This window comes from Arctopsyche grandis, chromosome 8 (assembly GCF_051622035.1).
Source record: "Arctopsyche grandis isolate Sample6627 chromosome 8, ASM5162203v2, whole genome shotgun sequence".
In the NCBI taxonomy this organism is placed as follows: Eukaryota; Metazoa; Arthropoda; class Insecta; order Trichoptera; family Hydropsychidae; genus Arctopsyche; species Arctopsyche grandis.
Genome location: NC_135362.1, coordinates 27,395,396 through 27,515,466, shown reverse-complemented (window position 1 = coordinate 27,515,466; position 120,071 = coordinate 27,395,396). Strand labels below are relative to the sequence as shown.

Below are 120,071 nucleotides of genomic sequence, written 5' to 3'. Positions count from 1 at the left end.
ACTCTAGATCGGTCACACGTGATCACCCGTCACACCCAAAAATTCGACCAATTATTAATTTTTGGGTGTGACGGGTGATCACCTGTGACCGATCTAGAGCGACCGGTTGTCCTGTGACTGGTTCACATATGACTAGTAGTCTGTTTACCCTTGTAAGACAGGGAAGGTATGTTGACCGTATCCCGGTCTAACGAAACACGTGTTGTGTAGTTTTAAAGAGGATCGTTTATTTTTGTTCAATTGGTACAATGGTTATTGTATGTGTAGGCGGGGTAGCGATGTGTTGACCGTATCCCGGCCTAACGAAACACTGTTGTGCTAGTTTTATAAAGTTTTATTGTTTGCCTATGGTTGTACAAAGGTATGGTATTTGTGGGCAAAAGTATGTCGTTCAGCGGTCTCTGGATATGGTAGAGTGTCGCTGGCTCGGCATTCAGCTATGTTCAGAAGGTCTCTGGATGCGGCAGTGTGTTGCTGGCTCGTTGTTCGGCTATGTTCGGAAGGTCTCTGGATACGGCAGTGTGTTGCTGGCTCGTCCGGCTGGTTGATCTTCCAAGTCCGCGTAGTGTAGTGGTGGCTGGTCAGGAGCTGTATGTTGACTGGTCTGCTGCTGTGTGTCGACGCTTGCTGCTGTGGGTCGACTGGCGTTGTTTGGGTTGTACCTCCTTTTATAGTGTTTCTGGAATCGCCTGACCGATGGTGGTGGTTTGTTGATGCGTAAGAAAGGAATGCACTTTTGTCGAGGCGTAGAATTTTCTGGAACGATTGATGGAAGTGGTTGTTGATGCGTAAGCGCATGTGGTTGTTGATGCGTGAACGAGGAATGCACTTTTGTCGAGGCGTAGAATTTTCTGGAATGATTGGCGCCGTTCCGCTCGATGTGTTTTAATGGTGGCGGCGTGTTTCGACCGTTTTGGTTCCACTCGACTGGTAGGGGCGTTCCGCTTGAGTTTAGTATAATGACTGCAGGTGTACGACGTCTGGTTTTCGGGAATGTAGTTTGTTGTTGCGGAATATTCTCGAATGTTTCGATGACGATGACGACGACGAGATTCCTACATATGTACGAAGAGGTTTCTTCGGAGATGTGATCTAGTTGAACTCTAGAGGCTCACTCTGCCGGTGGAGGTTGCTGCGTTGCTTTATAAACGTTTTAGGTTGAAGTGTGTCGTGTGCACATCTTTTGTTCTTGGTACTCGCGCTGCCCTAGTTATGCTGCGACCGTGATTTTATGGGTTCATACGCCTGGACGTAGTTCGTGGTTTTTATGGGTTCAGTGAGTTCTTCCTTTGTTTCCAAGATACGTGTACAGAAACACGTGTCGACCTTTTGACGAGGCGAGCGTGTGCCATGCGTTAATGACTTTCCTGGATATGTGTCGCAGTGACCTGATGAGATCATTTCAGTTGTACTATATGCCTACACCCTGCTTTATAGACTTTGAAAAGGCTTTTGACCGTGTCCAAAACGCTCGCCTGATGTGAATTTTAAACAATTTTTTTTTGGATGACAGATGTCAGATTGCTATGAAATATTTATTGGAATCAGACTGCGGCAGTCCGCGTCGATGATCACTTCACTGATGAGATTCTTATAGAGCGACGCGTCAGACAAGGATGCATCCTATCACCTATTCTTTTTAACACCTACACCGAATACATCTTCCATGATGCTCTTCAAAAAGCAGAGGGTATCAAGGTAAGTGGAGAGACAATCACCAATATAAGATATGCTGATGACACGGCACTAGTCGCTGGAAATTTAGCAGACCTGCAAATATATCTAGAACGTATACGTTAAGAAAGCAATCGAAGAGGTCTGCGCATAAATATAAAGAAGACAAAATTTATGATAGTAGATAAAATGCTAACAGACACCGGTGATCTAACGTTGGATGGAGAGGTGTTAGAAAGAGTTAAAAGATTTAAATAGCTGGGTACTTGGTTGAATTAAGAGATGGACCCAGATGAAGATTTAAAAATCCGCATCTACATCGATGGCTAGAACAGCGTTCATCAAAATTGAGGTGGCGCTCACAAACAAGCATCTCAATTTTCGTACGCGTTTGAGATTCACGAAGAGCTACGTCTGGAAAGTACTGTTATATATATATATGCAAAACGTAGACTCTGAAGACCAGGATGATCATTCGCATCGAAGCTTTCGAGGTGTGGGTCTACAAGTGTATACTGAAGATCCCATGGACCAAAAAATTCACAAATTAAGCTATCCTCAGCATGATAGGGAGAGGCAGGAAACTTGTTTCTGAGAACGATGGAATAGCTCGGATACAAAATACGGAGTCCAAAATACGAATTTCTCCGTTTGATAACCATGTGAAAAATTAAAGGTACAAAATGGATTGGCAGGAAGAAGTTGTTCCGAGTCGTTGAAGATCGATGCAGATAACAGCCCTAATTAAATAGGTTCGGTGATTATATCCCAAATGTGAATCGCTACCAGGATAACTGCCGCTACGAAAACTTGCTAGGGTCTCCTGTCGCACGAAAATTCGTCACATAAGAAAATTTCCTCACAGAAAACTGCCCAAATCTCGTATAAAAAGGATTTGTTGAGCAATATTTGGGCAGTTTTCTGTACGGCAATCTTCCTGGAAAAACTCCATCAAACATCAAGAAATATTGTACTAACAAGAACTCGGGTACCAGATATTCCGTATTCGCGATTTTTGTGGCAATGATTGTCGTGCGCGCGATTGCAATTTCCACACTAATCTGTTTACCGTTTTTTTCATAAACAGCATATCAACGTTGACAATCGGAAACACATTTGACAGCCGTACTACGCGTGTTGTTTGGAGACGGGCTGGAACTGAGGATTTTGCGAGGATTGCGAGGTCTCATCTTCCAAGTTCATGGCTGTCGGACGCTTCAGGGTTGGCATACCATTATTCACATAATTCAAAATTAAAAACACACTTCAAAAAAAAAATCAAACCAAATACACAACCCCTAGACGTATCCATCTGTCAATTCTGAATACGTATTGAATATTTATTATTATCACCTTATCAGTCATACATTTTGCATTGTTTTTTTTTACGTAAAAGGCCAACTAATCAACAAACGGTCATTCGTTGAACTTAATAATAGAATTATATACAGCGTTTGAACGAGATAACTGTATTTTCAGCAACTTCGCGTAACCTAACCTCAAACTGAACGCGAGGCAATATATCAAATTCTCGCTAGCCAGGAAATATTCCAAGTCTAATGATGCTCTTGAATTGATTTCTGAATTTGTTCGTAACTTCCTTACCACAGTTTATTTTTAATATAATAAAATTTTCATACATAAATATGTAATAATTTTGAATTGCGCAATATTTGTGCTATAATTGTATTCAAAATACTCACTGTCGTCCGGTGGGTTTTGAAATAATGAAATTTGCAAAATCCTGCTGTTAACCGTTTGCCCGCGGCCGTCTTCTATGGAAGCTTTGGGCGACAAGTCTGTAGCGCGGCCGTCTTCCATAGAATTTCTGAACTTTGCACGGGATTTTGAGGCTTATATGCGCCTATTTCAACTGTTTTAAGGTTCAAAATTGGTTGAATATATTACTGAGTTGAATGCCATCTATTCAATTTGCTTAAAATTAATATATATCAGTCAAAAATTTGGTTTTTATGGAACTATACTGAAACCTCGTTTATGTGACGTCACGTCTTCATACAATTATGAAGAATGATTATATGACAATTAATCCAAAACTACGAGACATATTATGTATTTTATTGTTTAAAATAATACTTTATGTGTTAATTAACATATCTGATTTCTTGAGTAAATATTAAAATCTGTATTTAAGGTCGAAAACTCGATTGCCAAATTCGCGAAAAAGGTGCCGCCGCGTACAGGGCTTGTTCGCTATATTTATTGCCGCGGGCAAAGGGTTAAATGTCTTCGTAAGTAAACTTTCGCCTGCCGGCAATGTCGGTTATTGTATTTTCTCTGGTTCATTCAAAAACGTTAACTTGGATAACTAATATGTGGTTCGCTGGCAAGGCGATAGTTTCTTTTCTCAATTATACAGATCATCTCGATCACCGTTTGGTCCGTATATTCAAGTTATTGCTTAAATTATATCTTAAAAATATTCAATTGTGTTTCTAGAAAGTCCAGAGGGCAGCCGGCTCATTTATAAAAACAAATCGTTTCGATCATGGTGAAGCAACTCTACTTCCGGAAGCATACAAGAAATTCTGGAGAGAATGGAAGGTCATGAAACCGGCCGCCGTGCATTATATACCAGAAGAAGGCAGATGGAAACGCAACATAGTAACCGGAGAGGTCCTTCCAATTCAAAACGTACCGATACCTATAAAATACCCGAAGGAAGCCGACTGGGGACTATGGGGTGGCGAAGGAGTAATTAAAGGTAATGACGAATAACTATACACAATGTATACACATGTGTTATATAATCATGCGTTCTGTGGGTCAGGTTTCCAAAAGAGACACGAATATAATAGACGAGTGCCTCACTTTTGGATCCCGTCTCTTAAAAGATCAGTCGTTCGGTCGGAAGTACTCGACGTATACCTTTCGATCATCGTCACCGAGCGCACGATAAAACTGATCCATGACAATTACGGCTTCGACCACTATTTGCTGAAGACTCCGGCGTGCGATTTGAGGTCTGTATTAGCGTTGAAATTAAAACGGAAGATTCTCCTCGCACTCTTCGACAAATGTCCGGCGTACAAAGACACACCTGATCAACAAACAACAATATACGAAGAATATAAGAACTATTTAAGCGCCGTAAGTTGAACATTTTCAGCACCTTCATAGTCTTTATGTTTTTTTTTTATTTAACTTGTTTCATTTCAGTATACGCCTGAAGAGATTGAATGGTACGGACTGACTTGGGGTCAAGCGATTCAAAAAATTCATTGGCAACAACAAGTTGTAAACGCACCAAAGCCGCTGAAACAAAAATACCGTTCACAGTTAATAGAGCAATTAAAGATTCACGGAATTGCCGAGGCTCAAGACGGGTCACCAGAACAAATGCCGTTAGTATTATTATAAATCCGAATCGTACAATTATATAATGAATTGTACTCACACGTTTATTTCAACTTTCAGGGGTCATTCGTGGATATCCAAGATGAATCCGTTCGGAAAGAAACATGAAACGTAAGGCGTAATATTAATAAAAAAAGGATAGCAATTGTAGAATAAGTTATACAGAAAAATACACAAACGTTGATAAATTGATTCATTTTTTTTATTAAAACAATACATTTTATATAAACTAAACTTTGAGATTAAAACGACTAAAAAATAATGGCACTAAATAATGGCGATATAATGATACTCAACAGCTTAGACAGGCCTGATCCTAGAGCTGCCATTTATAAAACATATGATAAATTGGACTCAAACATTCAACTGACTTCCAAACACACGACTTTTGTGACAGCTATGAATATGTATTTGTTATGATCTATAATAAGGTCCTAATAATGAGAGCCTATAATGCAATTTTTTAAAGATATAGTGTGAAAATGATAAAGTAGACGTTTAAACAATTAAAATCTGACAAGACAAATGGGTGGCAGAAAGTCAAACATATAAGGTTACTACCTGTTAAACGTTTATTACGATTATTTTACACCATCGAACTATCAGAATCGATTTAAACTTCCATCGTTGACCAAACCGCGCAAAATGGCAAAGTTTCAAAACGATTGGACGACTGTAGGAAGAGATACTGAATCGTTTGCGAAGTCAAACATAGAAAAGCCTTGTAAATAAAAAAAAGTTTATTAAAAACAAACCTCTTTTTAGTTTTGTATATAATATTAAGATATATAAATTATTATTTTGAATAAAAATACCAATAATTTTATTTTACTACCGCCATATATGTATAAAACTAAAGACTACACAGACGTCACCCAGATTTCAAACTTCAAACGCGTCTAAAACGATATTTTATCTCTATCGTAATGGCGGAGGATCCATTTACTTATATTGATAACCAAAATGAGCAATATGGCAAAGTATGAAAACGATCGGATAAGAGGCAATTTTTTTCCTGAATTGTAATCGTAAGTGAAACGTAGAGGAGGTTTGTAATAAAAAGGCCCAGTTGTAATTTATGTTCGATAGGTAGATGAAATATCTTAGCTTTAATAATCACATCAAAATCAACTGATCTTTTGAGACCAATCTAGCGTATATTTTTATCTTAGATTAAAGCTGCTTTATCAAGGAAGATTTGCCGATGCTCTTAGGAAATTTATTTCTACACATGAAAGAACAGTGGACTTTCAATATTGTAAATAAAAACTACTTAGTTGGATAATTATGTAAATCAAAATACATTAACAAAGTGAAAAAATCGTGATTGCGTCAATTTCATAAATAATCTAGCTGACGGCACAATCCAATTCTCCGGTTTTTGGTAAGCAGTCGAGGAGTGATGCGACGGCGCGCGTGATGTACGTCATCGTGCCGTAGCTTCCACTTGGTGCACTGTCGTAAAAATGCTGACAAACGAAAGCCGCTCCTCCACAGAGTAGTCCTCCTGATGCTGAAGCTTCCCGTTGACTCGTCGGCTTGGCACAACATAGAGTAGCATCACCGTTACAGTTGATCTACAAAAAAAACATAGCATCAATCGTCGAAAACAAAACCCCACATCAGTTCATCCGCCAAAGTATACATACCTGATCGTCCAAAAATATTTGATTCGCCTTGTGAACCAAGTGTTCGGCTGCGATGATTCCTCCGAGAGACGGTGCCACGTTGTATTCGGCTACCAGAGTCAGAACCATGAGAGCTTCGACGACCAGTTGGCGGTATTCCGGTTGTGGGATGGAATTAAGCACGGTTTCGACGGCCAATGCGAATTTGAGCTCTCCAGAAGTCATTTCCTGGGTGAGATTCTGCGGTAGTACTTTGCCTTCAATAGCTAAGCCTTGACACTAGAATAGATGTAAGGTTTTATATATATGTGACTTGCTATTTAATTGTTTACATTAAAGTAGTGGAATATATACTTTTTCTAGAACACTCCAAACTCTTGGATAGAAGTCTCGAGGGACTCTGTTCAGAGCACCGTCGAGCCTCCTTCTCCGCAACCACTGACCTTGTCTATCAGGTTCTACAATGCTATTAGCTGAAATTGAGAATGGTGTACAAATATACAGATTGAAGCCGTTTTTGGTGTTTGATAATGTTTGTATGTTATATTACCTTCGTCTAGATTGGATCCATCGTTGAGTATGATTCCGATTTGGGATTTTTTGCTAACTCTACCTGATTTTTGGCTGACGACGGAAATATTTCCTCTTCCTATATGGATTTATAAAGTTGAGGTTAAAACAATTTATAAATCATATTCATTTTTCAAAGACTTATAAAGAAGTTTCCCACAACTTTTCAGATATTTATCATATAAAAGTACTCTTGCATAAAAGATCCAAGCCACAATAGTAATACATAGTAGTAGATTGCTACCGACATATTGCACTGACAAAAAAAGTGTCATCTCAAAACATATAAAATAAAAAATGGCAATTTATCAGTTTGTTTCGATCATATTGCCTGATAGGTTCATTATATTAAATGAAATTAAAATAAAACTAACTTTATATGTACTTGTTGTTCACTTTTTTCAGCATTGCCTTTGAAAAACACAAAAAAATGAAACTGTATATAAGCAGTAGACTATAATTTTTAATTAACATGCACTTTCTCTTCAATATATACAATATTTCATTCTCTTATCTACATATGTATAAATTTATATTAAAACATGCATTGAAAGATGAAAGTAAGGATGAACAGATGAGAATAAGATTTTTTTTAAAAATACATAAGTCATATTCTGAATATGTTAATTGTAGCCGATTCGATGTAGCCGAAGACTTACGAGAACCGAACATGCTGTCGCATTTGTGCAATGGGATGTAACATTGTAAGGACGTAAAATAATTTCTTTATTTTTTTAAATATTATTTCTTATTTATCTATATAATATTATTACAATATAATTCAATGCAAGGTCTTTAATAATATTAATATAAGTTTTACTGTCTATAGCATGACGTTGACAATTACTTTTACTGTCTAAAAAATATAAATATCCATTAACCCTTTGCCCGCGGCAATTAATATAGTGAACAAGCCCTGTACGTGGCACCTTTTTCGCGAATTTGGCAATCGAGTTTTCGACCTTAAATACATATTTTAATATTGACTCAAGTAACCAGATATGCTAATTAACACAAAGTATTATTTTAAACAATAAAATACATAATATATCTCGTAGTTTTGGCTTAATTGTCAAATAATCATTCTTCATACAATTGAGACGTATCGTCGCCATTGTTCAACAGACGTGACATCACATAAACGAGGTTTCAGTATGGCTCCACAAAAAACTAATTTTGACTGGTATATATGAATTTTAAGCAAATTGAATAGATGCCATTCAACTCTCAGTAATATATTCAACAAATTTTGAACCTTAAAACAGTTGAAATAGGCGCATATAAGGCTCAAAATCCCGTGCAAAGTTCAGAAATTCTATGGAAGACAGCCACGCTACAGACTTGTCGCCCAAAGCTTCCATAGAAGACGGCCGTGGGCAAACAAATAAATTAGTAATATTAACAACTTACGTATTTTATATTAAAATTGTATTAATGTGAATATTTCAAAGTACGAAACACGAACTCAAAACTAACAAAAAATAAAAGTCAAATTATACCGACCGATATACGCACGAACAATGTTGCATTTCTTGACTAAAATGCAATGCGAAACTGAAACGAATTGTAATTGGCCATCGCGGGTCGAGTGGGGGGTGAATGCGATAGCATGTACGTTTTACGCAATTCTCAGATTAGATCAGTTCGACTATAATAGTTTGTATCTAACTTAAATGCGATTAATATACATAAATTGGTATTAAATTGTAGATAAAAAGTAAAAATGGAAGGGGTTTCAGTGCACGGTTAAGTCTGAAGAGAGTGCAAGAATAGTAAAAACCAAAAAAAAAAATAGTGTTTTCTACAGAATGGATTAACACGTCATGTCTAAACTTGCCTTTGACTGGTTTTATTTTATCAGACACAATCTGTGTGAATGACTTGGCTGCAAACAAAAATATCAAATCATAAAGTATTATGGAATGATTATAAATAAAGTGTAGCAATCGACTTGCTCGTATAAATCAATGAAATGTCAAAATCAAATACGTCTATGGATTACTTACATGATGCGGCTTGTAAAATTGAAACGAATCATTAGATTAAGTGAGTTTTTGATTATTATAAGCGACTTGCTTTGTTAGAATCAGCGTAATCAAATGATGACAGTGAAATCAATATGACAGCAAGCCATATGAATTATAAAATGAATTAAAATAATAAAATACTAACCGCTGTTGATTGCGAATTCTTTTCCACTTAGTATGTGGTATAAAAGATTTTTCATCTCGAATGGCGATAGATTGAGAAGACGATCTGAAGCTTCTTCTCCATCGCATGACAAAGTTCTAGAGAGCTCCGTTGCCATTACCTTTATTAAATTTAATAAAAAAAATATGAATCAAGTTGTATTAATTTAAAATTAACCTAATATAAATGAATAACTTACTTGAATGATTAATCCGACACGCAAACGCAACATTTCCAAGAACAGTTGTGGTTCAGTTCTGATGAACATTGCCAAATAGACCAGCAACTCTTGGGTCAACATAGCAGTACTCTCATCGTCTCCGTAAGCCTGGAAAAAAACATTAATATAACCAACAATAAAGCTCAGTAGTTGGCGTTTAATGCTTTCAACTGAAGGGTCATGGACCAGTGTTGTTGGCCAGACCTTGGATATATGTGACTCCAAGTCGATCGTTTCGGATCAGAGTTCACCGATTTAACTGATTTTATTGTTGAAACGGTTCCACCAAAATTGCTAACCTACCCACCTACATACTCTGTAAAAATGTATGTATTTCTCGTAAAATTTGCTGTATAACGAATTTGTTCATAGATGTCTCTGGACAGACTTGTGTTTACGTCTGTTAAGGCATACGTTCCCCCACCATCTATGTATTTAGTGCTCAATGAGTGGAATTGTTCACGTAAAATTAATCAGACACGCAAAGGTGGTCCTCAAAGACTTCATAGACACATCTATATAGACAAGCATAGCTACTCGTGAAGAGCTGACCTCTTGACGTGTAAGGCTCATCACTCGAGGAAGCAATTTCGCTCATTTGGCAATCAGGAATATTATCTGTACATCTTAAAAAATAAATAATTTACAAAGAGAGAAGAAGGCATTTAAATCAACCACATTGAATCTTCATCATGGTTTATAGAACCGGAGCCGTAACAGTATATGGTATTGTATAAAAAATATAATTGTATTTGTAAAATATATTGAATTGTGAGTACTTTTGTACAAAAAAATGGAGCTACCTGTAATTTTTTATTATTTTATTTTTTATGACAACACATACCAGGAAGGCATTACAGGAACCCCAATGCGCCTTCCTGGCCAATTACAAATATAGCAGCATTTTTCATTATATAAGTAACTGAATTACGAGAAACTGAAAAACTAGCAAATCAATGAGACATCTATCAAATCGTACACAAACTTATTTATTGCACATTAATCAAACATAAATTATTGGTGACATATTGTATATATAGGAAGGATTTTGACCAATTTTTACCGGGAACCGTTTCAACAATGAAATCAGAGAAAATTGGTAAACTCTGATAGAAAACGATCAACCTGGAGTCACAAATCCAGGTCTAACCAGCAGCATACTCTGAAAAATTCATTTTCACTCGAGGCCCGGCCCTGGGATCGAACCCGGCCGCTAAGCAGAAGCTTAACAACCGAGCTATGCTGCTGGCTAATAAATTAAAATATAATTCAAATCAAAATTTGAATATGAAAACCATACATACCAAATGAATGAGATGCCTGAGTTCGTTTTCAGGTAGAGGTGCTGTAATTGTATACTCGTTCGATGGTGGCATACCGACGGTGACTTGTTTCTGCCTGACGAGAAGATCGGTGACGGCTTTTGCTAGATCTTCCACTCGCTTTCCGAGCATACCAGCCGTGTGACGGACGAGACCCCAAAGCTTTTGTTGGCAAGCTTTTTCATACAAACCTTTGAGGAGGTCTTTGACAGTGACCACTCTCCCCATCTCCAACATACCTGTGTACAATATGCATCAGTATTTTCAATTGTATATTCGATAGTAATACTCGGATGCCGATTGGGTATACATATACCAGTGTTGTAATCGAGGCCATGTGTATCCACCAAGTATTGCAGAATGTCTCCTTGCTCTTCCAAACTCTCTTCTTCGCGGAGCATCGCGAGCAATTCAGCAACTTCCTGATCGGCATAATGCGAAGATGTATTACCGGTTTCCGAGCTGCAACGATGGCGCATTCCTCCACCACGAGGAACCGACAAAGTAACTACAGCAAAAAAACTATCAACAAAACAATCCAGATACAAAAAAAAAATACACACAATCAACGACGAATAAACCTTTAATAGTCGTGTCAAACTCATCCTTAGACGGTGATTCAGATTTGGCTCTATCGAAGTTTGGCGATTTGATCTCAGGACTCTGCGGCGAAAGCAGCGTGGTCGTTGATGTTCCCCTTAAAAACATAAGGAAATAAAATAGAATCAATGTCAAACAAACAAAAACATGCATTAGGCCATTGAACACTACACATGTTAGCTACAAAATATTCCATAGTAACTTATTTATCGATTTTCTCCTCCAATCTCCGGGTCCTGGCGAAGGACTGCGACCGCCAGCTTTTGCGATGGCGTCGACGTCTAACCAAGAAGCCTTTCTATCCGGTGGGCCAACGCATTCACCTTCCATTCCGAGGGTTTCAGCTGAAACGCACATTCGTTAAGAAGATCTACAAAAGTATTCAAATACGTATTAATACAATACGAACAATCAACGTTGATCGATCTGGTCTTTTTGATGGCTCCTTTGACGGACATCCTACGCCTCAAAGACCTATTATTCCGATTTCCACGGGTCTGAGTCAACAGACTCCATTTATGACTGAAAGATTTCATCAGATGCTCCTCTAAATACTGCTGTACCTGAGGATTCAACTCTGAAAATATGCAGATACACTGATTAGTTCGATTAATAAAAAAGGCGTAATGCCTTGAATACAAGTTGAAATTTCCATACTGTCCGGATAACCGTCTTCTTGGCTGCCGAGAAAACTTAAATTGGTTATAGCAGAGGTGCTTAAAAAGTCACCCAAATTTCCCAAAGTGACACGAGTGCCGTTTATATAGCCGGATTTCAATTTCTTCATGGTTGTAATCATAGCCATAGGTACTTTACCTTGATCTGCAATCAATTCAAAGGCATTCTTATTATCAAACAATTCTTTTGATTGTATTTTATATTCCAAAACCAACTTAATACAAAATATATAATATAAGCAGACATATACAAACACACAAACACACACACACACACACACGTCCAACAAAAAGGATAAAACAATAGCTATTACTACTTCTACTTAACAAAATGATTGCGTTCATGGAATGTTATTCATTACCTAGGAGATACTGTGTGGCTAATAACGTAATTGTAGGACGGCCGAGCATATGTTTCCAGCTCATGCCGAGGAAGGCTAAGTTGGCCGTAAAATTGCTGGCGAGCAGGGCCGGATCGCGCGACGTGTAGTATTCTTCGTAATCGAAATTCTGTTTCAGGTAATCACGAGTCATGATCAAACAGGGCACAAAACAACAGATACATTATTAAACTACATAATGCTACGTTAATTACAGTAGAAGATCATACAAAAGTCACGGTAGAGAACTACAATGTATTTCCAACGGTGGCATCGAGAAAGAATACTCGAAATAACAAACGAAATGGAAAGGAACTTCACATATACATATGTATACTAAGCTAAGGTATTTTAGATACACTCGTAATGAACGATGAACTATACTACTAGTACGTACATACATACCAAAAAGTCGACCAATCGAAATGGAAATCCTTTCACATAATGAACATTACATAAAAGATTTCATTGTATAAAATTAAATCAATATTTTTTTTAAATTCCATTTTTGTGTTAATACAGAGACGATATTTTCATACGAATTTGCAAAACTTGCCTTAAATTCAGTCAGTATGGCTATTAGTGGCGTCGCAAAGGCAAAATACCAAAATGTCATATTTTGTGATAAAGTTACGTTCATTTTGAAAAGGACAATGTGAGCGGGTGACTAATAATTATAATTAGTCGACAAAATTCGCCAAAAACATTAAAGTTTATGACTTTTCTTTGTAATACATATGCAACCTTTGTATAATTTGTCAAATTTGCAACTTTTTTACTAGCCTCTTCTTACTTTTTTAGGTATTGAAAGCATTAATGTGGCACCAGATTTGAGGCCAGATAAATTGTACATTTGATACAAGTGTTATTATACAAAGTAAATACATATCAATTAACATCCACAAAGACATTTATGGTTAAATTTGTAAAATTGCAGCATTTTATACAACTCACCGAAATCCGAGACTGCTGAAAACTCGAGATTTGTGTGAAAATGGGTAAGGTTGCCAATTTGTTCGAACCGTTTCAATGAAAATCAGATAGATTGGCAAACTATGTAGGAAACGATTGACCTGGAGTCATAAATCCAAGGTCTGGCAAGCAGAAACCAGTAGGATTTGAACCCGTGACCACTTTGTTCAAAGCATTATATGCTAACCACTGGTTTATTCTGCTGCACATACGATTTTTTGGGTTTGCATGAAAAGCTTTCATACTTGTTCCGACATTACATCGTCACTGTCATCGCCCAGCCTTGCAAATATTCCATCGATGACTTCAAATATCGCATTCCGTAGCCCTTCTCGCAAAAATGTTGAGATCATCAAAAAAAGCTTGCCCCAGGCGCCATTTGCCTTTGCTACGCCACTGATGCCTACATAATGCCTTAGTAAATGAAATTGAGTACAGTGGGAGAGAAACAGAACTGGATCTTTTTCATTTTGCATACCGACTGTTAATTGAATAAATTGATTAATAAAAAAAGCATTTATTAAGGGTACCATTTATCGGGAAATAAAAAGAATGTCCCTCTCTAAAATAGCTCGCACGATAGATTCGGTTTTCGCCTGGCGAATCAAATGTAAAATGGGTTGCCAATAACGAAAATAAAATTTGACAAAAATATATACCGACCCCGACGACCTAATCTTAACCGTTTGCCCGCGACTGTCTTCCATAGAATTTCTGAACTTTGCACGGGATTTTGAGCCTTATATGCGCCTATTTCAACTGTTTTAAGGTTCAAAATTGGTTGAAGAATTGAATGAAGCTTTGGGCGACAAGTCTGTAGCGCGGCCGTCTTCCATAGAATTTCTGAACTTTGCACGGGATTTTGAGGCTTATATGCGCCTATTTCAACTGTTTTAAGGTTCAAAATTGGTTGAATATATTACTGAGTTGAATGCCATCTATTAAATTTGCTTAAAATGAATATATATCAGTCAAAAATTAGTTTTTTATGAAACTATACTGAAACCTCGTTTATGTGACGTCACGTCTTCATACAATTATGAAGAATGATTATTTGACAATTAAGCCAAAACTACGAGATATATTATGTATTTCATTGTTTAAAATAATACTTTATGTGTTAATTAACATATCTAGTTACTTGAGTAAATATTAAAATCTGTATTTAAGGTCGAAAACTCGATTGCCAAATTCGCGAAAAAGGTGCCGCGTACAAGGCTTGTTCGCTATATTTATTGCTGCGGGAAAAGGATTAAATAAATAAGCGTTGGCTGCAATGATATTATGATTACCCAGTGAAAATGTAACTGGTTACTGGCAGCCCGTTTGACGTTTGTTTTGTCGGCCGAACGCCGATTCTGTCGTGCGAGCTATTTTAGAGATGTTAATTTGACATTAAATGTCGTTTAGACATTTGTCGTGTAATTAATTTCACAGCCAAAAATATTATCCCATTTATTAATACGCCTGTCACCTAAAATACAGTAATAATAATTAAAAAGTAAATATTTTATATATATGTAAGTGCAAATTTCCATTTGAACCGATCACCTTTACAAAGCAAATAGCATGCCCGTCTGCGAGGGGGACTAAATTAAAACCAAATATGCGATCGAAGCGATTCACCGAGACATTGAAATAATTGGACACAGATCACAAAAAAAAAAACAATGTGCGAAAATGACAAATAGAAGACAGTCGTGTCGTGTGTTAGGTATGAAGTGAGATCACATCAAATCCATATCCGATCAAATATATATATAAAAATTCTATAATGCTTCGAAATAATCAATCGTCTTAAATACCTAAGTGTAACTGTTTCACGGTCAAAACAACGAGCGGTTTCCCGAGAAGATTTTGCCACGCTGATTTGAGGAAATTTATTTCCCCCTTCAGTATATCAACCATCAGGTCATAGTCGGATGCGATGTAGAAACGAGTCATGTCCGAAAACTATACGGGGAAAGATTGTACACGATTTTGTATAACTTGTGTTAGTGAAATTTTGCACTTTGCAGTCATAATTAATCAATTTAGTAATAAGAGTGCGTCCGCTGACCTGAGGCGTGAACGCAAATATCCTGTCGTTCAACGAGTACAGTTTGCTCGTACTTAAAATTCCCACGTCTCGAGATATTCTTCCAGAGAGTCCCAACTTTTTGTTTCTTCCTATAAAGTATACGCTTGAAATGTCAAAATACATACAAAAATTGATTATTTTATATAAAAATAAAAAAAAACCATACCTAAATAGGTATATAAATGACTTAACACTCGTGCTGGCTGCACTTCAATTGGAGCTACTTCTGCAATAGTCTGTACGAAAAGATCATGCTCTAAGAGTTTATCTCTAATCTCTTTGTCCTCTGCTAGTATGACGACTTGCACGACTACGTCGGGCTTCTTTTCGGAACACAAGCGTCTGTTCAATGGATCTAATTCACCAGCAGCAAGAAATCCCTGTAATTTAATGGAAAGAAATCAACATACAGCTTTTGTTTAAAAATATAATTATACAAGTGTTGTCAGAGAAATGTTATAATAATAGAATAAATAAATTGTGTCAATATTACGCGGTACGTCTCCGTATAACAACGCTACAACGCACGGAATACAATCAGATCAATTTACTTATAAAAATGTATCCCATGTTGTTTATTGTGTGTTTTTGAATGCATTGTGCAATTTTTAACGATGCACATGCCCATCTTGCGAGTAATATAAACAAATGGAGAAGTTTTTATCGAACATACGTCGAGCACTAAGTGTCAAATACGACGGATGCTAAAATTATTTAGGAATGTCTGTGGACAATCGTCACTTGACAACAATATAACGCCGAAAGTCACTTCTATTATTATAACATTTCTCTGAGTGTTGTACCCAATTACATATCATCGCATGAGTGTTGGCATATTAAGTTATTAAATAAAAAAAAAATTAAAAGAAATGTCGGTTCTGTGTTCGATCCACACGTGGTCGAATTTTTTTCAAATACCTTTTAAATATATTTAATTGTTTAATATGAAAAAAGGTAAAAACTACCTACCTACCCACCTACATGTAAACTATATAAAACAACGATAGAAAAATTAATTAATTAAATAGATTTTCAATAGATGGCGGTAAATTCTCTGCCAAGAGGAAACATCGGTAGCAAATAGTATATATAGAAGTTTTTTCTTTTGTTATTGTATTCGTATATACGTTTTGGCAGCGGTTTAGCTGTGACGTACATATGTATGTCGAATCAAAACAACTATTATAGTACGGCGAGCGTTATCTCGGACAGACAGACAGACAATACCTTTTAAATATATTTAATTGTTTTATATGAAAAAAAAGGTAAAATCTACCTACGGTAATTGGATTATTAGTCACATAATGACCGCCCAAAAGACGATTTTTGCTATGAAAATCGCGAATATGGAATATTTGGCACTCGAGTTCTCGTTAGTGTGATAGTTATCGTTAGTATGATGGACTTTTCGGCTGCCAGATGTTCCGTTATAGATTTTAGTGACTTTTGGGCGAGCGCTTTGTGACCAATAGTCACCGAACCCCTACCTACATATAAAACACCGATAAAAAAACTAATTAATTAAATAAATTTTCAATAGATGGCGGTATATTATTTTGGCCTATCTGTCTAGCAGCAACATTCGCTTCGAACAGCATATATAGAACTTTTTGCTTTTGTTATTATTCGTATTACATTCTACATCATTTTGTTGGAAGTTTACGTACACGTATGTCGAATCGAAACGACTATTATAGTACGGCGAGCGTTATTTCAGACAGACAGACACATAGAATAGCGATATTACATATATATATGATATGATGATACAATAATGAGCATACTAGGGATTCCAATATCGGTACTACTGAAACCGGTTCTACCGGTCTTTGATCAAAATTCGATCTTCAGTACTACTGATAGTATCGAAATATTGATAGAATTGTTTTGAATTTAGAGGAAAACATTGTATCATTGACAGTTTGTATGGATTATTCGAAGAATGAGTAAACACCTTTTTGATCTGATATTCAAAGGAGCCGCTAAGTGTATCATAAATTTAAAAATCAAAGATAATTTATGGCGAAAATATCGTACTTACACCCGAAACTAGTTCCGAATACATACATACATATATTGATTTATAACTGATTGTTAACAATGGTAAGCCTATTATTTTCACTCGACAATTATTTTAATACATATACATATAATAATTAAAAGCTACAACCATCACTTCCACACAAAAATTCTTCAATTATTCACAAAAAAAGTTTCAACACTCACTGATCGGCAGTGGAAAAATTTTCGGTAGTACCGATATTGACAAATATCGGTATTTTTGGAATCCCTAGTGCATAAATATATGTATGTATGTATTTTTTAGACTAAGATTGATCCCGGTATTGAGATGAACTCTCGTCCCAACCGTGACAATCTTTTAAAAGGCCAAAAAATGACACAAGAGTCAAATGACAAGTCTGATCACTACGAAGTTTCACCTTTGAATCTTCACTTATATATTCCTGTGTTATTTTTTAGCTACTTTGCCCCATACATTATAAGCTTTAAAGTTAATAATACCTCTTGTAAAAGCTTTCCTAAAATGTATAAAGATTGGCCCCACAAGAACGGACATCGTCCGAGTGGAATTCTCTCTTGGCTACCCGGATCTTTATACTCAGCATCTACTTTGTGAGCTGGAACTGCATACAATTCCGGGACCAGCTTCATACCATCCTCGCCCTTGATCAATATCTCATCCAACTTCTGGGAATATTCGCCTATGGACTGCTTATCGCCTTCGAAACAATAATCAATGACAAGATAGCAAAAGAACAACGGCCAGTCGCATTCGATATTCTCAAACATCCTCAATTCCCACGGCTCATAGTACAATCTGTTCGGATCTTCTTTGGGAGTTTTGTGACCATCTCTTAGAAAACGCTTACATCCGTATTTACCTCGCAGCTTGTTAACAATAGCGTCGCGGGTCTTTTCGATCAGCTGAGGATCGTCAACGGCAAAAGCCGGAAAGCTGATTATAGCCAGCAGACCGGAGTCGAGCTCTTTACTGTTCGACTCTCTAGGCAGCATTGATTGTAACACTGCTTGACATTTCTGAGCTTCATCGGCCAGTACGTGAATAACACTAGAAGGTCCACCTCTAGCGCCGAATAGATCGAGCTCGTTCATAGCTTCTAAAGCAGCCTTGGCCATTCCGATAGAACTGGCGTTCAATTCCGGAAAACCGTGATTGGTTTTATCACCTCTTTCCCAAACACCATAGTCCGGAATACAATACGCAGACTCGATATAAAATATTAAATTTTGAATGAATGCAACTTCGTCTAGTGAAAATATAATTTGAAGACCTGACGCCGTCATCTGAGCTAAAACTAACAAATACAAAGACACAGCATCGATCTGCAAGTGACCCCATTCTTGGTCTCCGACTACGGTGCTGCCATTTATCGATGAGTATTTAGCGTGCAAAGAATCCAACGGATTCTGTGAAGTTTTAAAATCCTCTACTTTTTGCTTCTGTTGCATCATTGCCATCAACAATCCTGTAAAATAAAAATAAATATATAAATTTGATGGTGAATAAGATATCACTTCATTATTTTTTACTTTATCTATGTACGTGGTAAAAATAGATGAATTTTTTGTGATCATGCTAAAATTCGAACTCGGAATCGATCACTGATCACGTTTTCATGAACTAGAAAAAATGTGTGTGTGGCTGTGTATTTTGGGGATTTTTTGAACACCGTTAGTCCTATCGATCTGAAACTTAGTATCGATTACTGGAATTCTTATCAATACGACGTAAATTTTTTTCAAATTTTTAAGTTGACCGGAAATGGTATCTTTCCTTATAAGTGTCCTCTTTTTTTAAGTTTTTGAATTAAATTTAAATTAAATTTGAATTAAATTTTTTTTGCATGTAATAGAAATTGTAAACTTTATACCCCAATATTTTTTAAATATTTTTTCTTAAACCGGAAGTAGTACTTTTACTCTAGAGAATCGAGGTTTTTTTATGTTTTTCTCAGAAATCTATTGGTTTATTGAACTGAAATTTAATATCTAGAAGTTTAAGCTTAATACCAAGTTATGTATAAAATTTGGTAAGCATCCGTCAACCGAAAGTGGCAGTTTACTCTTGTTCGATTTTTCTTCCACTATTTTTTTCGACCCCTTAAACATGTGTGCTCTTCACGAAAAAATTCATGTATAATTCTTGAATCAATGTGATGAAAATAAAAAAAAATCACTAAATTTAATAAACCATAAGTGGGATTTATTCCTCTTAAAAAAGTAAAAAATGTTGTGACCACGATTTCTTCCACACTCCTGAACGTATCAAGCTGAAAATTTTTATTTCTATTCTTTATGTACTAACTTAGAGTTGATAAGATTTTGCTCAGAATTCGTAAACCGGAAGTAGTAATTTTTTTTAAAACAATATTTAATTATCTTATTTTGACCTATTAAATTAATTTTATTTTCTTGACATTTAATATGTATAATATTCATAGTGATTTTAAGTAATAAAAAAATTTAGAACAAAATCCGATATCCGGAAGTAGAACTTTCGTCTTGTGTAAGTTTCCCTACATTTGCGCTCAATTTGTATTGATAATGCTAAAATAACCGGTATGTGTGAACGTGTATGTATGTTTAATTATCGCATTTTGTTTTGTGACCTTCCTATATATTCCTCAAATACATACATAAAGTCATGGGTTGGTCACATCCGAATTTTTTATAATGGTACCTCTCATTAGCTTGACACAGCTCTGCTCCAGTTCGTATGCTTTAGCTCGGTCTTCGTCTTGATCAGCGATCTTTTTATACGCCATCGAAAGGCCCCATACTGCTAGAATGCAGTAAACGTTATCACGAATCCATGCATGATCATTTGTCGGACTCGCTGGAAATAAGCCTGTTACGGGTTGTTGGTGGTTCATCATGAGTCGGTGGACGACTCGTTGATAGTAGTCGAGGCGCACCCCCGAATTGCTCCGACTCCTCATCTTTGCACAATAGTTTCTGCACAAACAGTAGGAGACAGATAAAATATTACTTTGCACAATTCAAATTGGAACACGTATTCAACATATTCTTTGTGAAGAGATGCGATCAGTAAATTTACTATTGGAATATAGAGAATTGAACTTTAGATAGATATGAGAATTGAAAATAAAAAAGGTAAGTAGTTCAGCTAACAGATTGAATTATTTTTAATGATAAATTAGTACTGGAAAAAAGCCCTGCTTATGATTTAGGGCGAAAACACATTGAAATGAACGGCACGGCACGTCTTCTTGGCTTCGAGTCAAGAAAAGGCGTTCCCAGTTCATTGTTAATTCGTACGATCTTATTATTTCTACAAGTTTCTCCTACATTTCTCCAAATATGTGATTAACCGCTATCAATCACTGTGAAGCTTACATCTATAAACACTCCAGGGGGATATATTTTCAGGACTGCGTGCCTCAGGGATGGTAATTGGACTATTCGTCACATTGGGGTGGTCACAAAGACAATTTTTGCCACGAAAATCGCGAATACACAATATTTGGCACTCAAGTTCTCGTTACTATGATAGTTATCGTTAGTATGATGGACTTTTCGGCTGCCAGATGTTCCGTTATAGAGATTTTAGTGACTTTGTGACGAGTAATTTGTGACCAGTAATCACCGAACCCTCAGGGATGGCTAGGCATGCTTGGGTTTTTTTGCATGGTAAAAAAACCACGTGCCGCGTGCCTCTCAGTGTGTTTTCGCCCTTATAGTCGATAATAAAAATGTTAGTAACCATATATCGTATGGCGATTTATCAATTTATGTGCAAAATATATTTTGTTATGTGAAATATAAAATTTACTATTGAAAACAATACTCGTTGAAATCAACTGTATTTATGTCGGCTAAAATCCATTTGTTATTTATAGACATCATAAATTGTCACATGTATGTGCATGTTTACATGCATTATAAACGGGATGTGATTATGAATATGTGTGTATTGGTAATTTGTTTGCAATTATATATAGATTACAGCTTAGAATTTAAAAATTTGCGTGTGTATGTTGTATTGAAGTTTATTGACACGATAGTTAAATTTGATTGATTTTAATAATATTATGTTTGGAGGTTATGTTTAATTGATATAGTGCTCCTACAGAGAGCGCTGCGGTCGTTTTTTTCTTTTTGTAAAGGGTTTCCTCGGAGCTGAAGAAGGAAACAATCGAGACGACAACGAAGTTTAATCGCCAGGGCAAACTAATGTCAGACACTGACTTGATTGGCCACTCGCCAATTCTTTTCCGACCAGCATTTCTCAACCAGTTGTCAACATTATACAATCAAAGCATTATATGATATATTGAAGCAACAAGTGGTTAATTGATTGTAGCATTTCCAGTTTCGTTGCTTGCCTACGTGAAAAGTCGTCGGAAAGTGATGATTTTTTAAGCTTCAGCACAAGTTGTAGGTTTAATTTATATTATGATCCATCGGTTCTCGTTTCCTCCTATAAGTTGGAGAAACGATATAATAATTAATGAGGTATAGGGGGGGTTGAGGGTTTTGGACCGTTTCCCAGCCTATGGAAATTCAGTTGAATTTTGAAGAGGATCTTTATTACTCGATTAATACAGGTGTATTTGTATGTAATAGATTCACTGGAACGAGCTAGGTCGAGTTCCTGAAGCTCACTGGCATCTGGGGACGATGCACTGGTTTATAAAGGTGTTGCTTGAGCAACGCGTAGCTGGGCTGGTGAGATCACGTTCTGGAAGATTCAGACGGGGTCGAGGTCTTCCTTTGTGTTCGATGTTTGATGCGTAGTTGCGTATCCTTGGGATTTCCCGTGTACTCGTGATTGCGTATCTGGAGCTAGTCGAATCGCCTTTATGGGTAAGCTGAACGAAGTATTTCGGCCACGGCTAACTTTCGTGTACGAGAAGAGGACACGATGATGTCATTTGTACAGATTAAGTTCGATGAGGGAAATAGGTGATACCACAAGTCGTGCTATATCTCTACAGAGGGTTTAGTTATAAGCCACGATGTAACGCGACGTTCTCCCCGCGGTCCCATAGGGCAGCACTCGCCTTTTATTTCGAGTGGCAGCCCAGAGATAAACTCCTGTCGCGGGAAAAGCAGACGAGGCCGGAGCCTCGCATCCCGGCAGCCACCGGGGAAGGACCTTCCCTGCGACCTCCCCCGCGTCCGTTCCCCTCGCGAACGGAGCCAGAGGTCCACCCTCTTGCTGGAGAACGCGCTGTGAGGTCGAGTGCATCAGCACTCCCTCCCCTGAGTACCAGCACAACGTCTCCTGTATTCCTCACGCCGTTTCTGGAGAAACGTTAGCCGTACGAGAGGACTGACCAGAGGACCGGAGAACCAGCTGTTCCAGCCCACGTGGAAAGCTACTATCTACGAGACGATTTGCAGTCAGGAACCTTCCCGACTATTTAAATTATCCCAGGTTAGTCAACGTTTCCCCATAATACGCTATTTCTGGAAGGACGACGCTCTACGCCCAACTGTTTCTCCCATAGCGAGAGCAGCGCATCCACGCGTAAACGCATCGTTACAACGTGAATTTAATTTGAAAGTTTGCAGTTCAGCTGAAGTTGGAGTTGTTAAAAACTTCAGCGACCCCGACTTCAACTTCGCATTTATTTTTATTATTACATACATACCTCCTTTACGTTTCACTTACGATTAAAATTCAGGAAAAAATTTGCCTCTTATCCGATAGTTTTCATATTTTGCCATATTGCTCATTTTGGTCATCAATATAAGTAAATGGAGCCTCCACCATTACGATAGAGATAAAATATCGTATAAGAAGCATTTCAGGTCCGAAGATTTTTAATCTCGGTGACAGTTGGTGGTCATTAATTTTATACATACATAGATGACGGCAGTTAAAAAAAATATTGGTGTTTTTATTCAAAATAATAATTTTATATACAAATTATACAAGAGGTATGTTTTTAAAAAACTTTTTTTTATTGTAATTAGTTTTATTGTATGTAAACATTGCATTATTAATACTCAATGTATACAGATCTCAGTCGCAGTGCCTATATTTTTGTATTTTTCTCTTCTTCTTCTTCCTAATTCTTTGTCCGCATCCGAACGTTGGCGACCACCTCGTCGATTATTTGCAGATATCCGCATCGGTCTTTAGCGGCTCGGAACAGTTCTTCAGCGCTGATATCGCGCCACATGCGCATGTTTTGAAGTCAAGACAACATTCTACCAATCCATTTTCTACCTCCTATTTTCTCCATTATTATCAAATGGAGAAATTCGTATTTTGGACCCCGTATCGTGTGTCCAAGCTACTCCATCTTTCTCCGCTTGCTGACAGAAACAAGTTCCCTGCCTCTCCCTATCATGCACATTATGTCAAACAATCAAACATCACTAGGTCAAATTGAGGGTTCAGGCGTTCATTTGATTAGTTTACAATTTCTCGTTGCTTTCCTCATGTCTGGGAGTTGTAACTTTCCTGTCTTCTGACTTCCACAATGAAGCCCGTCTAATCCTTTTGACACCCGCAGCTCGCAATGATTCGAATACAGTTTTCACAAAGTCAGCCCTGATCAGATCTACCTTGTTAAGTATCGTTCTGTAGGTAAGTGTTGACCGTATCCCAGCCTAACGAAACACTGTTGTGCTAGTTTTATAAAGTTTTATTGTTTGCCTATGGTTGTACAAAGGTATTATATTTGTGGGCAAAAGTATGTCGTTCAGCGGTCTCTGGATATGGTAGTGTCGCTGGCTCGGCATTCAGCTATGTTCAGAAGGTCTCTGGATGCGGCAGTGTGTTGCTGGCTCGTCGTTCGGCTATGTTCAGAAGGTCTCTGGATGCGGCAGTGTGTTGCTGGCTCGTTGTTCGGCTATGTTCAGAAGGTTTCTGGTCTGCTGCTGTGTGTCGACGCTTGCTGCTGTGGGTCGACTGGTCTGGTGCTGTGTGTCGACGCTTGCTGTTGTGGGTCGACTGGCGTTGTTTGGGTTGTACCTCCTTTTATAGTGTTTCTGGAATCACCTGACCGATGGTGGTGGTTTGTTGATGCGTAAGCGAGGAATTTGCTTTTGTCGAGGGGTAGAATTTTCTGGAACGATTGGCGGAAGTGGTTGTTGATGCGTAAGCGCATGTGGTTGTTGATGCGTAAGCGAGGAATTTGCTTTTGTCGAGGGGTAGAATTTTCTGGAATGATTGGCGCCGTTCCGCTCGATGTAGTTTAATGGTGGCGGCGTGTTTCGACCGTTTTGGTTCCACTCGACTGGTAGGGGCGTTCCGCTTGAGTTTAATATAATGACTGCAGGTGTGCGTCATCTGGGTTTCGTTCCGCTTGTTTACGTGTGTGAGTTCTGCAAGGAATGTGGTTTGTTGTTGCGGAATATTCTCGAATGTTTCGATGACGATGACGATGACGAGATTCCTACGGTTCTTTTCCTCTATAAGTACGTAAGTTTCAAGTATGTATTCATACATAAAAAAAAATATATATCAAACAAAAAAAAGTATAATTTAAAGTTAATGATTTACATCAGTTCATTTTGGTTCGGTGATCATTGGTCACAAAAGTCACTAAAATCACTATAACGGAACATCTGGCAGCCAAAAAGTCCATCATACTAACAATAACTATTGTGGCGGCTCGCTATACGACATGGTCGAGTTTGATCACCTTCCTGCGAGTGGGGACCAATTCGGCTGTGTTCAGTGACCACCGCAATGTGACTAATAATCCAATTACCGTTCATTTTATATACAAAACCCTGTATCGGTACTTCTCTATTAGATGTATATATGTAGCTATAAGTAGGTTTGTTAACTATCACCACAATTTTGAATACTAATAAAAATAACTTGGAAGGGTTTTTCACTTATATTGTACTTGTTTGCTGAATTACACGATTTCACTTAATAAATCTACATAGCTTAATAATGATTTTTTTAAATTTAAAATATATGAAAATTCGAATTATACCATATCTTGAATACGAATAATACGAATTTTTTAATGATATTATGTACAATTGGTTATACTGTGTAAACGTCAGGTGCTGTTTTGGGGCCCGTGTGACAGCTGGGTGTGGGGCTCCGGCTGTGGGTCGTCGATATTATTGTGATAAGTGCATTTTCTCGGGGCTCTAACATGAAGACTACGCCCCCGATAGCCCGTTGGCTCCTTTTACCCACTTTTCTTATGCTAATATCGCCCATATATGCTCCGGCCTTAACACCAGTCCGCGAAGGCTCTTCATCGCCATCTTCCTCACCATCAATCGCAAACGCCACAACCTCAAACCCAATACTAATATCGAACCCTGTCAATGCTTCAGTCGGAGTCGTCCCACCTCCAATCTTCATGGAGGGCGAACATCCAAAATTAGACGTAAAATTACCTTTGAACATTTCAACAGTATCTACCGAAGCCCCACACGTCCAACCGGTCACATCTTCAGTTCACGCCAGAAAAGGCGTAAGCATAGAAGACATCAAAGTACCGCTGGTAAAAATAGAGAGCAATAACACTGATGTTAAACCGCCGACGAAACCAGAAGCGAAAAGCACCACTGTAGTGTCCTCTACCACGACTAAAAAACCAATTCCAAAGAAACCTTTGATCACCAGCGGCGCTGATGAAATTTCTCCAATCCCCCCGGTTCCTATCGTGGTAGCGAAAGAAAAAACTTCCAACGCCCCTAGCTCGAGCCCTACGAGTGAAATTGCAGTCGAACCAAAAGTTGAAGTCACGAAAGCAGAATCCGCCCAACCCGCTAGCGAATATTCCAAACTACCCGAAGCTCCTAGATACGAGGTGCAAGAGGATCCCTCATTCTTCCAGTCGTACTTTCACAGCGTGCCGAGTAAAGAGCCCCGTTTTATCTTGCCCATAGTCATTACGATATTTGCAGTGCCTTTAATCGCCTTAGTAGGCTATCAAGCGATCCGTCGCGGCAAAGAAGCGTGGCGCAATCGTCACTATCGAAGAATGGATTATTTGATAGACGGCATGTACAACGACTGATCGTGTACAATCCTAATTAATTAGTATAGCATATTCTATGACAATAAAATCAATATACTCATAGCTACATCATGACGAATGGATCGGCTCGAATCTCAATTCTAACATATACAAGATTTATCCGGCAATATGAAACTAATGTACATTGTATATCCAGTTACGAGGAGTCAAGCATTATCTTTTTTATTGTACAGTCGACTTATCCTGTTCATTTGAGTCTCTGTATGGTTCGAGCCGTTCCTTCTCATGTTGCGATTGGTGTTGTAATAACTCTACAAATGAATCTTGTTGAAACAAAAAATCGGTGCTGATTGAAACATTATCTTTTGATATATGACTCTTTAATAATCGTAATAGTCTTCCTTTTAATATTATGTATACTATGAATGTTTTCATATTTTGTAAGACTGCTGTGCTGTAAAAGAAAAAAATATATATATTATACGTCTTTATCGTTATGTAAATCAAAGCATTTATCGTTGCACTGTTGAAATAATTGCATTTTATGATGTTTTCCATAGCAATAAGTATATCTACGTTTTCCTCAAAGGCTTATATAAATATATTTATATGTAAATATATATGTTATATTTTACGCACATTCGTTATCGATGTGTGGTTAACTATAATAAGTGCCTTAGAATTCTTATGGTATTTAAATTTTCTTTTTTTGATTGTGATATTTTTGAAGTTGTCTTGTAAAAATTGTAAATCTATATATATACCTTCAAATATACATATATAATAAAAACTATAATCGTCTATTTATTTATTTTTTTATAAAAATTATTTTATCTAAAGGTTATCGAACGTTTTGAAAATGTTATTGAATTTCAAATAATAGAAATTTAAGATTTATATAGCGAACTAGTGTTGTGCCCGTTGATTTCAATGGGTGACTTCAGAAAGGAATTGATACACGAATCAAAATAAAGTTACATGTTATCTAATATATAATTTCGAAAGAGTTTGTATGTTTGTAAGTATTTTTGGTTGGGAAATTCGGAAACTAAACAAAGTTTCTATGACGACGATTCGATATATATTTTTTTTCGATTCAAATAAATTTAATATAAAAGCAAATGAATATTTACTATTAGATTCGCCATGTTTACGCTGTTTATATTACAAAAACTGAGCGAAGCCGGGTAAAACAAGTATATAATAATCTATCTACATACATATATATAAAAATGAATGTCTGTGTGTGTCTCGAATAGGCTCCTAAACCACTGAACGGATTTTAATGGAACTTTCTGGATTTGTTGTATGCATGTTCGGGAAGATTACTGTGAAAAAAATTGCCCAAAAACGAGAACGAAAACGGGAAAAACGGGAACGAATGTCATTGCGACGAAATAATTACAAATGTTTTAGCGTCGCGACCAACGTGTTCACTGTCTGCGTTTTTCCGACAAATGGGAACGGGAATTTCATGCGTTATTGTGGCATTGCAACGTATGCCGGGTTCAGCTAGTAATATATATAAAAACGGACGCGATGTGTGTGGATATGTTTGTGGCGGACGCGTGGAGACAGCTAATCAGAGTCAAGTGAGACAGCCAATCGAAGAGACGCGGGGAAGGGGGGGGGGGGCTGTCAGGCCGAGCGACGTCAAGCAGAGTATAATTTTATATGGGTCACGTCATAATCTAATATATAATTTCGAAAAAGACCTTATTTAATGTATGTATGTAAGTTTTGGATGGTATTGTTTGTATCGACATTTCTACGTTGTATCGACACCACTAGTATATTATTGGGTTTGGTGCAAACGATCGACAAGCGCCAGACAGACTGAACCACAGATTAACTGGATGGCTGCTTTAAACGCAATTCTCGACTTCACGAATGATAGATTGCACATCAGATGACGAGTAACCTTTCGATGTGCACAGATGCAATTATTAAAATTGAGTTGGATCTTTCTGGCGAGTTTAATAAGGCAAAATTCGGAACTAAAGTATCAGAAGCACAGAACGTATACAGGGTAGGTGTATGTCGGGACTTCGGGTATATTTCGCTTAGTGTAAGTGCGAGCAGTGCGCACGCATAAGCTATACGTGTCGTTAATCTGTGCTTCAGTCTGTCTGGCGCTTGTCGATCGTTTGCACCGCATCGTATATCATGATAGAAGTAAACGACATATTAATTACAAATTTATTTTTATTTATACATATTTATCTTCACAAGAAATATAATATTTGGATGCAAGACTACAATCTATACACAAAACTTTTTACACCATTGAATAAAATATAGAAAAATTATAAACGTCGTTTACCAGAGTACATAAAAAAAATATCAAATCGTCATTACGCAATCTATGTGCTTTTAAAATGAGTCGTTTGAAGCAATCAAACTACACTTTCATAATCTAAATATTATACATACATATATATTAAAATAAAAAAATCCAACTCGCCTTCAAATACGCTACTACATACATATATCACTACACCTTGGTCCTTTAAGAGAAAGCAACATAGTACACCAAATCCTTAACCGATAGTTCACATGATTAGTCGCTAAGCTTAAATCTACTATCACAAAGTGTCCGTATCTATTTAGCGTTCCGATTGTTGAGAGCACAATTAATTATTATTTATAGTTTAAATTCAATTTATCAAAATATATCGTTTTATATTTTATTTAACACACGAAAAGGTGCCCGATTGACGTCGTACATTCACATTTATAAAATACATACATATATTAAGTGCAATGTGCTAGTTTTCGGATGGTAAATTAATCAATATTTACTCGACGTTTAGATCATTGTTCAAAAAGATTGCTTTTGCTTTTGAGGTCAAATGCGAATCGCTGATCTGTGATATCGTTAATTATTATGAAACGTCGTGGGTTTTTATATATAGCGATGGTGTTGTTTTAGGTTTATTATTATAAATAAAATTATACAGTGCGTCAAAGACAATTTTTCGACAAAAAACAAAAAAAAAAATACGTATCCATTATCGTGTAATATTCATATAGCTAAAGATTAAATGTTGAATATTATACGATAAACATTAAAAAATAATTAATTCTATAATTGAATAACAAGATGTTGACGCATGTACGTACATAGTTGAAACATTAATCTTTAGCTGTTTATATGATGAATATATACATTCTTCAAAACATGTAGATAGATATTTAAAAAACACACGAAAAGCTTACTCTTGACTAATTGTAAGTATTATTATATCATTAGAAAATGTTATACATAATATTAACTTTGCTGGATAGTGTATTTTTTTTTTTTTTTAATAATCAGACAATACTTATTCCTTTGATTTATTTATTATTATACAGTTAAAAAAGTTAATTGCGGTGAATAGTTTTTTCGTTTAGGATTATTCACTCCTTTTTCTGACAAAGCACTTTGTCGCTATCCGGGAACGCTTCTCTAGGTGGTGAAAAGCTCAACATCATGATGTGTCTGCTGAAGGCTTTCGTCGAACGGAATAGAGAATCGGTGCCGTGGAACTTGTCCAACACTCCCAGAACTCCAAAGCATTGATTGAATCTAGCAAATAAGACATTCATATCAAACATTATTCAATTGGATTCAACAAAAACGTGTTGGAATTAAAGCAAATTACTTCAGATGGTGGAAATCGTGAGCTTCAGGGCTAGGGAAGAACGGTAAGTGGTATCCAGAGTGCGAGTTCAACGTTGACAGTATCACCAGGGAGAACCAGAGCCAGGCTGTTGCGATGTGACTGCCCATTATCCCAACGCCGACTATCGGAGGAAGTACATTAGAGAAGATGTGTTCGATCGGATGGCAGTAGATTGACGTGACGGCGATCGGGGACGTCCATTCGTGGTGCTTCTTGTGGATGTATTTGTAAAGGTACTTGTTGTGGAGTAACCTGAGAAACGTATACAATTATATGCGACGAATTCGATGGTATTCGTTGTTGAAGATTCGCATGATGGGATACCTGTGCGAGTAGTAGAATCCAATTTCTTCGGCTAGAATGAATATGGCGAGCTCCAAGAGGACCCAATGGAAGGTGGGCAACTCTCGCACCGGAGGGAAACCTCTCCAGCTCATCAGATAGTATAGGAATGCTCCGAATGGGAGTCCGACGACGATTTGATTCATAAGCACAACCATGATAACCTTAAATTAGATACAATATATTTTCAATATACATATAATCATACAATAAACACACTTTCAATATATGTATTCTATATCGATAGATCAATAACAATTTGAATGTTTTAAATATACATATTAAATCTGTATATTATTTAACACCGGTGGCGTGCCGTCGTTAGACTTGAGGGAAATTAAAATATTAAAAATATCAGCAATTCAATTACAATAAATTCAAATCAAAGTCCATATTGATATTGTTCACTTGGATTGGCAAAGTTCAGAAACCAGAATCGGCCCTACTTTAAGGTAGTGGATTGTTATGGTATGGTCTGCCGCGTCGTTCGCTTTCACGGACTCGCCGTTTCAATTCTGTTCCCTTTGTGGTATTGGCTATTGGTTATGTATAGACGTTCTGTTGAATACAAAGCATTTTTTAATTTACTCGTCTCTATAAGCATTTATGGAATTTTCACTAAGAATATTCTGATTTGTGTCTATCAAATATCATTCTGAACATTTTTTTTTGTTAAAATAACACATACATATTTACAAAGAGCTTCTTGTATGCAAATATAGCAAGGGATTTAGCTTACGAAACGATTCTCTCAAAACAAATCAGTGCGTAGTGCGGAAACAAATAACGAGGCCTTGGAATGTTGCATTCTTGTTCGATTGTTCGACAAATCATTCAGAAGATTAAGTTTTGAAGACAAATAAGATGTTATTAAGAAAGATAGGCTACTTAGGATATTTATGTTAGCATAAAAATGAAAAATTATACTCATCACTTCAAGACAGATTATTATAATTTAAAATATATTTTTTTGTTCATGTCAAAATGAAATTATAACAGCAGTGAAAATATATTTACACTGATGAATAAAATCATAACCAGTTTCATGTTAGGGTTGGTATTATTTAAAGCTTAGGTTTGGTTAGGCTAAGTTAGGATTGGTTTTATTCATTTAAGATTAGGTTGTCAGGGTTGTTGTACATTATAAATTCATTGTTTGATACATTTTCACTACCTTAATTGGTGAGGATATATTTATTCCAGTGAAAATATATTTTCACTTGAAATATGCTATCGCTGCAATATCTCCTGTTTTAAAGTCACTGCACGGCACTGTTTAGCACATATGGACTATATTAACCCTAGCACAATATTAACCCTAAATATAACTAAAAACATTGCCTTTTTTGATGAGAAATTATGTACTGTTATGAAAATTTTGTTTGTAGCGCTGTTTTTACCCAAATTGTTAGTAAATTATGTGTTTTATATATATGTAGATATATTTTTTTTCTGTTTCCTTCTCTGTGTTTTTATTTTATAATTATCCAAAAATTCAACCAAATATAGTATTAAGTATATACCAGTTTCCTACACCTTTAAAATCCAATTGGCCAACAGTCAACCGTTGGTGTTTCTCCGTCTATGATTTATTCATAAGAATGTATTTCTTAAGTGTTTGTAAAAGTGAAAAACATACTTCACACTTTCATGTGAGTAAATTATGTTGAAACATCTAGAAAATAAAGAAATTTGTGATCATTCTTACACTCCTCAAACGAGCGCCTTCGACGGGTTCGTTGGTGCCGGGCTGTATTTTATATCTACGTAGAAAAGCTGGTTTGTTAGTGACATCCAAAATCGTGTAGATGCCGCCAAAGAACCAATATACCAATGTCGTGAAGATAGTCGAATAGATCACCCATAACATGAACGGATCCTCACCTGGAAACACAATCGAAATGATCAAAAGTCCGCACGCTGACAGAATACCACATACATTGTGTATTTATGTATAATAGTTACCTATGACATCGACTATTTTATCCCATTGCGATTGCCAAAAGTCGCCTGATGCACCCCAAAACCTTTGCAGGTGCCTGAAAATGTAAGCCGGTGTGATTAATGACTCATTGGTAAATGGTGGGCTAAATTGAGTTCGACGAAACGACGTACTAAACGACGGTCAACATGCAATGTAAAGATTTTATGGTGAGTCATTTACCAGGTCAATGAGTTTCTGGCTGCGGTGAAGCCGATCAGAGCCGAGCTGATGACGAACAATACGCTGTATAATGACGAGAGCCACGTTGAGTTCTGGGTCGCCGACTGTCCGTCGTTGTTTTTGAAGTCGTTCATATTCTTCTCGTTCGGATTCGAACTACCGCCCCTAGTTTCTTTTACTTGAAGCATTTTCTTTCCTGTAAAAAAAAACGTTTTTTATATAATAAGTCAGTTAGGATTTATTGTAAATCGTGGGAATAGTGGCTTAATTTGTAATGTATAAATAACCCATATTTGTGAGTCTGAATCATGCAGAGTAATGACGACTAATGGGTGTGAGGCAAACAGTGATATGTAATTGCTAAATTTTGTTGCAAAATCGTAAAAAAACGTATTGAATTTACTCATTACAAGAAAATTATTTTGCTGGCCTTGTAATATTTATGCAACACTTAACGACACTTTAAATATCGCATGTAAATATCAAATGTTAACAAGAGCATTTTTAGATAATGTGAAATATGTGGTTAGAAAAGTGAAAGCTTTGGAAAAAAAAACAAATCAGCTAAAATCCAAAAATTTAAATCAATTATTATTATGATATTGGAATTAAATTTTGACATTATGATCCAAATATGAATTGTGATATTGAAATTTTTCTATTATATTTTGACTTTCAAAATGAACACAAGTGAGACATCTTGTTTTTATAAAGCTCTTTTTTTTTAAGAAAATACCATAGATATAGAATAACATTATTATTATCTATAGACAATTATTCTATATCTATAGACAATTATTCTATATCTAGACACTTATATGCGATAAATATAAGTGTTGTAATAAATATTTAAGAATTAATTTTTATTTTACTCTCCATATGTTAAATCTTTAAAAAAATAGTTCAAACTAATTGTCAAGATCAGTTGTAAGTTCAAAATATGCTTTTTTTTTACATTACTTTACTATTAGAGATTAAGATAAAATAAATAAATTAAAAAGATTCAAAGAAAGTTTGTTGTAAAATTGAAAGAGAATAATATTCACCACTAATATACATATTCTCTTTTATATCAAAATTATTATAATTTTTACTTTATCTATGTTTTATATACAAACAAAAATTATGAATAATTAGATTTGAGTTTTCATATATAGGTTTTTCTTTTTAAATTGATCCTTTGTCATTTCAAATTAAACCTTTTTCAATTCAAATTGACATTGAAAAGGGGTCAATTTGAAATAAAAAGCGTTTAATTTGAAATGAAAAAGGATCAATTTGGAACTAAACAACTGTATAATGTTATCACAACCCACAATTTTACACCAATAGATCGAAATTCGGAAAATCAATGAGTATTTTGCACATGGAATCACTTATAAAAATATGTAATCATTAAGAAATATATTTTATGCATAATTTTAACGATCATGTATAATTGCAAGTATTCATAAGCTAATAAAATAAAATATTCAAATAGATAATTTGTAAATTTATCACACATAATATCAGCATGCTATGAATCGTAGTTAGTTTCCACAGTTCATAGTTCTTGTAATGTGCAATTTAAATACATTCACAATAAAACTACACGTATCACAAACTAGTGCGTTAATAATTATAATAAAAAAGAAGAGGGTACATAGGTTGAAACTTGTTCATTAATAACGTCACATAAACTATATATTATTATTATATATTTGTTTATAACAATGGAATATAACCAACAATGGAAGCCGGCGAACGCCACCAACTCCAAATCCGTATTGAAACAAACATAAAGGATGATGCGCGTAATTATGCCAAGATACAACATTAGGGTTATCACATCGATGGGCCATAACAATGGTAATGGCCATTAGATGTTATCTATGTAATGGCAGTGTCGATTCAGGTGTATCTGCAACCGATTTGATTATTTAAAGGCTAATGGAATCTAGGTAACTGTTTTGATTCAATTTTGGGGATTTCATATGGTGCAAAATTTACATATGTATGAATTTATATGTACACATGTACATATTAAAATTTGTTTCTTTGCAGAGTATAATTTATTTTTGCAATATTTGCAGTGATAACTAGGTATGTATGTATACCAGTGGCTCTTAACCTGGGTTCGATCGAACCCCAGGGGTTCGGTAAGTCGGTCTCAGGGGTTCGGCGGAGGTCATGACACACATCCGAATCATATGATTCGGGTGCCAATTAAGAAGGGTTCGGTGAATGCGCATATGAAACTGGTGGGGTTCAGTACTTCCAACAAGGTTAAGAACCACTGATGTATACAAATGCAACAGGTTGAATTCAATCAACAACGAAAAAATTAGGAAGAGAGCAAAATTGTACCATCTACGTTTTAAAATTAATTAAATTTGAGACTTTTAAATATTTTCTTTATAAAGTCATATTTGAATAATTTCCTATTGAAGTTTTAAATGAAAATCGTTTTTATATTATTTCATTATTATTAAAAAATATCATATATACATATATAACATCGCTATTATGTGTGTCTGTCTGTGTATCTGAGATAACGCTCGCCGTACTGTAATAGTCGTTTCAATTCGGCATACATATGTACGTCATAGCCAAACCACTGCTAATAAAACGTACGAATATAATAAGAAAAGAAAAAAACTTCTATATATACTGTTTGCTACTAACGTTTCCTCTAGGCAAATAGACGGCGCCAAGTTTCTGAGTATTTACCGCCATCTATTAAAAATTTATTTAATTAATTAATTTTCCTGGGCTTTCATAGGTCTCGTCTCTTTTTATGCATTAAATTATCTCCTAAACCGTTCCACGGATTGGGCTGAAACTTTTTTACACGTAGTAAGTATGATGAATTTCATACGCTAGTTTTTTTTTTCATATGGAATAAGTTGTATGTATAATTTAACTAAAAAATGAGCGTGAAAAAATTAGGTTTACCATAGTTTCAACGAGTTGCAAAGGGGTGGTAGAAAGAGGCGTATGGAAAGCGAGCTGTCGTCGCTTCGATCTCACACAATATTCCGATGTAAATTTTAATGAGTTCGTTAATGATTGACGCTCTCTATCTTCATGTCGGAGACATTAGCTTACTTGAATGTCAGTTAACCCTCGTATGTCGGTAAGACATCAAAGCGACCTAAAGAGTGGAAGTGGTTTGAAGTCAGATCACAATTTTTGGACGGGCACGAATGTCACTGAATTGACAGAGTGAAGCTAATAAAAAGTTTGTAAACAAATTACGTACTCTGTGTATCTTTGCCTTAGCTTGGGCCAAAGATGATTTAAGAATAGTTTGGCGTTCGAAATTGAAGTACTATTAGATTCGCCATGTTTAAGCTTTTTATATTACAAATACCGAGCGAAGCCGGATAAAACCACTAGTACACTATAAATAAATACGCGTAATATATACCAACGATTGCAAACTGTAATCACTTATTTTGCTGTAATATTTTGTGACAGCCCTGGAAAATTTGAGTCGGCTACTGTCGGCTCAAACTCGAACGAATACGAGCTCAAATGAATACAAAATAATTCACACAATCAGTCATCGCCTACTGGGTTCGTTATTGCGTTGCGTTTAACGACATTTTCTATTGAAGAATTAAAAAAAATCAAACTTCATTTGCTATTATATTATTATAATAAACTATATATACAATTTTTAAACTTCAAAATCGTCATTTTACAAATCAAATTCGTCATGTTGCAAATCATATTAAACAATTGGATGTATTTTTTTAATATTCATTTTATTATACATAGAGAACTTTATAGAGAATATTATGTATGGAGAAAAAGAGAATATTTAATACATACATAGAGAATGTTAGAGAACGCCATATTCACCTATGATGAATCCAATTGAAGAGGTTTTTTCAAAAAATAAATTTTTTGCTAGGAATTTGCTGGTGAATCCTCTATAATACTCTTTATAAAGTTCTCTATGTATAATAAAAAACCAGTAGATTCTATGACAGAATCACTAATAACCATACTAACAGACTTGTGAAGAGTCTCGGTGATTACAACAAAATGTCTATACCCTTCAGGTATAAACACAGATTACCTAAACACAATCTGCTTTAGGTCATCGACTTTTGAGAGTCTTTAATTAATATTATGTATTAGATGTATTATGAACATTTATAATGATTGTAAATAGGTTTTTGAGCTCTTTTTCCTATTATGCTTTAGATTAACATTAGAATAATATAATACTGTGATTACTAACCAAATTAAATTAAATTGTAAAATAGAAAATGATCAGTAGATCAGTAGCCATTAAAATAGATATAAGATATAAGATGTAAGATGTAAGATATAAGATGTGAACATAATTTCGTAATAATAAAAAAGCATTTAAAAATCAAAATCAATGTATAATAAAATGAATTGTTTAATTTGATTTGCAACGTGACGAATTTGATTTGTTAAATGACGAATTTGATTTGTAAAATGACGAATTTGAAGTTTAAAAACTGTAGTAACCAGATGCACTCATTCGTGCATCTGATAAAACTGCGCATTGTTGTTGTAACGTCTATCAATATGGTCAGCATTGTAGGTGTAACGCCTGTACGAACAATCACCCGTGTGACGATTGAAGCGTTTTATTTTTTGATTTTTAACGAATGATCATATGTAGAACATAATAATAATAATAGAAAATATTACTACTGCTCTGGTAGGTAATGTATGTATGTAATTGTGTACATATACATATGTGAATGGAAAAATTGAATCAAGCACACTTTACGATTGATTCGACGATGCCGTTTTGCGAATAAATTTCAAACGGTCTACCAGTTAATTCAATTATTCAGGGCAATGAAATTGAACGTATCGCAATCGTGCAGAGGTGCATTAACAAAAGCTGACCCAGTGCAGATGACAAATTTACGGTCCATTTTAGCTAACGGCACTATGCAGCAAAATTACCACTACATTATTAAATTTCATAGCCTTCTCTATATCGTCTCGGACGACGAACGCATACTAATTAATGCACTTGCAAAATAGTAAGAAACTATGCATGGATATAAATATACGTACATACTAATCAGTAACTAAGTAACCATTAATTTGAAAATTTTTATATGTTATCATTAGAGGTAGGACCGGAAGCGTGTCGTTCTTTGTTTATTTTCGCCGTACATTGTTCATTTTTATGATGAACCTTTTTTTTGCACACTAGCTTTGTAGTATATATCCGGGAAAATAGACCCAAAACGCCCTGTTTCCTGGAAAAAGCACGCTTCCAGTCCTACCTCTAGTTATCACTAGAGCGTGGATAGAGACCGTGCTTTTTCCAGGAATCGGGGCGATTTGGCTCTATTTACAAAGCTAGAGTCCAAAAAAAAAAGGATCGGTGAACCTTTAACAATGCATTTACAACAATTGAACAATAAACGGCGCGCTCTGGGTCCGATCTTTACTTATCACCAGTCTTCGGCGGTGGAGCGTGCTTTTTCCAGGAAAGAGGGCGTTTTGGGGCTATTTTCCAGGAAACAGGGCAAACTACAAAGCTAGAGAGCAAAAAAAAGTTCACCATAAAAATGAACAATGGTGCAGGGTCGCGCCGGCCTATGGTTATTTTCCTGGAAAAAGCACGCTTGACCGCTGAAGACTAGTTATCACTATGGTTGATTCGACTTACGAGAGCCGAGTATGCTGTCGCATTCTTGCAATGCGTTGTAACATTGAAAGGACGTAAAATAATTTGTATATATTTTAAAATCATTTCTTATTTAACAACTAGCTGAAACTGGCATGCGTTGCAATGCCACAATAACGCATGAAATTCCCGTTCCCGTTCCTGGTTTTCCCGTTCCGGGTTTAACGTCGTGGTAATCTGACTTATCCAGCATTTTGGCTCGTGCTTCTCGATGTGTTTCCATAGGTAAATGTTTCAGTTTCAAATCAATAATTAATAATCAAATTAAATTACAGTAATGATAATTTGTCGGAAAAACGCATACGGCGAACACATTTGAAATTATTCAATTGTTTGTTTATTTTACCCTAACAACGCAGGTGGCGATGTGAACACATTTGCAATCACCATTCATTCCCGATTTCAGGCGATTTTTTACTTTTTTTACATAAACCATCGCTCGCATATACATACATATGTACACCATAACTCATGTAAGTTTCATCGCAATCGATTGAATGGTATAGGAACGCATATGTGACAGACAAATATTGATTTTTATATATAAAGATATAATATTATTACAATATAATTCAATACAAGGTCTTTAATAATATTACTGTATGCTTTGCTGTCCATGATGTTTACAATTACTTTTACCGTCTAAAAAATATAAATTTCCAATAATATGAAATATATACGTATTTCATAAATGAATTAATAATATCAAAAGCTTACGTATTTTATATGAAAATTTTATCAATGTAAATATTTCAAAATACGAAACACGAACTCGAAACTAAAAATAAAAAATAAAAGTCAAATTCTAACGACCGCTATACATCCGGAAAATGTTGTATTTCTTAACCAAAATGGAATGCGAAACCGAAACGAAATGTAATTGGCCATCGCGGGTCGAATGGGGGGTGAATGCGATAGCATGTACATATATTTTATGTAAGTCTCATGCTATGTAGATCGGTTCGACTATGACAGTAGTGAGTCTCAATATCTAATATATAAATTCGAAGATATATATGTATGTTATTTATATGTAACTGTCGTTGGGAACTTTGTCAACAGGTAAGTTTCTATGACGATATATTTTCTTTTCGATTTAAATCAATTTGGGGTGGAGGGCGCAGGCGCCGGATTCTGGTATACATATAATTTCGAAAGAGACTTAGTATATATGTTTGTTTGTTCGTGACAGTCAATTTAATAAAAAAAAACGAATGAATATTCAAATAAATTTATATAAAATAAAGCTATTCACATAAATTTAATAAAATGTTTTCTATAAGATAAGTCATGTTTAAGCGGTTTATATTACAAATACCGAGCGAAGCCGGGTAAAACCATTAGTATATTATAAATATGTAGTGTTAGGAAGTTCTAGATTGGTTTCAAATATGAAAAAGATGATTTGTTTATGTTGGGCGTGAAATCCGGACACATGTCAGTATTTATATAAGTGATGTACATATATTGGCATACTGTCACTCGTGTCAATCCTCGCGAATGACCCAATTCTAGTTATGAAAAATATTATTAGGAGTGATGTAAGTAAAGGTTTCTTGGGACGGAGCATATATCATATAAAATATCTACATAAAAGCTTAAAATTAAGACTAAAATAAGGAGAAGACTTGAGATTTAATTTGGTGTAATTTTATGGTAGAGAGAGCACTATAATTGGCCGGTCTTTGAGTAGTGGTTGGCCACCGAAAAATAAAATAATGTAGCTTGCTCAAAATGATACCTATGTATGTACCAACACATAACGGCAAATTGCTATACTATATTCTGAATTTATTATTTAAAGTTTGGAAAATTGTCGCATTAAAAGAATTCCTAATGGTCCACAATGGTCGAAAATATAACAGAGAAGAAAAAAAAGATTCAGATTTCATTAATAAGTCGGATGGCTCTTGAAATAGTAGCCATCCAATAAAGGACTGTGCGGGCATGAGGTGCACCCATCAAATGATGATGCCATGATTATTAAGGACATACATATAGTCACAACTGAAATAGTGTTTTTAGAACTGAAAATTGGACTTCCGCTACTTTCAAATATAATATTTCAATTTCTTTTAGATATAAAATATATTACGTAGGAATTTACTTTTGTTCTGCGCGGCTATGTCGGGTTGCCATATTTTCATATGGATGTTACAATAAGAGAATACAGTCAAATTTCCACTGTATACATTGACTAGTAAATGTGTACACTAGTTTTGGTTTTTGGCTAAAGCTTACGACTTTATATTCCGCAGGTATGTACTCTTATTAGACAAACTACACTGACGCATACATTACGCACTAATAAATCTGCTAACGAATGAGATTTGTGTGGTTTGACAGCTGACCAAAGTTGCTCATCCAATGAAGAATATACATAACTGGTTGTGTTCGAATAACTAATTTATTGTTGAATTGATACGAAACAGACAATAATTAATATGGTTAAATCTAATGTAGAAGTTTTACATACAATTACGTACATCCATATCACCTACGATTTTAGGTTAGGTTAGGTTAGGTTACATTTTATTTTGTTCATTAATAACATAATGTTCTTCGATATAATGTCGGATTCTTTCAGTTTTTAGTTTAATCCGTCATAGGCCGACTATATACTTGTTAAGAATGTCAACTTGTTATTCATTTCGTAAACATTTACTGCATACAGATAGCTAGAGTATGAATTTACTGGTAAACGTGTTCATTCACTCTTCCATGTGGTAAACGGATTATTGCGATCACGTGCACGACAATTGTTGCCACAAAAATCGCGAATACGACATATCTGGCACTCGATTGATGGAATTTTTGGGTGCCAGATGTTCCGTGATGAGATTTTAGCGACGTGCGCGAGATCGCTTTTGCGGAATAATCACCAAACCCTCGGAGTGTATACAATTACTGGGTGATTTTTAATGATACATACATTTACTAATCAGTGTATACTGAATCGAGCTTTACACTCTAACTGTAACATGGACAACAAATAAAATTAACATGCATTTTGATTTGATATAATATACATATATAAAAATATCATTCTTATTTTAATTTGTTTGATTTATTATGAAAAAGTCTATTAGTTTCCGATTGATGGAGCTTTTGGGTGCCAGATGTTCCGTGATCGAGATTTTAGTGTCGTGCGCGAGATCACTTTTTGCGGAATAATCACCGAACCCTCCCGTGTATATATACTCTTACTAGGTGATTTTAATGATATATACATTTACTAGTCAGAGTATACTGATTCGAGCCTTACACTCTTACTGTAACATGGACAACAAATCAAATTAACATGTATTTTGATTTTATATAATACAATATATACATATATAAAAATATCATTCCTATTTTAAGTTGTTTGATTAATTATGCAAAAGTCTATTAAACACTTTTTTAGATTCTTCCAATCACTCAAATTTAATATCTTCTCAGAAACCATAAAAAATACTAAATAATAAAAATGTGTTCCTTTAGTGGAGTTTGAACATTTGAATGAACGTCATTAAGTGTAGCTAAACTCAATGAGATATATTTTTTTAATTATTTCTACGTGTAGTAGTGCTGTCAATTATAATATAATTACTATATACATACATACAAGGTTAAGGTCATCGGGGTCATCTTTTTTAAATCCGCCTACAATATATGCAAGTATGTACAATCAATTTGAAACTGTCAAAGAGAGGAGAAAGCCGGCGATCGTTTCCACAATCATTAGTCATTGTACATACATGTAAATTGTGGGCCGAAAGTTAACCTTTCCATATCGGCGAGTGCTAATTTTTGTACCGTTGACTGATTTGCCATTGAAAATCACTATGTTTTTAAAATATATATATTGAGCGAATCCAAAACAAACAAAAATTCTGATACGATAGAATGTTTTCATTGCGAAATTTATTCGCATGATCGACGGTACAAAAACATAAGCATCGTTCAAATGTATTTTTTGTGCTATATTATTGAAAAAATTGAATAAATCATAGGATGACCCTGAAATTTCAATTCGATGTGAGTTGAGATATTTAAAACGTTGAATGTATTTTTTATCGAGCTTGTATGTATCTAGCTTTGATGATTGAAAATTTCGCTATTCAATCAGGCTCCGCATTTTTCTTACGATTGCATTTCGAAGACTGGTTTTCTCGCAAGAAGTTGCCGTAGAACCGGTCGCTTTTCCGAGACCGGAAAAATCCTAAGAACGAATCGCTCCAATGTGTAGTTTTCAGTCTGAAGAGATACATACGCATCATACACTACATATATTCCGTGGATATTTTTTGGAAAAGGTCACCATCGCATCGTTAACGGTCGATTTGTTTGATTATCTACTCGGAAAATTGACATTATTATATTATTTTTGTAAGTTTTTCGTTTACGGTTTTATTTTGGGCTCAGTTTAAATAGACCGAAAATTCGAACGGACGAAATCTACGGAGCATACCGTCATCAATGGAAATAGCAAATTGCAATAAGTGAGGCAAAAACACTCGATGATTTTCAAATTGAAATATGTATTACTATATTTATATTTAATTTTAAAATTTATATTTACCACAGTGACACAAATATGTACATATGTACTTTATATAAATTTATAACGTTATTATTATAAATTTGAAATTAATTTCAATTAATAATAACAAATGTGTATAGGTTGAATCAGATAAATTCGCAATGAAATCAGATAAATTCGCAAACTATGTTGGGAAACAATCGACCTGGAGTCACATATATCCAAAGTCTGGCAAGCAACACCGGGCCAGGGAATGAATTCATGACCCCTCAATTGATAGCTTTATACTCTAGCCACTGAGCCGTGTTGCTGGTCATAAAATCTAATATATAATTTCGAAAGAGACTTCGTATGTATGTAAGTATGTAAGGTTTGGATGGTAGAATCCGTGACGTTAAATTTAATAAAAAAACAAATGAATATTCAAATAAATTTAAATAAAATAAAACTATTCAAATAAATTTGATAAAATGTTTACTATTAGATAAGCCATGTTTAAGCGGTTTATATTAGTATTTAATAATGAATATTCATCGTTATTGGACGGGGAGGGCGCTCGCCTCGGGCCCCAGATTGGTCAGGGGGCCCTAGCATTAAAAACGTTTTTTTGATGAATTGTTATAGTGCGTCACATTTCAAAGAAGTTCCATATTTGCACTTATTGTCCAGAGCTTAAATATTTATAGCACAAATTACAATTTGCCTTGTACTTGGTGTGAAAATAACATTTTTTTATTGTCAAAATGTTGCAGACGGTAACAAAAGTCAATGGGGTGTTTATGCGCGCACGTACGCATTTCCGAAAATGCATCAAAAACGGCTTGGTCATCATTCGGAATCGGACCGAAAGAAAATTTTCAATTTACATCAGTTTAAATCGGAATTTCTAGCTTCCTTGGTTTTCACCGAATAGATCTAATCAAAATGTATTATTCACGTTTCTGACAAAGAGGAGCCTTATCATATTTTATGCACGATATATAATACAACATAAAAATATTTGTTTAAATTCGACCTAAGTAATTATAATGGGGGCAGCCTTTATTAAATACGACAACATTTTATTTTCTTCATAGTATTAAAAATTTTAATGCAAGTACATACATATGTCCATATAAGAGTGAGCTGCAAAATTTTAAACCTATTAACTAGCTATTGATGTTAATTATTAAATGCGATATATTATTTGATTAAAAGTATCAAATTTCTCTACATTACCCTATATACATACATACATTTGTATATACACAGAAAAGTAGGGTACCACAAAAAAATAGCAATTATTGACTGCCACTGAAGAAATCCTTGGAAATGCTGTATAAAAAAAAGTACTAAAACAATATAAATATTTTAGGGTTATTATATGTACATATATTGCGTGTGCCTGAATTTTTGTCGAGGCTATTTTGATTGATCATTCATTTTACTTCAATATCCGTCGTAAGTGAACTAATTTACCGCAAAATTTCATTGCATTTCATAAAAAAAAAAAATTGAAAATTCGACTATTGCCAACAGTTCGTTCGCAACAACAAACGCCGCAATCGTACCAAAACAAAAACAATCGAATTTAATCCACTTCTGTAATCACAACACGTCTATTATTAGCTTAGGAAGACTGGCACAAGTGAAATTCGCAATTATATTTAGCAAAAAAGCAGCTTAATCACAGCTGCACTGCACGTTTCAATATATTTAGACCGTGCGAATCTTAATCTCGCTTCATAACATTTTGTCACTGATTCTAATCTCACTTTCTGATTTGCGCGCTTTTGGCGACTTCCGGTTCGCGGCTGTCATTTCCGATGTCGACCACAACACAGCAAATGTCTTGGAACACCTGAGCTGCCTCGATCGCGAGCTGACAACGAATGACCTGGTCAACTGCTCGTGTTGGTATATTATTATTGAAAATCAGCACAACATCGGGGCAACCGGTTATTCGCCTTTCCATCGCTGTTTTTATTTTGCACGGCTGCGAAACTCCGTTCTGTTTTTTTTTTTTAAGTTTTGACCTTCTCGTTTTAGATTAGATTTTTTCTAAATGGATTCAACCGTACGAATTCCGTCGGAAATTGAGACAGATTGTGGTTCAATAGATACTACTATTAGGTACTTGTGTTTTATTACAATATGTATGTACATATATCTAACGTGTCTTTCCACAACACTCAACTCCACAACACTCAATTTTTTAGACTGAATATTAATTTTAAAACGGTTGACTATATTTCATTATGATTTTTTTAAATATAAATAAAAAAAAAAAATATATAAATTTTTTTATAATCAAATATATAATTTTGAAAGAGACTTTATCTACATACATATGTAAGTTTTGTTTCGTAGAATCCATGATGTTAAATTTAATAAAAAAACAAATAAATTTAAATAAAATAAATCTATTCAAATGAATTTAATAAAATGTTTATTATTAGATAAGCCATGCTTAAGCGGTTCGTATTACAAATACCGAGCGAAACCGGGTAAAACCACTAGTAAACTATATTTAACTGTTTTTCAATTGCAATTCAATTTGTTTGCTACTAGTATTTTGCTCGTTGATATTTCAGCAGGTGTTTTTGGAAATAAGTTGAAATGCTTCATCGCCATGCACCAATTTTTGAGTACATTTTTACTATTAAGCGAATATTTGAATTAATACTCATTTAGAAGGTAGAAAGATAATTTATCTAAACTGGGTAAGGTTATATATAGATTTTAAGTCTCTGAAAGGTAGAAATCGAGGAAACACTACAAATGATGTAATATATACATAGAATGAGATAGGATTATTTAGATACATACATACATATAATGTGCTTTCTTCCAATACGTATAACTTAAGAAAAACACGAGAGAATTTCAAAATAGTTCAGGGCATTTAAAAAATGCGTGAAAAGATTTATATTACAAATGCGAAAAAGGCTTCAAAATAGATTCACGCGAGTTTCAATGCACGAAAGATGAATGTGGGATAGTACCCAAGTGCTAGAATAGTACCCAAGTGGATGCAGAAAGTAGCTGTTGGGAAGACTGTTGCGAACAGCAAACAATACTGATTGAAAATCAATCATTAGCTAACCTCCTTCCTAGCAGTGAATGACGAACTGATTCCAAAATAGCCAGAATTGAACCAGTGATTAACACTCAAAACTTATATCTACGATAGTATACATATGGATGTATGTAATATAACATCAAAGGGATGGTATAATGCCAATAAACACATAATAACTGCAAAAAAGTACATACAGCGATAACGGTACGAAGATTAGCATGTGAAACACTATCAGTTCCACGATTGTACAGTATAATAATAAACCGATAAAGTATTCGAACCTATTTTCGGCGAAAATTTCACTCAAATCTTATCATTAATAATATTTAAATATTTTTTTTAAAATTAAAAGTAGGATTAAAAATTAACGTAGATAAACCAAACTAATGTTCAATTGTTATTGCATGCCAGATAGCATTTCAATGGATGATAAAATATTAGAAGTAGTAAATAATTATTATTTAAGTCAAATAAAAGACATTTCCGGTAGTAAAGAAGAATACATAAAGTGACGTATGAAATTAGGATGGAGTGCATTTGAACGAATGAATGTTGTTTTTAAATCAAAAATGCCACTTAGCCTGAAGAAAAAGATCTTGGATCAATGTGTTTTGCCGGTGATGACGTATGGATGTGAAACTTGGGAATTGAACGACAAGTTATTACACAAAGTCCAGTGCACTCAAAGAAGTATGGAACGTTGTATGCTTGGAAAGACAGGAAACGGAATACGTGGGTAAGACGTATTACAAGGGTAGTGGATATCGTGGATAGAGTGAAGAGATTGAAATGGCAATCGACCGGACACGTGGCTTGAAGAATGGACGGAAGGTGGACAAAAGAAGTGCTAGAATGGTACCCGAGAGAATGCAAAAGGGTAAAATTAAGACCGCTGGGAAGATGTGCAGACGAAATTAGGAAAATGTGTGGAGTGAGATGGATGAGAGGTGCGCAAAACAGAGACGAGTGGATGCATGTTGGAGAGGCTTTCATCCAGCAGTGGATGGTGAATGGTTACAGATGATGATGGTGATGATTTTACTAAAGAATGAACTAAGTGTGTATATGAGATAAAAACTTTTGATAACTAGGAAACACATCGATAGTTTGCTGCAAATGGTGTCATAGAGTTGAAAATTGTGCAAGATTTTTCCAAAAATGGAAACTTGCAGGTATGACGTTTTTTAAATACAAATTTAGCAAAAAAATAGATAAAAAATGAAACATACGCTTATTTTTGCTCGAATCCATTTTCGTTCACAGGTATATTTGTACCAACACTGGCTTCGTCGGAAAACAATACTGCACTGAAGTAGATTCCGTGCTGAAAATTGCCTTTTGTTGTCGTTATCTTTCGGACAGTAAAATGCGTAATTTGTTGATTCGCTATCGATGTTTGACCTCCGTCAGATTGCGATCGGCAATCATTATATTCTATCAATTCGACAAATACCCCCCTCTACATATATGTACATAATTGGCAAAAATTTCAATCCACTGCCATTGTTACGTCTATAAACGCCGAGCTAAAAGTTTCAGCCTCACTTGGATAATAATTAATTTGTTGAAACATTCAACGCTTCGTTACGCATAGTTTGAGAAACGCCTCTTATACATATTTGACTTTGGAATACATATTTGAGTGAAACTTGGGGGAAATTCCTAAGGGAACGAACCCATGTCGTTTCGGCCACTCTTGGACGTTTCCTCCGATAGCATCACTGGAATGAATTGAATTAACCTATAAACATACATACATATGAATAGTAGCTAAAAGTTTTACAGGAACAGTTGGGTGGTTTCTAATATGAAACATCTCGCAAGCGGGATTGAAAATCATAAACAAAAACAAACATAATCAAATATTTGTGTGGAATTTATTTTATATGTACATACGTCAGATTATTTGATCTAGATCCTAAGTTTGGATAGAGGACGAGCACTGGTAAAACAAAAAAAAAAACTCTAGACCTTTTTTGTAAGAGGTGCGAGGATTTATTTTAGCGAGGATTTGAAAAAACATCCCCTTTTTCGATGTGTAAAATAATAATGAAAGAAAAAGCATACGCCAACATTTTTTTTTATCCCTTTAATTCACATCTTATTTAAATGCTAAAATTGTAACGTAGGAAGTCCGGACTAATGTAAAGTGGATAATAATAAGTTCGTAGATAATTCCGAGTTTGTGGGAATTAATTTTTATGGGGAATGCCAGGGCTGTTTGGACTACTGCATGTTGGAACGCTCGGCTACCTGCCTTTTAAAAAAAGACATATAATGGACTATGACCTCTTAACTCGCAGAATAAATGCTGTGAATCGAAATTGGCCTATCATTTGGATTCCTGAACCCACCCCTACGCAACAAAATTAATACAAAAAGTTGCGCCACAGGCAATTTTTTTCCATTTCGAAAATTATATTTTATGTACATATTGTGGATAGATACCCAGCGAGTGCAGATTCGTTTTTAATATATTCTTGTTATGATTATTTCTAGAATCGGGGTCCTTCAAATAATTACCTGGGCCTCGGAAATTTGTCCCGTCTCCCCCTCTTTTGTCAACTCTGATAACAAGTAAATTAGTCTCAGATGAAGATATTTACTGAAAATCAAAATTAAAATCATTTTTAAATTTGTGCACATATCTACTAGTTTTAGTATCTGAGTAACAGTTCTGGGATCTAAATCAAAATACTCAAGTCTCTGAGAGGAGTTTCTCATAAAAAATGTTGGGTATTTTGAGATTCTATAATCTTTTATTTATTTATAGCTTTAGACCATTTTGGCATTACAGAAAGAATCTAATGAGGTACAACCATCAAATCATGATGTCTAGCAACAGTTCTACTTCCTGAAAAGTGTCATGATTACAGATCGACGGTCAGCGTTCTAAGCGGGTTCACCATTGTCAATTTCTACTACTAGCCTTTTTTATAAAAAATATGGTGAAATCAAACGGTTCAGGTTTATTTTTAATATTTTTTTTTTACTATGAGATAAGTGCGGTGGCTGCTCGATTATGGCGGCACTGTGACTCAGATTTAAATTATTATTACGGATGATAGTAAATAGGTATTGTCATTAGTGGGTAAGATTTTTGTACATATGTACATACACATAAAAGTTAGTTTATACCAGTACAGCTCAGCTGTTAACTTTAGTACATTCTATATAGGCCGAAAACGTAGCCGAAACAGCAGCAACCGACACGATCTATTCATATTGTACAGTATTACATATCACCGGTTTTCTTTCGCCACTGTGGAAATATTCACGCATGACGTGACGTCATGATTGCGAGTGCACCCCTACTAATGAAAGTGTTGCTGTGTGGACAATAGTTATATTTGTAGGGACAATAGTAATGAACCATATCAAGCTTAACAATCACCAATCTTCACATGCACACAGTGTTGCTGTGTGCACGTGAATATTTGACAATAGTGATTTGTAGGGACAATAGTAATGAACCCTCTTTCCTGGAACATATCCCATTTAGCACGCTGAGCGCCGATCTGTAGTCATGACGTGACGTCATGGTGGCGAGTGCACCCCTACTAACGAAAGTGTTGCTGTATGCATGTGAATATTTGACAATAGTGATTTGTAGGGACATTATAGTAATGAACCCTCTTTCCTGAAAAATATCCCATTTAGCACGCTGAGCACCGATCTGTATTCATGATGGATGGATATTGGGAAACGAGGTCTTGAGGTGAGATGAGTAAAACACTCTCATAGACGCTGATGAAAAGTCAGATTAGGACAGTAGTTCTGGTTTGTATGTACCTATACATAAATCAGGGTTAGATCGAGATACAAATAGTTGGAACTGTACTATAAAAGTCTCGGGTATATTGAGAAAGGACCTCTTATACAGAGGCTGAGTGGGATAACTCAAGGAGAAGTTAAGAGTCAAGTAAAGACTAACCTAGGGGGGGGGGGTCAAGGATTTCAGAAGTGGTACAGGACCCTTTTCGGGTCGAGAGGTTGGAGGATGAAGCAGTAGTTAGAAGCAATCGCGGTCTTCGAAGGGTTAACAATGACGCGAGGTCACAATGGATACAAATTGTAGAGTGGTTATGTCTGAAAGACTGATGTTTCATTACCATTAGCGGTGATGTCTATAATAATGTCGTGTGGCACACGCGACATGTATCTACTCACTGCGAGTCGTATTCTTGACACTTTTTAATGTCGGTGTAAAAACGTGTGAAGCCGACCCTAGCTGCGTCGTAAAATCGAACGCGATAAAACGAGAGTGAGGCGTGGCGTAGTAAATATTTAATTCGTCATATATTTTGTAGTCCCACATTCGTAAGCTATTAGATGCTTCAGTCGACGTGCACGTCGAAGCGACGCGACGCGACGGGGAGCGACGCACATCCATTGAAATGATCTACCTCGATTATTGGAGGTAGACTGGTCGTGCCGCGTCGTTTTAATGTGTACTGAGCTCTTATACGGGAGATATTTTTCTCGCAAGTCAAGTGACTAAATAACGAGAATTAGATTGAATAGTGTTGGGTTCGTTGATTTCAACGGGTGGTTTCGAAAAGGAACCATTATTTCCCACTGCCTTTTTACAAGGTATGCTAGGCTTTGACTCACTTTCTTCGAGAAGAATTATTGCCATTTCCAAATATTTATTTGGGTATTAAAGGGAAGAACCGACAACCCTTCGATTTTATTTGAATTTAAATTTTCGGCGCCTGAATGCGGTAGAGCTTTGCGTCATCATTTACTTTTCCAACCTATTTCTGCGAAAACGTCTGCTTTCAATAGCTCGTCTCTTGTAAAGGCTATCCGGTTCCTTAATGTGATTGATGAGCATTTGGACCTGTTCAATTGTCATGTTGATGAGCTGGTTAGGTTCTTGAGATTCAACACGAGACTATTTAAATGAGATGAATGATTGGAATTTTTATTGTTTTTATTTTGTTATTTTCTTTCTTTTGTTTTGTAAAACTAGTGTGACGCTTTGGGGCAACCTGTCAGGTCACACTGGTAATTTTATTGTTATTATTATTATAAATAATAAATTAAATAAATAAATATAATTTCGAAAAAGACTTTGCATATACATATGTATGTAACCTTGGTTGGTTGGTTCGTAGACAACACATTCGATTTATTTATTTTTTCGATTCATAGGCGCCGATTCGATTTTTTTCGATTCAAAGGATTCGAAGTCCCCGGGGGCACAGGCACCGGGGGGGGGAGGGGGGCGCCGGATTTTGGTATACATATAATTTCGAAAGAGACTTAGTACATATGTTTGTTTGTTCGTGACTGTCAATTTAATAAAAATAGCAAATGAGTATTCTAATAAATTTATATAAAATAAAACTATTGAAATAAATTTAATAAAATGTTTACTATTAGAGGTTTATATTACAAATACCGAGCGAAGCCGGGAAAAGCACTAGTTATATTATATAGTTAAATAAGAAATTATTTAATAAAAATGCGACAGCATGCTCAATTTTTCGTCTCACGCTATATCGGATCGATCACTGGTCACGTTTTTATGGTTGTCATAAATATTTACATATTTATATATTTGGAGGTAATTGTATGTCCTAAGCCGCTTTATGGATTGGACTGAAACTTTTGTAAATATGTATGTATGTTTACACAATAAGCATTACACAATAATCAAATTTAGAAAATTATATATTTTTATATAATAAGAATATATAAGTAAAATGATCAATGTATTTCTATTAAGTTAGATTGATTATTCCAGAATCTTCTATTTGCATATTTAAATATAAGTATATATGTAACATGCATAATATAATATAACATTTGCGCAAGTCGTGTAAAATCTATCGATTATTATTTAAGATTACAATCGTTATATCGGCAAAAATCGCGTATAAATTTGAATTGAGAAATAACTAACGTCCCATTGTTACATTGGATTTAATTATGAACAACAAACAACAAACATATTTCACCGATTGTGTGTAGACTCGCACGCGGTATCCAAGATAAATATTGTAGTAAACAAGTACATTTCGCATGAGATGGGTTTGAAAATCGCGAAACCGCAAACGGCTAGCTCGTAACGTAATGGAGAAAATGCGGTTTCGCTTCTACGTAACAAAATAAACTGTAAAAATATACATTTCACTTTAATCGCCTTTAATTATTTTAACATACATATATGTATCTCGAGCACATTAAATCAAGCTGACGAGGACTTTTGTGCATCGCTTGTAAAATTTTACCTTTTTTTAACAGCACTAAGTTACGACTTTTATTTAAATAGTTAAACTGTCCCGTTTTCGTAGCGGGTTTCTGCAATATAGTATGCGGGACGCAATTTTTGCGTGACCGGTGAGCGGTTGTAAGTTGGGCGCACGCCGCGCTTCCGGTTTGAAGTGTGTTAACAAAACAACGATAATAGAAAGTTGGTGAAAAATGAGAGATGAAACGATGCACTTTTCGACTTTAATCCTGCACTTCCTTTCACTCTCTCAATAGCTTTCGTACTTTCGTTTCTTTTTTTTGTCTAACTTCTGTATATTATATTTTATGAATACACCTACTTTTACTTTTATTATTCTTCTCTTCCATTCCGTATGTACTGATTATTTCATTCGCATTTTCCGTAACCTTACTTTTTTCCATTTCCCACAGCCTCTAATATGATTTACTTTATTATATTTACTTGTTATTCTCTCTCATATATTTTTGCACTTAACCTACATAAATACATACATACAATATACTTCACTTTATTCTTAATTTCTACCCTTATTATATTTAATACAAACTTCTCAATTCATACACTTTGCATCATATCTATAAAGGACTTAAATTTTTTTTATATAATACTTACAGAATGAACCAGCTGCGTACAGTACATATAAAAAAGGCTATTGAGGCTATACTTAAGCATATATATTTGAGGCTATACTTAAGATATTATGAGATTGTGACTTAGGCATGATCTGAGGGGGGAGGAGGGGTTTTGGAGAAAGCCCCCCTCTAAATATTACCGATTCTGATAGACAAGTATAAAATGCTATAAATTTTTGCCTGTTTATATGATTCATCAAAAATAGCCAGCAGCGTGGCTCGGTCGTTAAGCTTCTGCTTAACACTGAGAGGCGCCGGGTTCGATCCCTTGAGCTGACCTCGATTGAAAAATAATTTTTCCGAGTAGATCTGTAATGCTGCTGGTCAGACCAGGATTTGTGACTCCTGGTCGATCGTTTCCTATCAGAGTTTGCCAATTTTCTCTGATTTCATTGTTGAAACGATTCCCGATTAAAAATTGGCTAAAAATCCTTCCTACCCACTATGTCACCACTATTTGAGTATGATTAATGTAAATATTACAATAAAAATGTATGTACAAATCATAGATGTCTCGTTAATTATCGAGTTTAAGTCAGTGTCTCGTAATTTAGCGACTTATATAATAAAAAATTCTGTATTGTTTGTAATTGGCCAGGAAGGCGCATTGGGTTTTACCTGTAATGCCTTCCTGGTATGAAATAAAAATAAAAAAAAATAATATAATATACTTTTAAATTATAAATTTAGCGCTATTTTTATGTATATGTAGGATCAGGTCGTCAGGAGACATAGGCGTTGCAAATGAGACTCGTTGAGAGAAATGAGACTCGTTGGGCAGTTTATTACTCGGAGAGCTACAACGATCTAAGCGTCACATTACATGTTACCAACCTCATCATTCATGCCAACTTAATCATTCATACATTCATTTTTCTAGGTTATAAAACTAAATCCCACATACATATTTTTATATGTTTTTGGGTATGGACACGCATGGAGATTTAAATATTACAATTACCACAGTTCATAAGAACGCAAGAGATCCGCGCCACACACATTCACGCTGAAAACACTAGCGATAATAGCCTCGTTTGTGATTCGTATAACAATTCCTTTCCAACACTAGTATTAAATAAGGATAATATTTTTATTCTGGTACTTTTTCCTTCAATATATGCTTATTAATGTTCTATATGATTTTTTTGAAAGAAAATCCTGATTTCAAGCATTGCTGCCAACTCACTCTTTCTACAGATCTACAAAGCGTCCCACTGGCGCACATGCTCAGCGTAGCTGATAGCGTTTTGGCTGAAAAGAGCGACCGATTCGTCGTTTCGACGCTACGTAACGATTTTTCACTCATCAAACATTTAAAGCATGCAAATGAAATAGTAACATCGAAAAAGGTCATATTAGGAGTAACGTTCGATCGACGAGTTTAAGCGCGAACACGCAGAGGCGTCCATTAGCCATCCGAAATTAGAGGTCACGATATACATATTTAAACGTTGACCTCTAATACGTAGTAACGTTCGCACGTGTAATGTAATGTACTCGTACATAATGTAACGTCTCGATCGACGATTACATAGCAAGTGGACGGACACATTGTTTCGAATCAATTTTGCAAATGTGAAGAAAAGTTATGGGGTATAAAGTGCAATATATATGCATGTACATATGTGTATGGGTAGGTGAGGGGGTCTCGAATGAGCATTTCTCTGTGCACCCAGGGTACTTGTACGACCTCGTCTAGACGAGGTGAATATACGGTGCACCTTTGAAAGTGGCGTTTAGGAACTGAAAATAAAACCGCATCTTAAGTTTGAGGGTTCACATCTTAAACTTTTGCGGTGAAGAAAAAAAAGTCGTTCAATATACGCATTCGTTTGAGATAAATCGTCTGAAAATGTACGAAAGAGTACGTTGCCACTTCCGGTTGGTGAAATTTTATTTATTACGAGCTGAACCCGCGTTGCAATGCATGCAATTCCCGTTCTCGTTCCCGTTCCCGTTCCCGTTGCGTTCCCGTTGCATTCCCGTTCCCGTTTCAAGTGATGGTTGAAGCTCAACTAACGTCTCTTCAAAACCGTGTCGTCATAAACCAACTGGTAACGTGGTTACCAACGAATACATTTCCTTGACTACACAATAGCGATTCAAACTTTCGCGTTGGTAAAATCGTTATTACGAATATTATTATTAAGAGGTTTAGTCCCGTTTTTTTTCACAGTAAGCTTCCCGGACATGCATACAACAAATCCTGAAAGTTCCATCGTAATCGGTTGAGTGGTTTAGGAGCCCATACGAGACAGACAGACAGACAAACAAACAAACAGACCTTCACTTTTATATATACATATATATAGATACATACATACATAAATTTAGCCTAGTTTTGATACTACATTATACATAGCCAGCAGCGTGGCTCGGTCGTTAAGCTTCTGCTTAACACTGAGAGGCGCCGAGTTCGATCCCTTGAGCTGACCTCGATTGAAAAGAATTTTTCTGAGTATATCTGTAATGCTGCTGGTCAGACCAGGATTTGTGACTCCTGGTTGATCGTTTCCTATCAGAGTTTGCCAATTTTCTCTGATTTCATTGTTGAAACGATTCCCGATTAAAAATTGGCTAAAAATCCTTCCTACCCACTATGTCACCACTATTTGAGTATGATTAATGTAAATATTACAATAAAAATGTATGTACAATTCATAGATGTCTCGTTAATTGTCAAGTTTAAGTCAGTGTCTCGTAATCTAGCGACTTATGTATATAATAAAAAATGCTGTATTGTTTGTAATTTGACCAGGAAGGCGCATTGGGGTTTACCTGTAATGCCTTCCTGGTATGAAAATAAAAAAAAAATAAATAAATAAATAAATAAATGAAAATGTTGTATGGTAGGTTGTAATGAAATTTTTTTACAGTAAAGACGAAAAAATTCCGGTTGGTAAAAATAGGTATATGAGTTTTTAATTAAAACGAAAGATAATTTTGCAACCTTAAAGAATTAACTAGCACTTCCGGGTAAATTAAAAGAAAATTTTAAAGATTGGCTGCGATATTAAAAATACACGGTTTTAAAAATTACTTTTATAATTACATATTAAACGAGTGAAAATTTACGGAAGCTAAAGACTAAACTACCATTTCCGGTTGATGAAAAAATTCATTAAAAAGCATCCATCCAATACTAATACTAAAAGTTTCAACTAAATTCTTTGTGCGATAACAATATAAATACATATGTATGTGCGTTAAAAGCACTTGAAAGATACAAATACTTGAAAAATTCCACTTCTGATGTATATCTGTACGTATCAAATAAATACTTTCAGTAATTAAAGTAAGGAATGCAAAAAATCAATACAACTGCACCACTTCCGGTTGGAGTAATATTATCGAAACTTAATAGATCAATGAATCAGGTTTTATAATCAAAATCAATGGCAGATTTACGCACAGGCGGGAGAGGCTTGTCCAGGGACTCTACCGTCACTTATGCGCGCACGTACGCGTTTCCGAAAATTAATTTAACCCGGCTCTGGTTCAGAAGCCGACTTTGATTTAAATCAGTCTAAATCGAACATTTTAGCTTTTATTTTCTCGTAGTTTTCACCTAGTAGTTTTGTTAAAATAAAGTTGCCAATTTATATTTTTTATTAATTCAAAGAAGAAGAGCTTTATCAATAATATTTCCAAAATACATAAAGAATAAACAAAGAATATTCAATACGAACAAACCACTTAAAATCGATTGATACACCTATGGTATAATACAAATAGAAACTATTCAATATTGGATTATAAAGAGTTATCACCTCAATTCCCACGAGATGGATATACATTTGTATATGCAAAGTACACGTATGAGAAAGCATTCATACAAATATACCCAAACGGGCAAATAAAACCAAATCAATATTTAAACAATATGTATGAGCATTCCATTAACGAATATGAGTGTCCGTTACACGATAATTTTTAGCGGATTATTATTATTGGAATATTATATTTTTGATGATTGTGTTTGTACCAATTTGAAAAACCGTATTTTTTAAATACATTATTATTTAAATTATTGAAAGCTTTCATTTTTAGCGTGCAGTTAGTGGCGGATAATTTTATTCACCAGAATCATTACTTTTGAACTGGAGTACATCCATACATAAATATAATACATTTGAGTTTCCCGGAATTTTCCGCGGTACTTTTCGTATGGAATATTCATCAAATTTTTATGTAAGACTCATAAAACTTATCGTTTTACGATACATCGTATATCTACTATTTATTTATCATTCGAACGCATAAATACGTTTATTTTTACATAAATACATACATACATACATACATTTTGAATAACAGTAGAAATCAATGTTATCAAAAGAAATACTTGACTTATCAGAACTTGAAAAAAAATTAGCACACGTTATCAACAATGTTTTTGTATTTTATTGTGACCGATACGATATTTTAATTGTTTTAATTATCTGCTAATCGAAATAATATGTACTTACATATATTAAAAACAACAAGCAAACAATTTTGAATCCATTGATTTAAGGTCATTGCGTAAATATGTGTTCTATTATATTCCTAAAATAATCAACTTAAATCAGCTTAATCGAAATACGTATAATACGTCCAAATTACAGATATGTAGGAACTTGTTTGCGAGAGAAAGGTCAAGATCACCTCCAGGAAGTGATGTGGGTAAGCATATATTAGCCAATAATGCTTTTTCGATTCGGTTATTGCGAATTGTAAATATTGGACGTAATAGTAAGAGGAAAAACGTGTGCAAATTTTCAAACAAACTTTAAAAACGACGCACGCTTGTCAAGTTTAAACATTTTTATATCCAAAACAGTCCGTTTGAAAATGGCATAAGATCGTCATTTGATAAAAATCAACATAATAGTTGAATGTAAGGGCTCAGTTCAATGGCCCTATACAGACGTGTGATTAAAATAATTCTAAAAACTGGTTTCCTACTTCCTATTTACGCTAGGTAGTACGTGATATGTTTTTTTTACAATAATGGATGCCTCGAATGTTATTACTTTGAAGGTAAAGTACACGAATATACCTACATATTTATAAATACATTTTTTTCTTATTGTAATCGTTATACTGCACGTCAAACGTTATGTATTTTATGTTCAAAAATACTAATTAATGTGTTATGCCACAGCATAGGCTACCGGTAGAGCCAATGTATACCAGTAGAGAGGTCGTGGGTTTATGATCCTAATTATTCGTTTTATATATGCTGCTGGTCAGATCAGGCTGGTTGTTAAAATCCAGATCAACCATCTACATATCTCCTGCTATCTTAATTATTATGACGGATCCAATAAATCGGAATCCTCTTCAACCCTTCACAAATTCGAGTTACTAAAATGCTGTCGACATATTCAGTAAAATGTGTTCAGTAGAATTTGTTGATTGTTGATTATATTAGTTTGTTCATAGGTGTTGTATGATAATACATAGTTGTAATTATTCAAAAAAAAACAAACCACATGTCTGTTTTTTTTCTTTTTTGGTTTTATTTAAATGAAATGCACTTTTTTTAATTTAGTAATTCCAAATAGGCGAGAATATAGTGAAGGGAATAGAGCTCAGATCATTTTGATACATTTTCAAGCGTCGATATCATAGATATGTATGTATGTATATGTAGATAGTTATTCTATACTAGTGGTATTACCCGGCTTCGCTTGGCATTTGTTATATAAACCACTTAAACATGACTAATTTATCATAATAGTAAACATTTAATTAAATTTATTTCAATAGTTTTATTTTATATAAATATATTTGAATACTCTTTTGTTTTTTTTTTAATAAATTGACTGTCACGAACAAACAAACATATATACTGTCTCTTCCGAAATTATATGTATACCAGAATTCAGCGCCTGCGCCCCCGAAGCCTTTGCCCTCGGTAACTGCACCAAAGGCTTCACCCCGTAGGGCTTCACCCTCAGCGGCTGTGTCCCCTAGAGCTTCGCACCCTGCGCCTTCGCCCCGGGGGCGAAGGCGCAGGGTCTAATCGGCGCCTATGAATCGAAAAAAAAAAACGAATTTGTCGTCCACGAACCAACGAAAGAAGCATACATACATACACACATTTATACATACATATATGCATATATGTATATATATACATATATGTATATACAAAGTCTCTTTCCAAATTATGTATATATTAGATCTATGGTCGGTATAGAAAAAAAATTCAAACAACTTAAATTATTGCGATGTGCGGTCTAAACGACATTAAAAAGATTCAGTGATAATGGTTCTATAAAAAATAGTATTTGGTCATATAAAGACTACATTTCAATTTACATTTTTGTACTATTATCTTACATTTTTTTTATTTAACACTAATAAAAAGCTTGTGTTTAAAAATCTTTTTTTAATTATAATTATTTTTTTACCAGTGTGTTGGTAAGATATCAAAGCAAACGGAAGCGTGGAAGTGGTTGAAAGTCAGATCAAAGGAATGTCACTGAACTAAGCTAATAAAAAGCTTGTAAAAATCGATCAAAAGCGGGAAGAATAAGGGAAAGAATACTGTTTCAAGATCTCATTTTAACGACCATGTCTTTAAAAACCCAAAAAATAAACCATCTGGAGTAGTGAAAAAATTTATTAAATCGTATCGCAAGATGTACATATGTATGTATAAAATAAAATAGATGGCAATCAGTTGGGCAAATCACAATGACAAAAACATGATTATTTATCATATCGACAAACTAGTAGGTAGTAGGTGGCAGATTCAAAATATTATTAAACGATGAACTAAGCATACTATGTATGTTTATTACTATCAATAATCGAATTTTACTGTTTTAGAAGTTTGCGAATGTAAGAAATTCACAACAAAGCTCATCGACATAATGGAGTCAAGAGCTAGAATTTCTGCTGCCGAAACAAATGAAAAAATCGATAGATACCATTCAAATACCGTAATAATTCATCTCCACGATAGACAAATTGCTTCATCTGCCTAGAAACTCATACGGCTTCCACGAAAAAACGTCTATGGACAAAACGACCCCGATAAAATCATAACGCGCTTATTTAATATTTATAAATAAAATTCTGGTTTATCTAGTATTTATTTATTAATATGTCAAAGGACTTTTATTAAATTCTTGCACGTTTTTTCGTTAAAAAATCATTTTTAAACATATAAATGTTATATTATTTCGTGTTATTATTTTGTACGTAGACATTATTTCACTTTAATATTGTGTTCGTAGACACCATGTCAAAATAATACGTTCAGGGGTGTGGAAAGAGTAGTGGGCACAACATTTTCAACCTTTCTAAGAGAAAAAAATCCCACTTAATTTTTTTTTTATTTTCATCACATTGCTACAAGAATTATACTTGAATTTTTTTGTGACGAACACACATGTTGAAGGGGTCGAAAAAATATTGGAAGAAAAATTGAACAAGAGTAAACTGCCACTTCCGGTTGACACATGCTTACTAAATTTTATAAATAACTTGGTATTAAGCTTAAACTTCTAGATATGAAATTTCAGTTCAATAAACCAAAAGATTTCTGAGAAAAACATAAAAAACCTCGATTCTCTAGAATAAAAGTACTACTTCCGGTTCAGATAGAAATATTTAAAAAATATAAGGTTATAAAAATTATTATTTCTATTATATTTAAAAAAAATCAGTCCGATTCAGTTAGTGGTTTGGGAGATAATTGAATTCAAAAACTTAAAAAAAAGAGGACACCTATAAGGGGAGGTACCATTTCCGGTCAACTTAAAAATCTGAAAAAAATTAACGTCGTGTAGATAAAAATTTTAGTAACCGATACTAAGTTTCAGTTCGATAGGACTAATAGTGTTCAAAAAATCTCCAAAATACACAGCCACACACACAGACACACAGACACACACACACATTTTTTCTAGATCATGAAAACGTGATCAGTGATCGATTCTGAGCTCGAATCAGTCAAAATCTCGAGTTTGAATATTTCGCATGATCACAAAACTTCATCTATTGTTACTACGTACATAGATAAAGTAAAAATAACCAAGAATACCACCCGCTAATCTTTTCCAGGTAGCATTGTAAAAAAATGCATTGAACATAGGAACTATCAGAGTTTGCCAATTTTATCTGATCATTGTTGAAACGATTCCTAAAAATTGGTAATATATCCTTTCCTGTTGTCACAAAAATCTTTGTGTATAATTTGTAGAAATTATGCATAGAAATCTGAAATCTATAGATGTCTCTATAATATCGTGTTTATTATGTGTATAAAAATTGTAATAATAATTGTGCACAAAATCTAAAAATAATCCATAGATGTCTCTATGATTATTATTTCTGTACTTGATTAATTATTGTATTCGATGTTTATTGAACGTACTGTATACGTTTTCTGACCATTCAACGTATTGTATACGTTGTCTGACTGTTCTCGTACACTCGTCGCATTGGAGCGATCTGTAATGACGAGTGTACATTGATTGTAATAAAAAAAAAATATGTAAAAACTAGTTCCATTCACTTCAGCGTCTGCTGAAAGAAACCAAGACTGAAATCGTTACGAAATATATATATATATATATATATATATATATATATATATATATATATATATATATATATATATATATATATATATATATATATATATATATATATATATATATATATATATATATATATATATATATATATATATATATATATATATATATATATATATATATATATATATATATATATATATATATTTTGTGCATATAGATGGAAATGTACATATATAACAAAAAACATAAGCTGAAGCGAGGATACAAAAGGGTTAATACGACTCTGCATTTAAGCGACCGTTACTTCTTTACTATGCACCGGATTTATTCGAAGCCTTTAACACGGGGATTGCTCTGGTTTTTCAAAAACCGAAAATGGAACCGGGGACGGGAAAGCATTCACCATACATATAATACGTACACCTGTGCGTAGAAAAAACAATATTGGGTCCAGGTGGGCTACATGTAAACTGGCACGCGTCAGCCTGATTTATCGCGGTACCGGTACCGGAAACGTACTACGTACGACAATTTCTACTCTTTTTATAGTATTTTCCCCTTAGCCATTATAAACATAAACATTTTTCGGAACACCAAACGGTGAGGTCTGTGCTCGTTTATATCAGAAATCGATATTTGTAAGCCAACGTGCCCTGTTCGGCGCAGGGGTTTGCAAACCGCGGTCGACGACCTGTCGTCTGCTGCAGGGGTAGTTCACTCGCTGCATGTTTATGAACCACCTCGGGATGCACTCGGTTAAATAAGAAAACGAAACAATGTTGGGTAGACTGCACGTAGAGCTCCCAGATACATAATCTCACTTGCAATGGAGGACATTGGAAGAGTTGAAATGAAAAATCAGCTGATAACTAAAAATAATTGAATGTGATGTATGTACATATGTAAGCTTATTGTAAAAAACTAAATGTATGTAAGCTTATTGTAAATCATATTAACAATTAGATACAACATAACTTATTATTGAATACTTATATCGCAGATAAAACCCAGTGAAGAGATATACTTTTAGCCGTGAAATGTCAAATCTGACATATTTGGCCAAAAATCAATATATATCGTGTATTACCCTACAAGAAGCTACACGCCATATTTGAAATTTATATATACATATGAGAGTTAAAACTATAAATATTTATATATTCGAGATAACGAGAACCAATAGAGCAAATTTCATAAAATATAGAGTGAATTATAGGCGTTTAAACAATTAAAATCTGATAAGGCCGTGCCATGGCGAACAGTTTACGTCTTGTTAAACAATGCTCGTTAAACGTCAGGAAGATTTACTTTCCCCGTTTTTAAAACGCGTTGCATACGTATACGATATATGGCAGACGATACATTAACGTGTATTGATGACCAAAATGAGCAATATGGCAAAGTATGAAAACGATCGGATAAGAGATCAAAATGACCACTAACACGAAAGCCATGTGAAACGTAAAGGCGGTATGTAAAAATAATCAAACTTTTGTCATTAAGAGGGCTGTACACCCGAAACTTTAATTTTGTTACCGTTCCTTTCTTCGATATATATATATATTGAGTCTATGTATATATTGAGTGAATGCGACATTATATATCAATATATATATATTGAGTGAATGCGACAGTTGCGCTTTGACCAGATAAAACGTGTTTTAAATTGACAAAATCGAGGGTTCATATCCTACTATTTTCTCCTCCAAAACTGGACCAATTTTTAAAAAAAATTCATCATCGGTATAAGAAAGATATTTTCTGTGCATCTATTGGCGTATTTTTTTAAAAATCGACCGTTAAATAACCACGCTAGACTCTTTTCGTGGGTGTAAAAAAGAGGCGATTTTATAGATGTTTGGCGGCTCCTAGCTTCTATAAAAAATAACTAATCAAACAAATAAAACGATAGATGCATTTCAATGGTAAATATCCATAGCATATTAAAAAATAATTTCTCTAGTGCCATAATTGAGGTAGGGAGAAGTATAGTACGTTTGTATTGACAAGGCGCTGCTGTCCAGCCCTCTTAAAACAAGAAATTTATTTTTAACATACTTATGTGAGTTCATCTTTTTAAAAATAAAATAAAGATTATTATTTCTATTACATGTAAAAAATATTAATCCAATTCAGTTAGCGGTTTGGGAGATAATTGAATTCAAAAACTTAAAAAAAGAGGTCACCTATAAGGGGAGGTACCATTTCCGGTCAACTTTAAAATTTGAAAAAAATTTATGTCGTGTCGATAAGAATTTCAGTTACTGATACTAAGTTTCAGTTCGATATGACTAACGGTGTTCAAAAAATCCCCAAAATACACAGACACACACACATTTTTTCTAGATCATGAAAACGTAATCAGTAATCGATTCTGAGTTCGAATCAGTCAAAAATTTCGAGTTCGAATTTTCGCATGATCACAAAACTTCATCTATTGTTACTACGTACATAGATAAATTAAAAAATGATAAAATACTAGTTGTTTTACCCGGCTTCGCTCAGTGTTTGTAATAAAAACAGCAGAAACATGGCGAATCTAATAGTAAATTTTAATTTGTTTTTTTATTAAATTTATTTGAATCGAAAAAAATATAATACTCAACCAATTGAATTGTCGTCATAGAGACTTTGTTTTGTTTTCGAAGTTCCCAATCAAAGATACAAACACACAAAGTCTCTTTCGAAATTATATATTAGATATACATCGTAATGGCGGACGTTATTTCCACATATATACATACATATATTGATGACCAAACCGAGCAAAATGGCAAAGTTTGAAAACGATCGGTTAATAACCCAAATTTCGTCAGAGGATAAAATCGTAAGTGAAGTAAGAAAAGGCTAGTAAAAAATATAGAGTGAAAAAAGTGATAGGCGTTTAAAAAATTAAAATCTGACATAGCGAGAGGATGGCGAAAAGGAAAAAAACGATCGGAATAGTGTGGATAAATCCGGCAATGTGGATAATAGACGTCACCGAGAAAGATTATGGAGTATTTTCAAATGTGTCTATTACGATTATTTTTCACCATCGTAATGGCGGACTTGATTTCCAAATATATTGATGACCAAACCGAGCAAAATGGCAAAGTTTGAAAACGATCGGATAAGAACCCAATTTTCGTCAGACGAAATCAGACGAAAAAATCGAAATCGAAGTAAAAAGAGGCTAGTAACTAGTAAAAATTGAACCAATTTGAAATGGAGGATCAATACGAAGTTGAAGACAGTACAATACAGTTAAAAACAATGTAGGATATGTGGCTGGAGATCAGAGCCTTGCAGGAAATAGAATATTTGATTCGATTTAAGGTGGAAAGTTCTAGTACACGGGGAATACGTAGACCTAGCAATCGTAAGAGGGAAGTACGGGAAATGAATGGAAAATAAGGGAAATAGTTAAGAAGGAAGGTTGGATTTGTGCAAGCATACATACATATGTATGTTGATAAAAATAAAACGTTGAATAAGAAATGAGGTTCGACCCTTTGTATCCTTTTTGTAAACGAATGATTATCTAGATTTTAAATAAAAGTTTCGACAAGTACATACATATACAAAACAGCGAAATCAATATATCGACTTCACCAAAATCTGATAAGCCGTTTGACACCGAAACCACATAACTTATTTAAGCTCCGAGGAATTTCATGCTTCATATACACATGTATCATAAGCAGGGCCGACGAGAGGGGGGGGGGGGACCGGGGTAAAGTTCGAGGGCCCGGACTACTCGAGGGCCCCGTGTCGGAAATCGTACCTGTTATACCATATTTTCTTATTCAATTACACTGTTCGACAAATGACGACTTTTTGCTTCAGAGACAAGATATGACTTTTCTTATAGATATATGCCCAGTGAAAACGAATCTGGTAATAAAAAAATGTTGATTGGCTCGAGATTCAGAGATATATGTGTTTTTTAAATCGCGCGACTTTTCTATATACTGATGTTGTTCGGTCGATGTCTCAAAATATGTCAATTCCCTGTTCAAAATCAATATTGGAATCTATAGTTGGATATTTTATCTTCCATTATTTTGTAGTACTTTTCAGCTATTGATAACTGGCTTACCTCGATAAAATAAAAGCTTCAAGCAAAATTTATTTTCAATTCTATTTATATTACATACAATGTTATCCCAAAAATACATACATACATACATACTAGTATATAAAACCCGTCACCTTTGGCAGACATTTAGCCCCTAATAATACATAACAATATCAAAATACACGAGCCCTTACAAATGCGTTGACCGCGCCGTTATTACGCATGCAATCAAATAGCTTTATTATGCAAATGTCCTCATTTCGCAGTGATTTAGTTTAATAAAGGGTCATGCATACATATATTACATAATATAAAAGTTCAAATTTTTCACCGGTGCTAATTTATCGAGGGCACAGGGCAATAAAACACACCGCACCAGATTATAAGGTAGGGTACACGCGAAATACGTAATATGTACATATGTATGTATGGTTGTACTTGTGTATGAAATGGCCATTTCTTTCTAACCTACTTCTGCAAATGAAGAAAGTTGGTGCGGAGAAACTTTTTCAGAAGAAAACACATAAATGTGTACGTAGTATATATGTATTCTGTTTGTAAGTATCACTTGCACGAATTAGTGGGCGATCGTGTTGCGGAGTAATAAAGTTAAATCCTGCGTGGTGAGATGAAAGGGTATTTTATTTATAGAAATTAGCCGGGATAACAATGACCAAGGCTAAAAATAACAGTAAATTATTAGCTAGCAAAGAAAGATGATGCTCGATTATGATTATTTTTTATTAAATGTATGTACATATGCCACGTAATGAAATGAGGAAAATTAAATCTTGTTGAGGTGTTTTTTCCAGTACTTTATAGGCAAGAGGATGAAGCAAAGCATTTCATAAATATTTTTCCTTGTTACTTTCTAAATTCAAGGTGAAGAAGAACATTTTAGGTTTGGACTTTTTTCAATATCTTTCTGAATAAAATAATGTTTTCTGTAGATATTTCTTTTTATACCCTTTCTGATGAAATGAAGAAGTAGAAAATTTCTTGAACATTATTAGTTAGGATTTTTTTCATTACCTTCTGAATAAAATAATGTCTTCCCCAAGGATTTCTCTTACACACCTTCATAAAACATGTAGAAGAAACATTTTTTAAATCTTTTTTTCGTCAATTTCCAAAGATAAGGTGAGGAAGAAAACTTTTCGTTAAGGCTTTTGTTAACTTCTGAATAATAGTGTCTTCGGTAGAGATTTCTCTAACAAATCTTTTGATAAAATGAAGAAGTAGAACATTTTTGAAGATTTTTCTTCATTACTTTCTAGAGACAGGGTGAAGGCAATTTTAGGTTGGGGCATTTTTCATTACCTTTTGAACAATCTTCGCTAAAGATTTTTCTAGCATAATTTCAGTAGAAATAAAGAAAAAGCATTTTAAAATTTGTTTTCCTCAATTTTCAAAGATAAGGTGAAGAAGAAAACTTTTGTCTAGGACTTTTTTCATTACCTTCTGAATAAAATAATGTTTTATCTAAAGATATCTCTAACACACCTTCAAAAGAAATGAAGAAGAAACTTTGTTCAAGTTTTTTCATTAATTTCTAAAGATAAGGTGAAGCAGAAAACTTTTGGTTAGAGCTTTTTTCATTACTTTCTGAATAAAATAACGTATTATTTAAAGATTTCTCTAACACACCTGAAAAAATTAAAAAGAAATATTATTAAAGACTTTTTTCGTCAATCTCCAAAGATAAGGTGAAGAAGAAATCTTTTGGATAGGACTTTTTTCATTACTTTCTGAATAAAAGAAAGTTTTTGGTAGAAATTTCTCTATGATACCTTTTGAGAAAAATAAGAAAAAAGGGGAAGAGAAAAAAGATTTATTAGGATTTTTCTCCATTAACTTCTAAATAAAAGAAGGCGAATTATTTTATCGATTGTTCTTCATTCCTCTCTAGGAAAAACCGGATGAAAATATTTATGATAAAGATTTTCTCAATTGATTTCTGAATAAAAGAAGAAAAAGGAAGAATTTTGAAGAGATCTCTCGCATAACATATCATTCGAAGAAAGATAAGATACACACGAACGGTCTTCCAACAAAATATTCTTTCAATACGTACATATGTAGTTTTTTCATGTACCATATGATATAATAAACGCATAGTTAAAATCTTAAAATATATTACATTCGATCGAAATTGCAGTAAAATTTAACAACCACAAAATGAAAGCATACTTATAAACATATTTATTTATTTATTACAGTTACAGATATACTCCAGGGCATCACTATAGCATACATTCGAATGAAATGACCCTCTCAGAAGATATTCACGAAGAAACAGGTGTCTGGAAATTATCAATTTTTCCGAAAGGGTTTCCGAGAAACACTCTGAATTGAAGCACTGCCGTTATAAAGCAACAACAGCATGTAAAATTCAATGCATACATCATCAAATTCTCATCAGTGTACCATTCATCAGTTTTCCGTCCATCAAAATACCAACGACGAGAACGAAATTGTGAATCCGCCCAAAAATCATATCTCGCATTCGAATTTTCATATCGGTCGTGTGCAAACATTTCACGAGTGTCGAGAGTGGCACTTATCCACACGAGGAAATTCGCTGTGGGTAAAGCCCGCGAATATTTCCAAGCCACTCGAATGTTTGTCCAGATCTGAAGATCTCAACCTTTTTTGGCCGTGTTGACACATCGACCCCCCCAAATATTAGCGTCAAACATGTTACGATAATACGAGAAAATAAAATAAAAACGTTCGACAAAAGACGAGTGGTATGAATTCCAGACACTGCAAACAACAATCATTCGTTCGACTGAATAAACACACATATGTATGTACATACGTGCAAAAGTTTTGCACAAAGCGAAACTTTTCAAAGCGTGTTATTTTTTTATTATGGCTTCCTTCATCTAATTTCATCAAAACATTTTTCGAACACTTTTTTGTTCGAGAAAAAAAGACCGATCTAAAGTCGAGTTCAAAATGGCGGTGTATTTAATGTTGCGGATGTCAGTCAAATTATATTATTTCGTATTGCACTTAGATGACATCTTTATGCAATTTCTGAGTATTATTTCAGCTACATAATTATAACATAAAAATAGCAAAAATATTTTTTTCATGTATATTTAGTTCTCTTTTTGCACGGTGCATCCGTTCATGGAACGGACGTGTAAAAATATTCCTAAAAAAAATTACAACGCATTACCGTTTTTTTTTTTTTTTTTTTTTTGTATAAAAATATTGCAATACGTTGAATGCAAATGAAATAATAAATTAACATGATTTTTAATTTCAATTAAATTAAATAGAAAAAATTAACGAGCGAAAAAAAGTAAGTATAATTTGTTTAAATCGCATTAAATCGACGAATACATTGAAAATAATACAAAATAAAAATATATCAGAAAATATAAAGTATTTAAAAAATTCCGAAATAATTTATTGAGTATTGTAGTAATAATATGCCGTAGTGAATTTTTTTTATTAATATACATATGTACCTACATATACATACTCGCAATAAGATGTGAACTTTCATCAGATAATAATGGCACATTGAAAACATTTCCATATTATAGCATTTTAAAAATAATTTTTCATTTTTCATTATTATAATCAAACAGTTACCGTACAGACTCGTGTTTAGGCCTGTTACGACGTGCGTTCCCCCACCACTCATTGTAATGTTCAATGAGGGGAATTGCTCACGAACATTTCATTAGACACGCAAAGGTGGTCATCAAATACACATAAATGTGATCTTCATAGACACATTTATGAAGACATGCTTATCTGCTGGTAAGGAACGGACCTCTTGACGTGCAGCTCAGATCAATGAAGAAGCATAGAGCCGTCTGCAGTTCACCTCATTGCACAATTCAGGAAAGTTATAAATATCGTTAGATAATAAAGGATTACAAAGAGGGAAGAGAGATATTTCAATCAACTCCACATCATTCCTCAACATTGTCATTCAAACCGAACTCCAAATCCAAACATGGTCCTTCGAAGCGGACATATTTTTATTTTATTACCTACATACATACATAAATATTATAAATTAATTATTATTAACATAAATTAATAAACAGCAGGATAGACTTGTGGTCAGCATATAATGCGTACGAACAAAATGGTCACGGATTCAAATCCCACCGGTTGTTGCTGGCCAGAATTTAAATATGTGACTCCAGGTCGATCGTTTCCTATCAGAGATTGCCAATATTATTTTATTATATCTGATTTTATTGAAACGGTCCAAAAATTGGCAACCCTTACCCATTTCTCGAAAATTTTGGTTTTTCAGCATCTCGAAATTGACTGAATTGTATAAAATGCTGCAAACTTGACCATAGATGTTAATTGATATTGTATTTACCTTGTATAATGCTTTCAATACTTCTGTGCAATGTTTGACTATAGATGTCATGTGTAATGTAAAAAATATATGGGTGCTTTCTTGTAAAATAAAAATAAAGTATCGAATACAATAGAGACATCTATGGGCAATCAACAAAAATTTTGATGCACAGCAAATTTGCGACAAATACATTACGTAAGTAGCATTTTATAAGATTCAACAAATGAGAGATGATAATAACTCTAATTTACGAGAAACTGAGGTGGAGGAAACCGATTTATTGGATCCGTCACAACAATTAAGTTAGAAAAATCGGAAAATTCTAGCAGCAGATGGTCGATTCATGTTTTAATAACCTGAAGATTTCACCATCAGCGTATTCGGTTGGGACTTGAACCCACGATCTCTCTACTGGTATGCAATAGCTCTACCAGTGCACTACCTTGTGGCATATTTAATTGAGCAACACGATTTTTCAATATATGTATGTATGTATGTTTTTCAGGACCATCAATCAGACCTCCATTCCGCAAGAATTTGGACCTGGAGAAGTTCATCTTACCAACACAATCTATGTTCAAGAAAAAATAAAATAGCATTCAAGTATATCTTATTAACTGACCAAGTCATTCCGTAGAGCCCTTTATCTAATATAATGAATGCTAAAAAATTCAGGCATGGATTGGATAGGGTTGTACACATAAATGAATCATTCTTGTCAAAACGAACTAAAGGGAAATTGCGACACGAGGGAAATGAACTAGGGACACCTCTTTGATTAATCACCGGTTCAAACCCTGACCGGTTCGCGTCCAGTCCGATTAAAAGCTTCCGGTGATGTGCAAAGATTCCGGTTGTGTGTTCGTAACTATTAAAACCGTATATCTGTGCTATCGGAAAAGGCTTAGCCGCCAGGAAATTTTACATCATAATCATACATATACGTTCGTTAGCAAAGTCGCATTAATCGTATAGAATGGATATACATACATAATAGCTCAAACATCGTTTTACGCGGTATTCGATTATCACAGACAATTATTTTTATTCAATCAAATTCCATCGGATGTATGTATGTACATACATACAGTGTATGTAGTTTTGCATAATTGAAGTGACGGATTTACACAAAGGCGGGGAAAACGTTTGTCTAAGATCCCCGAAGTCAATGGGGGGCGTTTATGCGCGCACGTACGCATTTCCGAAGACAGTAGAACATTGTACACGCGAAATGCTATTGGTTTAAGGGACAGCTTGTGCGTTTTTTTGAAGTGTCTTCCTACAGCGGACCAACTATAGGTTTGATTTTGATCCTACCTACTACTGGTATGCAATAGCTTATACAATGAGCTACATACGTTGTGGCACAAAAGTGCTAGGAAATTTTATGGTCTCTCATAAACCGACAGGATTGTCTGCCGATTTGTCTACAGAAGTGGCTTAGGACAGCGTATGTAGTATATCTATCGCAGCTGGTAAGATCTTTGTGGCTATTAAATGCCGATCGATCGTCTCCTGTTGGATTTTTCCAATGTATCTACTTTAATTTATGTGACGGTTCCGGTACAACCAGCATCCTTTCCCTTTCTCCCGAATTGGGCTTGTTTAAATTTGTTAATTGTTGCAAGTCTACAGACGGATATCTACCTAAACGGCTACCTTTATTCCAAAACTTCTATTGATATTGCGCTTTTTACACATACCACTTTGTAGCATTCCTGTACAAACGACCCAAGACATGACAGAGCCATTGATGTATAATACACTAGATCCGCCCTCACGCTTTATACTGGTCTCCCTTTTGGCGCATGCAAAATACATGGCGCATGCACAGTTTCTCTCAGTAGGTACCGCTGCGTCGTAGGAAAAAAAAACATTTTTTTCCCAACTTCCCCGCTAGTTAAACCCCCCGCACCCCTCAGTTAGTGAAGACAACATCTCCGACCAAAATCACACGTCAGGGCCCATCTAGTGTATTATACATCAATGGACAGAGCACTAAAAAGCAGCACCCAACATTGATTAAATCCAATAAATCAAGCAGCAGATATGCAGAACGATCGCAGAGATACACATAATTAAATCGCAACTGTCGAATGCGCGAATTTAATTTCGAGCACGGAAATCGATAGCACCTACCCAAAACGGGCTCGCGAGACTGTGAGCCATCAACAGCTCAAATTAAATTTCTCAATCCAATTCATTTACTATATATTTGTATAAATATATATTATATTCAAGTCTACGTAGACGACAAAGTCTATTTATAAAGTCTCGATAATTAAATCTAAGGTCGCAACAGAGAATATCAGGTGCATTTCTGAGAGACGGCAACCGTACCTACAATGTATTATATGTACAACTAATTGGGTCAAGCGATCCAGAAGTGCTCATTATTTTCCGAGGAAAAATTAATGGGAATTTTTGCGCCAATTTCCCCGTCGGGCACTTTCTCGAAAAGTGCATATAAATTATGTACCGGAATGGTAATTTATGTAGAATCATTTAAACGTATGCGATCGATTCTAGTACTAACTTATTGATTTTGTACACAAGTATGATGCTGATAAATTATTCAATGGATTGTATATGTATGTATATATATATATATATATATATATATATATATATATGTTATAGTCCAAGTGTTCACACCGGTTTGTTCATGAACATGCTAGTTTGTTCATACACGAACTATTGGTTTCAGTTTAAATGCTAGCAGACAAAAGCCATCTTCAAATAGACTCACCAGGTGTCGTATGAAACTGTTAGCAGTCAACCAGCAGAATAGACTAGTGGTTAGCATATAATGCTTTGAACAAAGAGGTCACGGGTTCAAATCCCACTGGTTTCTGCTGGCCAGACCTTGGATTTGTGACTCCAGGACGATCGTTTCCTAACTAGAGTTTAGCAATTTATCTGATTTTTATTGAAACGCTTCCAAAAAATTGGCAACCTGACCCATTTTTTCGAAAATCTCGAGTTTTCAGGAATCTCGAATTTCGCTAGATTGTATAAAATGCTATAAATTTACAAATTTGACCATAAATGTCTCTCTATGGATGTTAATTGATATGTATTTACTGAATTTCAATGAATTGTTTAAAAATGCTGCAAATTTACAAATTTGACCATAGATGTCTCTGTGGGTGTTAATTTATATGTATTTACTTTGTATAATACTAATAATACTCGTATCAAATGTACCTGTGATTTTTACACTTAGAAAAATTATACGACATATAATTTTTCTAAGTGGAATTTTATTTAATTTTCATATAAAGACAATTCAGATTCGTGTAAATACGAGGAAATAATAGTACGAGTTTTTAGTTGGAAATTTTACCGATTTAAAATTCAGCACACTTCCAATTAACCCTTTTAAACGAAAACAAAAAATAGTGTGGCCAGAACACAATCCCAATAAAGATGTTTCAATAGAAAATACTCAATATAAAATAGTATTAACAGTGGGAAAAAATCCGTACAGTGAAAATACGTACTTTTGACTTTTGATTTGAACTGGACGACTACTTAGAGAGATTTGAAAGTTGATAAGTATTACAAATGAAAGATAAAATACCCGACTATAGATTCCAATATTCATTTTGAACAGAGAATTGACAGATTTTGAGACATCGACCGAACAACACCAATATATAGAAAAATCGCGCGATTTAAAAAACACATATATCTCCGAATCTCGAGCCAATCAACACTTTTTATTACCAGATTCGTGATTACTGGGCATAGATCTGTAAGAAAAGTCATATGTCGTCTCTGAACCATTTTTCGTGTCGAACAGTGTAGTTTGTGTATGAACAAACTAGTTTGTTTGTCAATTTATTCACTACATATAACTAGCCAGATTGGTTCGTGTATGAACAAAATAGTATGTTTATTAACAAACGAGGTATACAATTGTACTGTAACATATACATACATAATAGCTGTTGCTAAGTTGAGTGTTAATCTTAAATAAATATAGTTAATTAGACGATACGTTGATTTTTTTTATGTATTATATAACCTACAATATACGCAAGATAAAACGTTCTGCTTATGATTGAGAGGTTCCGAGATAAAATTTCGCATTATATTTTATTCTTCATTGACAGCTATAAAGAAGTCTAAAAAATAAGTGATTCCGAATTTATCGATCGTAGACATTGCTATCTACATATGTACGATATTTGTATCGTAACTAACGATTTTACTACGCTAAATGGCACCTTTTTGTTTGGATCATTCGTTTTGGAGATTCTATTGTATTTTAAACACAAATTTGGGAGACATTAGACTGCAGTTAACTAGAATAATTGATTGAAAAACTAACTGCCAAAATAATTTTTAAACCTCGAACGACTTACTACACTAATTTTCGGCTAGGATAAATCACCCAACTAATTGACAAATCGGAAAAGTTTTAATTGAAACAAATACATATACATAAAGCCACAGCGTAGTGCTCTGAGAAAGCTATTTAATACCAGTAGAGAGGTCATGCGTTCGAGTCCCGGGAAAATGCGCTGCTGGCGAGATCTTGTGGTTATTTCAACACAGATCGACCGTCTCCTGTTAGAATTTTTCAATTTTTCTAGATTAATTGTTGTGACAGATCCAATAAATCGATATCCCCTTCCCCTCAGTTTCTAGCAAATTCAAATTATTATCGAGAATCTTATTATAAATGCTACCTACATACATAATGTATTTCTTTTTTTGATTGTGCATAGATGTCTCTACGTTCTGTTATGTTTGTTAAATTGTTAGTACTTACATATGTACAAAAATAATATAACTATATGTGTCGCCTTGGGCCTGATTTCCTGTCATGGCACATAAATGATATATGTATGTAATAAAAATAAAATATACTTCAACGAAATTTCGTCAGAAGATGCAAATGTTTTCAACTAGGATTAGGCCTGGTATTGAATATGAACTGTAAACTTGGAGAAGTCAGGCGAATTAATTCGGAAAGCACGTGTATAAATAAGGCCAATAATATATAGAGCGAATAAATACGTAGTTTGCATGTAAATTGATATAACCTTATATCAAGTTGGAACAGCTCAATTGAGAAATCATATTCAAAAATAGCCCAATTGATAAGCGTTTTTTTTTTGCTTTATTTTTATAAACTCCCTACAATGAAAGTACCTTATTTTGTAGACACGCATAGTATGAACACTTACGGGTAGGATTTTGACCTAGATACCAGATTCTATAATTGAACAGAGCTTAGCCTGATGGGACTAAGCCCCATGAGTAATTTTTCGACATGAACAATATTTTTCCCTACGGTTAATAACTTTTATTTAAAAAAGATGAATAAAATTCGCCAAAAAATAGCTCACGTGGGATAATTCCACTAGGCAAAACTATATCAATTGTAATGCTACTATATACACTGACAGTTTTATACGAAAATACTCTTTCCGACTATTATGTATTAAATTGCTACACTAAATCATCACCCTTTTCTACTTCCACTTTACTCTTTCTTAGAAAGTAATGGAGATAACCTTCCCAAGATGACACAGCTACATATGTATGTACATATTTTGCATTATATTATTACAAGAGAGAGCACATATTGTAAGCATCATACATACATAGTTCTAAACTATATCAATATTAGATATCAAATGTTGGGTCGCACAGGTATAAAATACGATACATAATTAATTTCACGTTAATAGGGCCATTTTGGACGGCCGCAATTCGAGTCAGCGTTTCTCAAAATTTAATAAAACCCTTCACACTAAATACTCCTATTTTTTTATAATGGAATTCTCTAGGGTGGAAAATTTCAAATGAATAAAAACCAGCGACAGTTTATATCTACAAACAATACATTATTAAATGTGGAAAAAATCAAACGAAACACTCGAAATGTTTTATTTTGATGTATATTTTTAGATTTTAATTTAGAACTGTTCATTTCGAATAAATAAAACAATTGCGCAATGCGCGGAATGTTTCACGAAAACGTTCTCAAATCTTAATCTCTTACTTTCATTCAACCTACACATGAATGCTCATTTCAAGAGCAAGGATTTGATACAAAAGCAAATACAAAGCCCCCCTCATTGTGTAAAATATTCAATTAAATCGCGTTGAATGTTTTATTCAAACGGTTAGAACCAGTACAAGTACGTATGTATATATGATTAAAAATGATACATCTGTTTTGTTGCATTAAATTGTACACGTTTTTTAGGCAATTATATATACATTATAGAATGATTAGTTATATATATATGTATACATAGATACAAATGTCTCAATAAAAAAAAAACAAACAATATGTGTTGTTATGACGAGATAAACAAAGAGCGATAACAAAGCAAATTTTCGACACAGCAACGGTTTTTTTTATTTTTTTTTTTATCTTGAGTTAATTTTCGGTACAAAAGTTAAAATCTTTTTATTGGAAAATTATTATGCAGAGTGGCTATTTTTTTTAAAGAGACGCATCACTCATTATGGGATTTTTTTCGAGTCACCCGGTATAATAAACAAAGGTGCGAATGTCGTAAACTTTGACGCCAGTGTGCGAGTTATATAATATTTTTAATTATATTACACAATTCATACAATGCAGGTGCGAATGTTTTTATTGTGGAATTAAATCAATAAGTTGTGTTGCAGATTCGAAAGATTGTCGCGATTAAAATTTTGTAAATACTAAATGTGTGAAAAATCGACGGAAAAGTGGTCGCATCGGTGTGCATTGTCGAGATTTGTTACGTTGTAACGATTGTGCGAAGGTTTCGTGTAAGTACGACGTTATCCGTTGTATTGTAATGGATTGTACAAAGAAAAACGGGAAAACCGGCGGCGGCGTATTAGAGGAAAACCGTGTTTAGGTGTCGGTGGGGAATGATCGAAATACCTGGTGCAGCTCCTGGCCAAGTGCTGACGATGATCTCCGACGACGTAGCGGGTTCAGGGGTGCGTCATATCTGCGCCGTTCGTATGTAAACATTCGACTGCGACCCTGCTGACATTTTAGTATAAATAAAAAAACATCACAGTTACGGCTCAGGGTTGGGGTGAGATTTACCAGTGACATCTGTCGGCGAATGGCAACAGCTAAACGAATCATGGATCAAAACCGTCGAAAATTTTCAAATCAAATCTACGTTTTGATTATATCACTATGAATAAAATATACTTCAGAAAGCCCACTCAATTGTTTGTATGTATTTCAAATTATTATCTTTTGTTTATCTATGTATATATTTATTTATTTACATGGATTATCATTTTTGTCTCGAATTTATCGTTATAGTTTTGAATTTACTATTGATATACCAACTGTTTAATAAGAGGGCATGCTGTAGATTAACATTAGAATAATATAATACTATGATTACAAACCAAATTAAATTAAATTGTAAAATAGAAAATGATCAGTAGATCAGTAGCTATTAAAATAGATATAAGATGTATTGTGAACATAATTTCATAATAATAAAAAGCATTTAAAAATCAAAAAAAAAGAGGGCTGGACACCAGTGCCTTGTCCATACAAACGTATTACACTTCTCCCTTCCTCAATTATGGCACTAGACAAATTATTTTTTAATATGCTATGGATATCCACCATTGGGATGCATCTAACGTTTTATTTTTTTGATGAGTTATTTTTTTTTATAGGAGCTAGGAACCGCCAAACATCTATAAAGTCGCCTCTTTTTTACACCCACGAAAAGAGTCTAGCGTGCTTATTTAATGGTCAATTTAAAAAAAAATACGCGCATAGTTGCACAGAAAATATCTTTCTCATACCGATGATGAAATTTTTTTAAAAATTGGTCCAGTTTTGGAAGAGAAAATAGGAGAATACGAAACCTCGATTTTGTCGATTTAAAATACGTATTATCTGGTCGAAGCGAAACTGTCGCATTCACTCAATATATATATTGTCGCATTCACTCAATATATACATCAAAGAAAGGAACGGCAACAAAATTAAGGTTTCGGGTGTTCAGCCCTCTTAAGTATTATATATAATGAAAATATGAAAATAGTATGTTGATGTATATTATTATTGTAATAAATAAGTTGCATGTTGTTCAAATTGTGTATATGTACAGTGAAATCATATTTCAAGTGAAAATATATTTTCAGCAATTCAAGCAGTGAAAATGTATCAAACAATGAATTTACAACGTTTGACTCTATAAATTTAACCGTAACAACCCAATCTTAAATGAATAGGGCCAACCCTTACTTAACCTAAGCTATCCTAGCCCTTAAATAATACCAACCCTTACAATCTAATCTCAAATGAATAAAATCATTTAATTATGATTTCACTAAAACGTCAGTGAAAATATGTTTTCACTTGAAATATAATTTCACTGTGACATATCCGTTTTGATTTTGCCTAAGGGCGGCGGCGGCCGGGGTGTTTCAGTTCCGGATCCCGATTACTGTTTCAATTCCGGATCCCAATTTCTTTTTCAGTTCTAGATCCCGATTCCTTTTTCATTTCCGGTTTCGGATTCATTTTTTTTTCGGATACAGACTCCATTTCCAGTTTCGATCATTGATGTATAATACACTAGATCTGCCCTCACGCTTTATACTGGTCTCCCTTTTGGCGCATGCACAGTTTCTCTCAGTAGGTAGGTAGGTACCGCTGCGTCGTAGGGAAAAAAACTTTTTTTTCCCCCAACTTCCCCGCTAGTTAAACCCCCCGCACCCCTCAGTTAGTGAAGACAAGATCTCCGACCAAAATCACACGTCAGGGCCCATTTCTGTTTTAGTTGCGCTTCCAATTAATTATTACTATACGTATTGTAACTTTATTTTTAAGCATGTATCAATTTGTTTCCGAGACCACCCGTTGAAATTTCAACGGGCATAAAACTAGTATATAATAATAATTATGTATATAAAAACGGACGCTCCGCTACAAATCGCTTCAAACGACGCAGCTGCATGCTCATTTCATACTATTGACTCGATTTTTGCCTTTTTAAACTTGCCAGAAAGATCCACCTAAATTTTAATAATGGCCAATCATCAATGCACATCGGAATGCCATATATGCATTGTCTTTCGTACATGCTTAAATTAAAACAGTCGCGAATTTCGCCGAGACGTCATATCAGAGAAATATAATATTAATCGAAGTGGCTTTAGGTGTTCTTTTGTTGTCAAGTGACATTCTGTCCACGGACAGATCTAAATAATTTTAGCATCAGTCGTATTTGACGCTTGGTGCTCGACGTATGACCGATAAAAACTTCTCTGTTTGTTTATATTACTCGCAAGATGGGCAAGCATCGGTAAAAATTGCACAATACATTCAAAAACACACAATAAACAACATGGGATACATTTTTATAAGTAAATTGATCCGATTGTATTTCGTGCGATGTAGCGTATTTATAGAGACGTACCGCGTAAAATTGAAAACAATTATTTATTCGTAAGGGCCCCCCTATTCTTATTACATCTCTCTGCGTCAAATACCGAAATGCAAACACGAAATTTACTAACAAACCCAAAAACGGACGCGATGTGAGTATGTGCCAGCCGTGGAAACACAGCTAATCAGAGTGGAGAAGTGGTCGGGAAGATGCGGGGAAGTGGGGGGGGGGAGCGTGACGTTAGGCCGAGCGATGACAGGCATATGCGACGTCAGGCCGAGTGGCGGGTTTTACTATTAATACGTTCGCGCGCCTATAAGTTACCTCACATTATACATATTTATATATAACATTTAACTTAATTTTAATTTATGTATCAATTCCTTTCCGAAATCATCGGGCACAACACTAATATTTTGTAATATTGTCACGTAGGGGAGGGTTCAGGATCCAAATGAAAGGCCGAAATCACTTCACAGCATTTATTCAACGATCCCAAAGGTCTACACGGAACCACTGCTCACTCCAGAATAATGTGATTTACTGTGTGTACCTCCTTATAAAGGACAAGTTGGACAGCACAGCTTCCCTGATTCATTAATGAGTCTATTGTTTAGGAACTTAAAGGTCTACCCTGGTGAGTCTATTGTCCTTGAAGTGCATAAACAATTTAATGGATGCTGAGCAAATAGTCCTTTATAAGGAAGTTCACACGATAGATCACACTATTCTGAAGTGAGCGGTGGTTCCGTGTAGACCTCTGGAATCGTTGAATAAATGCTGAAGTGACTGGCCTTTCAATTGGATTCTAAACCCACCCCTACGCAACAATATTACAAAATATGAATGTTGTGCCCGTTGATTTCGAAAAGGAATTGATACATAAATTGAAATAAAGTTAAATATTATATATAACGACAGATCAGATTATTCTGGAGTGAGTGGTGGATCTTTGTGGACCTCTTGAATCATTGAATACTTGAATATTCTCCCATTCCTCGCGGCCTCCGTTTCTTAAATTCACTGGATGGTGCCATTGACATTTGTCATGTCTCTATTCATTATCTGCACCAATTCCTATGTTATGGAGGTCGCGACCATTTAGAATGGTTGAGTAAGTGTTTTTTAATAATGTTTTTATTATGATTTCGTGTTTTATTTAGTTATCCTTTCTTTTTTAATTTGTATATGTAATTTGTTTTTTAACTTATATTTTTTACTATTGTACTTCTTAATCTTTTAGCACACTCGTCGCTTTGGAGCAATCTGCTAGACGAGTGTGCTTGATTAATTGATTTTTGTTAAAATAAATAAATAAATTGAATAAATGCTGTGAAGCGACTTTGACCTTTCATTTGGATCCTGAACCCATCCCTATACAACATTATTATTGGCTAATTTTTAAATATAATACATATAAAAATGTACATTAAAACTGCAATGAATTGTTTTGAAGCACTATTAATGTCATAATTCAAAATTTGGCAAAAATCTAAAAAAAGTATTTTTGTAGATAATTGTATTTCTAAATCTTTATTCCATCAAATTATATGAAGATTACTAAATAAATTTACGTACATACATTTATCATTTCCAAACCTATTATTGTCTTCTGAAAAATCACACATTTTGAAATTACATAATATATCATAAAACAAATGATGTATGATATATAAAAAAAAAAATGAAATAATTTCAATTTGAAATGAATATTTCAATTCGTGATGGTTTCAGATTCAAATTCTTGAATGATATATGTTAAATAAAATAAAACACAGTTTTTTAAATTAAATCACATTTAATTTCTGATCGTACATTTTGGGCGAAACTTAATTTACAAAAGAAGTTTTAGACAAGATGATTGGTTTTGAGTATTGCCAAAGGAAATAAACAAAAAAGGCGGAGACAAAAAATAAAAAGAATTCCGGCGTAGGGTCCCGATTTTAGAAATAGCATCGATCACAATAAATTAAATTGACAGTGATAATTATCAGTTTCGTTAAATATCAATAAATACTGCACAGTCATTAGTTTCGAGTTAAAAGTTACACATATTTTACATTTACATATATTTATACACATATACATAAAAAATAATAAAAAATCACCGAATCTCTTCAGCGACATTGGCAAGTGTACACGTACATATATACATAAAAAGAAGTACATATACATTTCATATCAATTCATAAATATATAGTAAATGTATAAAAGTATGAAGGGAAGTACGACTAACGTCTAAAAGTTAATCGGGCCCCCTCATTGGAGGTCCGTCGTCGATTTTATCTCGTTTAAAACATCCAGCTTCCGTATACAAGGTGGGATATCCGTCGGAACGCTTACTTACAATACACATGAGATTAAATAAATTGATACATCAAATAGGGATATGTTCGCATTAATAAAACCGTACTAACAATAATTAAATAATTTTAGTCTTAGTTATAATGGAAATGTTCAACTTTATCAGAAAGTTAACAAGGAGACCATCTATATATGTATGATTCATAAACAATAATAACAAAAAAAAAAAAAATACATACTTATATATTACATACAAGAGTTCACATTATTATACGGGAGTATAAAGTTAGCTATAAATTACAAACATGCCAAAAAATTCATAGTTTGTAAAACGTGGTCCAAAACTATATCTACGTATTACACGATTAAAATAAGGGAATGTTCGTAAAGATGGTTAGATTTATTATTAGCAGGCAAGTATGCGGATTGAACTATACAATGGAAGGAATTGGAACAATGACGCTAATATAAAAATAATCAGTGTTAATTTTTGTACTCGGCGGCCGGAGAAACGTATCGTCGACTTTACAGTGAGGAAGAAGAGGTCAACTGAATCATTCTTGTACAAAATGGGTCGGAAACAAATAGACAATCAGTAGGTGCCGCTTTAGTATGCGGTCTACCTTTTAGTTTTTTATATGGCCAACCCTAACTTAACCTAACCTAACCTGACCCTTAAATAAATAGGTGTTGGCTGCTAAGACATATATTTTTTAAAAGTTTTATTTCATCAATATTTTCACAAAAAAAAAACATATCTTAGCAGCCAACACCTATTAATTTAAGGGTCAGGTTAAGTTAGGTTAAGTTAGGGCTGGCCCTATTAATTTAAGATTAGGTTTTTAGGGTCGGTATTATTCAGTATCACTGTTACAAGCGGGAACAGAGACAGTGAGACCGCATATTAAAGTAAAAACGTGAAGGTAGATCGCATACGTAAATATATATATGTAGACCGCATACTAAAGTGGCACCCAATTAGTGGATTTCATTGACATTATTTGGCATAATGTTATTTTATGTAGTCTATTTTTGAATTCCTCTTCATTGAGAAGCCGGTTCAAATCCCAAAGGTACGGAAACCAATAGCAATCTTTTAACTTTGATTATCAGAGCTGGCTGGCTATTCGGGACAAAATGTTTTGACCCGAATGAGAGGAATCCTCTGTATTTGCTTTCATTTCAAAGTAACCCATCGCCTAATTGTTTCCACCACATTCTGTACAATCCAGGTGGACTATACGTTTCCGTTCGAACTGCCGTATTTGTACATGATAAAAAAAATTATCACAATTCATTAAAAATAAGGTAAACATTGATAAAAAGATAACAAATATAACATAAGAGATTGGTTCAATAGGAAAAACATTGCATTGTGTTTTAAATATCTATTAGTTTGAGTTCAAAGCATTTAATATCCGTCGATATCTAGTCTTAATAATAACATTAATAAAAATAGATCATCGATGATTAAAAAAATAAATAAAATACACACACACACACGCTGCACCATATCAGAGATCAAATTTACTAATTAAGATATTTATATATATATATGTGTGTAAAGAATATCAGACATCGTATTAAAAGAGGGCATATATATATATATATATATATATATATATATATATATATATATATATATAGCGATCATCAAATTTCAAGTCTTTCAAAGTTACAAACGGATAATTGGTCGTATTTGACTTTTACCCTAAATGACAGACACGCCTGTGAATATTCTCTGTTTTATATATATAAAAAAAAAAGATCAATTTATATATGGATTTTTTATGATTAAGGCACTTATCTAAATAAAGACAGGTAGTAGTCCTTTGAAATAGTATTACGAGAGGGGAAAATATCGTATCAGCGTCATACTCTTTCTGTATAAAAAGGCGAAATCCATCTTGAAAGCTACGTATAGTAAAATATTCAATTGATATTCATTTAAAACACACGAGAAGTATTCAAAAGTACACCCAACAATTAAAAATCTTCATATAAAAATCCTACAATTGAAAATACTGTGCATAACATCGTATTGTCCGTGTATCAATACATGAATGAAGTTCCCAACGTCGGCGAATGTGTCTAGGAGAAGCTTCAGAAGAGAAGAAGGGTTGCCCGTTCAAATGAAAAGAAAATTATTATCGAATATTAGAGCAGATTGTTTTAGGAACTTCGTAGATGAGATTTTCTTAAATCTACATATACACATATATAATGTAATAATTAAAATCGACAAAGTGTATCTATATGTGTGCACGTGCTAAAATTGACAATATTTACAAATTAATACAGTAATAATGCAAAAATTCGGATTTTTAAGTCGTAACAACTATGTGTTTCAAATACAATATTGAAAAACACAAGTCTCCATATAATATGTTGATTCAAATACTTTTCGTCAAAATACCTCATATTATAATAATATATATATATATAGAATTTTTTTTGTTAATACATAATTATAAAATATTTCCAATTCATTGATTAAAATTAACAATTCACAACTATCTATCGAATCACAAAATTTTTGGTTACATTTAAAGTTTTTTTTTAAATTTAATTTAATACGAAACAGGAGCAATATATCATCAAAGTACGGGAATACATTTTTTTTTTATGTACGATTAATAAACATTATATATCTTTATGGTAACAGTGATAAAACATTAATACAATTAATATTTATGGCATTATAAAGGTTTCACAATGAAAATTTTACACACAGGATCATCCTAAAATGGGATATATAATATACATACATATATATTTTTTAATTCTTTTTTACAATATCGGAAATATCTTCTTTTTTTTTTTAGTGAAGTATAATTATAATAACCTACAGTTCAATTAGGTTAGCCAGTTACTATTACAACACGCTTCCAAATATTGTACCATCCGAGGAACAACCCTGCTTAAGTTACATTTTCACAAACAGTATGACTGACAGTTTCATATTCGGCTGATATCTGGCCTCATTGTGGTTTTGTGAACCGGTCTTCCTCACTCGGAGCAAGTTTGAAGCGTCCGAAGACCCACATTACAATCAGTAAGTCCTCTCTTATATCTTATACCTTATGTATTTGCATATATATCCATTGGTTTTGTTATTCTAATGAGGGATAGGGTGTTTTGAAGATTATTACTACACTCCATACAAACTTGTATTATTTACTATAAGAGCTGTCAGTGCACACTGTCGGTGTAAACGTACCGTAATACTACTTTAAAGTGAAACATCGTCAGGTTTTTTTCGTAGCAATAAGAACACATTCATATTGTCTTTACCCTTAACGTACACATTACCCCTCGGTTCAAAATCGTACTTCTTATCCAAAATCGGAATACAAGCTTCACCGACTTGAATCTTCCCGTTGACTCCGGTCGAATCCATACGACTGGCTATATTCACAGCATCGCCCCATATATCGTAGAAGAGTTTGGTAGTGCCGATAACACCGGCTGTCACATCGCCGAAGTTATAACCAATCCTCAAGATCAAATTGAACTCGAGCAGATCTCGGTTGAAATTGTTGACGACCTTCTGCATTTCTATGGCAAACTCCATAAGGCAGTATAGGTGCGAGTACGGATCGGTGCTCTCTTGTCGGATGTAGGGATTGAGGCCGCTGGCTGCCATGAACGTGCTGCCGATGGTCTTGATCTTATCGACGGCCTGAAACTGGGGTTCTTCGAGGAGTTCGTCAAAGTCACCGATCAGTTCGTTGAGTACGCGGAGATATTCCTTCCCGCCTAGGTAAGATTCGTCGTACATTTCGTTGAAGTTGACGATGCTGGCGAATATAATGCCGACATCTTTGTGATTCTCGGAATACTTGGCCGTGCTCTTGATCTGGTCGGCGACATGCCTCGGTATGATGTTGTGCAAGAGCCAGTCGGCTTGATTGCGCATGTTCTGCACACGGATCTTGTCCTTGTTGGCGACTATGTTACCGTAGAAGCTCATGCGGTAGCTGATCTCGAACTCGCGGTTCAGAAACCAAACAAGAATCAAGAACAAGAGTATATCTAGATAAATTTCACCTGTATACATGCAATGTTGGCTGTCGATAAGAGGTACGAAGGTAGAGTTGTCGGCGTGCGAAGAATTGAATGTTGAAAAATTGTCGTTGATTGTACTGTTTAAATCTGAAGTGAATCTTAACATACTCATCAAGTGTTTGTATTCCAAACTGACTTCTTTAGCATGCTCGTACTGATCGTGCAAGTTGGGCAAAGCGCTCGGACAGTACAAAACAGCTATGCAGATGAAAACAAACGCCGACAGCGTGACTAGAGTGTTCTTAACCCATAGATTGATCTGAGTGAAGTTACAAAAGTGTATAAGACCAATGCAAAGTAAGCAAATGTAGTATGATTGGTCGCCGCTGACGATCTTCAAAGCGGAGGCGTTGCAAGAAAAGTTCACGAGGACTGAAAGCACGGGCAGACTGAGCAGAAGTCCGCCAAACACGTGCCACGGATACCAGTCGTACAGATGATACAAAAACTTATCCAACAGATTCTTATCATACGGTATCGTCGTCTGAGACAACGCCCAGTGCTTGTGAAAACACAATACAATAGCTAAAATTTGAAATATTATAAATACAACGAAAGCACTAATCCAAAGACTGGTCGGTTCATACAGGGCAAACAATGAAGCGGACACTATTAAGAATATAACAGCCGAGACGACTACGTCTAGGTATGTGTTGAAGTGTGCACTGGCAAGAGTCGGAGGAAAGTCTATCTCGTGATCGTTTGTGCGATGAGCCGTGTTTCGGTACTCGTTCTCAAGATCGCGCGATTTGAAGAACAGAGTGAACGGAGACAGAGGAGGTTTGACGAAGTAGTTGGAGCGGGACTTGGCATTGTCTTGCACACACTGTATCAGCTGCAGGTCGGACTGCTTGCGCAGTGTTAAATGTGATGGGCAAGGGTAGTTAGAAGCTGCTCCAAGCGAAGGTCTCGGTATGCTAGATTGACTAGAAGTGTAGTAGCCGGAAACGCGGCGATGTAATTCTTGAGATGTGCCAAGGGCAGTTTGGCTGACCATGTATATCTGAAATGAGGATTTGAAACAAATATAAGCAAAAAAAAAAATAATATGAAATTTAATTATGTGAAAATATATTGACTAAATTGGGGATAAAAAGATATAAATTCTGCAGTTGACAGCGGTATGGGCCTTTAGTTGGACGTCCCTATGGTGGTGGTATATTGTATAAAAAATCGTTTAGTCTCCTAAATTGACCTTCATAATCCGAGATTACTTTGCATCAAACTTCAGCAAGGTGATATTGATTTGTTATTATTAATGCCTATATGCCGACGGCAAAACCAGAACATTTTTAAGATTTTACTACTTGCTTGGGCATTGTTAACGCCGCTATCAAAGATCATAGTCGCTCGAATTTTATTGTAATGGTTCCGCGACAATTGGTTCAACGGCACAATGTACCCGACAATTGGTTCACTGCCAAAATGTACACGCGACAATAGGTTCATTACCAAGTTTACGCGACAAAATGTTCAAAAGTCCTTAACCGTATCGAAAATTTTCGTATTTTAATGTAATGCATCGTATTGCAGATGTCAGGTTGAGAACACCAGATATATAAACTAATTCAATGACATCAGCAGTACATACGCTTAAAAAGTGATTTTTTCAATTTAAATAAGAAAATATTGGATACTAATTCAATGACATCTGCAATACGATTAAAAAGTTTTTTTTTTCAATTTAAATAATATGTTGGATACGGTTGAGAACACCTGTTTTTTTATATTAATTTAATAACATCCGCGATATATACGATAAAAAGTAAATTTTTCAATTTAAATAAGAAAATATTGGATACGGTTGAGAACCCCTGACATTTAAACTAATTCAACGAAATCCGCGATATATATAATACAATAAAAAGTTACTTTTCCATTAAAATACGAAAATTTTCGATACGGTTGGGGACTTTTGAACATTTTGTCGCGTGAATGTTAATGTCGTGGACATTTTGTCGCGTAAAAATTTTGGTAATGAACCAATTGCCGCGGGTACATTTTGGCAGTGTACCAATTGTCGGGTACATTATGTCGTTGAACCAATTGTCGCGGAACCGTTAATGACGCACACGGCTCCTTACGCTGGTTGGATCACTGTATCACTTCTGAAGGAATTTTAGGATCCATTCAAGGTTTTAAAGTCCACACTGACGTAGTATGGTCATATCATCGCCCACTTTTTGTTATAATTGCTGCGAATGGTCTGAATCGTTCGAGACCATCTCATAATTATCGTCATCGCGACATTGCAACTTGGATGCCACCCAACCCTTCCGACATAATTGCATATTCGATAGAAATAATTAAATCTTTGGATCGTATCGTCTTTGATAAAACTCTTCAAAACTATAATTTGAGAAAATGCACAGATACTGAGCATATAGGAATATATATATAGCAAGCATTTCAATGAGTCTGGATCAGATTTGATGGATATGGCTGATGTGGTTATGTCTAACTCGGAGGATTCGACTTGCGTCATAACTGGCGATGAAGTTGAAACTGCATTGAGGTCAATGTCTGGAGGGAAAGCTACTGGCTGGGACAGAATCAGTACGGATCATGTTCTGCATAGTGGCAAGAATTTCTTCGTCATATTCGCAAGGCTCTTCAATTTCATGATTATGCATGAACATGTACCTGAAGAGTTTTCAAGGATGACTATTGTTCCTGTCCTCAAGTCATCAAAGCTTGATGCTTTAGCCATTGACAGCTATCGTCCTATTGCTCTAGCTACCATTTTATCTAGAGTTCTAGAGAAGATATTGAGTAGCAGATTAAGTGCCTTTAACTACCTTTTGTCAGCTGATGAACAATTTGGATTCAAGAGCCACTCGTCGACGGATATGGCCATCTACACTTTAAAACAGGTGGTGGATTTTATACATCGCGAAAAACTTCCGTATACGCCTGTTTTCTAGACTTATCCAAGGCCTTCGATCGAGTGAATCATGATCTACTATGTTCCAAACTGTTTAAAAGGGGAGCTCCAAGTCAAATCGTGAGTTTTTTATCATCCTGGTACCAGAATCAGTTCAACCATGTACGCTGGGGGAATGCCCACTCTGATTCCACTTCTTTGAAGTGCGGGGTTAGACAGAATAAGTCAATGTCTTCGGGCTTATTCAACTTGTACATGGATGAACTTTCCTATCGCCTTCGACAGACTGGAGTTGGTTGCTACACGAGGAATATGCAGTAACCACATCAGCCATGTGGATGACATGATGATCTTGGCACCTTCTCTGTCAGCTCTGAATCACCTCAAGGAAGTTTGCTCGAGTTATGCTGCAGAACATAATATGCGGTATAATACGGGTAAATCCATAGTATTAATCTTCCGATACGATCGAGGTCCTCATTTCGTCATCAACATTATTTTAGATGGACGTAATCTTGAAACCGTTAGGGAAGTCAAGTACCTGGGACACCTGCTGCCGGAGGATCTCTTTGATGACATTTTGATTTTTTTTGTTTTAAAATGCTTATAATGAATTGTCTAGCGAATTTTAAGTCAAAAATGTTTTATTTTTACGGATTTTTTCTCCGTCCTATTTTGCGTTTATTTGGCCAGTTTTTTATTTAACTCAATATTTTTTTTTATTAAAACGCACAATAGAAAATGCACATTTTTTTTTATTAAAACGCAAAATAGCACGGAGAAAAAATCCGTAAAAAAAATATACATTTTTGACTTTTAAAATTCGCTAGACAATTAATTATAAGTATTTTAAAACAAAAAAAAATCACAATCAATAGAAAAAACATCTGACTATTGATTGCAATACTCACTGTGAGCACATCAATACTAGATTTTGAGTTAAAGACCGCAAAACGATCACTAACCAACAAAAATCATTATCATATTCGAATTCAGTGGGTCAAACTTAGTAAAGATTGGTTAGTCTCCGCTCTGGTAACTCAAAAACGTCATTTTTTGTTGTTCAGTGTAATTGATTGCACTTATTATTATTATTATCATTATATATTTATTTTTCTTTACTATTTTTCAATAATGTTTTTATTATTTATTTAAAGTTTGGACCATTGTAGCATTACAGGAATTCCTAATGCGCCACAATGGTCAAAAATATAACAGAAAAGAAAATAATATATACGTATTATTAATATGGGCGTTGGGGATTGCATTATTCTCCCTATTGCCTGGAATAAAAAGTTATTATTATTATGATTATTATTAATAACTAGTTGTCATTACAAACCTGTTGTTGTATACTAGACCGACGGCTGTTGCTTCGAATGCCCGAGTCTTTGCGACTGTTGACGGAAGGGCACAAGCTGACCTGATCGTCGGCAATTACAATATGTGAAGGAACATTAGAAGAATACATGGGCAGATCGTGCAGGTGGCTTATCGTCGAACTGCGAGCACGATTCTGATGATATATCTGAAAGGAACAAACGCCAATCATCAAAAAAACTTCATCCTCACACGACAACGACAACATTCGCCACCAAGAACGCACCTCACAATGCGTAGTTCTTCCGTATTGGGATCTATAGCTGCTACTTCGAGCGAACGGAGACACGTCGCTCCTCGATTGGCTAATATACGACTTAATGTCTAAAATATCACTTTCGTAAGCCGAAGCCGTGGAGTTGCGCTGAGAGCACACGTCCACACGGAGTTTGTTGGGATTCAGAGAATTCACGGGTTTAGTGCCGTCGGTTTCGCTCGTCTCTATCACAATGGGAACTTGTTGGTAACCGTTCGGCGATGATACTACAATTCCATCCATGACGATGTTTTCTTTGTCTAACATTGACTGGTCCTTGTTTGATTCGTCGAGTCGGATGTCGTCGGTTTTCCTCAGGAATTTTGGTACTTTCCAGTTTCTTATTTTTGTGGCGTACTTTCCGTAGCTTCCTGAAAACAATCAAAATTGTCATGCATTAGATTATGGGTTACAGCTGTTGGCCACTGTACGGTACTTGCCGACTGATAAGAACGCTATGGTGCTTCTGTTTGTTGCTAAACAATATCAATATATTATTATGCCGTCAATTGACGATACAAAGTGTATTATTTTAGTTCAAGTGGCCAATGAATCGATCAATTCAAGTGGTCCTAACAGATAAGAATATGAAGTAACAGCGAAAATACTCGATTCCACATATGTAGGTTCAAATTCGTACATAATTTTGGTGAAAGTAAAATTTTGTATTATTGGGTGCATTGGAGTTATTAATGAATCGATATACGATTTTTTGGCTTTCAATTAATTTATAGCAATTTATTTTGATTATTATACTTAAAGTGAAACAGTTTGTTCGAAAAATATAAACAAAAGTCAGTGGAGATGCATCGGGTGTATGCAATAATTCGACAAAAAGTAAAAAACTACTAAATTTCATTTAAAAGGGCATTATGGATCTTCACACCATTATACAAAGTTTTTATAATGATCCATGTAAATTGCAATCTCTCAACCTAACCCTTAGAATGTTAACCAACGCCGATCGGCATTTTGCCAACAAGTTCATGGGCCTGAAAAACGCCGATAGGCGTGTTATTTTGAACATGTACAAAGTAAACAAGAAAACTACCCGCTAAGCCTTTCCAGGTAGCATTGAAAAAAATGCGTTGAACATGGTTTGTGCAATCCGTGTCATTCATTTTTCAACGTTTATAAAGATTGGTTTACACCGGAATTTCTGAATTTATAACCATAGCAGAATTTCCCGATGACAATCCCCAACTGTGGAGTATTTTAGATTGTGGCTTGGCATTTAGATTGCGAGCATTACATTTTAACAACAATGAATAAGATGGAACTAGTTTTGGAAAAATATATTCATTAAGAGATTTCTTTTGTTTATTTTATATTGTTGCAAGATATATTAGTCTAAACACACCTTTACAAAACTCGAAATCTTCAGCGGTAGTTATCTAGGGTTTGTTTGGATTAGCTACAATTTTTATACCTGCTTTCTATTGGATTTCTTAATAATTCTAGTATGAAATGTTCAGCGTGGCAGGCTTTCAACAGAAAATGTCAGCACTCAAAGGTTTAATGAATGAAATGGTTTTAAAATCCAAGAGGTCAACTTCTGTTGGCCAGGCAAATTACTGTAACGTAGGAACATAAGAGAGAGTATCCACGGTCTAAGTGCATTCGTGGGTGAACAATAGAGACCCCGGATTAGGCTAACGGAACTCAGTAAGTGCCAGAACAAAGGATACGCTGAAGTTCTCAAAGACCTGGGCGAGTGCGTGCGTAAACAATAGACCTTTAAGTGCCTAAACTATAGACACATTAATGGATTGGGGAAGCTGTGCTGTGCAAATCGTCCTTTATAAGGAGGTACACACGGTAGATCAGATTATTCTGGGGTGAGCGGTGGTTGTGTGGACCTCTGGGATCGTTGAATAAATGCTGTGAAGCGACTTTGGTCTTTCATTTGGATCCTGAACCCATCCCTATGCAACTTTATTATACATATGTATATAAAAAAAAATAGTAATAACAAATTATGCTAACCTGTCGACGTGGGACTCTTCGACGAATCATCTTCAATTTTTTTAATGCTTGATCTTTCCTCTTCGTTGTCCGAGTCAAGTATACTGGGTAGAGAATTGGCTTTAATTTTTAAATTGAAGGGATTCGGAGAAAGATGATTAGGATTCAACGCCGGCGGAGTCAACGGGAACGACGTGTGCGGATTCGTACCCTCGAAACGGATACTGGGACACAAATTTAAATTCGGCGAAAGAGTATTCGCCAAAGGCGATACAGAATCGTTGTGCGGCGGAGATATAATCAACCTTAATGGCATCGAGTTGGAAATGTTCACCGGACTTAAATTGTCATCTGCGAATTGTGACTGTCGTCCTTCAATGAAGAACGTTTTATGACCTGAAATTCACTTAACATAAGAAAACGATTCAAAACAATTCGAAATAATTACATTGAAAACACACTCGCATACCGAACACATCTTCAGCTTCTTCTAAGACGTAATCGGTGAGGAACCGGCTCGTCTCTTCGGAGATGTGAACCCGTCCAGGCTTCCCGGTGGATTCCATTTTATTGGCCAACGACACGTCGTTGCTCCAAACGTCAAATTTGAACCGTTTCGTGCCTACGATTCCGCAAAGCACCGTTCCAGTGTGTACTCCGACTCGCATGTTGACTCCTTCATGCCTCTGTTCGTCAAAATATTTAATAGCTGTTATCATACCTGTAAGCAAGTAAGACAGTTTAAAATATTTTAACTGTTTAAGTCAAATAAAAGCTTTTCATACATATAGACATGAGCGAAACCATTATATTATGATGATATTTCAAGATAAATACATCAAAACCAATGCCTAATTACCTAATCCCATTTCCACACAGCACTTGGCATGATCAGCCCTCGGCTCCGGACACCCCGACACACAATAGTAGCAATCTCCCAACGTTGAAATCTTCTCACAATTATTAATCTGACACAGCTCGTCGAACCTTTCAAACAGATCGTTCAATATGTTGACCAGCTCCTCGGCAGTCTTGTTGCTGGACATTTTCGTAAACCCGACTATGTCGGCAAAGAGAATACTAACATTTTCCATGCAGTGCATGTTGAACGGCCGAAACAGCGACTTCAAATCCGAAGCACCGGGATTAGAGTTCCGAGGATACAGACTATTGTTGCGCTTGAGACTGCTCTCGGACTCCATACCCGTCTCGGACAACAACCAATCGGCGACTTTCGGCGGCATCACCGACAGTATCATCTTTTCCTTGAGGATCTTCTCCATTTCCAGCTGCCTTCGGACGAGTAGACTCTGTCCGACTTTCATGAACGTGCCGCGCATGCGAACCACAGTCATCAATAAAATATGTAGGCCTATAATGTGAACACAGATTTGCAATAGTATACGAACAGTCAAGCCGGCGCACGTCACGTCCGAGCCCTTATCGTGCATGTAGACGTTCATCAGCTCGAAGGTGACGGAGTAGGCGATGTTGACGCCGGCGCACATGTAAACGGGCATCGGTATCACCGTGTAGATGATGAGCACGATCTCTACGCACATGGCGAAATGGCCCGCCTGGCTTATGTCTCCGATGAAGTGCACATCCTTGAACGTCTTGTACGGGAAGAAGCCGACAAGGAAGAGACTCAGCAAGCACAGCAGCAGGGCTATGACGAAAGATATAGTGTGCATGTGCCGTTTGAAGACGTCGGTGAGAGTGATCAGAAGGATCAGGAGGGCCGATAGGAAGACGCCGGCGAAGATGGTGCAGAACAACGGCCATCTTAGCAGATGTCCGTTCACGCCGAACGTGATGAAGTACAAGAACCATATGAGCGAGAACGCTAAGATGTAGAGCAGAGCATATCTGAAACGAGAGAAATAACATCGGTGATTCATTACGTTTGATTAATTGGGTAGTTTTAAAATAATACTATAGGTCATGTTAGCCATTTATGTATATAAATAAGCATCAACACTGTATAATAATTATCGCTTTGATAATGCAGTGTCGACAAAGTGTTTAAATATTAATAGTAGTGTAAGTCAAATAAACAACATGTTGATAGAGCCGAAGAAGACATATGAACGATTAATTTCTAGTGTCCGTTTTTGAATGATTTTGACTCAGGCGACGCCAGGTAGTCGTTAAGGTCATTTAATAAACGACTGCATGAAGCTAATTATCGAAATGAAATTTTTATAACATGTATTTCTCGTTAGTTGAAAAGTTGTTATTGTAAGTTCCGGCAATACTGTTTCCGGATAGAGAAAAATGAGATATTATATTGCAGATTTTTTCATACCAATGAAATTTTTACTATAAATTGTTTGGGCAAAATATCCTTCGAAGTCCCTTATAAGAGTTAGGAATCGTTTACTTCCAGACAGGGCCAAAGAGAGGTAATATGTATATAAAAATACATACATCTATTTGAAGCTAAATGTTTATTATTTTTCGATCTGCGCATTATTTGTGTCCATGTGAAATCGTACCTGTTATATAATACTTTTTTATTCGATTATTTAAAAAAATAACATAGGTGATTTTCTAATAGTTCTGATAGATTTTTGGCATATTAAAAATATATCACTTTGTCACAAGGCCCTCTTGTATGCATACGGGTATGTATTATACGCGATTCCTTTTGGTGGCCCTGCTTCTAGATGTAGTAATGTTTTCAACGAAAGATGTTTACTAACCCGATGAAGATCCTTCAAGATTCTCAAACCTTTATGTAAGATTTTGTATAGTACAATATTTATTATATAAATTTATCACGGTGTACAACATTGATTGCAATCAAATGTTTATTTAGTAACAGCGTTTTTGTTATATAATAATTTTAACACACAAAAAACTGTTCATTTTACATGTTATAGTATTTCTGAATTAATATGTTTATCTTTGAAGCAGATTCAAATCGCAATATGAAAACTTTCAACATAAAATTATATTTAGTACAATTTGATAAATGTTTTTTTAACTCGATTTAAAATTATTTTTTTAATGTATGGAATTTAAATGAAACGTTTCACATATACATAACAAATCAGCATATGTACATATGAGCTGTTATATTTGGAAGGGTAAACGGACTACTAGTCATATGTGAACCGGTCACAGGACTACCGGTCGCTCTAGATCGGTCACACGTGATCACCCGTCACACTAAAACTGGTCACACCCTAAAACTGGTCAAGAGAAAACTGGTCACACCCAAAAATTCGACCAATTTTTAATTTTAGGGTGTGACCAGTTTTTTCGTGACCAAATTTCGGGTGTGACCAGTTTTTTCGTGACCAATTTTCGGATGTGACCAGTTTTAGTGTGACGGGTGATCACGTGTGACCGATCTAGAGCGAGCGGTAGTCCTGTGACCGGTTCACATTTGACTAGTAATCACCGAATCATTTGGAAGTGACATATATAAGTCGACTTTTCGTCATTACGAGAAATACTTTGCAAAAAATGTAATATGTTTTGCGTTTAATAATATTTAAAAATACTGGTAGCTTGTAATACATCTGCTTTTCCAAGATTCTAGACATATCGAATTAAAATAAGTGATAACAATGAGTAAATAAAGTCAAACAGAAATGGCAAATATTTATTTATAATAAAAAAAAAGCACAAAATTTTTCATGTAACGTGAAACACCACTTAAAATTGTGATGAGCTTGAAGAAGAAAACAGATGGTTGAATACTCTATACGATTTCGATGTACTTTCGGGTAAAAGACAATCGATTGAATTGGTATACGATGTAATCAAGATGAAAACTTAATTAAAGGTCGTGGGGAATTGAAACTGAAGGGCGCATGTAAAATTGAGTCAACATACTGAAGCATTGGCTGAAAACGAAAACGAAAGGCAGGTAAGTTGCAAACGAAGAGATGGATATGTGAGTTGGGTGTGGTGGAGGTGAAGGAAGTGGGGAGTATGGGGGAGTAGGAGTAGGAGTAGGAGTAGGAGTAGGTGAAGGTGAAGGTGAAGGAAAGTATGAATGTGAAGTGTGTACCTGAAGCGCAGCCTGGTCTGGGCGAAGGTGCTGGTGGTGAACTGGGCCTCGAGCAGGTCCGAGTCGAAGCGGGGGCGCAGCGCCTGCAGCAGGGCGCAGATGGGGGGCGCGCGCTCGAACAGCAGGGGGGCGCAGGCGGGGGTCGGGGGTGAGGGCGGGGGCGGAGGGGCGTCCTCGGCCGCACCCGACTCAGGCATGGGGTTGGCTGGGGGCGCGGGGGGCGCGGGGAGCGGGGGCCGCCCCGACACCGAGCATGCCGCCCTCCGAACAGCGACCGACCTCCGTCGACCGCCACCGCCACCGCACAACTGTCACTTCACGTTCACGCACACACTCGCACTCTACGCCAAACACTACCGCGGCCCTGACGCCGATGCTAGCGACCATGCACCGATATCATGTTTTCTCGTTTTTTCACTTTAATATCTGCAAATAAATAGACGGTGCATTTTATTGTGTGCTTTCAATTTAGTATAGAGCGATTGCACTAGCGAGTGATAACGTATTGCTAAATGGCCGACTTGAATTTATCTAGGGCGATGTTTGTTCTATCGAAACAGCATGACGTTTACATATCATGTAATAATCAGTTTACAATATTTGCTTTTTTACACGGTCTCCGTCACGGGTCCGAATGTGAAACGCCCGAAAACGAAAATATCGGAAGGCAAAGATTGAAAATCGAAAGATCTTAAGTCGAAAGATCACAAAAAAGGGTGCATGTTAAACGGTACATACTCACGTACATGGATGCGGTGCATCCGCTCTAAAATCGCCAGACAAATTGAACCACAGATTAACGGACGGCTGCTTTAAATGCAATTCTCGTCTTCTCGAATGATAGATTGCACATCAGATGACGGGTAACCTTTCGATGTGCACAGATGCAATTATTAAAATGGTAATTATTAAAATTGAGTTGGATCTCTCAGGCGAGTTTAATAAGGCAAGATTCAATAAGTTCCGAATCTTGCCTTATTAAACTCGCCAGAAAGATCCAACTCAATTTTAATAATTGCATCTGTGCACATCGAAAGGTTACTCGTCATCTGATGTGCAATCTATCATTCGAGAAAACGAGAATTACGTTTAAAGCTGTCGTTCGTTTATCTGGCGATTTTAGAGCGGATGCACCATCTGTGCACATCGAAAGGTTACTCGTCATCTGATGTGCAATCTATCATTCGAGAAAACGAGAATTACGTTTAAAGCTGTCGTTCGTTTATCTGGCGATTTTAGAGCGGATGCACCAAACCCCACGTACATACTCACTTAATTTGCGCGAGCAGGATACAACAGGAACAAAAGGAACAGGGTTTTCCTCCCGTATTAATGTGCGCGCGCAGAATACGGGAGGAAAAGCCTGTTCCTCTTGTTCCTGTTGTATCCTGCTCGCGTAAATTAAGTGAGTATGTACCGGTTGCCATGCACCCCTTTTTTATCTTTCGATTTAAGATCTTTCGATTTGCATTTTCGGGCGTTTCACATTCGGGCTCGTGAGGTAGACCCGTTTGTTCGATCGAAATAGCATGACGAATTCCTTATGAAATATTATCACATAATAATAATAATCAGTTTACAATACTTGCTTTTTTACCGGATCGATTACATTTTATGTGTCTTGTTTATGGTGAATTTTTTTTTTAAATTATTTATGTACTAGCTGAACCCGGCATAAGTTGCAATACCACAATAACGCTTGCAATTCCCGTTTCCGAGCTCAACTAACGTCTCTTCAAAGCCGTGTCGTCATAAATCAACTGGTAACGTGGTTACTAATGAACAAATTTCCTTGACTACACAATGGCGCTTCAAACTTTCGCGTCGGTAAAATCTTAATTACGAATATTATTATAAAGTGGTTTTTTCACAGTAATCTTCCCGGACATGCATACATCAAATCCTGAAAGATCCATCGTAACCACTTGAGTAGTTTAGGAGCCTATACGAGACAGACAGACAAACCAACAAACATTCAATTTTATATATATGTATAAAGATATGTTACATTCGCTTCGGTGATTATTCCGCACAAAATGAATTCGCAAACGTCACTAAAATCTCGATCCCGGAACATCTGGCACCTGAAAATTCCATCCATCGAGAGTTAACCACACGAACTATCATAATAACGAGAACTCGAGTTCTAGATATTCGATATTCATAATTTTCGTAGCAACGATTATCTTATGCGCGATCGCAATATGCGAAATAATCCGTTTACCGTTACAGTCGAAGTGTGTTTTCAGTTGTAATATATTTTGACTAATTGGAATATATTTCGTCTAACCCACATTGAAGTTGATTCATGTGGCGAATTACATTCCAACTGATAAAAATTTATTAAAACTGAAAATACAGAAGAACTTTAGACTTTAGACTAGGTATTACGAAGTATGGTAATTATTATTGTATTAGACATTTCTAATAATGTGTTCAAAAGAAATATGCGACTTTCCAACTTATATACATATACATATATGTACATACATATGTATATAGTGACCATTTGTACATATCGTGCTTGTAGTTAATTATTATTTTGTATGCTCAGGATTAATAAACACAAAAAGAAATTAGCTTTTATATAGGATAATTACATACGAGAGGATATACAAAAGAAGCCAAAAGTTTAATTATTTAATTCTCGATAACGTCAATCGAAAATACACATAAAATACTAATCACTAGTTCGTAGACGTAATCAATTAATAAACATTGATATAATAATAAGAGATTCTCAAAAGCATACGCAGTCTACTTATCTTATATACGGTTCGGTGATTATTCCGCAAAAAGCGATCTTGCGCAAGTCACTAAAATCTCGATCACGGAACATCTGGCACCCAAAAACTCCATCAATCGAAATATTGTACTAACAGAATATTGTACAATGCCAGATGTTCCGTGATCGAGATTTTAGTGACTTGCGCGAGATAGCTTTGTGCGGAATAATCACCGAACCTTTACATACGTACATACATTTGTAGATTTGAACAGTGTTGCCAGGTATCAAATTTTTATGCCGATAAAATGAGGATGTATGTATGTGTATTAGGCAAATATCGATTTTCACTTTTGCAGAGTGAAAATCGATATGTAAATGCATTACATTTTAACGCATTGTATTACGATGCGTGATGTCATTTTCATGATTGATTGGCGTGCAATCTATCTTACTGTCGGTTATGTCTTCATGGAATCATCCATAACATTAAAATTGACAGGGAGTTTTTTTACAGAAACATAATAAAAACCGACACTATCCATCTAAATGTAGCACTGGAAATGAGCTTTGTTATATAATGTAGTATTGTGAATTTTAAATGTGTTAATTATCATACTTAATTATCATTTTGGTATAAAAAAAAATTGTATTTATCAATATTTTCATAAAAACCAAATAAAACTAAATTTAACGAGTAGCAAATAATGTTCAATTATCAATTTTGAAAGAGACTTTGTATAATATATTTGTGTCTTTGGTTGGGAACTCCGAAAACAAAACAAAGTTTCTATGACGACAATTCAATTGGTTGAATATTATATTTTTTCAACTAGTGTATTATATTATTATATATTGTACGTTTTGTTGGCAGTGTTTTAGCTGGGACGTACACACATATGTATGTCGAATCGAAGCGACTATTATAGTACGGCGAGCGTTATCTTACACATACACACACAGACACACAAAATAGCGATATTATATATGTTACAGTGAAAGCATATTTCAAGTGAAAATATATTTTCACCAATTCGAGCAGTGAAAATGTATCAAACAATAATATTACAACGTTTAACCATACATCTAGAATATACTAGATCCGCCCTCACGTGTTATACTTGTCTCCCTTTTGGCGCATGCAAAATACATGGCGCATGCACAGTCTCTATTAGTAGGTAGGTAGGTACCACTGCGTCGTAGGGAAAAAAACCCAACTTCCCCGGTAGTTAAACCCCCCGCACCCCTCAGTTAGTGAAGACAAGATCTCCGTCCAAAATAGCACGTCTGGGCCCATCTAGTGTATTATACATCAATGCGTTTAACTCTATAAATTTAATAGGGCCAACCTTTACTTAACCTAACCTAACCTAACCCTTAAATAACACCAACCCTAACAATCTAATCTTGAATGAATAAAACCAACCCTGAAAATGTAACTGGTTATGATATCACTGAAACGTCACTGAAAATATATTTTCACTTGAAATATACATAATTTCACTGTGACATATATTATATATGATAATAAATGTAAATTTAAAAGTTGCACTTTAGTTAGTGGTCGTCGAAACTGTTGCAGATTTCTTGCTGATTTGCGCAAAAACCAAACACGACCGGAGATCTTTCTGATCCAACGGACTGCGATAAACTGAACGATCGTTTCAGCATGTCGACTCGCAAATTTTCAGGACGATGATTCATCCGAGCGTTAAATCAACTTGTGGAAACAAACAGGTATATGAGGCGATACGATGTACGAAAAATACATTTTCTGTGCATGTGTACATTATAATCAAACTTGACTTTGATATTAATGGCTTTTACGAGCGTGTCGATATTTCAAATTATGAACTTTCTAAAAATATACACATACACATGCTCGATAAAACTTTTTCACTTTGAACTGGATCGATTTGTTTATTTGTAATGTGTTATACATACATATATACATACTAGAAGATACATGTTCTAAATACTAGAAGAAGTCAACGAATGTTTGTTTTAAATGTGTTAAGGCTATGAAACAACTCTGTTTTTTTTTTTTAATTATATTTATGAATTTAGTTAAGGAAATTTTTGTTTTGGAAATATATGTATGTATCCATGTAGTATATTGCCAAAGGTGTTACGTTAATAAATTGGCTTTGATTTTTTAAAATAGAACACGCGTATACAAATACATTCATATATCTATTGAACGGATGAATGCTTACACTCTATCAATGTTTTAATCAGTTGTAAATATTATTTTAAAACAGCAGATATTGTATTATAATTGAATTGCAAAAAACACGGCTAGACTGGTACGAAAAATAGCCAGGGCCGCACCTAGGAGTTCGGCCGCCTGTGTGCAAACTTAAATTGGCCGCTCTTTAATTTTATCAGCATTTGTATGAATTATATTAATATTTATAGATTAAGTGCATGCGAGTAGTGCAAAAATCTTGTGATAAATATAGTGTTGAAAATTTCAATCATAATAAAAATTAACAAGAAAAACAGATAGAAAAGGACCAGATGACAAGAGAGACTGAACATTTTCAAGTTCATTCTGAAAATAAAGTGTTTTTACCCACAATCTCACATTTAGGACATTGTTCTTTTGATGACCGACCAATACTCAACATCATTGAAGAAATAAATCCGGCTGTCGCAAAGATAATGGAACATAAAAGATCTATATGCGGACCGAAGCTATACCTGCTATCCCAATACTTCCCTGAATTATATTTCGGGTGTGTTATAAGAAGAGCCCGGATAACCAAGGTGCCGTTTATTGTTCAAATGTTGTAAATGCATTGTTAAAGGTTTGCCGAACCTTTTTTACAAAGCTTTTACAACAATTGAACAATAAGCGGGACCTTGGCTATCCGTACTCTAGATATAAGCAGTCTCCGGCGCTGCAATGTGCCAGCGCCGAAATAAATGGGTTTCTTTTGTCAATTTATATAACAATAGAAATTGATAAAATAAACCCATTTATTTCGGCGCTGGTGCATCGCAGCGCCGGAGACTGGTTATAAGTAGACTCCGGACCCAAAGCGCGCCGTTTATTGTTCAATTGTTGTAAATGGTTTGTTAAAGGTTCGCCGAACCTTTTTTTTTTGTACTCGAGCTTTGTAAATAGAGCCAAACCGCCCCGATTCCTGGAAAAAGCACGCTCTCTATCCGTAGTCTAGTTATAAGTTGTAACTTACAACAGCAATCCAAAAGTATAAAACAAGACGACTTAAATGCATTTTAAAAAGTACGATGTCTGGTTTCGTTTTTTTTAAGGAATATATGTAATTTTTTCAACTCTCATTTATTTAGACCACCTTTATATTTCGGCCGCCTGAGTGCGAAAATCGCCACAAACAATTTCGTTGGAGCGTTTTTGCATATAATCGATATAACGAGTTTGTTGTCTGGGTAAAATATATAAAATGTCAGTGTATATTTCTAACAAAAGTATCAGCTGTCATTCATAAAAGTCGTGTTTTGACAGGGGATAATTTTACAGAAGCCACTATTGTAGACATATCGAAAATCATATCTGGAAATATTATTATGGTCATTGAAACGTGGATAGGATTTCCCCGAATTTCCTTTTATTATTTTTGAAGTAAAATCAGTTCAAAACGAACCAGGGGGAGAATGTAAATTTTATTAGGAATTGTCTATCAATGAAGTGAAAATGTATATGAGAAAGTGTAAAAGTTTGTAATATAAAGTTTAAATGAGATAGTGTGCAAAAAGCAACTATTATAACTGTAAAAAGTATGTAGCCTGTGAAGTTAAGTAGGGGTGGCAGAAAGGCGCGTGTGGATAGCTAGTTGTCATCACGTCGATCTGACAATAGATTCCGATGTAGATTTTAATGATTGATTCCACTAGTTTTGTGTCGGAGATATTTGATTACTTTAATGAAGTGGTTCAAAATCAGGTCACAAATTTCGAAAGGTTAGGAATTTTATCTAACTAACAGAAAATCTTGTAAAAGAGATCGAATTGGATATCGCAAGCGACCAAATCTGACCAGAAGCACCGCAAAAATACAAACAAAATACTTCAAAATAAAAATCATGTATTAATTGCATCGCTGTTTATCCAATATATCAATATTAAATCCGGACATGTATCGATTAAATTTTTTTTTTTAAATACTTAGTTATAAACCATTACTGATATTACGAGTAATGGCTGTTACCAGGAAATGTCGTCTGTCCCTTGAGTCTCGTAATAACTGTTCAACTGGACATATTATATATGCATTACATATATTTTAATCACTAATAAGTACAAACATATGTATAATAGGTAGACACAGCAGAGGGAAACACTTTATTCATATAAAATTCCATACAAAACAATTTAACAAGCATTTTAATTGTCATATTAAATTTTTAATTTACGTCTTATTATAGATGTAGCGTGAGACTTACGAGAGCCGAGCATGCTGTCGCATTCGTGCAATGTGTTGAAACATTGTAAGGACGAATAATAATTTCTTTATTTTTTTTTAATTATTTCTTATTTAACTATATAATATTATTACAATATAATTCAATGCAAGGTCTTCAATAATATTACTGTAAGTTTTGCTGTCCATAACATGACGTTGACAATTACTTTTATCGTCTTAAAAATATAAATATCCATTAATATAAAATATATACGTATTGCACAAATTAATTAATAATATCAATAACTTACGTAATTTATATTAACATTTTATTAATGTAAATATTTCAAAATACGAAACACGATCTCAAAACTAACAAAAAATAGTGAAATTCTATCGACCGCTATACGCACGAACAATATTTATATTTCTTGATCAAAACCAACAGCGTGGACTAGTTGTTAGCATGTCTTGCTATGGTCAGTGTGGTTGTGAGTTTGAGTCACCTTGTTTGCTACTGGCCTGGTTTGTAACCAGGTCGGTCGTTTCTCATCAGAGTTTGCCAATTTTTCTGATTTCCATTTGAAACTATTCCTGCAAAATTGACTTTCCCTCCCCATTTCTCTCGCGAAATCTTGAGTTATTGTGTTATATCTCAGGTTTCGCCAGATTTCTGTCCATAAATGTCTCTGTGGATGTATATTGTGTATAAATTCGTATTGTTACATGGAAATGTTATTGATCGTATTGTATACCATGTTTGCAATGTCGGACTATAGATGTCATGTATGCTTTCGATTTACGATTACCATTACCATCGATTTCGATTTACGATTACCATCCATTTTGCTCGGTTTGGTCATCAATATATGTGCAAATCATTGCACATATATCGATGACCAAACCGAGCAAAATGGCAAAGTTTGAAAACGATCGGATAAGAACCCAAATTTCGTCAGACGAAATCAGACGAAAAAATCGAAAGCGAGGTAAGGAGAGGTTAGTAACTAGTTAAAATTGAACCAATTTGAAATGGAGGATCAATACGAAGTTGAAGACAGTACAATACAGTTAAAAACAATGTAGGATATGTGGCTGGAGGTCAGAGCCTTGCAGGAAATAGAATGTTTGATTAGAATTAAGGTGGAAAGTTCTAGTACACGGGAAATACATACGTAAACTTAGCAATCGTAAGAGGGAAGTACGGGAAATTAAGGGAAATAGTTAAGAAGGAAGGTTGGATTTGTGCAAGAATGCATATGTGTTGTTAAAAATAAAACTTACTTCGCATTGCATTTTTTATTACTAGGCTAGTAATAAAAAATGCAATGAGAAACTGAAACGAAATGCAATTGGCCATTGCGGGTCAAGTGCGAGTGCGGGGGGTGAATGCGGTAGCATGTACATTTTACATAAGTCTCATGCTAGATCAGTTCGACATATGTATGTGTATATTAAAATGTGATACATATGTATAATAATAAAAAAAATATTATTAAAAAAAAATATTGTTTACCACAGAAAAATATCGGCCGGTTTGCACGCGCTTATTTGATATCGTAAATATTTTCAATTTCCTCGAGACCGTTCTGTCGGTGAATGTGTACATTTTCAATGAAATTAAAAATTTTATTGCCGACGGAAGCAATACACACGTGTAATGTGTGTTTATACAAACATTTGCAGTAACAACTGGCGGCTAGTTCAATTTATTTCTATGCGCATTATCGTTCGCTTCAAGTTGAAGGCGAGGTACATAAAATCGAAAAATGAGATTAATAGATGCGTTAAATTGGATTTTGGTTTTGATACAGCATAGCACGTGTTGCAATGTTGACGTGCCTGTTTATTTTGCAACACTTCCTGATTCCCAGGCGATTCTGCTAGATAGAATGTTGAACGTATCGAGAATAGCCCTCTCGTTTGAGATCCATAAATGCCATCATGTCAGTAATGTGTGGCATATCATTTTATACGCAATTACATAATGGATGCTTGAACTTTTATCTGTGACCGTAAAGAACGCTGGCTATTTCTAAAAGGCAACAACTCTGTTGTATTTTCTCTTTTATGTTTTGAAAATATTAACAGCTTTGACTTTTTGAAAAAAATTGCTATATAATTAATTACAAGTATTTTAAAGCCATAAAAATGTATATAAGAAAATGATTATCTCCGTAAACTTTGATTATAAGTATGGCAAACTGTTCAATCTGCCATAGCGAGAGGGGGAAAAAACAACCAGAGCAGTTTGGACAAATGCGACAGTGTGGACGATAGACGTCAACGTGAACGAAGATGCAGTGTTTTCAAACTTGTCTATTACGATTATTTTTCACCATCGTAATGGCGGACGTCATTTCCACTTATATTGATGACCAAACCGAGCAAAATTGCAAAGTTTGAAAACGATCGGATAAGAACCCAAACTTCGTCACCCGACAAAATCGTTTCCGAACTAAGAAGAGGTTAGTAAAAAATCATAATCAATAGAGAAAACTGTTGACTATTGATTCCAAATTAGGGGTTCCAAGTATTCGAATATATTCGATTTTAATTATTTATTTGTAGTTTTTAAGAAGGTCAAAATATTATTAAAATTTTAAGAGAATCATAATCTGGGATATAAGGTCGTATAAAAAGTATTCGAATATTCAGATTTGGAATCCCTTCCAATACTCGTTATGGCGCAACAGTACTAGTTAAAGATTGCAGTAGTCAAAAATCTGTAAAATTGGCGCATTTTTTTAAACGCTCATTACTCATGAAAAAAAAACAAAAAAATCATTGTCATATTCGAATTCAATGGGTCAAATTTGGTAATGATTGAATAGGCCGCTCCGTTCATTTTTTTTTGTTGCTAAGTGTATGTAATTAGTGACTTTTTCACAAAGTTGTTTACCGATTTTTTAGATTTTAAATATGTATGTACATATTTTAGAATGTGTATAATAATAACTAGTGGTGCTGCCCGGCTTCGCTCGGTTCCACTTTTGACGATTTATTCCGTTTTAGCACGGATATAATAAAAGTAACTTGAAATGGAAATGCAGTCTAGTATCGAGAATACCGTCGAACCATGAAAAACATCTTCATTTATTTTTTTTTTATTAAATTTATTTGAATAAAAAAAAATTATTTAACAACCGACCAATCACAAACGTCTTTGACAAATCCAGCCAATCAGAAACGACTTTAACGATAGCCAATCAGAAACGACTTTGACGTCAGCCGACAATCAGAAGCGAATTACAGACACCATTTCAGTTTTATACATTTATACGTTTCAGTTAGCATGTTTTTTATAAACGCTTTTTGAAAATTATTTTACTATAATATTTTGGTAAAATTTATTAACAAAACTCATCTACATATGTACATGTGTACCTACGTAGTTCTAAAAACATTTTGCATCCTTGTCGACAATTTTTTTGTTTGATGAATATTTTAAACCTTCCATTTCAAACAAAAACTTTTTATTTCATACAATTATACAAAAAAACCTTTTTACATAAATTACCATGATGAAGATATGAATTGGAATGTTCGGTTTTTGAAATTATTCATATTAAGTCAACACTTCCGAATCATAAAGGAAGACATATAAAATTGAAGAAAAAAAAGATTTTATTTAAAATCACAAAACTTCATCTATTGATACTACGAATATATGTATATATATATATATATATATATATATATATATATATATATATATATATATATATATATATATATTACATATAATAGGTAGTCATTTTAGACTTTCCATTTTACAATTTGCCTGTAACATATGTACAATGAAACTTTTTACATCCAGCAATGGCGTCATTGAGATTTAATCGTAAACTAAAGAATTCTAAAAAAAGTGAAATAAAAATCGAATAGACCTAATTTTAACATTTATACCACACTTTGTTTGCGGCTTTTGGAATCTTTTGATACCACTCCAACAATACTACGGGCCCGACGTCCGGCCAGAATTTTCTTTTGATGTGCCATTTATTTATAGGCGTTGGCAAATCGATCAGGTGAGAAGGCGGGGGGGGGAGGGGGGAGGGGATGAATGGTTTTAATGATTCAATGAGTGAATGGGTGGATCAGTCCACTTGAAGTCTTCCTGGTAGGTAATATAGACGACCCAATAGAACAGGTTGAGGAAGCCGAACGAAGCTGGAAACAAAATCCTGGCAGCTCGGTCTATGTGCGAGACGCTGTTTATATGACGATTGGCGCCATGCTGGCCGTTCTCTGAAAATAAACAACAACAACAAATACAAGGTGTGATAAAACAGTACAACGAGTTAAGTATTACAAGACAAACGTATTATGCATATACTAGTGTTGTGCCCGATGAAATATCATTGCAAGCTATTAATTAAAAAATAAATGTGTCGGCCCTGCGTTCGATCCGCACGTGGTCGTATTTTTTCAAATACCTTTTACATATGTTTAATTTAGTATTTATATTTAATTGTTTAATATGAAAAAAAAATACTACCTATGTATAATATATATATATATATATATATATATATATATATATATATATATATATATATATATATATATATATATATATATATATATATATATATATAAACAATAGAAAAAATAATTAAATAAATTTTCATTAGATGGCGCTAAATGCTCAGAGACTTTTTAGCCTAGAGGAAACATTGGTAGCAAACAGTATATATAGAAGTTTTATGTTGATCTGCTATTACGTATTATATTCCTACGTTTTGTTGGTAGTGTTACATATGTTATATATTACATATTTTATATTAATGTTACATATGTTATAGTGTTAATTATGTTATTATGTCGATTCGAAACGACTATTATAATTAGAGGTAGGACCGGAAGCGTGCTTTTTCCAGGAAACAGGGCAAACTACAAAACTAGAGAGCATAAAAAAAAGGTTCATCATAAAAATTAACAAAGCACGACGAACAATGAACAATGAACGGCGCAAAGTTGGTCCGATATTTAATTATAATACGGCGAGTGTTACACGTACAGAATAGCGCTATTGTACCTACAAATATACATGATGATGCAATTAGAGTGAGTCATCTTCAAAGTTTTGCTCTTGACTTATTTATTTATTTAATAATTTTGGACCATTGTGGCATTACAGGAAGAACCTAATGCGCCACAATGGCCTACATTTGAAAAATATATAAAAACAAGTAAACTGTAAATAAAGGAAAAAGCAAAAGCAGAAAACATGGTAAAATAAAATAATAAAAAAAAAGTAACAAAAGGAAAATAATACATCATTCAGAGAGGAAAAAAAAAATAACAAAAGTGTAAAATCAAAAATAAAATCCATAAATCCCATTCTTTATTTACACTGAACAAAATAAAATAGTATATAAAAATGTACAAAGAAGAAAGAAAAAGTAAAATAAAATAAAACAAAATATGAATAAAAAATAAAATCACAGCGAGGCCCAAATGGAAGAGAGTAGATTAAGATTCCACTCATACATCACATTCAAATTAAGAAAGTAATGATGAGCGCAGGTTACCAGATAAATATGTTAAAATAATATCCGATAATCTACGCTCCCCAAGGTGGAAAATATCACATTCAGGGACAGCAGCAACGATTTCATTGAGAAGTCGAATAGCTCTTGGAATAGGAGCCATTCGAAAAATAACTGTGCGAGCAGCAGGTGCAACCATCAAATGATGATGTCTACCACGTACATAATTATTAGGGACATAAAGTCCCAACTTTTCCAGCAACAACGGGCATGACGTAAGCAACAACGGGCATGACGCATAACTTGACTGAATCTATTAGAAGTTCCTTTAAAAACAAATTTCACCTTACAATCTCCTTTTGTATATTGAGTCTCGTGGAAGCAACAACAGGAAGAGCCAAATATCTAGTATTCGTTTATACATGTACGGCCAAAACCGGTACGTAAACAGCAGTACAAAAAATATTCTCTAGAATATTCTATTTGGACACATTCATATATTCCGTACGTTTCTGAAACAGTGATAACCGACAAAATCTATTCATGTTATAAAGCAGTACATGTAACCGAAAAGTATCTAGCAAAACTGGTTTTCTGTGGCTACTGTGAAAATACTCACGCATTACGTGACGTCAGAGTGCACACGTACTAACGAAAATGCGCATGCACATATGAATATTTCGGAGACGTCGTATTCTGACAATATCGATTTTGCCTTGCTCTCGTCCAAAATAATTATAAACGTGCAGAAATTAGGCGGTGCTGTATAGTATGAATCGAAGCAGTCTTTTTCGTGCAGTGCTGTGCCGAATTGTTGACGTGCAGTTTTGGATAATATAAACGGGCCTCTTTTTACGTATTTATCGCATATATTCGGCAGATTATTATGGATTTAGAGAAAATTGGAAAGCCAATTTATAATGTACGTAGTGCTTGCAGTCATTGCACTTTTTGATCCCACAATGTGAAGAAAAAAAATATATGCACTTTCGACTTGCACATTATCGCATGTAATGCATTAAAAGGAACATAAATTATATCGCTCGTTGGCCATTGCCGCTTTCGAGTGTCTTACTATAATATTATTAATGCTTTTGCTTGTACTCAAGCGCTTTCCAAGTTGTCGGGTGATTCATTTTCATTAAAATTGTTGCATAGAACACTGTCATAGCAAGAAAAACAAGTTGTGAAAAGGGTGTACTGTATTATTATTAATTACGCTGTAAGAAAATGAGAAAATGTATGAAATATAAAATTAGTGAAGTAAAAATATGCGTAAATAAAATAAAAATAAAAAAAAAATAAAAATAAAAAAAAAAAAAACAATCAAAATACCAGCTTCTCTTTGGCGCTGCTTTCTGAAGTTATCGTTCCCCATCAAGCAATAAACCAACTGTCTCCATTGAGGAACTCGACGTTCAGTTTGCGTAGTCCGTTCCATGGTCAGACGAACGGTTACAGGACTTCCCTGAACACCTGAAGTCCTACGTTGCAGCACCTTTCCAGAGTCTGGAGACAACAGCGAACTACCATTTAAAGATGCATCCTGCAAAAATGCCTAAAAATTAAAAGAAATCTTTATACCAATACGCTGAAACTATCCTAATTACCGTAAAGGAAGGCTTGAAGACATTGCTGCTTCTTCTTCTGGCTGCTAACTGCCTAGCTGCGAAAGGATCACCCCCAGTCTCTTCTATGAGCTCTTCCCACTCGTCGTCATCGATTGGAATCTCACCAGAACCAACCTATGTACATATGTAAGTAGACGTAAAATCAATTAAAATCTCCTCGAAGATTCAGCTTCGAACATCCATTAGCATACCTTAGTGAAGTAGTGCACTCCAGCAAACTCAAGCAGAGTGGCGATGCAATATCCGAAGCTCATCAATAAGAACCAATCGAGAGCCGTAGCATACCTGACCTTTGGTAGATCAGTTCTGGAGTCCAAGCTGATGGTGGACAGAGTCAAAACGGTGGTGATTCCAAGACCGACCCTGTCTGAGGTAGCTTCGCGATGTATCCAAAACGAGACCCAAGACAGGACCACGATCAGGATGCAAGGTACGTAAACTTGGATGAGGAAGTAGCCGGTGTGTCTGGACAAGTTGAACGACACCTGGAGCACTGAGAAGTCACCTGAAACATTGGGAATCGTTTCGGGAATTCGATTTAAATTAAGAAATGGAGCGTGCACGTATGTAATGGAGTCAAACCGATCAAAGGAGTAATATTACACTCGAACGGTTCGTAATGAAAAAGCCAAACGGACGTATCTGTATGTATGTATGTATTTTGCGTGTTTCGTTGTCCCTCGTGAATATCCCATTAGACTTGAGTGTGATAAACGGAGGAAAACAATTTGTGATTTGGTAAAAAAACACGTATTTGCATAATCACTTAGTCAAATATTTGTCAGATGAACTTAAGCAAAAAAAAAAAAAAAACAAAACTGTGTGATCGTCGCATGATCAGTACATGTATGTAGTACCATCAGTGCTATTTTGCACTGACGAAAATAAATAAAAATTCAAATGTGGCCAACCCATGACTTTATCTGTGTATTTGAGGAATATAAGAAGGTCACAAAACAAAATTCGATAGTTAAACATACATACACATTTACATATACCAGTTATGAGACCATTTTAGATGCAAATTGAGCGCAAATGTAGGGAAACTCACACAAGACAAAAGTTCGACTTCCGGTTGTCGGATTTTGTTCAAAAATTTTTATTACTTAAAATTACTATAATTATTATACACATTAAATATCAAGAAAATAAAATTAAGTTAAAAGGTCAAAGTAAAATTATGAAATATTGTTTTAAAAAGTATACTATTTCCGGTTTTAGAATTCTAACCAAAAGGTAATCAGCTCTAAGTTTGTACATAAAGAATACAAATATAAATTTTCAGCTTGATACCTTCAGGAGGTGGAAATAAGCGTGGTCACAACATTTTTTACTTTTCTAAGAGGAAAAAATCCCACTTTCGGTTTATTAAATCTAGTGTTTTTTTTTCTTATTTTCATCACATTGATACAAAAATTATGCTTGATTTTTTTCGTGAAGAGCACACATGTTTAGGGGTCGAAAAGATAGTGGAAGAAAAATCGAACAAGAGTAAACTACCACTTCCGGTTGACGGATGCTTACAAAATTTTATACATAATTTGGTATCAAGCGTAAACTTTTAAATATGAAATCTCAGTTCAATAAATTAAAAGGTTTCTTAGAAAAATATAAAATACCTCGATTCTCTAGAGCAGCGGTTTCCAAACTGGGAGGCGCGCCTCCCAGGGGAGGCGCGGACTATTGCCAGGGGAGGCGCCAAAACTTTTTAATAAAAAAATAATTTCCATACCATAATATCTACAAATAAATAAAACTTCATATCGTAGCTTAACAGTAAAAATTCAATGCATGAATGTTTATTTTTATTTTTCTTTCATTTTTATATATACATTTAATTCCTATAAAAAATTATCCGGAGAAGAAGATTTTAAAAATTGCGCCTTTGCAAACGCTCTGTTTTAGCTAAAGATGCCCATTTAATTGCATATGTTCGATATGTCGCGGATAATAATATATTAGAAGATATATTATTTTGCAAACACATTCTTGGGAAGACCACATCCATTGAAATTTTTAATATAATAGACAGTTTTGTTGAATAAAACGACATTAAGTGAAATAATTGCGTTGTGAACGACATAAAATAATAATTGGACTGTGTACCGACGGAGCTCACTCAATGTCCGGACACAAAGCAGGTCTTAAAGCATTGATCAAAAAGAAAGCACCACATGCTATCTGGACACACTGTATGATTCTCAGAGCAGCTCTATTGTCAAAAAATATGAGCGAGGAACTGAACAGCATTTTTACAAAAGTTATAAAAATTATAAACTACATTAAGAATAGTCCTTTGAGAGCAAAGCTGTTTGCAAAGCTGTGTGCTGATATGGAAGCCAATTATACCTCACTTTTGTATTATTGTGAAGTTCGCTGGCTATCTCGTGCAAAAATGATTCTAAAGGGTGTTTGAACTCAAAGAAGAAATAGCAACCTTTCTCGAAGAAAACCATCATGAAGAGGCACATTTGTGGACGAACGATAATTTTATTGTTAAACTTGCCTATTTGGTTGAAATTTTTGGAAAATTGAGCGGTTTAAATAATTCAATGCAGGGATCACAAATACACCCACTTGTTCAAAAAGACAAAGAAAAGCTTTCATTAAAAAATTAAAGTTATGGAAATCAAATTTACAAAAGAATGGGTTGGATAGGTTTTCACTTTCCAAAGATTTCTGGGCCACAGCCAATATTGAAGCAAGTAAAAATATTTTTACCGACTACTTGGATGTTTTAGTGCTGCATTTTTCCAATTATTTCAAAGACCTTGATTTCTCAAAGTTTTTGTGGATACAGAATCCATTTAACGACAATGAAGAAGACGAATTCGAGCTGACAACCATCTAAAAATAAAAATTGATAGAATTACCATGCGATAGCTCACTAAAACAAAAGTTTCAAAATGAAACCATAATTAAATTTTGGATGAATCTTAGTGGAGAGTATGAATCTTTGTATTGCAAAGAAATGCAAGTGCTGCTACCGTTTGTAACGTCTTATTTATGCGAAACGGGCTTTTCGGCACTAGCTGCAATCGAGGCGTAGTAGCATAAAGTTTGGAAACCGCTGCTCTAGAGTAAAAGTACCACTTCCAGCTCAGTTAAAAATATTCAAAAAATATCAGGGTATACAATTTATAGTTTCTTTGTATCTATGCATGTAGCAATAACATTTCAGTCTGATTCGGTTATCGGTTTGGGAAATAATTTAATTCAAAAACTTAAAAAAAAGAGGACACCTCTAAGGGGAGGTACCATTTCCGGTCAACTTAAAAAATTTATGTCATGTCGGTAAGAATTTCAATAACTGATACTAAGTTTCAGTTTGATAGCGTTAACGGTGTTCAAAAAATCCCCAAAATACACAGTCACACACACATTTTGTTTAGATCATGAAAACATGATCAGTGATCGATTCTGAGTTCGAATCAGTCAAAATCTCGAGTTAGAATTTTCGCATGATCACAAAATTTCATCCATTGTTACTACGTATGTACATAGATAAATATCAATAGATGACAGTTCTATGAAGCATTGGATGGCCAAAATAGACGATTATGATTAGACGAGTGTGTCAATTACCTTCTCTTCTCGTGAACGTAAAATTCCTATAGGGGAAACTAATCAGATCAAATTGAGACAGAGTCATTCCTGGAACGAACGTGACGCTCTCCTTGTTCTGCCATTGGTATACCAGTTGTTGATTGGTGTAAGCGTCTGAAACATCAATTGAACCATTGTAAAATTGATCACAGACCAATTGAATTTGTATAATTCGAACTTACAGCTTCCGAGTATCAAAGGGCACGACTGCCTGTCCATGGGAAAGTTCCTCAATTCCATGGGACACTTGGCTTTGATCGTCAGCCTGAAACCACCGTAGTATATATTTGTTTACACCTTATTAAATTTTGTTAGTATATATTTATTTACACTTGCATACGTATATATATGTACATATATAACTAAAGCAAACACGAAACTGCATAAACAAACATGCGAGATTTTCTCGAAACGTACAATATTTGCACGTGTCAATTGCTTTGAGTCATCGTATTTTACGAGTTTAACGATTTTAAGGATACATAAACGTGTTTTAACAACATATAAACTTGATACGCTAAAGTAAAATATGTTTCGAGCTTATTTATAATTTCACAAGCTATTTTTTTAATTGATTTATGTGTACATATGCTGGTTCATTCACTTACAACTACAATTAGATCAAAGATTATCAACTCTTTTTCATTCTTGACTTTGCTTGTGAAATTTTTATAATAGCAGAATCCATAGTTTAACTTTATTTTCTTCTAAATCTCTTGGGTATCATATCTCTTATTCAGCTGACATTTCAGTTGAATCTTGGTCAATAATATTTGACCCAACATCCACTGAGTTATCTCTACTTTCTTCAAATCAAACACTTCCTTTGCAATCAACCATCGTTTGAACTATTTTAATCATACATTTAGGTGAACATATGTATTTTCCAGGACTCAAAATGGGACGCTCTGCAAATAAAATAAATTCCCTCCCTCGATATAAATAAAAAGGGTTACACGGCCAAATATTTTATAATTATTCCGTCAAATAACCATTGATAAGGAATGATAATTTTTTTCAGAATGTACAATTCTTTTTTACAAGGAAAATAGAATTAAAACAAAAATTAGTAAAAAAAATACAACACCGCAGACGGATCTTTTTCCCCGAAACGTGTAAAATTAAATAAAATTACTACAAATTTTCCAAAAACATATTCTCGGGTTCTTTTAAATGCAAAATGTATGCGAAATTCAGATTTCTTTCATTTTCATGTATTCTTTTGTTAAGTATTATAATTTATACTAGAACGTACATTTCTTTAAAAGAAGATAATAAAACAAGGTAAAAATTGAATATAATATAATATTGTTTTATACAGTAATTTAAAAATAATTATGATGAAAATCACAAAGCGATTTTTTTTTCAGAAACATGTGAAATGTTTAAATAAAATAAAAATATAGAAATGTTTCTTTAAAATGAATATATTGTATGTATGTAAATGTATATTCATATACTAAAATTTGATATGGGGGAAAAATTGATTTGGAAAAACAAGGACAAAACGGGACAAATCCAACAATTTTACTAAAATGACGAGACGAACGCAAAGCACGTAAAAAACGGGACTGTCCCGGTAAAAATGGGACGTATGGTCACCCTCACACTCACTTACTTTATGAGTATGACTCATATACATATACTTCGTGCGCGGACTTTTGACCGAACGGACACTTGGTCGACGGACGTTAGGTCGACGGACGCTAGGCCAAACAGACATTTGACCGAACGGACGTTAGGCCGATTATGTATCGAAATTACTCAAAACTCACTAAAAACAGATACATTATTTAGAAATCATCTCGACCAAATTAAAATTTGATATTTTTAAACAATTTAAAATTTTATTCGGCCAAATGTCCATCAGCTTAGTGTCCGTTCGGCCAAAAGTCCGTCAACCCACTCACTTATGCTTACGCTACTTCTTGATTCCAATGATATTCACAAAGAAAAACTTTACACGACTCACCTATATATTTTTTTAAACAATGTTCAATGTGTTAAAGATATTTCATCTCAAACAAATATTTACTTTATTTCTTCTTTCTTGTATCTACATACATACATACATACATATATAATTAAAAGTTACAATCTGACCTAGATATTTACAAATAGCCAGCAGTATGGCTTGTTGGTTGCGTTTATGTTAAGCACCGATTTCGATCCCTTGCTAATCTGCTGGTCACACTTGGATATTTGTGCTTCAAGTCGATCGTTTCCTATCAGAGCTTGCCAATTTATGTGATTTCATTGTTGAAACGGTTCCTCCATCAAATTGGCAAAAACCATCCTACCCACTACATATGTATGTCACCAATATCTGAATTCGATTTATGAACAACGTGTAAAAATCTAATTCACTAATTAATCAATAGTTCAGTGGAAATTCAGCGATTTCTGTAATAAAAAAGCTGCAATGTTTGTAATTGGCTAGGAAGGCGCATCGAGGCTTACTTGTTTGGCTTTCCTGGTATACATATATCTATGTAAATAAAAATAAAATAAAATATCAAGTACGATTTATTTCTTAGTTTTACTAGCCTCTTCTTAGTTCGCTTTCAATTTTTTCGTCTGACGTAATTTGGGTTATTATCCGATCGCTTTCAAACTTTGCCACTTTGCTCGGTATGGTTGGTCAATATATGTGGAAATCAAACCCGCCATTACGATGGTGAAAAATAATCGTAATAGACACGTTTGAAAATACTACATTATCGTTCTCGGTGACGTCTATTACCCATATTGCCGTATTTATCCACACTCTTCCAATCGTTTTTTCCCTTTTCGCCACCCTCTCGCTATGTCAGATTTTAATTGTTTAAACGCCCATGACTTTTTATTTTTTCACTCTATATTTTATAAAATTTGCTTTATAGGTCTCATTATTTTCAGTGAACCTAATCATTAGTATGAAAAAAAATGGAATTATGACCTCATCGAATACAGTATATCTCCATCTTGATTGATCCTCAACAGTTTGTTCGGCACCGTGATGGTGTGCACGTACGAATGCTTTCCGTTGTAGAAGTACGTGTCTGGTCTCCATATCCTCTCCAGCATCTTAATCGAGAGGGACAGCGACTTGATTGGACCGAGAAAACTGAGACGAGCGTCCCTCCAATATTGTCGGAAGTAGCAGTCCATGGAGTAATCCTGAAAACGAGCATCCACAATAGAAACCAAAACAAAACAAAGAAAGCAAGCGTATATAACGTACGCTAACCTGTAGAACAAACACTACCGTTTTATTACACCCACACATGCACGGGATTCAAATTGAAATTTAAACAAATCAATCAAGCGTGTTTGTGCAGGCGTGTCGATAATTTTTCGCCACGTTTTCGCGAAGGACTCACGAGTACTATTGAAATGTGCAATGTGGATGCTAAAGTGGGTCAATATTTACCATGTCCAATTCCGAAACTGGTCCCATGCTCCGTATGAGTATGTTGGTTTGAACTACTGTCGGAAAACCTGAAAATGTAATTAAGTTTTAATTTTTATAGGCCAATCGGCATACAAGACCAACACTTTGTCTGTCCAATATTTTTTTAGAGACCAGCGACTTGTCTGCCAACAGACAAAGTTTTCGTTCATAATGAAAAACAATGTTACTACATATTTGAAACAGTTTGTCATTCAAGGGTACAAAATTGAAATGGAAAAATGTCTATTTATTTATTTAATATCTAATATATGGTATCCGGACATGTATTCCCTGGACTTATACCACCCGGACACATACCCCCGGTCAAAAACCCCCAGGTCATTAACCCCCCCTTGCAAAAAACCCCCGCCATGGATAAAAAATATTTAAAAATAGTAATAAATAATTAATAATTTAAAAGTAACAAATAAGAATAAATTAAGTGTGGTATAAAATATTTAATTTCTATGTATAAACAATAATTAATTTCAATTTATTGTTGTAAATAGACTTTCAGTCATCAGTGGGCGTTTGCGTTCTGTGGTATTGAACGTAAATTTTAATAAAAGTATTATCTGTACTTCTGAATTTGTATTTTTATCTGACTGATTTTTTATAATTGATTATTGATTGTTTATAAAGACGAATTTGATTTTTAAAACGACGAATTCTTTTTGTAAAACGAAGAATTTGATTTGTAAAATGACGAAGTGTAAAAAAACTGTATACCTATATAAATAAATTACTATACAAAATATCAATCGAAAACACTGACCGACAACCCTTGCGACTCAACTTTTCACTGCGGAAACCACCATAGAAGCTTCGTGATATTATATAGATGTCTTTCTTCCCAATTCATCGAGCAAAACTAATGAAAATAAGCTATTAAAAATTTCGTAGACAGATATGCTACGACTGATTTATCTGAAGACAAATTCCGGCAATGCACACTTTTGCACAATAACATTTAAACTAAATTTTGCATCAGATCAATGCCAACTACATGTTTATTTCGAGAGTAGTTTTGATAGAACCAATCCGCAGATTTCACGCGAGAAACAGATTGATCCGTCAATCAATTGTAAACGCTACAGTTTGTACTGTTTCCTTGTACCTACATATACGCCCTTTCCCTGATTTATTATATGTAGTGTGTACATCGAAACGTGGCTATTTGTAGTTTGAGTTTGTATTAAATGTAATAAATTAGGTTTATGTTTTCGATTGCATCCATCTATCTCGCACTAGAAAAGCTCACACATATGTATGCATGTGTTCAACAAAACACTGAAAATCTTGAATAGTGCACTTCACAGTAATGCAGAACCTTTAGAATGTGAAAATTTTGTATAAAGAAAAGCGGACAACTACGTTATTGAGTTATGTGTGAAAGCTTCTAGTGTGAAAATTACTCGTAGATGAAAGAGAATTGTGGTAATTGAGAACTGTTTGTTTTGTATAATTAAGTATCGATTCACAACAAATTCACATTTGATGATCAAGGATTCCTGAATAATCAGCATTGAACTATTGATTCATTGACACTGTGTATGTATACCGTGTTGAATATTGACAAGGACTTTGCACAAGTTTCGAAATCGATGCTAAGTGTGCTAATTCAAAACATACCTTTGCCGTGCGTCGGAAGTTGAGAGTTTTCGTAATTTTTCAGCAAGTTTTCCAATAGCATGGTAATATTCTTGGAGAGGATGTCATTCAATGGACTCCTTTTAGTTTCCGTCTTCAATATTGGATCTTCGATTGCGTTCGGAGTGCTGTTGAACGAGTTCCAGTCGAAATTTTTCACATACTCAGTTTTAGGTTTGCCCAATATTCTGTTGACTTTGTCGTAACGCAGGAAACTCAATACGGTAGAATTTTCATCCGAGTCCAGGCTGAAACCTTGTTCGTCGTCTTCGAAAGCTCTCTTCCTTATCACGCTGTCGTTTGTGATGTGGAAATTTTGCAATGAATTCTTGCCGCGAAATTCGGTCAAAGCTCTTCCGCCATTTTCGGAAGATTCGTTTAGCTTCGGGGAAGCTGTATAGTTTTTGTGCATGTTTATATCGATCGGATTTTTCAGGTCTAAAATTTGCGACGTGGACTCGCCCCCGGCGGAGAAATGTGACCTAAAATAAAGAAAAATCGCATTAAATGAATATTTTTTTTGGGGTGCCGAAAGCTTTTAGGTTTATTGAATTGTGTTGTAATGATATTTTTCCTGATCGTTCAATGAATTTATCCCTTTTGATAAAATTAAATAACGGAAACAAAATGTACAAAAACGCTGTTCGAAAAACCGAATTTTCCATCGCCAAAAATAAACAAGCAAAAGGTGACAAGCCCGTTATACTATGGCTGATGCTATTATATTATAAATTTTCTAGTGTTGAACCCGATGATATATCATTGGTGTTGGCATATTAAGAATTTTTTTCAAATAACTTTTAAATATATTTAATTTAATATTTATATTTAATTGTTTAATATGAAAAAAAGTGGTAAAAACTACCTACCTACATATAAACAATATAAAACACCAATAGAAAAATTAATTAATTAAATAAATTTTCAATAGATGGGGGTAAATTCTCTGCCAAGCGGAAAC

At 34.8% G+C, this 120,071-nt stretch overlaps 6 protein-coding genes across 13 annotated transcripts in view; 2 read left to right on the top strand and 4 right to left on the bottom strand.

The window, feature by feature from the left end:
• Positions 1-2,755: 2,755 nt before the first annotated feature.
• On the top strand, positions 2,756-5,797 carry mRpL28 (mitochondrial ribosomal protein L28). Its single transcript, XM_077436455.1, has 5 exons — positions 2,756-2,896; positions 4,135-4,399; positions 4,466-4,785; positions 4,855-5,039; positions 5,113-5,797. The coding sequence occupies exons 1-5, from the start codon at positions 2,876-2,878 to the stop codon at positions 5,165-5,167; spliced, it is 846 nt and encodes a 281-aa protein (XP_077292581.1). The 5' UTR covers positions 2,756-2,875; the 3' UTR covers positions 5,168-5,797.
• On the bottom strand, positions 5,459-21,971 carry LOC143915695 (putative phosphorylase b kinase regulatory subunit alpha). 2 transcript variants are annotated; one of them, XM_077436442.1, is made up of 19 exons: positions 21,826-21,971; positions 20,415-20,689; positions 18,215-19,200; positions 15,858-16,071; positions 15,671-15,780; positions 12,622-12,769; positions 12,240-12,404; positions 11,992-12,159; positions 11,785-11,926; positions 11,564-11,679; positions 11,299-11,490; positions 10,965-11,221; positions 9,640-9,768; positions 9,423-9,561; positions 9,088-9,135; positions 7,231-7,329; positions 7,035-7,153; positions 6,702-6,959; positions 6,067-6,629 (listed from the first exon to the last, which is right to left on the bottom strand). In XM_077436442.1, exons 2-19 carry the CDS (start codon positions 20,671-20,673, stop codon positions 6,402-6,404), a joined length of 3,777 nt encoding a protein of 1,258 aa, XP_077292568.1. In that variant the 5' UTR covers positions 20,674-20,689; positions 21,826-21,971; the 3' UTR covers positions 6,067-6,401. The 2 variants fall into 2 exon arrangements, with proteins under 2 accessions (XP_077292569.1, XP_077292568.1); XM_077436443.1 differs by lacking the exons at positions 9,088-9,135; positions 12,622-12,769 and adding an exon at positions 15,417-15,564 and having other exon boundaries at positions 5,459-6,629.
• Positions 21,972-25,708: 3,737 nt separating this feature from the next.
• Positions 25,709-27,440, top strand: LOC143915200 (uncharacterized). The gene has a single exon (XM_077435698.1). The coding sequence runs from the start codon at positions 25,828-25,830 to the stop codon at positions 26,701-26,703; it is 876 nt and encodes a 291-aa protein (XP_077291824.1). The 5' UTR covers positions 25,709-25,827; the 3' UTR covers positions 26,704-27,440.
• Positions 27,441-28,852: 1,412 nt separating this feature from the next.
• Positions 28,853-76,912, bottom strand: LOC143915698 (fatty acid hydroxylase domain-containing protein 2). 7 transcript variants are annotated; one of them, XM_077436447.1, is made up of 9 exons: positions 76,812-76,912; positions 48,619-48,700; positions 47,325-47,419; positions 32,836-33,031; positions 32,637-32,710; positions 32,380-32,555; positions 30,654-30,835; positions 30,309-30,581; positions 28,854-30,232 (listed from the first exon to the last, which is right to left on the bottom strand). In XM_077436447.1, exons 3-9 carry the CDS (start codon positions 47,344-47,346, stop codon positions 30,064-30,066), a joined length of 1,092 nt encoding a protein of 363 aa, XP_077292573.1. In that variant the 5' UTR covers positions 47,347-47,419; positions 48,619-48,700; positions 76,812-76,912; the 3' UTR covers positions 28,854-30,063. The 7 variants fall into 7 exon arrangements, with proteins under 7 accessions (XP_077292574.1, XP_077292573.1, XP_077292578.1 ...); XM_077436452.1 differs by lacking the exon at positions 47,325-47,419; XM_077436453.1 differs by lacking the exons at positions 47,325-47,419; positions 76,812-76,912 and adding an exon at positions 50,208-50,347.
• A 7,153-nt stretch (positions 76,913-84,065) lies between these two features.
• Ac13E (Adenylyl cyclase 13E) lies at positions 84,066-100,561 on the bottom strand. Its single transcript, XM_077436440.1, has 8 exons — positions 100,461-100,561; positions 96,184-96,609; positions 93,019-94,028; positions 92,629-92,880; positions 92,181-92,555; positions 90,165-90,565; positions 89,901-90,086; positions 84,066-86,677 (listed from the first exon to the last, which is right to left on the bottom strand). Exons 2-8 carry the CDS (start codon positions 96,378-96,380, stop codon positions 84,839-84,841), a joined length of 4,260 nt encoding a protein of 1,419 aa, XP_077292566.1. The 5' UTR covers positions 96,381-96,609; positions 100,461-100,561; the 3' UTR covers positions 84,066-84,838.
• A 6,806-nt stretch (positions 100,562-107,367) lies between these two features.
• LOC143915922 (gamma-aminobutyric acid receptor subunit alpha-6) overlaps positions 107,368-120,071 on the bottom strand; it is a 14,377-nt gene continuing 1,673 nt past the window's right edge. Inside the window, exons 4-12 of the mRNA XM_077436742.1 lie at positions 119,093-119,592; positions 117,440-117,507; positions 116,966-117,186; positions 114,210-114,292; positions 114,007-114,141; positions 110,613-110,926; positions 110,401-110,535; positions 110,115-110,336; positions 107,368-107,535 (exon numbers count right to left, since the gene is read on the bottom strand). Coding sequence (XP_077292868.1) covers positions 107,368-107,535; positions 110,115-110,336; positions 110,401-110,535; positions 110,613-110,926; positions 114,007-114,141; positions 114,210-114,292; positions 116,966-117,186; positions 117,440-117,507; positions 119,093-119,592 — 1,846 coding nt within the window. The remainder of the gene's footprint in view (positions 107,536-110,114; positions 110,337-110,400; positions 110,536-110,612; positions 110,927-114,006; positions 114,142-114,209; positions 114,293-116,965; positions 117,187-117,439; positions 117,508-119,092; positions 119,593-120,071) is intronic.

Coding starts and splice junctions, on each gene's coding strand:
- mRpL28 (XM_077436455.1), top strand. CDS start 2,876: ATGGCTGTCGGACGCTTCAGG. Junction 2,897..4,134: donor TGGCTGTCGGACGCTTCAGG/GTTGGCATACCA, acceptor TTGTGTTTCTAG/AAAGTCCAGAGGGCAGCCGG. Junction 5,040..5,112: donor GGGTCACCAGAACAAATGCC/GTTAGTATTATT, acceptor TTCAACTTTCAG/GGGTCATTCGTGGATATCCA.
- LOC143915695 (XM_077436442.1), bottom strand. CDS start 20,673: ATGAGGAGTCGGAGCAATTCGGGGGTGCGCCTCGACTACTATCAACGA. Junction 12,160..12,239: donor AGAAGACGGTTATCCGGACA/GTATGGAAATTT, acceptor GCATATTTTCAG/AGTTGAATCCTCAGGTACAG. Junction 11,491..11,563: donor GTTTGACACGACTATTAAAG/GTTTATTCGTCG, acceptor TTTTTGCTGTAG/TTACTTTGTCGGTTCCTCGT.
- LOC143915200 (XM_077435698.1), top strand. CDS start 25,828: ATGAAGACTACGCCCCCGATAGCCCGTTGGCTCCTTTTACCCACTTTT.
- LOC143915698 (XM_077436446.1), bottom strand. CDS start 44,834: ATGACAGCCGCGAACCGGAAGTCGCCAAAAGCGCGCAAATCAGAAA. Junction 33,032..44,788: donor AAAAGCGCGCAAATCAGAAA/GTGAGATTAGAA, acceptor TTTTTTTTACAG/GAAAGAAAATGCTTCAAGTA. Junction 30,836..32,379: donor AAGGCGCTCGTTTGAGGAGT/GTAAGAATGATC, acceptor ATCTAATTTAAG/GTTATCATGGTTGTGCTTAT.
- Ac13E (XM_077436440.1), bottom strand. CDS start 96,380: ATGCCTGAGTCGGGTGCGGCCGAGGACGCCCCTCCGCCCCCGCCCTCA. Junction 92,881..93,018: donor CTGTGTGGAAATGGGATTAG/GTAATTAGGCAT, acceptor ACTTGCTTACAG/GTATGATAACAGCTATTAAA. Junction 92,556..92,628: donor AGAAGCTGAAGATGTGTTCG/GTATGCGAGTGT, acceptor AGTGAATTTCAG/GTCATAAAACGTTCTTCATT.